The sequence below is a fragment of the Malania oleifera genome, chromosome 13 (assembly GCF_029873635.1).
Source record: "Malania oleifera isolate guangnan ecotype guangnan chromosome 13, ASM2987363v1, whole genome shotgun sequence".
NCBI lineage: Eukaryota > Viridiplantae > Streptophyta > Magnoliopsida > Santalales > Ximeniaceae > Malania > Malania oleifera.
Window position 1 is genome coordinate 13502976 of NC_080429.1, and position 144179 is coordinate 13647154.

Genomic DNA, 144179 nt, shown 5'->3' on the forward strand with positions numbered 1-144179 from the left:
TGATTAAAAATATAACCATCTTTCATCACTTTCATTATAAATTTACTAGGGATGCACAGCTGATTAAAAATATAACCATCTTTCATCACTTTCATTATTTTCCTTACCCTGATAAATTATTAGAAACATTGAATACCATAATTTAACGTGTTTTATCACGTATATTTATTTTATTAAATTAAAATATTTTTTTCTTCTCATCCTCTCTTGAGCTTGATTCAACTTGAAAACTTCAACATAAATAAATATGCTTTGGCTGGCTTCTTCCTTTTTTCTTTTTTTTTTTTTTTTTTTTTTCGGGTTTTTTAAAATCTCAAAACCCACCAAATTCATCATCAAGGAGGAGGCACGGCGGAGCAGCCACGCACCCAGCTCGCCCAACCTCACCCGATCCCCCCTACTCTCCATCACCATATTTGCAGCCACGCCCGCTTGCAACCGCCAGTACCAACGCATCTGCGCCGACGTCGCTGACGGCGGCAAGAAGGGCATCTTTATCCAGAAATTCTTTGCTTTTCTTTCTTCCTCGGCAAGAAAAAGGATTTGCCCTTTCCATCAATCAGGCGTGGCAGCTGCGATACCGTCCGGCGGTGGTGACTGACCGTCAGCCACAGAAGTCCCCCCGGCCCCTTTTTTGTTTTAGTTTTTCTTTCAATTTTTCTCGCACTATCTAGGGAAACAAGCTGGCCTGCTTTTATTTTTCCTAGTGTATCTTAATCTTTTTTTAATTTCTAGGGAGCCAAACACCCTTAAACCCGTAATCTTTTTCTTAGGAAAGCAAAGAGGAGGGGAGAATGTCGTTGTGGGCAAGGGTCTTTATCTTTTCCATTTGTGTTGGCTCGGAAGATTTTACAACCACGATGGCCAACCATGGAAGATTTCACTTTCACAGTCTCTTCGAATTTTAAGTAATGTTGTTGTACACTAAGTAATTTTTCAAATTTTAAGAACGAGTTTTTCTTGAGTAATACTCTTCCCTCTCTCTCTCTCTCTCTCTCTCTCTCTCTCTCTCTCTCTCTCTCTCCTCTTTTGTTGTCATGTAACGTTGGAGAGCAAGCCATATCCACATATGGTAATCCTAAAAGATGCCCATGAAAGAAAGGGTGGCCTTAGTAGAGAATCGAGTTAATTACATTGGTGAAAGACCTTGATGGGTGGGTCACTACCATCACTAAGATAGGAGGCAATAACCTTGGGAAATGCCCATGAAGAAGAAGGTCAGCTTAGTCCAAGGACCTAAGTTGGTATTTTTAGAAGTTGCCCTTGATAATAAGTAGATCTCGACTAACCTTGATATATACCCTTCAAAATATTTAGACGGTCACCTCAATTTAAGCATTTAAGGTGCAAAAGATAATGTCGAATGTTCACCTCAATAAAAATAGCCAAGGAGAGTAAAAACAGTATACACCTTCTAAAATTGCTCGAGAACAAAATTAAAACCCCAGGGCCACCTCAACTTGGAATACAGAGGTCCATCTCAACTAAGTTGATCAATGTTCGCCCTTGGAATATTGAGGTCCACCTAGCCAAGTGGACTAAGGACCACCTTGGATTAAATTGAAGATGGTGCCGAAGGCACTCGACTTATGCTACTTGGCTTCCCCTAGGTTCATGGTACCAAACTCCATCTTGGCTTGTATGTCAAGATCCCCCTTCGGCTTGGGGTATCAAGCTCAAGGTTTGCCTTAGATTAAGATAAGAGTAGTATTGACAAGTACTTCAGCTTAAGAGGCCAAGGTTCATCTCAATTTAGAAGAGAATGACATTTGAAGACACTTTAGGTTGCTAGAGCAACGTTCACTTTTAGTTATACAAGCTATGAAGAAAATTTAGAAATTGGTGTAGCTTATTATTAGAAGTTAGCCATAAAAACTTAGTGGGGCCATCTTAAGGGCAAAAATATATCTAATGATGATACAAAGTCCAACTAATTCAATTGGAAGACCATTGGTTGCCTTAGAATTAATAGTATATGTACTAAACAGCAAAAGGGAGTACTAAACAGCAAAAGAGAATAATAAAAGGATTGTAATCCGTGCACAAAGATTATAACCCTTAGTCAATGGGGGCATTTAATCATAGGGGCATGTAAGCTAGAGGAGGTTAACTTATAAAAAAGAAGAGGACAAGGTAAAAAACACTCCAATAACTATGACCACAATTACAAGCATTTTGTGCCAAGTTTGACTTGAGCATTGGAAAAGGCCCTTAGAGGCCAATCAATAATCGTGGTCGTCCAAACTATATTTTATATTCTTTAGTTGCAAGTGATCTTGAGAACCAATATGAAGATTGAGGATTTTTTACATCAATAATAATGAAGATGTTAATTTTTCATAAAATAAAATTAATTGAGAAATGATATACTAAACTTGAATACTTTGCCAGCTTGAGAATAGACTAGAGTTACTTTACCCCAAACAAACTTAGCTCCATTGTACTCCCTTGACAACGACCGAGGTGAGAGCTAGTGGGTCAAAGCCAATTTGAATCTTAATCATGCTAGTATATTGGAAAATGAACTTTTTTATTATTTTTGATTCATTTAAAATGATGCATATGCATCCACAACACCATGTGAGATGAAAAGAAAAAAGTGTTCTTGGTTGGTCTATAAGATTAAAATGGGATAAATAAGCAAATCAATTTAGTCCAGTCAATTGTACTAGTTTGCTATGGTTTAATTGTGACAAGCCAAACTCCATTCACATTTTAGTGCATCATTTATTATTCTTAAAAATAAATAATAAATAAAGAATAAAATAGGCTTTACTTAAAAAAAGTTTTGTGTAAAATTTAGCATGTCTGTTTGTGAGTTACGTCAAATGTCTCTGAACTCTATAATTTATTTTAGTGCCCTCAATTACTATTAGTCTTTATTGTTGAGAAGTAAATAATAAATTTGTCTTTGATTTGTGAGATATTTTTTCTATAATCTTTAATTGCATAAAATTGAAGTATAATTTTACTAATATACCCTAAGGTTTCTTTGTGCATCATAATACTAAATAATAAGTATTGGGAAAAAAAAAACTCTTTGCTTTGAGTCAAAAATAAAAGGTATACATACCTTTTGGGCTGTCGTATCATTATGATTATTTAATTCTTGTACTTTTCAAAACTATGTAAAATATTAATTCTGTTATTCTCTATTAACTAGAAATGATAAAAATTTCAATTTATTGATAAAAATTAATTAAATTAAAATATTAATTGATTAGATTAATATCTTCAAAATGTTAAGACTAACATAATTCTTACTCAATTTCAATGGCATTCTAAATATTTATATTGACCACGACATCTTCTAGTTGCCCACGATTCCATTGGCAAGTATTTGATTGCTACCTCACTCCAGACGAGCTTATTTACTGTTTGACAAATTATCACTAATGAGCTTGAAAGAGACTATACAAAGAGATTATTTGATGTGCTTGCCTTTGATGAGAAGAATGAGACTTTGAACTTTGTGTGATTATATATTAATCAAATTAATTAATATCTCAATTTGACTAATTATTTGTATTAATATTTTAGCATTTCTTTTATGGTTTTTCAATAAAAAGTAAGAGGTTGTGATTTCACAAAGTTTTAAAGAGTAAAGAGGGATTAGTATTAGTAATAAGACTAAAAATGCTTTCTCATTTTTTAGTCAAATCATATAAGAGATTATATAATTTTCTGAAAGCATTTAACTTAATAAATATTTAAATGATCAGGTAGGATTGGGATTTTGAAACCAATTAATTTAGAGATGACTGTTTAACAAAATTAATTAATTTGAATTGAATCCATTTAAAGACAACTCTAAACTCATTTCGTAAATATTTCATGTCAACAAAAAATTTATGAAGGAAAATTTTAAGAGTAAGTAGTTAAAAATAAAATAATTAATTAAATGCCAATAACTAATCTATATATTAATTAGTACAATCTACCTAACTCATTATTTTGGAAATATTAGGTAAGCACTGCACCTTTTTAAAATTATATCATTCATAAAATATAGCGTAAAGGACACTGACCCCCCCTCCCCAATGAGATTTTAAAAATCCTAACAACCTCATTTGAGATTTCAAGAATTTCATAAACCTCCCTTGAGATATGTTAAAAGGTCACAAATCTCTTCTTATATTTTGTAAGAAGACAAGTTCTTTGAGGAGTGTAAGTGTCTCAAAAATCAAATCTCATGGAATTTTGTGAAATTCTTCAAATTTCAGATGTCTTTGAAAATTTTGAAATCTTATGAGAGGTTAGTGTTTTTTATCATATTTTGATGGAAGGAAGTGTCTTTTGCCCAAGAATATAAGTTAGTTCGAAGAGGTTAGTGTTTTTTATCATATTTTGACGGAGGTAAGTGTCTTTTGCCCAAGAATATAAGTTAGTTCAATATAAAAAAATTTGAAATTAATTAATAGGAAGTAAGTAATCGAGGATATAAATTTCTATTTTAAAATTTCAAAATTAAGAGAATATAACTTTTTTTGACTAGTTTTTTTATTTTCATTTTTGTTGTAGAAGGTAAGAGAATATATTAGCTCAAATTGGGGGAAATAATACAAGAAACAACAGACAAAAAACAAAATAAAAGATCAACATCAAACCTTGAGAAGAATATTTTATATACCTGTATCAACATTGATGAAGATTCACAAATTGAAAAGAATTACGAGTTCTCCGCACATGGTAGATGGGCGATAAGTGGTTTCTATTTTTTAGTAAGATTTGACAAAACAAATACAAAGAAGATTGAAATTTTTTCCAAGCCAGTTAAGAAATACAACTTACAAGCCAACTTATAAAAGAAAACTTTGAAATTTCTCGAATCAAGACTTTATGTCAATCTGTAATTGTAGTATGAATAGATAGTACATTTAAATTAGAATTTAGAATTAGTGAAATTATTTAAATTCATCACTTTTTACGAAGACCTTCTAGGTCATTTTCAACTTTCATTATTCACAAATTTCATTTATAGTCTTATAAGAAGAAATCCCAAGTTTCAATAGTTAACATACTTCTAGAACTTTGCAATAGTGGGTTTTTTTTATGCAAAATCTTCTTGATGTAACCTTTAAATTTTATTATTTTTCTTAGATGAATAAAATTGATGGATTTGTTATGAATTCATTTATTTTAGCATTGAATTTAAAATTTTAAGCATGAAAAGAAAGCACATTAATTGCATTTTCTTTATTACTTAAAATTTTAGAATTATGAGGATATAACTTTTTCCAATTTCAATCATTTGTCTATGTTAAAAAATGAGGAATGTACCTTAAATTTCTTTATATAAGCATTAAATCTCCAAGTTTTTGAAAGAAAAAAACAAATTTTCTAGTTGGGTTTTCAGTAAATATTTTTAAAAAACCAAAATTTTAGATTCGAAGGGGCATTGTGGTATACAATTTAATTAACAGAGCAACAGAAGACAACATGAAGGAAAAAAAAAAAAAAACAAACACTACTAATAATAATAAAATCCAAGTAATTTGGAGAAAGAGAAGTGAAAGAGAAAGAGAAAGAGAAAGAGAAGGATAAGGAATCTGTATCCAATGTAAAATTAAATCGTAGATACCAACAAGAAACTTGTGTAAGTTTAAACATGATAAACATTATTTATACATCATAATTTTAAGATCTTTGAAATTCATAATTTTACAATCATTAACGTTAAAATAAAATATACCTTGATCCATAGCCTCCAAATATATATGTATTTCAGACTGTGTTTCTATCTCACAATCCCTAGTTTTTCCTTATGCTTCAACTTAATTTGATGGATATATTTAGCATAAGCATCATAGGTTGAGATATGACCAGCCCCTAACCTTTCTTTTATAATTACTTCCATCAAGTGATTAATAATGTATCATAATTATATCATAATGTTGGCTTTTTGAGTTCGATTTCTGTTTTAATGCTTACAAACATAAGCGGTTCTTATATATGCTTTTAAGTGCGTGAACAGGTATAATTCAGGTCACACATAAGAACGAGAGGACATGGAAGCCATGACACGACTTAAAGCTCATATCTGGCGTATTCCATGGAGTTAAAGAACAAAGAAAAAAGAAGAAGACATTTGTGTTTTATTTGTATTACATTTATTTTTATATTTTGGTTTGTAATAATGCATACATCTTGCATGATATGTTTTAAATGCTCAGATGACCGTCGATTGATCATAGGGAACCAAATGACTGCAGGGCACCCTTCGGTCAACCGACGCTGGCTTTTTAGGGTTATTTCTCAAAGACCTTAGACTAACCTTAGGACTCATAATTCTGCATGAAAAATGTTCCTTATTGACTTAGAATTATTTATTATGCGATTAGGGACAACCTTACAAAGAGTATAGGACCAAAATGCACAAATTGGCATGTTTGGTCAACCGAACTTCTACACGCAGAACCATTCGGTTGACCGAACCTCCCTAGGGTCAACATTTTGACCCTTCAGTCGACCGAACCTAAAATAAGTTGTAACGCTTTGGTCGACCGAATAGACACGTGGGACATACTAACGCCCTAGTCAACCGAATCTCCAATTCAAAAATTGTCTGGTTGACCGAACACCCAAGTTTGGTCAACCGAACCTTGGAGGTTCAGAAATCGCCTTATGAATGGTCGACCGAACTCGTAATTCAAATTCTTCCTAGTCAATCGAATTGAGCACCCTGGTCGACCGAACCTTAAAAGTAGTCGACCGAATCTCTAGGGTTGGGGTATTTTTAAATGCTAAAACGGGTTTAAAATTTAATTAAACTTTTCTAATAATACTCATTGTGTCCCCAACGGTCAAAAAATTCCCAGACTCTATATATACCCATTCATAGGCCAAAATTAGCAACTTTGATTAATTCCAAATTTCTCTCTAATTCTTTGTTAATCAAAGTTCCTTCAAATCATTTTTATTGCAAAATTTTTTTCTTTGGGGCAAAATTTTTCAAACTAAACTCTCGATCTCTCTTTCCATCCATTCATTTCAAAATCATTTTGTAAAGAAAGTATATTTATTTTGGGCATTTATTTTTGTATTCACATGCTATACTCTCACATATTAGTTATTTTTGAAAATCATTTTTGAGAATATAGTTTGGGTTTCTTTCGATTATTTTCATGATAAATATTTTTCAGGAGAAATTATTTATTACATAAATATTTTCTTGAACTTAAACTCCAGATTCTCCAAATATTTTTTTTTTTTGCAGAAATCTTTGTTGGAGAACATAATAATCATTTTTATATCCACATATTTTATTTGTGCAAATCATTTAGATAAGCACCATTTACTCTACTGCGCATATATTTCATATCATACGAGAGTGTTTGTATTGAGCTTAATGTGTACATTCATGTTTGTATTTAGAAGTTTTTTCATATGTACAAAAATGTTTTTCATGTACTGGTTGGGTTCAACCCGTTAATTGAATTGAGGAGTATCAATCCCGTAAGTGAGACCGGCTCGGTTCATCCCGAAAATTGAACTGGAGGGTCTCAGCCCCATAAGTGAAACAAGTTTGGCTCAACCTTGTAATTGAGTTGGGGTTTTCCTCGTCCCGTAAGGAGAGGATGTAAACGGTTTCTGCTCCGCCCATTTAAGTGAGCAAGGATAGTGGAATTCTTAGGGGGTATGCCCAAGGCAAGGACATAGGCAGTATTGGCCAAATCTCGTTAACAAATCTGTGTGTCATTCTCTCTCTATCTTATTTAAATTCCTACACTTAAATTTCAGCATGTGTATGAATGTTTGTTTAATGTTATAATTATTTGTATACATGCATTTGATTTAAATAAAATATACTACGCACGTGTATATTTACTTTCACTGTTAAAATTATTTTACATACACGCGTGTACATTGAATAAGATATAATATGTGGTGAATCAGCGTACATGTTTAATTTAGCCAAAATGTTTTAAAACCCAATTCACCCCCCTCTTGGAATCACACCAATTCCAACACATAATTATAGACTTTTCATATTCCGAGATGTCATTATAGGTTTACAAAATTATGAGATCATTAATCAAAAAACATAATTACAATTATGATAACAATACTTTATTTAAAGACCTTTCATGTTACCTCAACAAATATGATTATAATTTCATTTGAGGCAATTAATCTCTTACATTCTCCCACTTGGGTCAAGTAAAATTACTTAACATAGTTTATCATAATGCACATACAGTAATTATCATTAATATGTAGTAAACTTGTAGGAGCCATGGCGGTTCCATATTATCTTTACTAACACAGTTCCTTCCATGCACTACAATACAAGTTCCACTACACATAATGATCTTTTAGTTAAAAGGCAGACATTAGGTCCAACTTTAATCTTGTTATCATTATTCCATAACAATTATGTATACAAAATGGAAAACAGAAATAACAGAAACATTTTCATTATCGAGCTCAAAAATCAATTGAACTACATTAAGATTCAATAATGCCCATCTTTTCAACATGACCAATAAATGTTTTGGGTGGCAATCCTTTCGTAAAATGATCAGCTATCATACAGTCGGTGCTAATATGTTCAATTGATACTTTTTGTTTCTGTACGTCTTCTTTAACAACAAAGTATTTCAATTCCATATGCTTAGCGCCCTTGGAATACTTATCATTCTTAGAGAAGAAGACAGTTGCAGAATTATCACAATAATTTTCAGTGGTTTCGCGATACTATCGACTATTCCAAGTCCTGAAATAAAGTTCCGCAACCAATTAGCCTAAACTGTAGCCTTAAAGCAAGTTACAAATTCAGCTTCCATAGTGGATGTAGTAATTATTGACTGCTTTACACTCTTCCATGAAATTGCTCCTCCTGCTAGCAACTATACATAGCCAAATGTGGACTTTGTTGTATCCACACATCCAACAAAATTAGAATCCGAATATCCAACCACCTTAAGATGATCAGACCTTTAATACATAAGCTTGTAATCTTTCGTTCCTTGCAAGTATCTTAGAACTTTCTTTGTAGCCTTCCAATGAATCATTCCTGGATTATTTTGATATCTACCGAGCATTCCAACTGCAAAGCTAATGTCAGGCCTTGTGCATGTTTGAGCATACATCAAGCTCCCAACAACAGATGCGTAAGGAACATCCTTCATTTGCCTCCATTCCAGATCATTTTTAGGACATTGCATGAGACTGAACTTGTCTCCTTTCTGAATTGGAACTGGTGAAGCTGAGCATTTGTCCACGTTAAATCTCTCTAAAACTTTATTTATATAACCTTTCTGAGACAAACCAACCAATCCTTGGGACCGATATCAAAATATTTCTATTCCGATCACATACTTTGCCTCTCCCATATCTTTCATTTCAAAGTTTTTAGAGAGAAATTCTTTAGTCTCATGTAACAAACCAAGATCATTAGTTGCAAGCAAAATATCATCAACATACAGAATCAAGAATATAAACTTACTCCCACTAATCTTCAAATATATACACCGTTCAACAGTGTTTTCTTTAAATCCAAAGGAACCAATGGTATTATTAAACTTAAGATACCATTGTCGGGAAGCTTGTTTAAGTTCGTATATTGACTTCTTAAGTTTACACACTAAATTTTCTTTCCCTTCAATTGTAAAACCTAATGGTTGATCCATATAAACATCTTCATCTAAATTCCCATTTAGAAAGGCAGTTTTCACATCCATTTGATGTAACTCTAAATCGTAATGAGCTACTAAAGCCATAATAATTTTGAAAGAACCTTTCTTAGAGACCGGTGAAAAGTCTCTTTATAATCAATACCATTTTTCTGAGTAAAATCTTTAGCAACAAGTTTGGCCTTGTAACGTTCAAGGTTACCATGAGAGCCTTGTTTGGTTTTAAAGACCCATTTACATCCAACTCTTTTGCAACCTTCTGGAAATTCTACAAGATCCCAGACTTCATTTTGTTCCATAGACTTTAACTTTTCTTTCATGGCATCCATCCATTTATCAGAATTATCACAATTAATGGCCTGTGAAAACGAAACTAGATCATCTTCAATTCCTAAGTCAAAATCTGACTCTTGAAGATAAACCACATAATCATTCGAGATAGCAGATCTCTTTTCTTTTTGAGATCGTCTTAACGCAACCTTTTGTGGTTTTTCTATAATAGGTTTACTTAGAATAACGGGAGTTGTAATTTCCTTAATTTCCACATTTAATGGAACCATACTCCCACTAGTTTCATCATTCTCAATGAACCTAACATTTCTAGTTTCAACTATTCTTGTGACATGATTAGGACAATAAAATATATACCCTTTCGATTTTTCTAGATAACCAATGAAATTACCACTGATTGTTCTTGCATCCAACTTCTTTTCTTGTGGATTCTAAACTTTAATTTCTACCTAACAACCCCAAACATGTAGGTATCATAAACTTGGTTTCCTGCCAGTCTAAAGCTCAAATGGTGTCTTTGGAATTGCCTTACTAGGAACACGGTTTACTACGTACATGACAGTTTTTAAAGCATACATCCACGATGAATTGGGTAAAGACTTTCTGCTTATCATGCTCCTAACCATATCCATCAAAGTTCTATTACACCTTTCTGATATGTCATTCTATTCTGGTGTACCTGGCATTGTGTATTGAGCACAAATACCACGTTTTTCAAGGAATTTAGAAAATGGACCAGGTAGTTGTCCAGTTTCGTTATACCTTCCATAATATTTACCTCCTCTGTCTGATCTAACAATTTTCACCTTTCTATCTAATTGTCTTTCAACTTCATTTACATAAATCTCCAAAGCATTTACCGCTTGAGATTTATCATGTAGCAAGTAGACATGTCCATAACATGAAAAATCATCAATAAAGGTGATGAAACATCTATCATTACTGAAGGTATTTACGTTAAAGGGTCCACATATATCAGTGTGTACAATTTCTAGAAGTTGAGTGCTCCTTATGGCTCCTTTCTTTGTGTGTCTTGTCTGCTTTCTTTTTATACAATCTACACAAATGTCAAGGTCAGTGAAATCCAAATCTGGAAGTATTTCACTCTTTACTAATCTTTACAATCTTTTTTTTTTGGAAATATGACCTAATAGTTTATGCCACAAGTAAGCAAATCATTCATTCACTAAACTTCGTTTAGTGCCAATACTATGATGCGAGATTAAAAGTGTTTTAGCATAATGATTATCAAGTTTTAACTTATATAATCCATCACAAAGCATACCACAACCAACCATACATGTATTCTTAAATAAACTGAAACATCCTTTATTAAAATTACAAGTGTATCCAGAAACATCCAATTTAGATAATGAAACTAAATTCCTAGAAATACTAGGAACATAAAAAGTCTTATATAAATCCAAACAATAACCTGTGTCTAGGATTTAACGATACGTTCCGATAGCTTCAACTAGCGCTTTTATTCTGTTCCCTATGAAGATAAACTTCTCATTTGGGTTTATGTTCCAAATTGTAAGAAATCCTTGCATCATATTAAAAACATGAGTTATACATCCATAATCAATCCACTAAGTATTATAAGGAACTTCAGCTAAATTTGATTCGAAATATACATAAGCACTAGGCTTACCCTTCCTTTTGAACCAAGCTTTCTGTTTCAAGCAGTACTTCTGGTAATGTCCAGGTTTCCCATAGAAACGACACTTGTCCTTACTTGATACCTTCTTCTGGATATGAGAAGATGATTCATTATCCTTTAAAGATCCTTTCCCCTTTACATGCTTCTTTACTTTCTTTTCAGCTCCTTGATTGTTCATATAATGAATAAAGTGGATTCCTTTATTGTTCAATCGTGTTTCCCCTTGAACTAGCATACTATGCAACTCATGCACATTCCATTTATTGTTCATGGTTTCATAGTTCATTTGAAACGGTCCATACTCAGTCAGTAATGAGTTTAAAATGAACTGAACAAGGAAATTTTCATTCACATCCATTTCCAAAGTCTAAAGTTTTGCTGCAATATTTGTCATTTCAACAACATGCTCATACATAGTACGTGAACCATTAAACTTCATGGTGGTTAACGTACCCATTAATGTTAACTTTTTTGAGTCCGATCTCTGTTTTAATGCTGACAAACACAAGTGTTTCTTATGTGCATGAATAGGTATTATTCAGGTCACACATAAGATCAAGAAAACATAGAAGCCAAGGGAGGTCTTAAAGCTCAAATATAACGTATTCCATGAAGTCAAAGAACAAAGAAGGAAGAAGAAGACATATTTCAGTTGTATATGCATTTATTTTTCTATATAGTCTGTAATATATTGCATATGCATGCATGATAGGTTTGGATGCTCAGTAATGCCATAGACAGACCGTAGGTTAATCAAATGACCTTAGGGTAGAGGTCGACCAACACCAGGGTTTTTAGGGTAAATTAATATGCCTAGACTTGTAGATAGACCCTAGGTCCCTGCACTTAATTTTTAACTGAAACAAGACTTAAACTTTAGTTTGTGAGATTTCGGGCGACTGAACCCATGCAAGTCAAATTTCCTCAATCGACTAAATGGTTGACTGGTCAATAAGTTTGACTTGGTTCGGGTGACCAAACCAAATTGAACTAAGTGTCCCCGGGCGACCGAACCTTAGAGCGATCACTTTTCACCTTCTCCGAGCACCCGAACTCCACGTTCAAAATACCCTCGGGCGACTGAATTGAGAAGTTTAGTAAACTGAACTCAGGATCAGGAGACCGAACCTCAGAATTTTGGAAAATCGCCTTAACTTTAGACAACCGAACTTACCCTCGGGCACCTGAACTTAAAATTTACCTTTTTTTCTTTGTGAGTGTTCGGGCGACCGAACCTATGGCTTAGGCGACCAAAACTCTCGGGTTGCAAATTTTTTTACCAGGATAATTAAGGTTAAAACTTAATTAAAATATTTCCAAAATTTCCAATAGGTCCCCAACGGTCATAATTTTTAGAAAAACTATAAATATTCCTTCATTTGTCAAAATTAGTAACTTTGATTAACAATGTTTTCTCTTAAATCTTTTAGTTAATCAAAGTTCCCCCAACTACATTTTCATTTCAAAAATCATTTTGGAGCAAATATTTTTACTCTCCAATAACTCTCTTTTAATTATTTCTTGAAAATCAATTTTACAAGAGAGTGTTTATTTGGGAATTTTATTTTCATTCAAAACTCTATACTCTCATTTACTCTTCACTTTGAAAATCATCTTTAGTGTAAGCTTTGAGATTTCTCTACATATTTCCATGGTAAATATGTTGTTGGAGAAATATAGTTTTGCATTAATGCTTTCATTGAAAAATCTTTATAGTGCAAAAATTATTTTGGGAAACACACCCGTTCTCTACTGGGCATTATTTCATATCTTTAGAGAATGCATATTTTATGAGCTTTATTGTGGACATCCTCACTTATATTTTAAAAGCATTATCTTGTACAAAAACTGTTTTCATTGTATTGGTTGGGTTCAGCTCGTAAATTGAACTGGGGAGTCTCAGCCCTGTAAATGAGACCGGTTCGGTTCACCCCAAAATTGAACTGGGGAGTCTCAGCCCCGTAAGTGAGACTAGTTCGATTCAACCTAGTAATTGAGCTGAAGTTTTCTTTGCCTCGTAAGGAGATGATGTAAATGGTTTCTACTCCACCCGTTAGTGAGTAGGTGTAGTGGAATCCTTGGGGGGCATGCCTAAGGCAGGGACGTAGGCTGGTTTGATCGAACTTCAATAACAAATCTTGTGTGTGTGTGTGTGTGTGTGTGTGTGTGTGTGTCTCTCTCTCTCTCTCTCTATCTTATTTAAATTCCTACATTTAAATTTCAACATGTGTATGAATGTTTGTTTAATGTTATAATTATTTGTATACACGCATTTGATTTAAATAAGATATACTGCACACATATATGCTTACTTTTATTGTTAAAATTATTTTACATACATGCGTGTACATTGAATGTCATACGATATGTGGTGAATTGGTGAAATGCTTAATTTAACCAAAAGTTTTTAAAACCCAATTCACCCCCCTCTTGGGATCACACCAATTCTAACAATTAATGTCCAAGCAAGAGACTTATTTGCTGTTTGGGAATGCTCCCCAACAAACTTTAAAAACTCTTTAGCACTTTCAGTTTTGGGAATAATTGTCTTGATGTTATTTACAATGCTCGTTCACATAAACATAAAACTTAACTTGTTTGATTTTTCCCAATTATTATAATAGGTTATTTCTTCATCACTTCTAGAATTTGTAATAGTAGCAGACTGATCACTTAAGAGTGTAAAATCAAGATTCAATACACCGAAGTAAAATTGAACTTATTCATTCCAATAAGTAAAATTCAACCCATTAAACATTGGAACAAATGAAGCATGCAAGTGTAACGATCTAGACACAGATACTACAAGAATTAACCAAACAAATGAAGCATGCAAATGTAACAATCCAGACACAGATACTATAAGAATTAACCATACTTAATGCTTTGAATGAAACATTTATAAGACCACAAACATAAATATATTAATGTTTTCCATTGGGGAAAACACTAATGTAAAGAACTTTAAAATGATGCTAATTAAATTTTAAATTTTAACATTACTTTGGTAACATTATATGTACTAAGTATCTATTATCTTTGGATAAATAGATAAAATAATAATACATAATAATATTACCAAAACATTATCCTTATATTATAAGAACAATTAATCGACCTTTGCACCATTCTTGATGTCTTATAATAATTTTATATCATTCTAGTATCAAACATACGAGTACTTTACTTAATGATTTAGTCAATTTGGTGATTAAAATTAAAATACTTAATAACATCACAATGTTAAAATATTATGAGTAACGTAAACATATTGACAAAATACTTGTAGATTCATATTAGCATGCATTAACATTATATATATTTACTATCACATGAGACATTCTGTACCATCATTATTATTACATAGATTTTAAGAAGTATCATTGCAGAACATAATTAAACACAGTGCACATAAATAAGTTTAGAAGCGTACTGCATTGTCTGATTTTATTAACCAATCATGCCTTAGAAAAATAAAAAAGTTATTATGCCTTGATTCATAAATTAAAATTTAATGAAACATGAACCTTCCATCATAATCGAAATACCACATGTAAGTTTCATACATAATAATTTTAAGATATTTGAAACTCATAATTTAACCATTATTAACGTTAAAATAAAACAAATCTTGATGCATACCCACCAAATATCCATGTATATCTCTTACCGACCAAAGCAATATATTCTAGTAGTCCACAGTAACATTCTTCTCTCCCGGCTGGTCTCCGACTGTGTCTGAAGCGAGTAGCAGAAGAAAAGGTAATTTCCAAACCCCCAGGTAAAGAAAAAGGATAAGATTGGTAAGTGGTAACAACTCAACGACAGAGATTTGTTGACAAAGCATCATGGAGGACAACCATAAATTTTTTGATAAAAATACAGAGATTTGTTGGCAGGGGTTATGGAAGAGTCTGTTCGTCCCTCTCATGATGCAGATGGGACCATTTTGAGAAAAGTCAAGTGGACCCCAATTTTGTTTTCTCACTCTCACTCTCACTCTCACAAGTCACAACCATCCGGCTTAATAAATCACTGAAATATGGGTTCTGAAGAGCCTGCTTCTCCACCTGAAGGGGTTTCTAAACTCCATTTCTGTCAAGCTTTTTAAGTTCCTCATGATGGGTGGGAGGGTAGGGAGATAAATTCAAGTACCCACTTCGGTTTGCTCTTCAATCTTTGACGATCTCCTGTTTTTAATGTTGCTAATTAAGGTTTGTGATCCTCGATAATTTTTCTTCGGAGTTCTGTTTATGCCTTCGTGGGTTTATTGAATTCTTATTTATGTCCAGAGTCTTCATCAGTTGGTGAAAAATGGGTCTGTAGCAACGACACGAAGTCATCTTCAATATGTCTTAGTCAATTTAGTTTAACCAAAACCCTATTCGTCAAAGAAAATATTACTAGGACAAGCTTGCTGCTGAATCTTTGTTTTCCTGATACCCAACATTTCTGAAGAACATCATTCAAATTTAAATTATTTATTTTTGATACTTAATTTTTGCGTTTGTGACCAACAATGTTATTGCTTCTTATCTCCTGCTTAAGATGTCAAGACCATAGCCGTGTATGTTAAATTTTTTTTTAAATGAATTTTTTACATCAGTCTGTGAGGTAATGTTCAGTTCTAAGTTTCTGTACTTGTAACGCAGTCATCTCCACAAGAACTGGTCCTAAGGTTAAGCAGCACAGCGAGTTCATGAAAATGCTTGGAACCTAATTCTCAAGACAGCGACTAAGTATTGGTAGTTTGTACTGGTAGTTTCTACAGTTTTTTTTTTTTAATGTAAAAAGTTGAATTTCTGCCAATTTGTTATTGTTTGATTTTTCTTTTCTGAAGTAACAGTGTCTATTGATCTAAAAGGGCAGCAATTGGAGGACTAGGGGGTTCTCCCATTCCTGAGTTCAATAGAAACTGCCATTTTGTCTAAAGCAGTAATTATGGGAAGCAAACTGGTGTATGAACATCCTTCAAATTGCACAATCCCAGTGGAAATTGCTGAGAATTTTGAAGAATTATTTCCTGAACACAATGAACTTTCATTCGAAGAAATTCTTCTAGCCCAGGTACTAATGAACTTAATTGGGTATCATTCCTTAAATTATTTTCGAGGGGAATTATGAAATAATTTGTTCTCTCCTTTCTTTCTTGGATAATCATTTTTCCCATTCTGTTGTCCAATCATCTTGCAGGAAAGCGTCTACGAATCTCTTAAGAAGAATGACAATGGTCTGGGGCAGGTCTCTAAAGAAAATGCTGAATCTTCACAGCTTAGAAGTTCTGAGTCACAATTAGATCTTGATGAAGCTATAGCTAGATCTTTGGAGTTAGAGGAACCTTTAGATAACCTGTCAATATCTGAACCCACAAGAGCTTCAGCTGGTAATGGTATATCATTCTCATTTTTTCATTTGGTACTTAAAGAAGCTTGGTTTTTTCTTTTTTTATTTTATTTATATTAAGTGTAAGGTTTTATACATAACCATACTTGATATGTAACTTATATTGTTGTCCTATTTGGTTTTCTGTCCTAGTATGGGAAATGCAAACATGGATCACTTTCACCTGTCAGAAATTGTCCAGATTTTTTAATAAAAAAATAGATCAAGAAAGCAAACTTAAAGCAGGAGTTTTTGTTCAAATGTGAGGTGCTAAGACTAGTTGATGGCAATCACCTTGCCAACAAGCTTATCATTTCAGAATTGATCCTCAAAACCTTAGAAGCAATAGAGCTTATCACAATCAGTATTGTTAAAAGAATTGGTTAATATGGTCCACATGTTTTACAATTTTCACAACATAATGGAGTGTGCAGAGCCCCAAATGGTCAAACACCATTCCAATTTTTTCCAGGCTTTCTTTGCTGTCAAGGTTAGTCAACAGGAGCAACTCTTTAATGAGCTCTGCACAATAAACAGTAAAACAGTGCAACATGCTGATAGCTTCTTTATGTCAACGGAGTACTCACATAGCAAGCACAGCCCCTTGAACATCCCAAGATAGCCACAACACTCATTGGTTCAGTTACATGTGCCTACGATAGTCTAGGGCATCCAAACTCCACTGTGTTGAGGGTTGTTGCACAGCCACAATCCAATCTTGGAGCCCAGGCCCAAGCCATTAAGTGAGTGGATGATGTATTGTGGTGCTTGCACATAAGGTAAGCCAACTACAATGCACCGGACATGCTAAAGCTAAACTAGCAAGCACAGCTGCGAATAGTGCTCAAGCACGGATTACCCGTTTACCATGCATATTGTAAAAGATTGATATACATTGTTGGCCCTCACCCTAACTGATTAAGCTTTTAGATAAGGTAATCTAACATAGTATCAAAGCTGGTTACCGAGAGACCTGGGTTTTAGTCTCGTTGCCCGTGTTTATTGTGTGGTGTTTAAAAAAAATATTGTCTTCCCTGTAAATGGGTTTTATTTATCACGTGTCTATCTCTACCTGTGCTGTTGGGCTGCAAATGTGGGGGAGTATTACAACTTGATATACATTGTTGGCTCACAACCTAGCAGCTTAAGCTTTTAGGTGAAGTGGTAATCTAACACATATTGTGCCGCATGATCCTATTAACCACGTGAGGAACACAAAGTATATGGCATGCATGGATTACTCATTCTCTACTTATGATCAAAGGCCTAGGTTGGGGGGCAAAGGGTGATGCAGCTTAAAGTCTATATCCAATTTAGGCTCTTTGGCATTGTTGGATAGCTTGATATGAATTATGAATTGTTGGCCCACCTCCTCACAGCTTAATCCTTTTGGTAAAATGGTGATGTAACATGGTTTTGAGCTTTGGCTCCAAGAGGCCCTGGGTTGAAGTCTTGTTATCTATTTTTTCCCTCTATTACATACATTATAGTGCACATTTTACTGTTTCTATTTGTGCACCTGTTCAAGTTTCATCTCTTTGTCTTTTCACATGTGAGACTTTGGGGTTGGGGTGGGGGGTGGGGGATAGCTTACAACTTAAACTTTTTGCTGAAGTGGTGGTATAACAACCATGAGATGACCAACATCCATGCATATTGAGAATTCCTCTCTACACTCTAGACATTCCAAGCCCACCCATAATTTGCAACAGTGCAAGCTCACTGGCTGCCAATTTGACATTAATGGTGACTGGGATTGCCTACAGTTCAAAAGAGCATTCTAAGCCAGTTTAGCCTTTTAGGATGGAAAATTGAAATATACAAGGAATCATATTATAATGTATGCCATTGCATAAAGCTCCCACACCATATTAGGGTCTAGGAAGGACATGATGCACAATGTATACAGCCTTACCTCAATCTGTGACTTGAAACTGTGGCCTTCAGGTTTGGGCATAGCATACTTATCGTTTCCTAGGAAGTCATATTGAGTGAGAAAATATTGCATGCTGGCTCAACAGAGGGTGAATTGCACACTTTTAGGATTCTAATTCCAAAAGCAAAGCAAGAAAGACCACCTTCTCCCATAACAGATGGAAAAGGGGGAAATTTGGGGAAATCCTAGCCTTTCTTTCCAATTCAGTGCCCCCAAAAAATTATTTACAACGTGCAATCCAACAAAATTATATGTTTCTTATCATTGTTATAACTTATTACATTCCTCATTTTGCCATTTGGCACACTTAGATAATTGCATTTCCTTATCTTGGTGGTGTTGAGCACCCTTCGATTGAAAACCTCTGTCTCTTTACCTTTTTGATTCACCTTCTTCCTCCTTTGGTCTTGCAGTGGACCATCTCTCTTCAATTGAAAAGATCTCCCTTCCCTCATCCCTTCCTTCGGCGGAAAACAGCTCTCTTTCCATTCTTTAGTGAGAAATCAAACCTTTTGATACGCTATACACTCTTGCCTACTCAACAAACTTTGGATGTGAATCTACCAATCTTCAATTGCCATGAAAAATTTGCTATACTTAGATCTTAAAGAATGAATAATCCTCCTTATCTTTTGTGCGGCCTTAGGATTTCATTGTTAATTTCATGGCCTTGATTCTTTACCTTTATAAATGTTGGCTATTATCATATTGTGTTATGTGATTGACATGTACAAATTTTCTTGATATTGCTTCATGCATTGTTTGTTCTTGAAAATACATCCTCAATGATGCCCCATGATATTGTGGGTGTGTTTGTGTCTTCAATGTCCTCATCCTCAATTATTGTTGTGCATTGTTGACACACATTAATTTCTTAGATTTAATCTGCCCCCATTAATGTGCTATCATTTTTCCAAAGATGTTGTATTTGTAAAAAATCATGTCCTTTCAAATAAGATTCAGTGCAAGTTTTGCTAGTGCTTGTAGTTGGTGCGTTTCTTGTGTTAGTCTCATACTAGGTTGATCTGCCATCATCACATGGTATCATTTCCCATTCATTAATCTTTTTTCCTAATCAAACGAGGAAGGATCTCCTTAGCAACTTTTGAAAATTAGATCCAAAACATCTTGGTATGATACCAACTTGTAAATAGTAATGTAGTTGAAGCCAACTACTTTGGTGAAACGCGTTGGATACTCTTCTGTTTAAAAGGATAACTAATGGGTTCTGATGACTATCCAACATGCCAAGATGCTGGACACATGCACATACTCTTCACATCTTGAGAATCGGATATTCCCATTCATGTAGAATCTAGTCAATCTCGTGAATTTTCCATTCATTCATTTGACTGATTCATGTAGATCTACTCAATCTCATGATTCATGTCAATCCCATGATTCAAGTCAATCCTATGATTCTTAAAATCATGTCAATCCCATTTTTTGTCAGTCTTTTGTATAAATACTTGTATCATTTCTACAAATGATGGAGCAAACAGTTAAACAAGTTATACAATTTGTTATGGTATCAGAGTAGGATGATTGCTCTCAAATAGAAAGTTGAAGTCACAGTCTGCCCTGCTAAAATTTCACAAGCAAGTTGATCAAGAAAACTAGATGGCGGAAGCTATGACAGTCACCAAAGGGCATTGATCAAGACCGAGAAGCCAACGCACTACCAATTGAGTAGCTTCGATAGACAAGGTGACCAACTGGTCACACACCTATATAGGGGACGAACTACTCAACTTGGACAAGAGCAGTGACCAATGCCTTGATGTCTAAGCACAAGATGGTCTACATGAATGAAAGACTTCCAAACCCCCAAAAGGTGATTCGGAGGAAGAAGATTGGATCACCTGCAATTCGATGGTAATGTCTTGGATCTTAAAATCCATGGATGAAGAGTTGCACAATAGCAGAATTGACCATGACACAACACATGGCATATGGAAGAGCTTGAGGAGCAATTCTCACAAGGAGGTGGCCCTAGGATTGAAGAGATTAAGCATGAAATAGCAAATATGCGCCAAGGAGATATGACTATCTCAGCATATTATGCTAAAATGAAGGATTTATAGGACAATTGAGTGGATTTTCAAAGCCACGTGACACAATATGTATTGGATGCACCTGTGGTGTAGCAACAGAAGAAAAGGACGAGGAAAGGCTCCACCAATTTTTCATGGGCCTAAATGATGCTTATGGAGTTGTCAGGTCCAATCTGTTGTGCAAAGAACCACTACCCAACCTATCAAATGCTTAGTTATTGTTGGCCTCAGAGGAGGTGACAATCGAAATACCTGTTGCAGAAAATAGTAGCATTCAAAGTGAATACCAATGGTTTTAGAGGAAAAGATCAAAACAGAAGGCTGAGATGTGACCATTGTAAGATAATTGGTCACACCAAGGAGAATTGCTTTGTAATCATTAGTAATCCAGCAAACTGGCAAGGCAAGAAGAAAGGGAAACCCATAGCCCACGCAGCAGTTTCAGAGACAAAAGAGAAGGAACCAAATTAGGGAGAAATCAGTCAATAGAACGTGTACTCAATAAACTTGTTTCAGGAGCAACAGGATCAACTAATGGCTCTGTTGGCAATGGAGAAACAATCTGCACCAACTATAAACTTTGTTGGTAATGTGGCTAAAATGAGTGAAAATTCTGTAGAGTGGATTTTGGAAAGTGGTGCATCTGACCACATAGTGTCGGATGCAGCATTGCTTAAAGAAAATGCGAGGCTGGAAAAACCCATTAGAGTGCATTACCTAATGGAGCAGGTGTGGAAGTAAAATTGACTGGGAAGGTCGAAATGAGTTCCTGTATTACTCTGAAAAATGTTTTATATTTGTTTGATTTCAATTATAATTTAGTTTCTATCAGCAAGCTAACAAGGGAACTAAATTGCTCTGTTGTTTTCCTCCCTAATGGTTGTGTTGTACAGGACTTTATTAACAAAAGGATGATTGGAAAGGGCAAGCTTAAGGGTGATCTTTAGTACTTTGGTCAAGGAGGATAGGTTCAAGTCAATGCTGCCAGAACGGCTGTAAGGATAGAGATACTGCACCAAAAAATGATGCATATTCCAGTTTCAAGAATAAAGTCTGTTTTTGGTAATTTAATTTTGTTAGAAAATAAAGACCCGGGACCATGTCGTGCATGTTACCGGGCAAGACACTGTCAAAGTATTTTCCCTACCAAGAATAATAAATCTGACTATATTTTTGATTTAGTCCACTTTGATACATGGGGACAACATGGTGTTGAGACTTACGATGGATCATCGTATTTCCTCACAATTGTTGATGATTGTTTGAGGAGCACTTGGATATACATGATGAAATCCAAGGCGGAAGCTCCAAATTTGTTTGAGCATTTTGTTAAAATGATCAAGACTCAATTTGGTGTGCAGATCATGAAAGTTAGATCCAACAACGCTCTGTAGATTGTTGCAGGAAATTTTTAAAATTTTGTGACAGATCAAGGGATGCTTTGCCAGACCTCTTGTCCACATACACCGCAGCAAAATGGTGTTGTGGAGAGGAAACATAAGCATTCTCTTGAGGTGGCCCGTGCTCTATGTTTTGAGTCCAATATTCCCCTGTGATATTGGGGAGAATGTGTCTTGACAGCTGCCTGTTTAATCAATCTTTTGCCCACCCCAAGATTAGGAGGAAAGTCCCTGTATGAAGTTTTATATAAATATAAGCTATCATACGAGCATTTGTGTGTGTTGGCCTAACAAGGCTTATGAATCTTATTTTGATGATAACAAATAAAGGAAACTTAACATGTTTTGGTTAAGTGATGATATTTCAGGAAATCAAGTATATGAGTTCAAGATCAAAGTGCTCACAAGCCTTATTGAAAGCAAAAGCTTATACTTAAGGAAAATCAAATGTAAGCTTAAAGGATATTGAAGCTTGGATTCAAAGATAGATAAATTTGATGAAGCTCAAAGTATATTGAAGCTTGAAGTCAAAATGGACTCAAGGAAAGACAAGCATGAAGACTTGTATGTCTCATGCAAGTATTTCAAAATTAAATTTCAATATGGATGCATTGAAGCTCTTAGGATTTAATCATTGACTTGAGACCAAATTATGAAAACCTCGGAAAATATTTTTCAATGTCTCAAAGTAATATGGAAAGCATAAAAGTTAACAAGAGTTTTTGGAAACAAAAGTAAACAAGCATATGAGTTTTGACTGTTCAGGCGACTAACCTTGACTGGTCAGGCGATTGACCTTTTTATGCTGAATAAATTTGGGAAATAGAACAGGCTCAGTCGACTGACCCTATAAGTTTAGGCGATTGACCCCATTCGGACTTTGAAATTATGCTGAATTTTAAAAGTTCAGGCGACTAACCCTAAAGTTCAGTCGACTGATCCTTCGGGAAATTCAAATTTAAAAAGCAACGGAAAGTTTCCAACATTAAGTTTTTCAAATCTAAATGTTAAGAAAACTTGGGAAACACTCCAAGTCACTTGGGGAACACGAAAATCACTTTTTAAACTCTATATATATATTCCCTAAACCTAATGATTTTTACAGCACCAAGACATACAATCAGCATTCAAGCTTATTCTTGCCTACTCTTCAAAAGCTCTGTTGCTCAATCTCTTGCTGAAGATTTCTACTGAGAAATTGCTGATTAAAACCTAAGGTTCTTTGAGTTTTATTGAGTTTCTTGAATCAAAGAAAGGATCTACAGTGATACAATTCTTGAGCTTCAATTCTTTCTATATTGATATTTAATTGAAGTATATTTGTTGTGCATTAACTTGTACTAATAAGCTCTTTTGAGAGTGTCTTTGTACACCAAATTTGTTTCTTGTTTTCTTGACGGTTTAGGATTGTTGAATCGTTGGTTTACCAAGCGTGGAATATCGCTTGGGGAAGAGGGCTCTATCCTACTTGAAGGAGTGTGTAAACGGTTTGCTTCACCCATAAGGGAGTGGTATGGTAAAATCCTTGAGTGTGTTGACTAAGGCAAGGACGTAGGCGGATATAGCTGAACCTCGTAAAAATTTCGGTGTCACTCTCTTCCCTATTCTCTTTAAATTTCCGCACATATATACTGTGTGGATGTTTATTTAAATTGCTGGAAACAATTTTGTGTTTGGGAATTGTGGAAACCTCAAAAGGGGAGTACGTTGATTGAATCTTGCGGAAACCTTCTAAGGGAGTACGTTCATTAAACAAATCACTCATTAGCTACAACTCAACATCAAAAGAACGAATCGTGGAAACTTGCTGGAGTTGTTAAAGCAATCCACATTTGTGAAGCATTATCTTGATTGATTGAATTATCCTATTGAGTTTTGGTTTAAATTGTGTCTTGGCTGAATTTGTGATTGAAAATCAAACTATACATGTGTGTTTGTTGAATTCAAAATTTAGTTGAGAAAAGAATTATAAAAATAGGTTAAAAGAAATTTTTAAATCCCAATTCACCCCCCCTCTTGGGAGTACACCTTACTTTTCAGCATGGTCTGTAGATGCCTATGTGTCACGGGCTAAGCTTGTTCAGGGCATTATGCTTGCCTATGACCGCTTATCTCATGTGTTTGGGATGGGTTTCCATCATGTAAATACTAGTGTAGGGTTATTTTCTAGTATTTCTTTCATTGTAAGCCAAATAAGGCAGTATGACTCCTCGGTCACTTTGATGTTTCCTAGTGCTAGAGTGAGAATGGCCTAGAAAGCTCTTTAGGGGAGGGTGAGTGTTCATCAATCATTGTAAAACTCACTAGCAATTGTCAACGTGCTTAGCCTACTTGCCTCCCTCGCTAAGTACAACATGTCAACGGAGGATTTGTTAATGAATTACGTTTGCTTCAATATTTACTGCTTGGTTGCCACGGCTTTCATGAATTGATTATAATTTCCGCTGCTATCTGATTGAATGTTAATGAAAGTGTTCCGTGGATGAATGTTGGTAAACAAAAGGCTGGCTAGTTAAGCAAGAGTGCTTTAGCTAGCGCCGCACGGCCCTTCACAACGGTGTGAAAAAGGCGGACCGTGACATTTGGTATCAGAGCCCAAGTCGGTGACACTTGGTGAGAGCCCAAGGTTGAGTTGCTACGTGAATTCGATTGCCTTCGTTGTTGGATTTGGAAAGCTTTGGTAAGTGACCATGGCACCAAACAATGCTGAGAGGATCAGCGTGCTGGAAGCACAGGTTGAAGAGTCAACCAACACTATGGCCGCGGAGGTGGCCCAGATGAGAGAACTTGTTGATGAAGTGAGGGGATCACAAAAACATCAAGCAGGTTTGATAGGCGACATGTCAGAGGACTTTCGCCACACGGTGGAAACTTTGCAAGCCCGGATGGCAGATCTGGATGCAAAGGTAAATGTGATGGTTCTTGCTATGGGGAACTCCAACACTCCGGGAGTAAGCAAAACCAAGGTCCCAGAACCCAGGACGTATGGGGGTGCCCGAGATGCCAAGGAGTTAGAGAACTTCTTGTTTGATGTGGAGCAGTACTTTCGCGTTGTGAGGATGGCCTCAGAACAGGCAAAGGTGGATACTGCAACCTTGTACTTGGTTGGTGATGCCAAACTGTGGTGGCGTACCAAGTACAGAGAAATTGAAAATGGAAGCTGTGTGATTGATAGTTGGGCAGACTTGAGGAGAGAGCTCAAGGCCCAATTCTTTCCTGAGAATGTTGAGTATAATGCAAGGAGAAAACTGAGAGATCTCAAGCATACGGGTTCAATCAGTGAATATGTGAAACAATTTTCTGCTTTAATGTTGGATATTCGGGATATGTCGGAGAAGGACAAGTTGTTCTATTTTCTAGAGGGGATGAAACCGTGGGCAAGAACTGAACTTCATAGACAAAGGGTTCAAGACTTGTCAACTGCACAAGCGGCTGTAGAACGCTTGACAGACTACGCTGGTGATGAGACCACTTCGTCCAAACGGTTTGGCGGAGAGGGAAACGGTGGAAAGTCTTTCAAGAATGGCAAACCCAAGAGTGGGGGAGCCGACCCTAATTCATCAACCTCACTGGAAGTTTCGTCGTCTCGAGGGTTCAACACACCCAATGGAAAGGGGAAGAGTAAAATTGAGTGTTTCTTGTGTCGAGGTCCTCATAGAGTTTTTGAGTGCCCTCACAAAACATCACTTAATGCCTTACAGGCTTCCATTGTAGAACAGGCAGTGGAAGACGATGGGGAAGAGGATGATGCCCCGAGGGTGGGTTCAGTGCGGTTAGTGAACGCATTGGAAAAGCAGGCCAAAATACCGAAAGTTACACGAGCAAAAGGGTTAATGTTTGTGGACTTGAGGATAAATGGGAAGAGTACTCGCGCTCTGGTGGATACGGGAGCTACTCATAATTTTGTTTCGCAGTTGGAAGCAGGAAGACTCAACTTATCCTTAGAGAAGGATACAGGACGCGTGAAAGCAGTTAACTCTGTAGCCCAGCCTACTCTGGGAGTAGCCAAGCAAGTGGTTATAAAGCTTGGACTGTGGGAAGGTCATGCGAATTTCACAGCAGTTCCATTGGATGACTATCCAGTCATTCTAGGAATGGAGTTCCTAATGGGGACGAGGGCAGTGCTGATGCCTTCGGCTGGTTCCCTGTGTCTGATGGGAGATCACTCGTGCATGGTGCAAGTCGTTGCAACGAAAGGAGACGAAGGGAAGTCCCTTTCAGCCATACAACTCAATGAAGGATTGGGTCAGGGTGAGCAGACACGTCTAGCCACGGTGGTGGTAGACAAAGAAGTAGGCCAAGAGCTGGAGCCTACGACCATCCAAGCGGTGTTGGATGAGGATAAGGAGGTGTTGCCGGATAAGCTGCCTCAAAATTTGCCTTCACGACGGACTGTGGAGCAAAAGATCGAGTTGTTATCAGGAGTGAAACCACCTGCTAAAGGGCCATGTTGGATTGTGCCTAGAGAGATAGTAGAGTTGGGGAAACAACTTGATGAAGTGGAAGCGGGATGTGTTCGCCCTTCCAAAACACCGTTGGGAGCATCGGTGTCGTTTCAGAGGAAACATGAAGAGCATCTACGGAAGGTGTTCGACAGGCTGAAGGGAAACAGTCTGAATGTGAAGAAGGAGAATTTCTCTTTCGCTCGGTGGAGCAACAAATTCCTTGGTCAAGTCGTTGAACAAGGTCGTATCCGGAGGGGTATGGAGAAGGTAAGGATGATTCAAGAACGGAAGATCCCCACGATAGTGAAGGAGTTGCGTTCCTTTCTTGGCCTTACTGGTTACTGCAGGAAGTTCGTTAAGGGGTATTCGCGGAGAATGACTCCAATGACAGGACTACTGGGAAGGTATTATTGGCCGCACACGCGGGATGATGTGGTTAATTATACCAAAACTTGTCTCACTTGCCAACAAGACAAGGGGGAGCGGAAGAAGTATGGTACTTTCATGGCCGCACCAAAGTACTGTTCGGCAGAGGGGACGACACAATTGTTCCTTGTGACTATTGTGAAACTTTGGGGTTTTCCCCAAGTTATTCTTTGTGACCAAGATTTAATGTTCACTGACAACTTCTTGATAGAGTTTTTCAGGATATTCAGGTCACACCTTGACATCTCTTCGAGTTATCATCGACAGACAGACGAACAGATGAAGAGATTCAGAGAGCTACTAGATGAGTACTTGCGCCATTATGTCAATGACAACCAGAAGAATGGAGTGCAACTACTTGATGTGGCTCAATTCTGTGGCAAAGCCCAAAGGTGCTCAACAACCAACAAGAGCCCTTTTGAGCTTGTTACAGGCCAGCTGCCGCTGTTACCTCACACAGCGGGCGAGCCGTACAGACGAAAGAGTCCTAAGGCATACATCTTCACCAGTGAAGGGAGACAGAATGCAGACTTTGCCCAAGCCTATCTGGAGAAAGCTTCTAAGCAGATGAAGAAGTGGGCAGATCAACAGAGAAAACCGCAATTTCATGTCAATTGCCTCAAGCCATTCAACGCCAACACCAACGACCTGAGCAGAAGTCAGTCAAACAGCGCAGAGTTGAAGACAGTGCAACCTGACAGACATGATGTTAAAGAGATCCTTGCAGACCGAAAGTTCATATCCTCAAGGAAGAAGCGGCAGAAGTTCCTAGTGAAGTGGAAGTGCCTTGATGACAGAGAAATCAGCTGGATTTCTGCGGAAGATATTCAATTGTTCGTGGACAAATTTGAAGTGTACCTATCGCCAAAAGTCTACGAGGCCGTCGACCGCAGAAGTGGGGGAGAATGTCACGGGCTAAGCTTGTTCAGGGCATTATGCTTGCCTATGACCGCTTATCTCGTGTGTTTGGGATGGGTTTCCATCATGTAAATACTAGTGTAGGGTTATTTTCTAGTATTTCTTTCATTGTAAGCCAAATAAGGCAGTATGACTCCTCGGTCACTTTGATGTTTCCTAGTGCTAGAGTGAGAATGGCCTAGAAAGCTCTTTAGGGGAGGGTGAGTGTTCATCAATCATTGTAAAACTCACTAGCAATTGTCAACGTGCTTAGCCTACTTGCCTCCCTCGCTAAGTACAACATGTCAACGGAGGATTTGTTAATGAATTACGTTTGCTTCAATATTTACTGCTTGGTTGCCACGGCTTTCATGAATTGATTATAATTTCCACTGCTATCTGATTGAATGTTAATGAAAGTGTTCCGTGGATGAATGTTGGTAAACAAAAGGCTGGCTAGTTAAGCAAGAGTGCTTTAGCTAGCGCCGCACGGCCCTTCACAACGGTGTGAAAAAGGCGGACCGTGACACTATGCTACGTATTTAGCAAGCCGAAACCCCTTGACAAATTTACATCAAGGTTAAGGCAATATGTATTTTTGGGATATACTCTGGGCAAAAAGGGGTATAAGGTCCTGAGCTAGAGACAAAGGAAATTTGACGGGGAATATCCTTTTTATGGCAAGCTATGATGCATTTATGACCACATTAGCTTGAGGGAGTCTCTTGAGAATCCGATATTCCCGTTCATGTAGAATCTAGTCAATCCCATGAATATTACCGTTCATTCGTTTGACTGATTCATGTAGATCTATTCAATCCCATGATTCAATTCAATCCTAAACCCATGACTCATGTCAATCCCATGATTCAAGTCAATCATAAGATTCTTAGAATCATGTTAATTTTTTCTTTTTAATTCTTTTGTATAAATACTAGTTCCATTTCTACAAATGATAGAGCAAATAGTTAAACAAGTTATATAATTTGTTTCCACAAGTGCCCACACCAAAGCCTTTGGTACCCGACTAATGCAAGTGTATCTTTCTTATTGGACACTCATACTTGATTTACTCCTACCTGATGCATGTTAAAGGATCACTTGGGCCTGAAGTTGAATTAGGAAGAGAACCATATGCATGTCTTGATTTGTCTATATGTGAGTATATTAACATAAAACCATTGTTGTGTTCATGTCTATGACTCTAAGCGACATAGGTCTATTTTTTACTTTGACTTATTACTCAAATCTGAGAATATCAATTGTTGTCTGGTGCTTGAGTAAGGATCCTGAATTTGCATGACCATACCGTCACAAGCTGAGCTTGTTTAGCGCATTATGCTTGCCTGCAACCGCGTGTCTTGTGCGTTTGGGATGGGTTTCCATCATGTAAATACTAGTGTAGGGTTATTTTTCAGAGATAGTTTTTCCCTAGTCTAAAAAGGAGCGTATGACTCCTTGGTCATATTGATGTTTCCTAGTGCTAAAGTGAGAATAACATAGAAAGCTCTTTAGGGGAGGGTGAGTGTTCATTAACTTGTAAAACTCACTAGCTATTGTCAATGTATTTAGCCTACTTGTCTCCCTTGCTAGACACACATTGTTAACGGAGGTGTTGATAATGAATTACGCTGCTTCAATGTTTACTGCTTAAGTGTTATTGCTTCCATAAGTCACTTATTGCTTCTTGTAGAAATTCCAAGTATCTTGGAGTGATTTAGGGAATATTTATGTAGAGAATTGTATATTATTAAGAGAGATTATTCTAGGAGATTGTTTCCATTTTTAGCACACCTGATTGTATTATAAGTAGTGTATTAGCTTGTACGTAGATTTATTCAAGAAATATAGAAATTATTCATTCTGATTTCATGGTATCAGAGCTAAGAGATTAAACCTAGCTATCAATAGCGGAAACCGCCGGCCAAAGTAGAGGTTTGATGACCTCCGAATCTCACGAGGGTGAGAACGAAGCTATCTCCACCATGGGCTCAACAAGACTCGACAACTCGTCCTTCTAGCTCACGGTGGAGAAGATGAATGGCAAGAATTTTCGAGAATGGGCACAATCGATCAAACTTGTGATCGATGGCAAGGGAAAGTTGGGATTCCTTACCAGCGAGACACAGAGACCTGCCCCACCGAAACTGCCACCCTTCAGAAATGGAAATCGGAGAACTCCATGGTCATGGCGTGGCTGGTGAACTCCATGAAGCCGTCGATCGGGAGGACTTATCTTTTCTTGCTGTTGGCGAAGGAAGTTTGGGATGCCGTCTGTGAGACCTACTTCGACGCCGAGAACTCCTCCATCGCTCTACATAGCATTTCGCACAGGAAGTTGCTTAGATCAACTGTTCCTGTCCCCATGGAATTCTCTTCGTCACTGGCGTCGTCGCTGCATCTGGCCATGGCCGCCTTGATCGATGCCTTCGTCATGGCCATCTTTGCCTTCTACATTCACAAGCGCAGCGTCGACTAGGTCCTTCGCCGCCTCATTGACATCCAACGCAAGCTTCCTCTTGATAATGTTGACCGTTGCTCCGCGTTGTGTGGACGAGAGGAGAAAAAAGAAGAAGAAGAGGAAAGAATGGAGCGAGACTTTGACGTTTATGGTTTCGACAGAGAGATTGGGATTGATGAGAAAATGTTGAGGCAGGGTGAAATTAGAATAGGTTTTCTGTATTTCTTGAATAATTTTGTATAATATTTATAATACAATAGGGAATTCTAAAGTGTCGGTCCACTTCTACATGCTTAGTCCTGTCATGTTGAACTGGATTGAGAGAGATACTGATGACTACTTTGTTATCACAATAGAGTTTGATAGGGAATTTTACCGCGATCTGTGATTCTTCCAAGAGTTTCCGTAACCACAGTCCTTCACATATCCCTTGTGCAACTGCCCTGAATTTAGCTTGAGCACTACTTTGAGCCACTACATTCTGTTTTTTACTCCTCCAAGTCACCAAATTTTCCCATACAAAGGTGCAATATCCGGTGGTAGACCTTCTATCTTCCGCTGATCCTGCCCAATCCGCATCTGTGCAAATTTCTACTTCCTTGCTTTCACATTTCTTGAAGAAGAGTCCTTTGCCCGGAGAGCCTTTGAGGTACTTGAGGATCTTGTACACAACATCTAAGTGAGTCTTTTTCGGTGAATGCATGTGTTGGCTTACCACACTTACTGCAAATACAATGGTAGGTTTGGTATGTGATAGATAGATTAGTTTACCAACCAATCCTAATACCTCTCCTTTTCAACTGGTATTTAGCAATTTTCAACCCTCTTTACTGCTTCAATTGGGGTTTCACTAGGTTTGCATCCAAGCATGCCAGTTTCAGTTAGGAGGTCAAGGATATACTTTCGCTGAGAGACATTGATACCTTTTTTTGATCTGGCAACTTCCATTCCCAAGAAGTACCGCATTTGTCCTAGGTCTTTAACTTCAAACTCAGCAGCTAGGACTTTCTTCAATCTTTGCATCTCCACTGTATCATCTCCAGTTAGGATTATGTCATCAATATGCACAATCAAAATTGTTTTCTTACCACTTTCAGACTATTGGAAGAACATAGTATGATCTGATTGCCCTTGTCGATATCCTTGGTTCTTTATCACCATCGCAAATCTATCAAACCATGCTCTGGGAGATTACTTGAGTCCATACTCCATACAGGGACTTATTGAGTTTGAATACTCTGTTTTCTTCACCTTTCTTACTAAAACTTGGTGGTATCGTCATGTAGACTTCTTCTTCTAACTTGCCATTTAGAAATGCATTCTTAATATCGAGTTGCTGTAGTGGTCAATCTAAGTTGGCTGCCAAGGACAGGAGGACCCGAATTGGATTCAATTTTGCCACTGGTGCAAATGTCTCCGTGTAGTCAATGCCATAGGTCTGTGTAAACTCTTTTGCAACAAGTTGGGCTTTATACCGTTCAACTGTCCCATCAGCTCTATATTTCACCGTGAAGACCCATTTGCATCCTACTGGCTTCTTCCCTCTCGGCAAATTCATAAGGTCCCAAGTTCCATTTTTTTCCAGGGCCCACATTTCCTTCATGATAACTTTCCTCCATTCAGGAATCTCCAGGGCTTCCTGGATACTCTTTGAAATTTTTATCCTGTCAAGGTTAGAGGTAAAAGCACAATACCCTATAGACAGAGTTTTATAAGACATGTATTTTGACCAGGGAGAGAGAGTACACGACCTAGTTTGTTTTTTGAGAGCAATGGGTAAATTGATGTCATCGGGTGCAGACTTATCAGAAGGAAGCTCATGGCCATCTATTACCTAATCAGGATTGGGCGTGGACTCATGGCTTCTCGGAGCTATCACGGGTTCCAACTCTCTTGGTGCCCCAGGTATGAGATTCTTTTGGTTCTTTGTTTTTGGATTTCTTGAGTAAACTAGTATTTCCTTGTTATTTTGTTTTTTTGCATCTCCCCCCTAGTTTAAGTGATCTTTTGCACATGACAGGTCAGAAAATGATGCAATGGTAGACTCAGTATATGACACAGATTCATCAACAGAGAAATCTAAGAACTGATCTTTACTCCACTTCTCCCCTTGAAGAGAGGGCTTTTGGAAGTAAGGAGTGGCTTCAAAGAACGTGACATCAAGGCTAACAAACAATTTTTTTTGTGACAGGATCATAAAATTTGTAGCCGTTCTGAGTAGGAGAGTAACCAATAAACACGCACTTAATGGCACGAGGTTCCAATTTCTCCTGATTGTGAGCATGAACATGAACAAATACAGTACACCCAAAGATTTTTAGAGAGAGATTGGAGTGGAGCCGAGAGTTGAGAAAATATTTTTGGAATTTTTGGAGAGGAGTGGCAAAAGAAATAACCTGACTAGGCATTCGATTAATGAGATATGTAGCTGTTAAAATGACATTGCCCCAAAAATATTTTTTCATATTTGTGGTGAACATCAATGCCCGAGCTACTTCAAGAATATGCCTATTTTTATGTTCAGTAACCCCATTTTGTTGATGGGTATCCACACAGGAACTTTGGTAAACAATTCTATTTTCTCGAAGATAATGTCCAAGATATTATTAAAATATTCTGTACCATTATTAGTATGTAAAATTTGAATGTGAGTTTGGAATTGTGTCTGAATCATGGAGTGGAAACTGACAAAAATTGAACGGACTTCAGTTTTATCTTTCAACAAGTAAACCTAACAAATACGAGTATGATCATCAATAAAAGTAATAAACCATTTCGTGTGAGTACGATTAAGAGAGCGTGAGGGGTAAATCTCTGTGAATCATAGTGAAAGGTCTGGATGGTTTGTATGTGGACTTTGGAAAGGAATTACGTTAGTGTTTTGTAAGTTGACAAATCTCATACTGAAATTCAGAAGAGGTTTTATTTGAACAAATGGAAGGAAATAAACGTCTTAAGTATTGAAAATTTGGATGACCCATCATAGAATGCCATAACAAAATTTCACTATCCCTAGAAACAGATGCAGAATCACAAATAGAAGTTTTACATTGTTCACTCGTATTTGTCTCCTCAAAGTAGTAGAGTCCCTTACACGCCTTAGCACTGCCAATCGTCTTCCTCGATGATAGGTCCTGGAAAACACAGTGAGAGGAAACGAATTTAGCAGAGCAATTGGAAAATGGATAACAAATTGCAAGACAACTTAGGGACATGTAGGACAGATTTTAGAATTATAGAATCGGAGATTCGAATACTCCTTTTGCCTGCAACAGATGAGAGTGATCCATCTGCAATTTTAACTTTCAAATTTCTAGCACATGGTGAATAAGATAAGAACAGATGATAAGAATCAGTCATATGATTAGAGGCACCAGAATCAATTACCCATGGCGATTTGTAATGAGATATGGTATTTAAGGCTGTCAAAAAATTATCTCGGTGGGCTAAAGAACTAGAGGGAATACTTGTGGAAGACTTTACCCGATGCTTGAATGGTAAATAACATTTTATAGAGTTGCTCCAACTGCTCTGGACTGAATGCGCCACTTGGAGTGGAATTGTTATGTTTCTCACCTTGTGGTTTCTCAGTTGGGTTATCAATAGCAGCTTGGTAGTGACGATTTTTTTGATTTTTTCTTGGCTTCCAATCTGCAGGCTTCGCATGTATTTCCCAGAAATTATCTTTGGAATGGCCCGACTTGTGGCAGTGCTCACACCACGGTCTCCCTTTTTGCATCTTTTGGCCTGTACCCGCAAGAGTTCTCGAGATTAGGGACGACATCTCAGGCCCATTATTTTCGGTCGGTGCCTTTAGCATAATCTTGCGACGACTTTCCTCACGCCTCACCTCTGTGAAGACTTCCCGAGTCGAAGGTAGAGGGCGTTAGCCGAGAATCCTTCCTTGCACGTCGTCTAGGTCACGGTTGAGTCCGGCCAAGAAATCAAAGACTCGTTCATTTTTGAGTCTCTTCTTGTAGCGGGTATTGTCTCCAGAGCATTCCCATTCTTCCTCAACGCGCGGGTCGAGCTCTTGCAAGAGATTCGTCATCTCCATGTAGAAGTCGGTGACGTATCTCTCTCCTTGCTGCATCTGCCATAGCCGAGACTTTATCTCAAAGATCTGGGAATAGCTTTTGACTTCAGAGTACGTCTCTCGGACGACATCCTAGACATCCTTCGCTGTCGGTATGAACAGGTAGGTTTTGCCGATTGAGGGCTTCACGGAGTTTATGAGCCATGCAGTCACCATGGAGTTCTCGGACCTCCACTTCTGCAGAGCTGCAGCATTGGTTCAGGTGGGCTTCTTCTTCTCACTGGTAAGGTATCCCAACCTTCCTTTGCCTTCAATCACAAGTTTGATGGACTGTGCCCATTCATGGAAATTTTATCCATTTAATCTCTCCACCGAGAGTGGAAAGGACGAGTTGTCTAGTCCACTCAAACCCACAATGGAGGTGGCTTCAGTCTCATCGTCGAGAGCTTCAGAGGTGCTCGACCCTCTACTGTTGACGGTGCCGTCTGCCATTGCTAACTAAGGTTTAGAAACCCTAGCTCTAATACCATGAAATTAGAATTGGTTTTCTATATTTCTTGAATAATTTTGTACAAGCCAATACACAATATTTATAATACAATCGAAAATTCTAAATATGAAAACAATCTCCTAAAGGAATCTCTCTCAATAATGTACAATCCTCTACATATATGCCTCCCTAAATTACTCCAAGATACGCGGGATTTCTACACAGGGTCTATCTAGGTTGGCGGACCAGACCTCGTTTAGTTATTACAGAGCTTTGTCTTCCACAAATATTTCTTCAGGTTCTTTAGCCCAAAGAGGTAATTTTTTGCAAGCCTCGAGTATAACCTCTAGATTCAAAACTCCTTGGATTATTGATTCTGGTTCCTTTGACCACATGACCGATGGCTATCATCTTTTCTCATCATATTCACCCTGTGCTGGAAATTTGAAAGTTAAAATTGCAGATGGATCACTCTCGTCTGTCGCAGGCAAAGGAAATATCCGACTCTCTTGAATCTATCACACTGGAGTCCATTCTTCATGTTCCTAATTTATCCTGCAACTTACTATCCATTAGCCAGTTAACTAAGAATTCCAATTGTTTTTCTAAATTTCTTCCGATTCATTGTGTTTTTCAGGACCTATCATCTGGGAAGACGATTAACATTGCTAAGGAGTTTGAGGGACTTTACTACTTTGAGGAGGCTAATGTGAGTGAACAATGTCAAATTGCTATTTGTGATTTTGCATCCGTTTCTAGGAATAGTGAGATTTTGTTATGGCATTCTAGGATGGGTTATCCAAATTTTCAATACTTAAGATGTTTATTTCCTTCCATTTGTTCAAATAAGACGTCTTCTGATTTTCAGTGTGAGATTTGTGAACTTGCAAAACACCATCGTAATTCCTTTCCAAAGTCCACATACAAACCATCCAGACCTTTCACTATGATTCACAGAGATTTACGGGGGCCCTCACGCTCTCTTAATCATACTCGTACGAAATGGTTTGTTACTTTTATTGATGATCATACTCGTATTTGTTAGGTTTACTTGTTGAAAGATAAAACTGAAGTCCGTTTTATTTTTGTTAGTTTCCACTCCATGATTCAGACACAATTCCAAACTCACATTCAAATTTTACATGCTAATAATGGTACAGAATATTTTAATAATATCTTGGACATTATCTTCGAGAAAATGGAATTGTTCACCAAAGTTCCTGTGTGGATACCCATCAACAAAATGGGGTTACTGAACATAAAAATAGGCATATTCTTGAAGTTGCTCGGGCATTGATGTTCACCACAAATATGAAAAAATATTTTTGGGGCAGTGTCATTTTAACAGCTACATATCTCATTAATCGAATGCCTAGTCAGGTTCTTTCTTTTGCCACTCCTCTCCAAAAATTCCAAAAATATTTTCCCAACTCTCGGCTCCACTCCAATCTCTCTCTAAAAATCTTTGGGTGTACTGCATTTGTTTATGTTCATGCTCACAATTAGAAGAAATTGGAACCTCGTGCCATTAAGTGCGTTTTTATTGGTTACTCTCCTACTCAGAAAGCCTACAAATGTTATGATCCTGTTACAAAAAAAATGTTTGTTAGCCTTGATGTCACGTTCTTTGAAACCACTCCTTACTTCAAAAAGCCCTCTCTTCAGGGGGAGAATTGGAGTGAAGATCAGTTCTTTGATTTCCTTGTTGATGAATCTGTGCCATACACGGAGTTTGTCAACACCACTACACCATTCCCTGATCTGTCACCTGATTTTTCATGTACAAAAGACCACTTAAACTCAGGGGGAGATGCAGAAAAACCAAATGACCAGGAGATACTTGTTTACTCAAGGAAGCCAAAATCAAAGAACAGGGAGAATCTTATACCTAAGGCATGAAGAGAGTTGGAACCGGTGATAGCTCCAAGCAACCATGAGTCCACGCCCAATCCCGATTAGGTAATAGATCCAAATGGCCATGAGCTTCCTTCTAATAAGTTTGCACCTGATGACATCAATTTACCTATTGCTCTTAGAAAACAAACTAGGTCATGTACTCTTTATCCCTAGTCAAAATACATGTCTTATAAAACTCTGTCTACAAGGTATCGTGCTTTTACCTCTAACCTTGACAGGATAAAAATTCCAAAGAATATTTAGGAAGCCTTGGAGATTCCTGAATGGAGGGAAGCTGTCATCGAGGAAATGCGGGCCCTAGAAAAGAATGGAACTTGGGATGTTATGAATTTTCTGAGAGGGAAGAAGCCAATCAGCTGCAAGTGGGTCTTCACGGTGAAATATAAAGTTTATGGGACAGTTGAACGATATAAAGCTCGTCTTGTTGCAAAAAGGTTTACACAGACCTATGACATTGACTGTACGGAGACATATGCACCGGTGGCAAAATTGAATACAGTTGGGGTCCTCTTGCCCTTGGCAGCCAACTTGGATTGGCCACTTCAGCAACTTGACATTAAGAATGCATTTCTAAATGACGAGTTAGAAGAAGAAGTCTACATGACAATACCACTAAGTTTCAGTAAGAAAGGTGAAGAAGACAGAGTATGTAAACTCAAGAAGTCCATGTATGGACTCAAGCAATCTCTTAGAGCATGGTTCAACAGATTTGCGAAGGTGATAAAGAACCAAGGATATCGACAAGGGCAATCAGATCACGCTATGTTTTTCCAACAGTCTGAAAATGGGAAGAAAACAATTCTGATTGTGTATGTTGACGATATAATTCTAACTTGAGATGATACAATGAAGATGGAATGATTGAAGAAAGTCCTAGCTGCTGAGTTTGAAGTTAAATACTTGGGACAAATGTGGTACTTCTTGGGAATGGAAGTTGTCAGATCAAAAAAGGGTATCAATGTCTCTCAGCGAAAGTATATCCTTGATCTCCAAACTGAAACTAGCATGCTTGGATGTAAACCTAGTGAAACCCCAATTGAAGCAGTAAAGAGAGTTGAATACTGTGGAATATTGGTTGAAAGGGAGAGGTATCAGAGATTGGTTAGTAAACTAATCTATCACAAACCAGACCCGACACCGCATTTTCTGTAAGTATGGTAAGCCAACACATGCATTCACGAAAGAAGACACACCTAGAGGCTATGTACAAGATTCTCAGGTATCTCAAGGGTTCTCCGGGCAAAGGACTCTTCTTCAAGAAGTGTGAAAGCAAGGAAGTAGAAGTTTTCACAGATGCTGATTGAGTAGGATCAGTGGAAGATAGAAGGTCTACCACCGGATATTGCACCTTTGTATGAGGAAATTTGGTGACTTGGAGGAGTAAAAAACAGAATGTAGTGGCTCGAAGTAGTGTTGAAGCTGAGTTCAGGGCAGTTGCACAAGGGATATGTGAAGAATTGTGGTTACAGAAACTTTTGGAAGAACTACAGATTATGGTGAAATTCCTTATCAAACTCTACTATGATAACAAAGCAAGCATCAATATCTCTCTCAATCCAGTTCAACATGACAGGACTAAGCATGTAGAAGTGGACTGACACTTTATCAAAGAAAAGGTTGAAGAAGGGACCATTTGTATGACTTATGTGCCTACCAAGGAACAAACAGCAAACAGCAGAAGAAGGAACCATTTGTATGACTTATGATCAATATCTATGATCCAACTTGAGGGGGAGTGTAGAAATCCCAAGCATCTTGAAGTGATTTAGGGGATATTGATGTAGAGAATGGTATATTATTAAGAGAGATTATTCTAGGAGATTGTTTCCATTTTTAGCATACCCGATTGTATTATAAGTAGTGTATTAACTTGTACAAATATTTATTCAAGAAATACAGAAATTTTGATTCTGATTTCACTTCTGTTTATAGTTGCTTGAATGACAATGAAAGTGTTCTATTGGTGAATTGTTGTAAACTTTAGGCTAGCTAGTTAAACAAGAGGACTTTAGCTAGTGCGGCACGGTTCTTTCACAAAGGTATGAAATATTTGGCCTGTGACACCTGGTATCAGAGCTCGGTCACTTGCTGCGTGAATTTAGTTGCCTTCATTGTGGGATTAGTACAACTTTGGTAAATGACCATGCCAGCCAATGCCCAGAGAATTAGTATGCTGGCAGCACAGGTTGAGACGACAGCCAACAATGTGGCCATAGAGATGGCCCGACTAACGGAACGTGTTGATGAATTGGAGGGATCACAAAAGCATCGACAAAGTTCGATGGTGGAAATGTTAGAGGACTTTCACCGCACTGTGGAGACCTTGCAAGCTCAAATAGCTAATCTGAATGCAAAGATGAATGTGATGGTTCTTGCTATGGGAAACTCTTAACACTTTGGGGTTTAGAAAGACCAAGGTTCTAGAACCGAGGATGTATTAGGATGGGGTGCCCGTGATGCCAAGGAGTTGAAGAATGACTTGTTTGATATGGAGCAATACTTTCGCGCTGTGAGGACGAACTCAGAATAGGTGAAAGTGAATATTGCGACTATGTACTTGGTCGGTGACACCAAACTATGGTGGCGTACTAATTACAGTGAAATTGAGAGTGGATGTTGTGTAGTTGATTGTTGGGCAGACTTGAAGAGGGAGCTCAAGGCTCAATTCTTTCCTAGGAATGTTGAGTACAATGTTAGGGGGAAGCTGAGAGACCTTAAGCATATTTGGTCAATTAGGGAATGCGCAAAACAATTTTTTGCTTTGATGTTGGATATCGAGGACATGATGGAAGAGGGCAAGCTGTTCTATTTTCTTGAGGGGTTGAACCGTGGGCAAGGACAAAACTTCATAGGCAAAGAGTTCAAGTCTTGTCTACCACACAAGCTGCCGCAGAACTCTTCACTGACTATGCTGGTGATAATACCACTTCATCCAAAGAGAGTGGCATAGGTGGAAACAGTGAAAAGTCTTTCAAGAAGGGCAAATCCAAAAGTAGGGGGGTTGACAACTAAGGCGTCAACTTAAAAAAAAAGCTTCATCGTTTCGAGGGTTCAACACAAAGGTAAAATTTCATGCTACCTATGTTGAGGTCCTCACAGAGTTGCTGAGTGCTCTCATAAGTCATCACTTAATGCCTTACAAGCTTCCATCGCGAAGGGGGCATTGGAAAGTGATGAGGAAGAGGAGGATACCTCGAGGATGGGTGCAATGCGGTTAGTGAACGCATTGGAAAAGCAAGCGAAGATAGTGCAACCCAACAGGTGAGAAGTTGAAGACACCCTTGCAGACAAAGAGTTCACATCCTCAAGGAAGAAGCAACAAGAGTTCTTAGTGAAGTGGAAAGGCCTTGGCGACAAAGAAATTAGTTGGGTTTTTGTGAAAGATATGCAACCGTTCGTGGACAAAGTTGAAGTGTACCTAGTGTCAAAGTCTATGAGGACTTCGACCACATAAGTGGGGGAGCATCTTGAGCCGAGCTTGTTCAGGGCATTATGCTTATTTTTGACCGCTTGTCTTGTGCATTTGGGATGAATTTCCATTATGTAAATACTAGTGTAAGGTTATTTTTCAGAGATAATTTTTCCCTAGGCTAAAAAGAGGAGTATGACTCGTTGGTCATATTGATGTTTCCTAGTGCCAGAGTGAGAATAGCATAGAAAGCTCTTTAGGGGAGGGTGAGTGTTTATCAACTTGCAAAACTCACTAGCTATTGTCAACGTGTTTATCCTACTTGCCTTCCCTGCTAGACACACATTGTTAATGAAGGCGTTGATAATGAATTACATTGTTTCAATGTTTACTGCTTTAGTGTCATTGCTTTCATAAGTTGCATATTGCTTCCGCTTATATTTGCTTGAATGACAATGAAAGTATTCCATTGGTGAATTGTGGTAAATGCTAGGCTGTCTAGTTAAACAAGAGGGCTTTAGCTAGTGCCGCACGGTCCTTTCACAAAGGTGTGAAATATTTGGCCCGTGACACCTTGCAGTTCCAGGAGCTTTTCAAACTAGTGCGATGTACTTTGCTTCATGTCAATGGCCAGTAAAATTAATGGCTTTTCATGCAACGTTAGTTTGCTTGCTTGCATCCAAGCCGTCAAATCTTGAAATTTAGTGGCACTTATCTTGCAATGTCAGCATTGACGGTTAAATATCTGTTAAGCAAAAAATTCAATTTCTAAACAATACAATTTATTATTGCGACTACTTGCTTAACATAATTTCACCCCTATTATTTTTAATTCAGGTTTTATTCGTGTGGATTTTTGAATTGTTGATCACAATCCCTTGATATAAGGGAATGCCCTTGTTTAAGCTCCTGCTGTTACATAAGCAGTTTATATTTGGGAAATATTTTATTTATTTTTAATCAGGAGTATACTTAAGTTAGGAGTTAGACTGCCTATGCACCCTTCTCTAGAGGCAGCTTGCTCATTTAATTCAGAATGTAAATCCAACCATTCTGTAGATTTTTGTATCTAGTAATTGGCCCAGGATTTAATCATTTCATGGAGGTATCCTTTGACTTGTAAAATTTGAATAGCCTGACCTTGGCAAAATTTGTAAAATATGAAAGTGCTTGAATTTGATATTTCTGACGGCACCCATTTAGAAAATGATCTGCATGTGTGCCCTCAGCAGGTTGAATTCAATTGTAGACTAAAGTGTGCTTTTATAGAAATGAGTCAAAGACCCAATTAATAACTTCAGAATTTTGCTCTTGAAAATTTGATCTTTGGATTTTAATTGAGTTGAAGACTCAAAAAATCATATTTAAATAATATTTGAGATTACGTTTGAAGCCTACAGTTTAATTTAGAACTGCAGACTATTTTAATTTTAGTAAGTAGACTTTATATTAATTTAATTATGGATGTGAGTTTGACACCTATTTAATGTGAGTAATATATTTTTAATTCAATTTAAGGAACTGGGTTTGACATCCATAATTTATTGTAAAGTCTAAAACTTTTTGGGCAAAAGACATTGACCTCTCTTGAGGTTTGGCAAAAAGAAACGAACTTCTTAAGGTTTCAAAAATCCCATAGATCTTCTCTTGAGATTTCAAAAATCCCACAAAACTCTCCCTCCATTTGATTTGTGGGACACTCATACCCCTAAAATGGTTTGTATTTTTTCTAAATATAAGGAGAGTTATATGTGTTTTTGGAAAACCTTAGGGAGGTTTGTGAAAATTTTGAAACCAAATAGGAGGTCCATAAGATTCTTTGAAATCTCAAGAAGGTCTATGTCTTTTTGCTAAACCTCAGGGGAGGCCAGTGTCTTTTTTCCAAACTTTTAATTTGGACCTGGCTTTGAACTGTCATTTAAACAGAGTTGAAAACTCTTATTTAGTTTAATTTGAGTCCTAGTTCAGCACCCGCACTTAAATGTGCAGCCAGAGACTTGATTATTTTAATATAAGACTGGTTTGATGTATAGTCAGAGACTTTAATTTAATTTAATTTGTGTTTGAGTTCAACACCCATACTTTAGCTTAGATCCAAAGAGTCTACCATAATTAAACATGAATATCTACGCTTAGAGTCAGACTATAATTAGTTGAAATTTAGGACCAGGTTCAACACCTGCATTTTAATGTTAAGCCAAAGACTCCAATTTTATGTTAATGCTTGACCAATTTTGACATCCACATTTTAATGTAGTGTCAAAACTCTTAATTTTTTACATTATTTGGAACCAGGATCAACACCTGCATTTTAATATAGATTGGTATCTTAATTTAAATACAATTTGAGTTGGAGATTCAGCAAAACTAGAAGTTCAAGGCATTTTTTTTCTATTTATTTTCTCTTAAGAGTCAAAGACCTGGGAGAGAAGAACATAAATAAGAAATGAAACAAACTTGCCATTTTGCCCTAGTCAGGGATCAAAGCTTTAGCCAAGAGTCGAAGACTTCCAGCATTTTTTAAAAAGTTTTAACCAAGAGTCAAAATACTCTTTAAGCACTTCTTTATCCAAGAGTCTGAGACTGAATATTTCTTTGACCAGAGGACAAAAGAGAAAAAGGTGAATCTCTTAAGATATGTGAAGTATTAGCTGATGCGAGAAGGATAGCATTCTCCTCTTCTTCTTTATATTGTATATTATATTTTTGTTAGATATGGCTCTTTTCATGGACAAGCATTTTTATTGCATGCACAAATCTTTCTATGCCACAAGGCATTTTATTTATTAGCTAATTTTTTTTTTTTCTTCCTTTCATGTGAAGTTTTATAAAAAAAATTTGTTCAACAATAGTATTGTTGATTGGGCTCTTAACTCATGTTGCAGAAATGGTTGTAATAATCTCTTTTCTGTTATTAATTATGGAAATTCTGCGGATGTGAAAAAATATTGGTTTAACATTGTTGGTCTCTTTCACAAATTTGTTTTTTTTTTTTTTTTTTTTTTTTTTTTTTTTTCGGTTCTTGTTTGTTGCTGTTATGCATGGTTAATCAATGTCAAATCTTGCAAAATAAATCTTCTAGGACTAAGTTTCATGATTGAGACAAGAGACAAGTATCATGATTCAATGACAACAAGAAGAAGAAGCCTTAAGTCCCTCTAGGTGGGGTCATTTACATGAATCTTTTCCACCAATTTACTTGATTGAGAGCATTTTCCTCTACTAGATTAATAACTATTAAATCCTTCGTCACTACCTCATTTCAAATTATTTTTGGCTTACTCCTACCCCTTTTCATGCCTGAAACAATAACTCACTCCTCTTCACAAGTGCACCACTAGGCCTGTGTTTCAAATGGCCAAACCATCTAAGTTGCTCCTCCTTTATCTTGTCTTCGACCGGTGCTATACATAGATTATTGCATATATGCTCGTTCCTTAATTTATATTTTAATTTTTTTTTTGGTTAATAAAATAAGAATTCATTGATAGAATAAGAATATACATCTAAGAGAATAAGACATCTCGTTAGCAAAGTCTGGAAAATCTAGATAGAAAGCACAAAGGAACAACCTACAGACTAAAGAACAAAAGAGGGGAAAAAACCATCACAAACTAATTCTCCATCACAGAAAGCCAATCTCGCTGAATATCAGAAAAGCTCCCCCATAAAATTCACTCGTCCCACACACGAAAGAGAAGCCAAATAATGTATATTTTCCCAAACCAGCACCTGAGTTGACTTCTTCCCTAGAAAAATGTGCGCATTATGCTCCATCCGCAACCCCCAAAAAACTGCAAAAAAACACATTTTCAAATGCTGCCCTTTCCTTTATTCCTGCCAAATCTAGCAGAAGCCACTGCCAAAAAATCTTCCATTGGTTTAGAACTCACCCAACATTATCTTTTAATGCAATACCACTCATCCATCTTAACATTTGCATTTCGATAAATTTTACTTTTTGTTCATGTTTCTTAGTTGCCCAACATTCTAAATCATAAAACATAGTTTGCCTTATAGCCTGTATAACCTTCCTTTAAATTTTAAAGGTATTCTATGACCACACAACATGCTTGAAGCGTTCCTCAATTTTACTCAACCTGCTTTAATTCTATGTATTTCATCCCTCTTCAACTTCCGCTTGCATAATAGATCCAAGATATCAAAATCTACAAGTGCTATTAGTTTCTTGATTATCAAGTTTAATCTTCTCTCCACCACTCTTTGCATTACCAAAATTACATTTCATACATTTTGTCTTATTCCTACTTATCCTAAAACCTTTAGACTCTAAAGTCATTCTCCAAAGTTCTAACTTAGATTCCACTCTATTCATAATCTCATCAATCAAGACAATATCATTTGCAAACAACATACACCAAGGGATCCTCTTTTGAATATTCCTAGTAAGTTCTTCAATCACTAAAGTAAAAAGATAATAAATCAAAGTAGAACCTTGATGTACACTGATTGTGATTGGAAAATCTCTAGATTCTCCTCCTACAGTCCTATGCTAGTCATTACTCTATCATACATATCTTTAAAGACCTTAGTATATCTACTGCATACCCCCTTCTTGTCTAAGACCTACAAAAAGCTTCCATAGGTACTCTATCATATGCTTTCTGTAGGTTAATAAAAACCATGTGCAAGTCCCTTTTCTTTTCCCTAAACTTTTCCATTATTCTTCTTGAAAGATAAATAACCTCTGTCGTCAATCTCCTAGGTATAAAAACCAAATTGATTCTTTGAAAAACTTGTTTCTAGCCTTATTCTTTGTTCAATTACCTTTTCTCGAAGTTCATCATATGACTCATTTGTTGTAATAGTTATTATAATTTTGAATATCACCTTTGTTTTTGTATGAAAGTATTAATGTGCTTTTTCTCCATTCCTCGAGCATTTCTTGGTCTTTAGTATAACATTGAATAAGTTAGTTAACCATATGCTTCCTTTATCCCCTAAACATGTCTAAACTTCAATTGGTATGTTTTTTGGTCCAATAGATTTCCCACTTTTCATCTTTTTTAAAGTCATCTTAACTTCAAAGACTCTAATTCTGTGAATAAATCTCTATTTTTATTCTTTTAGAATAACATTGAATAAATTAGTTAACCATATACTTCCTTTATCCCCTGAACATTTCCAAATTTCAATTGGTATGTTTTTTGGTCCTATAGATTTCCCACTTTTTATCTTTTTTAAAGCCATCTTAACTTTAAGAACTCTAATTTTGCGAATCTCCTATTTTTAGACTTTTGTGAACATTCCCACACTTCAATTGGTAGGTTATCTACTATTATTACTAGTGTCATGATTCATGGAGGATTTTATTACTGATGCACTTCAGCTATAATTTACTTCCATTTTTCTCTTTCCTACACTAATTTTTGTACTTGAAGTGAAATTATTAATGCTCTAAACTATGACTATGTAATGAAATCCGAAATTAGCAGCCTAAACATTATTCAGTAGAAAAATTAAGTTGAGACTTGAGATATTTGGTTGAATTGCTGAGAAATCGCCCTGCCAGACAATGGCTGCTGTGCCTTATATTGTTGTCTTGGAAGTAGCAAAGGCACGTTCAAGCACTTACCTGGTTAAGAATTTGCTGATTTTGGGAGTGGAGTTCTTGACACATTGTGTAGTTAGTGATGAATTCTTTCTATGCTTTTTACATTTAGTGTCCTTCCTGACTTTGAATTGCTTGAAATCTGCGTTGGATTTGTGAAGCAACAATCATCCGATTAAGAATCTTTTCATCTTTCTCTTGTCCTAGACTCACCATGATTCTTAAACTTTTCTATGAAATGCAGCTCATTTCATGGGCTCTTAGCCCTGCAGTATCTGACATCTTTAGAATTCCTATAATTACAGCGTGTGTTTGTCTGTTGCTCATCACAAGAACACCCTAATTCTGATATATTCCACAGGGAGCAGCAATGAAGCAGGAAGTTCAACTTCTGCAGAAACTCATGTATTGGTAATTTATTTATATGACATCTTAATCCCTCAGTTAACTTCTTGCATGTCCTTTGTTTATGACTCCTGTTTGATACTAGGTTTCTTCACTGAAATGCAGGTGGTGCATCAAGGTAGTACCGATCCAGATAATATGGCTTACGAGGTAGCTTTACCCTGGAGATGCACCATTTTGTAGGACACTTGTTTATCAGTAAAAAGTCCTCTTTTTTTTTTTTTTTTCCCCTTTGATAACCAATGTACTTGTGTCTACAAAATCAAACATTAATTACTACTTTTCTGTGCTGGCATAATTTAATCTTAGTTCCTTGCTGTTACTTATATAGTTTATTGTATCCAAATTTATGAATAACTTGTGCAATATTTTGATTCAATTTCTCATCCAATTAGGCCGGCTGAGAGAAAAAAAAAATGAGACAGCTATTGTGCACGTATTTACCAATGGGATTGTGCCTTTTTAATGCTATGAAATTGAAAATGACCCAAAATGAATGTGTTTTCTTTGTTTTATGCCATCAGAAAAAATCCTGTATGAGGATCCAAGTCATTTAACAAACTAATTCATGTGTTACTATAGTTGAGTTATTAATGTAGCTCTGTGGCCATTTTATTCTGATAGGAATTGCTAGCATTAGGAGACACTGTTGGCACAGAAAGCAAGGGACTGTCCGAAGACCTCATTGCCAGGTTGCCAACTTCCAAGCACAAAAGATCAATTTTCTCCAAGAAAAACCGACATGCAGAGTGAGAACTGTTCAACCTAATTTTCCTATGGTGTGATAATATTGTGGAACTTTTAATAATGCTGCATGCGCACACAGCTCACAAACTCATCTCAGTGATCAGGCTCAAATGTGAATTTCTTACATTTTCAGCTGTGTTGATAACTTCTTATTCATCAGAATACAAATAAAGTTAGCTTTAAGGAGATGTTGAATCGATGATTGTCGTCTTTATCCAGGGAAACCATTACAGGCATTCATCTATGCTTTTGTGTTGTGATGAAAAGCTCACCTACTTGTGTTGGTCTTGACAAATGTTAATGTAAACACATGGAGGGGAGAGAGAGAGAGAGAGAGAGAGGAAAACTCATTGACACCTTATTATTTGACTGTCTATTTTATATCCTAAATGACTTTCTAATGTAGGACAGAAAACCGGCCTTTGGAAGGATGATGGCAATTCCAAAGAATAGGGTCAATAATGTGTTCTCCTAAGCCCAAACGTGTTTGGTTTAATTAATTAGTTAGAAATTATATTATGTGGGTGCCTCTTTGCAATCTGTGCATTTAGGGGTCGCATTACCCTTAATTTAAGTTATAATATATGTTAGCATGTTACGTGAATCTTAATTAGGTTGGTTGTTTTGAATTGAATGGAGTAACTAGCATTCCCCCCAAAATTCCCACACTATGGTATGTTCATCTGTTCTTCCTCCTCTCTCCTCTTTTCTTCTCCTCCCCCACCCCCCACCTCTCTTCTTCTTTGTCGTTTCGCATCAATTGGTAACAGAGCTGGGTCGATCCTCCTCCACCTTCCTCCTTTCCACTAGTTTCTTTTATGTGTTGGTTCTGAAAAAGAAAGACTACCTTCTTCTTCTTCTTCTTCTTCTTCCTTTTAACTGCTGCTGTGTCAAACATGAATTCCCATCCTTTATTGCAACCTTACAATCTTTCCTATCTATACTTTCTTTTGATCTTCTATGTTCCTCCTCCGTCACCATTACCAGCATAGACCTTAGGGTTCAGATTTTTTTTTTTAAAAAAAATTATCTGAATATTTCTTTATTTTCTGCCACTATTTGAACCCTAACTTGTCAGACTTCTTTTCTGACACCACGACCATAATCAAACTAAAAGACTGCCAATTGGCCCATCCCAAAAATTTCATCACCAATCGGCAGCAGATGTGATGCCATGTGATGGTCCAACAATGAACTGTCACCCCTGGTCTTCAATCTTTATTTTCCTGGAATTATTAAGCTACACCATAGCTGTTGTCAAGTTTTTCAGCGTCCAATCTGCTAGAACTCAAAAAGATTAGTGTCAAAAATTGTTGGTAAACTTCACATGCACCACATATGCAGGCTATGCACGTGACGTTGCAGCAACAATCCTGCCAGGTTTCTTCTTTCTTCTCCACTTCTCTTTGTTTCTGCTAATTTGTTTCTTACTGGCTGCCTTACAATTATACTAGCAATACCCTGTGTTATGAATGGGACTTCAAAGTTATAAGTCTCGTTGCGAGTTTGAACAGTCAATGGCTTCCATTCTTTTTGTAATATTTATTCTTGTCAGGCTCACAATTAATTAAGGGACCCAATATGTGCAGAAATTGTTTCATATAATGATAAAATGGCGCTAATAAATGAACTAGCATCTGAAAGTTTTTGCAACTTCTGATTCATAAACATAAGTCTCAACTTCCAATTCCTATGTACATGCCTTTACATATGGTCCAAACTGTCCTTCATTGGTCCATTCTGACGTCATTTTAGTTAAAGGAATAATATCCATCATTCTGGGATCTATTAAAAATCCTGTAGCATTTCCTTTAATTTTTTTTTTTAACGTTCTGCATATTTGAAAAACAATAAAATCTATTAAAAACTTATATGCTTGAACTAGAATACTTAATTTAAAAATTATCAAAGACCAAATAAAATACTAAGCAATCAATTAGGTTCAACAAAAACATTATTCATGACAATGAATATTTTAAATATTTTATGATTTAGAATTCATATAAAATAGTATCCATGAAATAAATATTTCTAACTCAATAGATGATCCTTTAAAAAAAAAAAAAACCTAACAAACATATATTAAATTAGTAGTGCTTTTCATTAAATATTCTACAAATGTCATAGGTATCCATAAAGATTATTTTTGAAAAATATAATTCACTATTTTAAAACTAAGAAAACAATTTATTATAATTATCATATGTAAATTATGTGTTAAAACTTAAAATTCAAGATAAAGATCCAATCCCATTTTATTGAATAATGGAAATTGTAAACATTGCAAGTAATTAACCTCCTCATTTTCCCAAACAGGCTTCAATGTGTACCCTTCAACAAATGATACCCAGCATAGATCTTGAAGTGATAGAAACCGAAAAAAATCAGGTTAGAAATTCATGAAGCTCAAAATATTCCAAACCAAGGGTACTTGGCTTTATATTATAGATTAAAAACATCATTTATATTGCACTTTCTTTATAGCTTGGCAATTGATATTATTAACTAGTATCAGTGAGAGGAAAGGAAACACTTTTAATTGTCATTACCTATGTTTTCCTTATGTTTAAAAAATCAATTTCTTCATTGTCATTTAGCTTTAGGCAAAACAAGATCTACCTTGTATAGATTTTTCAAATAATTGTAGAATTAGCAAAACCTTATAATATTTTTTTTGTTAGATAATAGAAAAATATATTAGCAGAATAAATAAGTACAAAGAGAGGGGAAAATATGTCCTCCAGAGGATCAAAAGTAAAGATATAGTCAGTTACAATCAGTCGCAAAAGAGATGCCTCCAATCCCTTTGCAGACAGAGAGCGACATCCCCCGGGAGAGCCTAGAAGAGTGCACGTGAAAAGAGATAAGAAACGCAACACTATCCCATAATTGAAGATTCTTGAATTCCTTTTGATCCAAAGGGTCTACAAAGTAGTAAACTGTGCATCTCCATAAGTTTACTCTCAGGGTTTGCCTAAACCCCAAAAGCTCACTTGCAGGAAATCCCCCATGACCCACAGAGCCATCCAAGCTATGCAAAACATGAGAAGAGAGTGCACCAAAGATAGTTAGCTACCCAGCAATGAAGGAAGAAGTGTGCATTTGTTTCATTGGACTCATGACATGTGGAGCACATATCAGGAATCAAGGCCTTATGGGGCCTTTTTCAATGAAGGAGGCCATGCGTATTAAGCCTATTGAGAGACTCAATCCAGATGAACGTCCTGATCTTAGAAGGAATTAAATGATATGGCGCCAAGGAAAATGACAAGGAAAAAGAAGGGAGGAAGGGGTTTCAAGGAGATGAAGGAAAAAGGGTTTTGTGGAGAAAAGGCTTGAAGAATCTCTCTCCCAACTCTCTTATTTCCCTGTTAGAAGGAACAAAAAGCTCCACAACACTAACCTTAGTGGTGAGCTCATCAACCAAAACCTTATAATGTCTGTGCACGTTCTTTGCTACTAATGGAATAGTTTCAAAATTGCTTTGAAGAATAACAAAACATTCAATTTTTGTACTCTTCTTTTCTGTGTTGAGTGTTCTATTCAAGGAGTTCCTTTGTTCCTATAAAATAAACACAAAATCTTATATCTTCTTGCCAAAAAGCAAAATAAAAAAAAAAAAAAAAAACTTTTTTTGCTACTAATGGAATAGTTTCAAAATTGCTTTGAAGAATAACAAAACATGCAATTTTTGTACTCTTCTTTTCTGTGTTGAGTGTTCTATTCAAGGAGTTCCTGTGTTCCTATAAAATAAACACAAAATCTCATATCTTCTTGCCAAAAAGCAAAAAAAAAAAAAAAAAAAAAAAAATAAGAAAGAAAAATCCAAATAATGAACTTCTTCCTTCCCAACCTTGAAGATTGTGGTACTTTTCTATGCCCTTAGGCTGGCTTATTTCATCTAATAATGATAAACTTTTATATAGTAATGGAAACATGTAGTCTCTACTGAAAGTTGATTTCAACTTTAGATGCCTCAAATTTAGGTCACATGTTTAGATACCATATCAGTCCAGCTAGAAATATGCTTGCAAAATAATGAGCTGCCAAAGGACAAGTTTAACTTTTCCATATTCATGAACTACTGTGTGTGATAGGTCATGCTATCAAAAAAAGACAGGTCACTTAAGCATTTTGGCAAAGGTATTCAAGCTACTTCTTCATGGAAGACTCAAAAATTTTAGGTTAACTTCTAGCTAGCAATCTAAGTGGTTCAAGTACTCAGGTTTTGGCCATCAAGCTGCACAATGTCCCAATCAAGTCATGGCAGTTGTTGAAAAAAGAGAAATAGTGAAAAAACTCAGGTAATTAAACCCTAAGACAAAAGTCTTGTTAAATCTTGATATACATTGGTGGCCCACAACCTAATAGCTTAAGCTTTTAGGGTAAAGTGGTTGTCTAACATGTTATCAAAGTTGGTTACCAGGAGGTCTTGGGTTCTGGTCTTGGTGCCCGCATTTATTGTGCAGTGTTAAAAAATAAAATAAAATTGAATTCCTTGTTATTGTTTGTTTATCTCTCCATGTGCTAGTGGGCTGCAGGTGTGGGGGAGTGTGATAGCATGACATACGTTGTTGGCTCACACTCAAAAGATAACTCCTAACTCAAAGCTAACTCAAAGAAGAAAGTCCCTTACTCTCTTCATTGGCAGGAATAGTTGGACTCTAACTCAGAACTCATATAAAAGCTGTCTTTCCTTGCCCCATTCCTTGATCAGGAATAGCGGGAAGAGGAACTCCTGTAGCCTGCGCTAATAGCTTGAGTGTTTAGTTAAAATGGTTGTCTAACTTGTCTTACATGACTTAAGCAAATATGGAAATGTGGGAGTAAACGTTTTTTTAATATTTTGAGGTGCACTTTCTTCTTGCACGGATAATGGAAATGAGAATTGCAAGAGAGCCAACATTTTCAAACACAGGTGACGTCAGAAAAAATTATCTACTTTGGTTATTGATTGTGGTAGTTGTAGAAATGTATTATGAAGATGTTGTATAGAAGTTGAATTTGAAGGTTGAACTGCATTATGATTCATAAATTGGTCACATGAACATTGAACAATACCAACACTTGAAGGTCCACCATTGTTGCTTGCTTATGTTCAAGATTGGTTCAAGAGGAGAATATGTAGTGTGATGACATTCTTCTTCTTAGGATTTGCCACATTCTTTTGGAGGGCTAAGCATGATGCCTATGAAAATTCCCCTACTTCATCAACAAGAAAGTGCAAGTTGCTGCCATTGGGGATCTCTTCTTAACAAGTTGAAATGTGCTATTGAGTCATTTTTTATGAAGTGTAGTGATTCCTCTTAGGTTGAGAACCTGCTTAATTGATGTGAAATGACAAAGAGGGGAAGAAGTATACAGGGAGGGAAGAGAAAAGAGGAGGCTAGAGGAAGAAGAAACAAACATAGGAGAATGTGGGAGATCTGCAGGGGGAATCACACAGTTGCTCCATTTAGTTTAAAATAACCAATCTAATTAGCAGTCATACAAAAACTCTTAACTGATTAATAGTACCAACCACTGTTTGGATTAGGACACGGTACACCCTTGAGGCTGGACACTAATCTTTGATGTTAATCTGTAAATTGAGTCAAATCAATCCATTCATGGTCAGCTTCCTGCTTTTCATCACCATTACATTTTTAAATTCAAGTGATTGTTATCTTGATTCATGTGCTCCTTATGTTGCATTAGTTCTACAACCATGAAGAAATGGTTTGTTTAGCTGGAGCACATCATGCATGTTGCTTCTATTTTGTGCACCAACTATGTATATTAAGCCTAGTAACCTGCAATAGGGGTGTACAAATTTGGTTTGAACTTTGAACTGATTAATTTGAGGAACTGAATTCAATTGGTCAAACTGTTTGGTTTGTTAGAAGAGAGAATATGTTATTTTAGTGATTATGAGTAGGGGTGGGCATGGTTCGGTTAATTGCGCCATACCCTCGAACCATTAATTGAACTAAAGTTTTGATTCTCTAGAAAATGCGAATCAAAACCGTACCATTTAAAGCTGTTAATCGATATTTGATTAATCGGTTTTTAGACCAATATCCAATGGTTAACCAAATTGAATCATTAAGTGCAATTAAAAATTTCAAAGCCCTTACAAATAATCTTTTTTTTCTTTCATAATAACCAAAATGTAATTTAAAATATTCATCATTAAAATTTATGCATCAATCTTGGTGCAGTACAACTTTTTTAATTTAAATTATTAAAAATGTTATATAATATATATAATATGTATATATATATCGGTTTGGTTTGTTAATTGTGGTTATTGAGTGGGCCGAACTGAAACCGAACCGAAAAATGGTTAACGGATTTTTTGATTCAGTTTGGTTTGTTGTTTTGAAGTTTGGTTTGGTTTTTTGGTTTTTCCTGCCCACCCATAATTATGATGTGTGAGTGGGATTATCTTGTCTTGCATGTTTTTATTATTATTAATATATAAAAGGGCAGACATGAAGCTTTACGTGATGAATCAAGAAACCGCTGTCAGATTTTTCTCTCCTTGTCTTCTCTTTACTTTACAACATGGTATTAGAGCATTGATCTCTTCTAAATCTGATTTCTTGTTTTTTTAATAACCCAAGAACTCCAGCCACCATCGTGCCACATTAGACACTATGATGTGGGGAGGTGAAAGCTGCCTGCCCATTGACGCACTCCTAGTAATTCACCGGCGTAATGTCTCGAGGGGGAATCGAACCCATGACCATGGGATCTCCAAAGTCACAAGTTCGCCCTTACCACTTGAGTTGGCCCGGCTGGACTTCTAAATCTGATTTATTTGAGGTGGTGTTTTACACTTTTTTTTTTTTGGACTTATTTTTCTTTTCTTTTTCTATTTGGTTCTCAAAGCTGATTCTTTGGTTGGTTTGAGAGTTGTTTGGGATACTCTTCCTGTCAGTTAGGCTGTAGAGCGTCTTTGGTTGGATTCTGTGTTTGTTCATGGTAGTTTGCTGATGTGAAGTCAGTCACAAACTTTTTCCAGTGTACTGCTGTGGTTTTGATGTTGGCATCATGTTGTTTTGTTGTTGTGTGTGTTTGTGATTGACTGCTGGCAATCTTGTATCAGTTGTTGGATGGTTTCAATTGGTGTTCATTGAATCTATCTCCTACTCTTGCCTGCACTTGCTCCTAGTTCTTTTCCAGCCGTAACACATGTAGCTGCTGTCAGGTTGTTTATTAGGTGCCTGTGGGTCTTTGTTTTGGTCTGCCCTGTTTTGTGTGGTCAAGTGATTTCTTCTATAATATTGTAACTTCAGTTCCATGGTCATAGCTGTCTCTTGAAGTTCTGGGCCTTTTAAGGTCTGAAGTGTTGTTCTGTGCTACTGTGTGTTGCCTGTTCAACAATGTTGCTGTGTTGTTCATTTCCAATACTGGTATGTGCTGATCGTAGTGTGTGCTAATTGTAGTGTATTATGGATGATTCTATGGGCTCTAGACAGAGAGCTTTGGCTGGTGGCTACTATTGTTAATGTACACATCCCATCAAATTGGTTGGATCATTTAACGGTCTTAGGTATATTAGTGCAAAAAGAGAAGTCCAAGTATCTGTTACATTCTGCTCTGTCTTCATACTCTTTTAAGGGTTATGAAGATTGGATGTCAGCGAATGACATGTTGCTTATGTGGTCATGGAACAACATGGAGCCATGAGTTGATGAGTGTGTGATGTTTCATGGAATAGCCAGGGCTGTATTTGATGGTCTTTGTGAAAGCTTCTCACAAGAAAAAAATCAACTTGTGTATTTGACATGTATTAGAAGTTTTTGAAATACGACTGAGAAAGTAGGTCCATCGGTGAATATTGTAGCATTCGAAAGGGTATAGTTAATTTTGATGTATGATGAAGAGGCAACGTGCAAAGTTCTTGGTTGCCAAAAGTTTTTGTTTGGAGTCTAGATGTTCAATCCTTTTGTGATCAAATTCATGCTAGTAAATCCATGTCATCAATGAATGAAGCATATGCTAGAACCCAACGATCACCAAAGATGGCTCCTATTCTTCTTCTCAAGCTTATTCCAGTGATAGTTCAAGCATGGTTTGCGCTACCTCTAACCATGGTAGGGAAAGTGTTGGAGGATGGGGATGAAGTTTAGGTGGTGCTTATTGTAGAGGTAGAGTATCAAGATAAGGAGTATGTCACGAGAATTATCACATTGCGCACATTGTGGGAAGGACAATCATACTGTTGACTCCATGGGATATCTACTTGGCCAATAAGTCTTTGCTGATGGTTATTCTAGTGTTGACACTTAAAAGTGCACGTGGCCACTCCACTTGAAGTTGAGTACATCATCTACCATGTCCAGAGAGGGGAGTACAACAATATTTTAATGGTTCAACAACTCTAACTCAATCTTCTACACCTAGTGCTATCGTGGCCCATTTAGGTACAAGGCTCTTGCCTTTTCATCCTTTTGACCATTAGTTATTGATTGTGGTGCCTCCTCTTGTATGACATGTAGTCCTAATTTATTTGAGTCCTTGAAACCCACTACTTTACACTCTCTAAGGTCACTCTTTTTTATGGTTTGGTTACGCTAGTTTCTAGTGGTGGCAATGTTTTTCTTTTCTTGTTCCTCTTTCCTCTATGGTATGTGTACCTAACTTTCCTTTAAACTTGTTATCAATTAGCCAAGTAACTAACTCTCATAATTTTCATGTGACCATTTCTTCTCATTGCGTTGTTCAAGATCTCAAGAAGATGATTGGTAGAGGGCTTGAGAAGGATGATTTGTACTATTTTGATGGTGGTGGTGGTACATATTATTATTATTATTATTATTTTTGTGTGTGATAACCTGGGGACTCTAGCCACCATTGCGCCACTTTGGACACTATGGATCAATTGCATGCTCGTTTGGGTTATCCTTCTCTTCAAAAGCTATAGGAAATTTGTCAACACATGTGGATTGGGATCCGACGCCTTGACTGGAATGGTGATCCTAAAATGATGTGTGGGGGTTTAATCATGTTAAGGGTTCCACAGAGTTGCGATTAACCTTTTATTTACTTAGGTGTGGTTAATTTTACCTAATTACTACCAATTAGTTGGTCTCTAGCTAAGCCTAGGTCCAAGAAATCAGTAGTCATGGTCTACAATACCAAAGCTAGGTTTAGGCACCACTTACACACCCGTCTTTTGAATGGTACCATGATAACTTCAAAATGTTAAAACATTAATCAAGCAAAGATTATGATTTTTCATTTGGTTTTATATTACCTCCCTTTAAATATCATTCCACCCCATAACCATCAGGTATCATGTCAAAATCATCAGGCTTCTTTGACCTTGAGAATCCCAGAAAGAACGTTATCATGCCAATTTTGGGTTCCTTTTTTGGATTAATTAATTAAGGTGCTCTTGTTTTTCATTCAACCCAACTCTTTCATAATTTTCAAAAGAAGCTCAAAGCCATATCATACAACAATACATCATATGGGTCCTTCAATCTTTAACTTTTGATTCTAGAGGTTCATCACCACGTAACTTGGATTTGTTGATTTGCTCTTTGGGAAGGTATCCAAACATGTACTCAGCAGTTCTTAGTTGGCTACTTAACTTCTTATTACGTTTTTAGTTCTTTACTTTCCTAGTCTTATGCACTCTTTTGCCTTGCCCACTTCCTCTATTTCTATCCCTTCCTCGCGTGCTAAGCCTAGGTGGAAGCATGCAATGGATGTAGAAATGGATACCTTTATGACTCAAGAAACATAGGACTTCTTGGTGGATCTTCCTCCTTTTGGTAAGGAGTTGGTTAGGTGTGGTTGGGTCTGCACCATCAAATATATTTGTGAAGACTCCATCAAACAGCTTAAAACTCAATTGGTTGCCAAGGAATACACCCAAATACATGGTATTGATGATTTTGAGACCTTTAATCATGTTGCCCTACCAAATTTTGTTCTTATATTGATCTCATTGGTACCTAATTATGAATGGCCCTTATATGAGTTGAATGCGAAGAGTGCCTTCTTGCATGGAGATTTGTAGGAGTAGGTATACATGGAGCAACCTCATATGTTGCATAGGGGGGAGGATGGTGAGGTATGCATGTTGCATTAGGCCATTATGGTCTTAATCAGCCCATCGAGCTTGGTTTGACAATTTAGTATGATGGTCTCTACATTTGGTTTATCCAATGCTGCATTGATCATTCTATTGTTGTCCGTAAAAAGGAGATTAATGTCGTACTTCTAGTAGTTTATGTTAATTATATCATCATCACTGCTAGGGGTCAAAGCGGGATTGCATATGTGAAGCAGTGGCTTGAAGAAAATTTCAAAACAAGGACTTGTTTATGCTGTGTTACTTTCTTGGTTTTGAGATTGTATAGTGGAAGAAAGAGTTGAATCCATCTCCGTGACGACATACCTCGGACTTTCTAAGTGATACTTGTATGTTGGGCGCTCTTATGGATCCCAACATAAATTTGTGTAGGGATGTTGGATTGGACTTTAAACACAAATGCCGATATAGGTGGTTGGCTAGTTGATTTACTTGATTGCTACTAGAGATTCATGGTGTCACGGACGTAGAGTTCTCAATGGCCAAAAGGAATCAGTCTTGCCAAAATCCTCCTAAAGTGTCAAGGAGTCACACTTGTGCAGCGGCAGGACTACACCAAGTCCAGCCTAGTTGTACACATCCTTATCTAAGGACACACTCAAGTTTCTAACCTAATGGTCATGTCTTATGGCTCGACTACCCTTGAACCAACTAAGGTTATTACCAAGGAACTCATACTCGAACATGTAAGGGAAATAAAACACATTCCACTAGTACCGAGGTAGCTCTCATCCCTTAGTACAACCAGGGTCTTAGATGATACTGCCCAATTGCATATTTGATGGCTAAGAAGCATGTATACCTAAACCTTCAAGCCAGAGAGACCTGTGCGATCCCATTCCCAAATGGATCGTTTGTGGGGCTCCGATCCCACATGGAAACCCAAGACACCCCTTGAGGATGTCAAGAGCTCGCCCTTGAGTGTTTCTTAAGGTTGCTCACTTAGTACCCATCAAGATACTCGCGGAGGTAGGATGTGCACTTGATGTTTATCCTAAAATTCATTCTTGAAAGTATTCTTGTTCACATACAAGTAACCACCAAGGATCTACTAATCATACATGTTGGATTCGAGAACACCATAATGAGAACTATTTGGACCAACCACAATATCACAGTGACATACCAAAACCATCATCGTGACAACTGCACAGTTGCATCTAGGTTAACCGACCATACCTCTAAGTCAATAATCATGCACGAAAACCATTAGGGTCAAAGAACTCTAGGGCCTTAACATTTTTCCCACATTTAGTCTATCAACGTCCTTGTTGATGAACATACACGAACCAAGTTTCAGCTATGCTCGCTAAACCCCAACATAGGAGGCTTCAATCAACCACAAGTCGAAACTCTTCACAGTAGCCAATCTTATCTTTGATCCCATGGTAGACTTAATTCCATTCTGGTTTGAAGTCACTCGTGGCACACATCTCAAAACACAAGGTCTTCAACCCAAACTCAAAGCCGAAACCAAATGCATATTCTTCTAAACCACACTCAGATCTCTAAACCAACCTTGGACTTCTCATGTCTAAGGTTTACAACTCAACGGCAAGCTGATTGCCAACCAACATACCATTAGTTCTGAAGATTAAAACACTCCTAGAAGACAAACTCTTAATCCTTTATACGGATACATATTTACAACTTTGTCTCTCGAAGCCTAACTCTTACCTGAGTTTCAAAGAGCAAACCACTTCTCGAAGCCAAACTCAATCTCAAACCAACTGAGACTCATCTCATTTTAGCATGCGGAGCAACCAGCCCACAATCACATTTGATCCAAGGTTCTATCAAAAGCCAATTAAATACTCTGTATGGTACTATTGTTTGATGATCAATAATCTTAAAAGTCCTTACGAATCATACCACCCAAGAATAGATCCCATCTCAGAGGTTCTATAAGTTCGACCATCAAAAAACTTGGTACTTAACCAATCAACTTCAAAGCTTGAAACCAACAAATTGTTGTTTCCACCTTGGAGTCTAACAAAACACAACTCCATAGATGGATCCACTCCTTGTCTTTTCCAAACAACTGATCTCAAAACCATGGGGTTACCATGTCTAGCAAGCCAACCACTCGAATCTGACAAGTTGTTCCAAAGGCGAGTTCCCACCCGAGGAGGCTCACGAACACAACTCCAAGGATGAGTCCACCCCAAGGAAACTCCACAAAAGACGAACAATCTCAAGATCTGTGGTTCACAACCCAATTCCTCATGAGATAACCGACACAACCTAGAATACCACCATTCTAAAGTAATTGATCAACACAAATCCAATCACATGATCAACACAATAACTTCCTCAATTCCTTAAGTTTCAAAAGCTCAAGTCACACCACCGGTGACTAGCTTCAATATTGAGGGCAATCTTCCATATCCGTAGATGTCCAAATCTCAAAACCCAAATTGAAGCTCAACGATTTACAATCTCTGGTCCTCTGACAAAAACCCCTCTCAACCCCAGTTTGTTGGGGTTATTCAAATCGAAGCTCAACAATATCCATTCTTTTGTCCTCTAACAAAACCAATCTCAACCACAGTCTGTCGTGGTTATCATTCTGAAATCTTTGCCCCTTGGCCCGAATTCGACCTTTCATTTAAAAGGCGGTCCTTTGGCTTTGTTCTGCTATACAAACCTGCACAACAACAACAAACAAGAACAACCCTTTGGCCACAATCGCGCATGTGCCCATTGGCAACATGGCTCAAATGCACTTTGGCAATACTTGTCACAATGCCCTTTAGCAAACTCATCCCAATGCCCTTTGGCATGGGTCAACGATAAGGCACAAATGTAAATCGTGCAAATGCACTTCCGTCAATTCCACAATAGCAGTCTCCAACCGCATTCGTCCCTACCAAAACATATGATGCGAGCAATTGGGTTTTAATGAAGTCCAACAAGCAACATTCATGGTTCCCTTCAATTTCATACCCCACTAGGTAAATGTCACCACTATAACCAACACAGCACAGCACTTGAGGCTCGAGGACATCTCTCCAAATGCTCACAACTCATTATTTCCTATTGATCTAAGAATTTCACCTCTCTCTATGGGTACGAACTTCTCAAGTATCATAAAGACACCTTTGGGCAAACTCCTCTAACTGTCCACTTCCCCCAAATCTAAGACTATCACGTTTGCCTATGGAATTAGGATACCACAAAGTCTCCACAAATAACCATCTGAGCTCAAGTGCCAACCACCATAAGACGACTCCCCAAGGTGGTTGGAATTTGGATTCTAAATGGGATTGTTGGAGGGGTCTGTAGGATTGAATCGTAGAATCGGATCTAGAATCGTAAGACTCTACTTTCAATGTAAAATAAATATATAAAAAATTATATATGTTGAACTTTATGACAAATCTTAAGACTAAAACCTTGGTTGGTAACTTAGTATAAGAAGTTAAAATACAATAAAAAGTTCAAACAACAAAAAGAAGAAAAAGAAGAAGAGCAAGAAAAGGAGAAGAAGAAGGAGAAAAACAGTGCTCACTATTGAGTCTTTTCAAGAAGCAAACAATTTCTTTCAAAGCATACCTCTGCAGCTTTACTGGGCCAGCTGGCTTGGCTCTTTTCTTGGCTGCTACTAATCAAACAAGAACTTTATGTTGAGGAGGACTGATTTGTTCTTGTCGAACACCAAAGAAGGAAGAGGACTGAGAGCTAAGTTTTTGTGGAACCCCAGGAACTCTGTCTGGTTGTTGAACGCCAAAGAACTGTTGATCAAAAACAGCAAGACTGCTAGTTGCTGCAGATCAAACACCAGTCACCATATGGAGGGCTCTTGGATTGTCGAACAGGAGAGAATTCAGGTGCAGGATTGCTGAATTTCAATGAGTAGAGGACTGAGGTGTCGAACTCCAAGGAAATCTGGTGCAGATTCTACTGAATCTGTTCTTTGATGGGAGGGTGTGAGCCATTTTGCTCCAGTTTTAGAAGACTTTGGACCAAACATAAACCTCTTGGGGTCTTTGGGGAAAATAAAACATGTATCGGGCCACATTATTGAAGCCCAAAAAGGGGAAAAAATCCCAATTCAGGTAACAAAGTAGGATTTGTACAATTCTACTTATGATTCCGATTCTATGATTCTAATGATTCTACCATGATTCTAATTGATTCTGACTTTTGTTGTGACTTGGATTGTTTGGGCGAATCTGGATCGTAGAATCATACGATCCTACGATCTAGATCGCGATTTTAATAAGCATGCGACTCCCAAGTGTAGCAAAAATACTTGCCTCGAAAGGCACAAGGTATTCTCATCTTATTTCCCTTCCATCAACCCTCATCCCTTATCGAATGGTATAGGGTACCATCAAGTAACCTAATATTTGCAAGATATTCACTAAAGGTCAACTTCCATTTCATTATCCGCAACGGGTTACATGACAAGAGGGGAGAAAGAGAGATAAGAACTCACTCAAAGATAACTTGCTTCTTCCCCCACTCAATGTCACAATCTGAATACTCACACGAGTTGATGCCAACAATTTTAATCTTATTCTAAATTGATATTGAGAGATCCGCTCTGACACCAACTGTCAAAGATGTAGAGTTCTTAATGGCCAAAAGGAATCATCCCTATCAAAATCCTCTTAAAGTGTCAAGGAGTCACGCCCATGCGGTTGCAAAACTACATCAAGTCCATCCCAGCCGTACAGATCCTTATCTAAGGAAACACTCAAGTGTCTAATCCAATGGTCATGCCTAGCCCTATGACTCAACTACCCTTGAACCAACTAGGGTCATCACCAAGGAATCCTAACTTGAACAATAAGGGAAATAATTCACATTCCATCGGTACTTAAGGTAACTCTCATCCCCTTAGTACAATTGGGGTCTTAGATGATACTGTCCAATTGTCTAGCCAACGACTAAGAAGGACGTACACCTAAACCTTCGAGTCAGAGACACCTACGCAATCCCATTCTCGAATGGATTATTTGTGGGGCTCCTAATGTCACACGTAAGCCCAAGACACCCCTCGAGGACGTTGAGGGCCTCTCCTTGAGCACTCATCAGGGTTGCTCACTTAATACCCAACCATCAAGATATTGGGGGAGGTAGGATGCACAGTTGGTGTTCCCCTCAAAAGTTATTCTTCAAAGCACTCTCGGTCACATATGAGTAACCACCAAGGATCTACAAACCATGCATCTTAGATCCGAGAACACCGCAATCAAAACTATTTGGGCCAATCACATCACAATGACATATCGAAACCATCATTATGACAATCACATAGTTGCATCCAAGTTAACCAACCATACTTTCAAGTCAATAATTATGCAACAAAACCATGTGTTAGGATCGCAGAATTTTAAGGCTATAACACATGGCATTATCCCCAGTTGTAGGCGTGGTGAATTAGTTTATGGAAAATCCCAAACAGTAGCACTTGGATGTTGTTTTTAAGATTCTATGGTATCTCAAAGGCTCACCAAGCAAAGGTTTGATTTATAAATGTATTATAAATTGTGAGATTATGGTATCCTTTTTTGACAGATTGGGCTATTGATGATCGAAGATGTACTACTATTTTAAATTTGTGGGTGCTAATCTTGTTTCCTGGCTTAGTAAGAAACAAACATGCTTTAGAATAATATCGAGCTATAATATTGTGATTGAGTTTTTATAGTTGAAATCTCTTGTATTAGAGATTGGGTTCTTGGTAACGAAACCAATAGATATGTTTTGTAATAATCAAGTTGCTGTATTTATTGCTAGCGACTGTGTGTTTCACGAGAAGACAAAGCACATTCAAGTTGATCCTCATTTGTCAGGGATGCTGTGTTAAAGAAGGTTGCTAGGACTCCATTTATAAAATCTTTGTATCAGTTGGGCAATGTTTTCACGAAGGCTTTATTTAAGCCTGGCATCTAATGGTTGTAACAACTAATAAGCTTAGGGTTAGGTGATATTTATACACCTCAAGCTTGAGGGGAGAGTGTTAGAAGAGAGCTTGCTATTTTAGTAATTATGAGGTGTTAGTGTGGTACATTTATCTTGCATGCTTTTTATTATATATATATATATATATATATATATATTACATTTAGAATTGTATGTAATGCATCAGGAAACTACCATCAGATTTTTCTCTCCTCCTTTCCTCCATCTCTAACTGTACAACATGTTTTATAGATATATCAGTTCGGCTTGGTTTTGATATCTGAACTTGTCAGTTCGAAAGTGGTTTTTTCCTTTGAAAACTTTTCCCTCTCCTTAAAAATCCTTGGTATATAACTATATATTTAGTTTTCTCCTTTAAAAAGACGGTCTTGATCTCTCAAAAACTCCTGTCTCTTGCAAGTCAGAGTGTCCTACTAGAGCATTGGTTGATCGATCCTTAGAGTTTCTCCATTCTTCTTGTTCTTGTGGCTTGTGAATTGAAACCCTGGAATTTTGGTTGGGCTAATGATTGATGTTTGGCTGATTGGATATCGAAACAGTGGCTGATTTTCAATTGTTTGATTTTTGTCAAATGTCATTGTCAAATGCTCTTTCTTTATCTACATGGAGCCCATTTGTCAAGGTTAATTCAAAGTTGTAATGTGTTCAAGAAATGCTCAAACAATGAGTACTCCTTTCATTTGCACCAAATAACCAGATTTGTGTGTATTGCTACCTCTATTGTTTTCTTTTCATCACTCTTTATGAAAACTATTTCAATTTAGCTAGTTGATTAACAACAGTTTGGTTGGTTTGGTTTTGGGGGTGTAGGACCATCCAATTTGGTTGGTTCTGTTTCAGTTGATCCCGTACAGCTGGTCAGTTCGATTCTCTCATACTGAAGTTGTGGTTCATCAAATATTTTCAGCTAACTAATTTACATTGCCTAATTAACACCCCCTTGTCTATGCATCTGTGTGTGTGTGTGTGTGTCTAGAGAGAGAGAGAGAGAGAGAGAGAGAGAGAGAGAGAGCTGCATGGGCAAATATAAACAGCTAATTGTTTGTCTTAACTTCTTCCATGTTTTCATCCTGCCCTGTTTATCATATTTCATGTTTGGACAATTTGGCTCCAATCTTCATTACTAATTTGGTTGTTTTAAGAGTGTTATATGGGAGTGCACATCCTTCTCGTGATGTGGATCTTAAATTTATTCTACAAACTGCATTGAAAGTTGAAAATTAAATTTAACAGCTTATGTTTTTTATTGACATCATGTGCATATTTTTAAATAAGTTTTATGTAGTATTATCATTTATGTGCTGAAATAAAACTTGTTCATTTTAAAACTAGAAATTTTCCCATCAGCTCAAAACTGTTGGTTTTATGTATCACGATGAAAATTATGGTAATGTATCATAAAGATATAAATTTTTAATGAGGTAAACATTTAGTTGAAAATTTATTTCCTAAATCTGAACCTGGTCAAGTATGTCAACACAGTGGTTATCAGAAAAGCTTGATCAGGATGAGTTCTGATGCAAGTTTCTTCTTGATTGCTGAATCTTAGATTAGTGATTACACGTATGTTAATTGGTTATATTATGCACTATTGAATGAAGCAAATGATTTCAGTACTCCCTTTTCTGGTAAAGAGGCTGCCATGGTTTATCAAAGTTAACCTTGCTTCCTTTGGATGAAGAGTGGTGCTAACCTTTGGCTATCAATATTATGGAAGTGTTCATGTCTAAGTTAAGTTACTGGCAATGCTAAAATTTTTGTGCATATCCTGAAATATGAATGGTGGAAAACAGAAAATTGTTCCCAAATTTTCTGATCTGAATTATTTTCATATTTCATGATATTTTTGTTGATTAATACTTCTATCCTTTCTGCATTTTAGGTGTGTGATATGTCAAAATGAATACAAAAACCGAGATGAGTTGACCACTCTGCCGTGTATGCACATGTATCATACAAAATGCATTACCCGCTGGTTGAGGCAAAGTAAAGTAAGTTATATTCCATTTGTCATAATTACAAAAAAAAAAAAAAAAAAAAAAAGAAATTTCCATTCGTCATTTTCTAGATTACTTTGGTTGTCTGTGCTTGGAGTAGTTGCTAGTAGTCACGAATCCTAGCCCAAGCGAAGTACGTTGGATACTGAGGAATGACTTGTTAGAAATGTTTTAGCCTCATGGAATCTTTCTTTTTTTGGTTGGGGGTTGGGTGGAGAAGTGTTTGCTTTCCTTAAAGATGTGCAATTGCAAATATTACATTTAATTGAAACACGTGTTGAATTTTAATGTAAAATTTAGAAAAAATTCTGATGTTCTATTTTTGAATTCACCAAGAAAATATAAATGGTTGTGAGTCTTAAGGTTTGATATACATTGTCGGCCCACAACCTAACAGCTTAAACATTTAGTTATAGTGCTAATCTAACAGATATCAAAGTCATGGTTGCCAAGAGGTCCTGGGTTCTAGTATTGTTGCTTCCGTTTATTATTTGTTAAGAATTATCTTATTCCCTACAACAGGTGTTGTTCGTCATTTTTTTATCTCTCCACGTGCTATCGGGCTGCGTGTGTGGGAAAGTGTTAAGGCCTGATATGCATTGTTGGACAACCTAAATGCTTGAGCTTTAGGCGGAGTGGAAATTTAACAATGACCAAGCAGAGCCAATGTTGATCATTATTCAATAATTGTTATGTGTGAGTGTTAAAATTAATTTTTGAAATTTGTGACGTACTTAAGCTGATAGTGGCTTCTATGTTTGAGTATTCAATGCATAGAAACTTCATGTCTCATGTTTTATGCGTGATAAAACTGCAAATATCTTATAAATTCTATATTTGTCCCCATTTTTTGCTCTTGAAAGGTTCTACTTGTAAACGTAAGGAATGCATTTTTTTTAGCCACGATAGCAAGTTGCTTTATATTTTGTAACTAGTTTTATTATATATATCAGTTTGATTTTCCATTCTGAATCTCCAAAATTGCCCGGAGTCGGCAAGTTGCTCAAATACTTGTTTGATTATGACCCTCGTCAATGCCCAATAGCTTTCAAACTAATAGGAAATTTTTTTCTTCTGAATCTTCTGTTTGTCCTCCAAAAAGTTGTACATAATTCTCTCTCTTTTACAGAATTGCCCTTCGTGCATCGAGGAGGTTGTGTTGCCTAAGTTCTGATCTACAGATGCTTGCGTCCAAAGAATTGCAGCCCGGGTATGAACATATTTGTATGGACTCTTGCAATGTGTAGGTGGGATAATCACCCTAGTTTTCCAATTTTCATGGAGCATGGCACGAAACTTTAAAAGAATAACAAATAAATTGAAAAATCTTGTGTAAAAAAGCCTCTTGCTTTTATTAAGTGTAATTAGGGCCCTCTTGCATGAATTGCCCCTCCCCCTCTATTGGAATCGATATAGGGTTTATGCTTTGTTATTTTGAGCACTTCAGGGGTCTCGTGGCTGCTGGTTGGTGGCTCTGAGTGCGTATGAACCTGATAATCTTCTTGTTATAGCATGTCTATTTATATATTTCATTGCTATGGGGCTGACCGTTCAGTTAAGGCTTCCTTGATTTGAATCCTGCTAGTTTCAGCATTCTCATTCTTATGCTGCGTAGATCTTCCTTGCCCAATAGCACTGAAAATTTGCCTATTAATATAAGCATGCCTGTATGTGTTTGTTTGATATTGAGGGATGAGTGTGTAGCTGAGTGGATTGATTATTCAATAGCTCAGGCTCAATACAATGAGTAGCTTTGCTTGCTTATTCATGAAACACATTGGGATTTGTTTTATGATGACAATTTATATGTATAAATGTATGTAAGTTGTTTAATTTATATATTATGATTGTTTTATTTGAGTATTTGTTAATTTTTTTATTCTGAAATATGGGAAGTTTCTCACTGTTTTGGTTGACAATTATTATATCAACAAAGGAGACCTCGTCTTGCATTTCTTTCTATTAAATATGTAATTAGTTAATCAAATCCAAGGATTAAAAAAAAAGGGAATTTATAGTCACCTTAATCACAATTTCCACCAACTAAATATGAAACAAATCGACGAGTAATTTGACCTTCACTATATAATTGTTTAAGATATTTACCTTTTAAGATGAGGAAAAGGCAAGATGGCTCATATGAAGAAACTGTAATGTGACTACAGGTGAAAGAGAGCAATTTGGCTCATAGCCCTAACTCAAATTGTTCGACTGTGAGAGAGCATGTGTGTTACAACGTGCCTTTATCATGCTTTGTTGGTCTTGGATCAGAGGATCTAAAGAGCAAACCTCCCTGTTTTAGAGAGAGATGGAGAAATAAAAGAACAATGCTTGCCCTACCAAACATGTTTGGAAAGCCCATGATGATTGAAGATACTGCTTGAAGAAGGTGACTGTTGGGACTCCACCTCCCATCATCTACCTCTCTCATCATTCTCACTGTTTCTGAACAGAAGAAAAAGTTTCTCCATATTTGAAGGAAGGATAACAGACATTGACATGCGCAAAATTAGAATTCTCTTTCGAAACACAAATGCATCCAACCAAATGATCTCTTCTAGTCTTTCATATTATATACAAATTGATTTAAGAACATCGAGAGAAAGTAGTAAATTAGATTGTTTACTCATCTCATGTTTTTAATAGCATTCATATATTTAAATTATGAGTGATTTTCAAGTAGTGATAATCTGATTTAGTCAAAAACTCTTATAATTGCTCCTAATATTAAAGTCTAATTGACCAACTAATTAAAATATATCATTGTTAAGCAGTTTAATCTAATAATTGTTCTTAATTCGATCTCATTAGCGAGACTCATTCTAGCTCACGGAAATAATTTAGAAGAGACCCATCTTTTCATACACATGAGATTACAACCCATTAATCGGGAAATGATGCGCCAACAGTTGATTTCACTCTATCATAGTGCTGTATTCGAGTTGAATCGAGTCGAGTTGACACAGTAAAATATTCGAACTCGACTCGAACTCCATTGATCTCAAAATTGTTAAACTCGAACTCAACTCAATTAGAAGTTGTAAAATTTGGGCTTGGCTCAATTATAAATAAATATAAAATACTTGTATAAATATATACAATGTTCATATAGTATTGGATATATTTATAAGATATATATAATATAAAAATGATAAAATTTTGAAGTTTGATTATACTTGAAACTCGACTCGAATACTATTATTAAACTCAAACTCGATCATTAAAATGCTCGAGTAGCTCAAACTCAATTCAAACTCGAGTGGAATCGAATCGAGTCGAGTTCAAGTAGCCTACGTGTAGGTTTAACTCACTTACTCCCCTACTCTATCCATATAAATATACATTAGGTGAAAAATCCACAACCTAAAAGTTTTTTTTATTCATTTTAAAGAAATATTGATTTTTCTATCTCAATATCTCCCATCGAACATAAAGATGGTCTAATTTTTTCCGCTATACATAAGTATTCACAGAACTTTATAAAAATTTTTATACGAAAAATAAACAAATAAATAAATAAGTCGACTAGGTAACCAATTTTACACTATAAATAAAAAATACAAGTTCTAAACTGCCGGGATTACACTATATATATATATATATATATATATATATATATATATATATATATATATATAATCTTTTTATTTTATTTTATTTTTGGGAGGTAGCTGGGAAAGGAGAGTCGTGGGTGAGCGTAGAGCACCTGCAACAAATATTAAGTATTAAGGCGACAGAGATGAGAAGGGCGTCGGCTACTAATTTAACATTCGTGTGATTCACATCCATCGGCCGGCGGGAACTGCAACTGTGCCTGTACGAATTTGTATATTCAGTTATTTTGCAGAGAATTAGTAGACATTCTTCCTCAACTTGCGTACGTATTTATATATATATATATATACAAATGTGGATCTGTTCAATATTTAAAGAAATGTTTGTGAACTGTGATGGTACGTGCGTGCATTCATTGATTAATGAATTAAGCTGCCTGAGTTAACTTTCATCAACCCTAATCATTCACCATTTTTTTAAAAAAAGGAAGCTGATCCACAGAGATCTTCTTCTTGGTGGGTAGGACCCTTCAATGGCTGGAACATGCATGGCAACACAAGAAGGATCATAAAGTATAATTCATTGCTCCATTTTTAAACTTCCAAGCTGTTGATTAGATATGCATCAATGTCTTCAATTTTTTTTTGCCTTGGTGCATGCCCATTGGTACATATGAGGATTTTTATATATAGGCACAGCCCATCACGTTCCACACATTATGTTGATGATCGATGGGAGTGGAGGTGGGGAGCTCTTGCTTTTTCATATTTATTAAGGCTGATTCACATGTTCGCGATTTCATATTTTGATGCCCGGTTTGAATTTAGGTTTCAAAGTTGTCAAACCACTTAAAATAGAAACATATATTCTACCCCTTATCCTTCACATTTCCAAATTCGAATTTAAAACACTTAACGTACTCAAAACATTCGATTATATATATTTTCAAAAATGCTACAAACGATACGAATTATGAAAAATCAAATTCAAAATGAAAAATACTTATAAGAACCGTGTCCCCCAGAGAGAGAGAGAGATATATATATATATATAGTGATATATCTAATTACGATGAAAATGCATAGAGTGTGTGGGCTAAGTGATACCCAAATCAATTGGAAGTGAGCTGAGTATTAAGAAATTTGAATATCGAATCAGAAAAAGGATGCTGATGAAAGATTGAATTAATATTTATATATATCGTGTACCTAAAATTTTGTCTATGATTAAGATTTTAGACCTAACTTTTGACAGAAAACAAATCATAATTAATTAAATATGGTAAAAATAACTGTAAATATAAGTGGCATTCAGTTCATGTCATTGTGATTTGGACCTTGATTTTGAAATGGCAAGCATGTTAAATTCATGCATCTTTTACCAACTATTTCATGAAAATTTGCCTTTCAACTACCACCAATTTAATTAGATCTTCACATAAAAAATAATTATAAAATTCTAATTACCTCTAACTATTGCTCAATCTTTTTGTCAATTCATGGGGTACGTCTTTCTACTTATAATTTATAATATTTTAGATGATAAAAAACTTTTGACTTTCGCGACAGATTCAAAGATATTGAAAAAATGATTGCATTTGAGATGACAGAAATTTGAAAAAAACATTGAAAGTCACATTAATTTAGTCATAAAAAAGTATTTTTTATTTTTTATATTTTTAATAACTACTAAATTACTACTTTTTTAAAAAAAAATCAATATTTTATATTTAAAATTAAGAAATTAGTGAAAAGATGTTTTTTAACTTTATAATATCGATAAAAAAAAACTAAAAAATAATGTGACATTTCTCTAATTAATGTTTTTTTTTAAAAAAAATTTAGTAAATAAAATCGGATATTTCTCGCCATGCATAGAAATGTGTGTTTTTAATGGCTATTCAAAATAAATTTTAATGAAAGAAGAAAGTCAAACAGGTCGGACCAAAAAAATGAGGAAATTTAAGAACAAAAATTCTGCGGGCTGCAAATTAAAGAAGGGAATCCTAGCCGACGCCGTTACATCTTTCATATATGCACACATCTTGAGGCAACCAAAATTTCCAAATGGTGTTTGATAAAATATAAACAAATAGAAATAGGATTCAAATTCCAATGTTCGGTGAAATTTAATTTAAGAATGCATTTTTTTAGTTGGGCATGAAGCATGGGGCAAATATATATATATATATATATATATATATGTATTTATGTATGTATGTATTTATGTATGTATGTATATTTTAAATTTTATAAGGTAAAACTATAGTAAATTTTATAAGGTAAAACTATAGCCAATTTCTCTCTCTCTCATGTTTGGTAAATAATTCACTTTTTGAAAAAGTGAATTGAGTGTGTAATGCATATTTCATGATAGAAATTATCAATCACAAAATGTCATAATGCTAATATTTGGGCTTACTAAAGAGAGACATAGTTCACTATGAGTCCGTCATAGTCTTTCATCACTTTAATTAGTTAGTTCATTTTGGATTACTTATTATGACTACTTTTCAGATAAGTACATTTTTTTTTTCAAAAAGATATCTTTTTGAAAAATATTTATTTTCCTAAAAATGAAGTAGTTTGGAAAAAATATTTTTTGAATTAAGTACTTATTTAAGTGTAAACCAAATACTATTATTGACAAGAGTCCCTAAAATAGGCACTTTTTCTTTTGTTTTTTTAAAGATGAAAAGGTGTGGGGCTTAACATATATCTTATGTAGTGAGTTTGAAGTCTTTTTTCATGTACGCGTCAAAGTTTTAAATAAATTGACCCAATGATATGGGTCTCGCCATGTTTTCGTAGGTCCAAACATTAATATAATATTTTATAATTGTGGGATTTTAAGTCTTATGTACAGTTGGATTGGAACTGTTCTTCATAAATTTTTCGCAATGTAATATGTATTTTAAATGAAATAAATAAAATCTTTTAATTTCATAGAACTTCGCAAAAGAATAACTTAAAAAGGATGTTAATCATCTTCATAGTATCATGACTAATACATTTTATTGACTCATACAGACACCCCATTTGTCCCGGTCATTATATAGCAAAGTTTGAAGGGTTTTTACCCTGTTTTCATTTGAATTTTAGGCATTATTAGGTTGATTTTCTTAGATTTTGAAGTTGCATTGAAGTGTTGTATAAGGTCTTTGCCTAAGCGATCACTCTCCGGGTGGGTATCCCAATTCACTCAACCTCGTGTCCTGTCTTGCATGTCCATGCATTAGGAACTATATAGTATTTCATTTGCATTAATGGGGTACAATTGAAATGATAAATGCAACAACAAAAAAAGGAAAAAAAATTTATAGCAAAGAAAAAAACAAAACACAAAAAAGAGCTACTCTTGGCCACCCTCGAAGCTCTCAGGTTAGCCTTCCAAGCTCCAGTACCTGCATCCATAGAACCAAAGCCCAAATTAATAAGGACCTCTGGGCTTGTTTTAAAACTTAAGACCCATAGTGGGTATTCGCTGTTTTTAAGGCCCATTGTGGGCCTGTGCTCAGCCTGAAGCCCATTTGAGGCTTATTCCCTCAAAACCTAAGTCTAACCCCTCCTACCCTACCTGCAAAGCCCCTTTCCCCCCTTGCTTCACTACTTGACCCCCTACAGGTAGTCCATGCTCCACTAACCTACCAGCCCAAGAAAATCCTAACCCCCCAGGATCCCCCCCCCCCCCCCCCCTAGCCTAAATAGAGAGAGCCACCCAAGAGATGGAAAAAAAAAACCATTGGATGAGTAGAGAAATATAGGGGGAAAACCATTGAAGGAGAGAGAAATAGAGAATATCAAGGGGAGAGCTTTACCAAGTAGAGAAGGCAGAGTGGGAAAGAAGGAGAGGCTTCTTAGGCAAGGTCTTCCTAAGGAGCCACTGAAGGAGAAAAAGGAAGCATAAAAGGAGAGAAGAAAAGGAGAAGAAGGAGGCTGAAATGGAGAAGGAGGAGTAAGAGGCTAAAAGGTAAGTACCCCAATTTCCCTATTTTTCTCTAATCGATTTCCTAAATTGCTTGAATGGAGCCTAAGACCCCATGGCCCAAACTCAAGCCTAAATTGACCCAAACCTAGCCTGAGCTTAAACCCCATCCTAACCTAGAACCAAACCTAAGCTTAATACCCCTAAGGCCCTGCGAGGCCTGACCCAACCAAATCCACCTATAGCCTAAGCCTAAAGCCTCTACAACACAATGGGACTTGACTTATTAACCAGACCCAAACCTTGACCTAACCTAACCAACCCCTAACTTAAATCTAATCCTAGCCCTAACTTAACCTGGGTTAGCACATACGTTTACCAAATCCCCCTTATTTGTCTTGTGAGAAAATGCGAGAAAGACCCCAGAATACCCCCTAAAAAAATGAAAAAAATAAAATAAAAAACACAACCAACCAAAAAAGAATAGAGAGATTGAAGAGAGGGTGGAGAACTCTTTGCCTTCGGTGGTTTGGGCTCAAGGAATATAGTAGAGAGCTAGGGCTCTCTTGTTCTTCACAGGGTTTGCTGGACCTACAAAAATGGAGGAAGAAGAAATAGATTAAAGAGATTGAAAGAAACAAAGAAAATTGAGAGAGAGGGGTTAGAGAAAACTGAGAGAGGTCATATAAGAGAGATCACAAAGAGTAAGATCGAAGAGGAAATTGAGGGAGATTCAAGAGAGAGTCAAAAGAAATAGAGAAAGATCGAGAGAGAAGAAAGGAAGAGAGAGAGAGAGAGAGAGAGAGAGAGAGAGAGAGAGAGAGAGAGGTCTTACTAGGCCTTGCCGCCAAAGGTGCTAGTGGTGGGCGGTGGTGGTTGTAGGAAGGGGAAGAGAGAGTAAGATTAAAGATAGAGTGAGAGAGCAAAGAGAAGAGTTCTAAAGAGAGGAAAAAAGGAAAGTTCAAGAGAGTGTGAGGGAAAAGAAAAGAAATGAAAAGAGTATATATCTTTATATTAAAAATATATATCCCAAGTGGGTCACATGTCACTATTCGTGTGGTGACATGTGGCACAACCACTTCTGTGTCTTCTGGGTGGCATCAACTAGAGATGTGACATGATCTGTGTCGTTCGTTGTGTGTTTTCTCTGGATGGTCGAATTTGCTAGCACATCAGCGATCCTTGCCCTATCTCCCAAGCCAGTGGCGTCTTGCCACGTGGTGAGTTACGTCGCTCTGCAATGTGTCATACCCCATAAAAAATGGCAATTGCTTTTCAAGAGATGCCACAAGTCACCACTAATGGGTGACATGTGGTAAGCCTTGATCCTCTCCTACATATTCCCTTAACTCCTGAAACGGGTAAACCTGGTTTGATCCAGGTCAACCCGGGTCTGACTTGTTGACTTGGTCAAACTAGTTGAATCGATTTAGCTCTCCCTTGAACCACTCCCTTTTTAAAATTAATAATAAATATAGAAAATTCATTTGTATTTCATTTTAATTCATAAAAAATGAGAAAAATAGTAGAAAAATAAAAAAAATATCATAGAAAAAAAAATTTGTGAGCTATTTTTAACTCAAAGAGTTAAAAAATAAATATTTTAAATAAAAAAAGGGAGTAATAAAAATTGAGAAAAAATTTAGAAAAATTGTAGAAAAAACAAGAAAATAGGGAAATATTCCAAAAAATCCTTGGGGCCCTTTATGCACAAATCTTGATCATTTCTTAATAGTTTATCTTATGTGGCTTGCCTATTGCATGACTCTGCATGAATGTGTATTTATTTTTTTCTTTTATGTGTATGTGTGCTTGTATGCATATATGTGTGCGCGCACTCTCATGAGGAGCATGATAAATTGGGGTTATATAATCCTCACTTATCGCCTAAGGGTTTAGGAGTTTAACAGAATTACTTTGAGCTTACACGATAATGATTCTAGTAGATCCTTTGATTTATGTGCATGTTTCTCTTACATACCTTTTGCTTTACATGCCTTGAATAATAATTGACTCTATTAATTGCATGTATCATTGAAATGAAATTCCATAATGGATCTTCCTCTAAAGGGGGCTATGTTTTCACAATTCCCTGAGAAATCAGAGGGGGTGGCTTTTGTCTTTCGTAAGGTCTCCCAATACTTGAAGGTCGGGCAAAGAAAACGCCTAACATGGAATAAACTCAATAAGCAATTAATCCTCATAGGGATCATTGAGGGTTGTGTTTTCACATGCCTTCAGGGATCTTGAGGTAAGAGTAGCTCCTATCTTTCGCAGGTCTGCTCAATATACTGGACTAGTAATTGAAACAAAAAGGAAGAATATGGATCTTGATCAGTTAATTTCAAAGATCGATGATCTTAGGCTAATTAGGTACTGTCCATTGGATGGATGTAAATGGGTGCTAATACTTTCCATTTATATAACTGTACCCCCGACTCCAACCTGATAACTATTGACTATCGTTTTCCTTAGGTTTAAGAGTAGTTTAAAGACTAATGAACTGATAGCATATTAAAATAGGTGTTCTAATCTCACCTAAAGTTAAATAAGTTAATGGCGACTCCCTTGGACCAAATTTTGACCCATTTATCACCATATGCATTACCTCTTCACATGATCTTGAGTCCCCCATCCGGTTGAAGTGACGCAGATATTCGACCCCCTTATTTCAGGAGTTGGCCCCTCCGAGATTTTCTAACTACTCACATAATTATTGATACTGCCTAAGCATATTGCCTTTCAGATAATTAATCAAAAATTTTAAATTTCCAAGATTTATTGAAAATTTTGACGTAAATAAATAATCGTGAGTTGGAATTATTTTAAAATATAAAAATTTGATTGATTGTATGGAATATAATGTGATTTAACAGCTTAATCTAATAAAAAAATTTTGTCTACTCACTCATCAAGTAAAGATTTTATATATTGTGGTGAATTGAATATAAGTCATGTGAGTGGATCATGTGAATCATGTGAACAAGTGGTCATCGTCATTGCTTGAATTAAAAATAGATTCCTTTATTTATATGATCAGTCTGAATAATGTTGTAGTTTATTTTAAAGAATTAATTATTTGAGTTCCTTTTTCTTTAATTAATTAATAATTAATATGATTTTATAAACATTAAAAAAAAAAAAAGTCTTCAAGCCAGTGGCCTGGAGATCATATAAATAAAAAAAAATTATATAATAAAAAATTGCAGAAAGGATTCTTCAAGAAGGACAAAGAAGACTTGGATTTTTCCCCTGTTTTCCTTTGTCTTTGATTCTTTATTTTATTTTATTTTTATTTTAATGGGCACAAAGACACTCAGCAAATGCGGAGTCAAGAATTTTGAGTTTTAAATTTAAATTTTTTAAAATTTAGATGAAATTTAAATAACTTTATACCCTATTTTGTTTAAATTTTTAAAAATTCAAATTCAAAAAATCTGCTTTCAAGATAAAAAAATTAAAGGAAAAAAAAAATATTAGTATGATAGGAAAATAGAAACACCGTCCTTATCCTTAGGTGATGTAAGAAAATAATATCGTCTTAGTAAAAGAGATAACAAATGGACATGGTAATCCATCACTATGAATTTTATTTCCATTTTGAAAAAAAAAAACTCAAAAAATGCCAAGCAATTACTGTCACGCCGCAAACCCGCAGATAGTCTCAGGTGTGAATATAGTAACCTATCCTGACTCTGTATCAATTAAACATACATGATACAATACTGAATGAGGGTCCGACCCCGTGGGGTACACGTAAAACCTATACTCATTCACATACATATCCAAACTCATCAAATACACAACGAAAAATGTTATTTCTATACATACATGAAATCATACAAGAGTCTATACAGAACTAGAATGTACGTTCCTAAAATTACAGTACATACTCTAGGTGACTACAAAACCCAACCATGACAACCCGGTTACAAAACTTGTACTTACATAGGTACTAAATGCAGCTAATCAAAACCCCCGCTTTCGGACGTTAGGATGCTAGTTTCAACTACCCGAAGGACCTGAAAAACATTTGTATATTCGGGGTGAGACACCTCTTAGTAAGGAAGAAAGCAGGCTATATCAATGTGTGACATACGAGTGTTATTTCAGTGTAAAACATAATACAATACAATACAGTTCAATACAATTCCAATATTTTTTATAAATCCGTTCCAATACATACGATACCAAACATACGGTCAGTGTCGTCACACTCAAGCACTTGATACCCTGCAATAACCGAAACCTCACAGTGATATTGTTGCCAGTACGGTGTAGCTCACACCTATCGGTGACCAGCCGGAAAGAACAGACGATATTTCACACCCTCGGATATAAAACTGGATACTCTCGCCCATGGTAATTAGCCAAGACATGACGTCAGCGTACGATAATTAGCCGCCCCTGACTGATTCAGTGTACGATAATTAGCCGCCCCTAATTGATTTATAAAACTTGGAACAGTTTTAGAACTCATGTCCCTATACTCATCAGCGTACGGTAATTAGCCGTCTCTAACTATTTTTACAAAAACCTGGAACATTTTACATACAACAGTTCATTCCACACTTATTTGGTATACAACAAATTCTATCGTATTCAATTCAAGAATATAGTTTAATACTAATATGGGTACCGTCATCTCAATACTACAGTTTTAATACAACATTCGGCTTCTCCAAAAAAATAGAGATGATACCCGAACCCCAAAATTTTCCCAAAAACTATAACTCGAAAATCCCGCATTTTTACCCGATAGATTTTCCCAAATAAGTAATCAAAACATACATATGATTGTAAACTAGAGGTTTATTGATCCCAATTTCAAAAATAAACTGATATAAATAGAATCCCTTTACCTTTTCCTGAATACCAAAATACGAACTCTACAGCTCCAAAACTATGAACCGAGACACCAAAACCTAAATTCTTACTACTACATATAAACCGAAACGAAACTGAAATCGAAGAGATTCCTCCCCTGATCCACACAGTAATGTTGGATCGTCGAATCAGGCGACGAACAGCGAAGAATCAAAGAGAGAGAGAGAGAGAGAGAGAAAGAGAGAGAGGGATATCCCACTGGTTCTAGAGAGAGAGAGAGAGAGAGAGAGAGAGAGGGAGAGAATTTTAGCTTACTTAGCCATGAAGCAATGAAATATGATATTTATAGCCCCTTTGACCCGGCCAACCTCGTCGACGGGATGGTGCCTTTGTCGATGAATCGTCCATACATTTCATCGATGAACTGACTCCTTCGGCGACGAACCCTATTCCGATATTTTATAACACGTTCGGTATCTCTTAGCCGATGAGGCTCTGAATTTCGGCGACGAAGAGTACGAAGGCCTTCGTTGACGAGAGCAATGGCTTCATCAACGAAACCTACAAAATTTACCTTTTTACCCTTTCTCTAATTAGTCAATCAACATATCTTGGGTCGAGATTTTACAACCTCCTCTCCTTACAAAAATTTCATCCTCAAAATTTGTAATCTCTCACTTACCAACTCATTACATACCCAAATGCATACCCGACTCTAAAAAGAGTCGTCGACCACCCACATAGCAGCCCCATCCCAAATACATACATACCCTCACTTATGGTGGAGGAATACCATGGTTACATACATACACTGTCTCAAGAACTCACAATATCACATACTCTCCTAGAGACTAACCACACATCATTACTACGATAATAGAATATTAAATACATACATACATACCCATATCGATCTTGCTATCAAAACTACTACTTAGAACAATTGCAGATATTTTGGTGTATTTTCATCTCTAACTCCCAAGAAGCCTCCTCAACCGCGTGATTCCGTCACAATACCTTCACTAACAGTATCTCCTTGGTATGCAACTTATGAACTTTACAGCTCAGAATATGAACGGGTATCTCCTCAAATGCCAAAGCATCCTCAATCTCTAAGGACTCGTAACTAATCACATGTGACTGATCCAACACATACCTCCTTAACATGGATACGTGAAACACATCATGGATCCTCGAGAGCACTGGGGGTAGTGCAATCCTATAGGCCACTGGACCCACTCATTCCAGTACCTCGAATGTTTCGATATACCTCGGGCTCAGCGTGCCCATCTTCTGGAATCTCATCACCCCTTTTATCGGAGCGATTCTTAGAAATATCTTACCCCCAACCTCGAATTCCAACTCATGATGGTGAACATCTGTGTAACTCTTCTGTCAACTCTGAACTGATTTAATCCTTTCCCTGATCAACTTGACCTTCTCAGACGCCTGTTGTACGAGTTCGGGACCCAATATTTGCCGTTCACCGACCTCGTCCCAATACAAAGGAGATCGACACCTCCGACCATACAATGCCTTGAACGGTGCCATCCCGATACTAGCCTGGAAGCTATTGTTATAGGTAAATTCCACTAATGGTAGAAACTGAATCCAACCATTGATGAAGTCTAATACACAAGCCCGTAACATATTCTCCAAAATCTGTATCATCCTTTTTGACTATCCATCAGTTTGGGGTGGAACGTTGTACTGAAAGTAAGCTTCGTCCCCAGTGCTTCTTGTAAACTCTTCCAGAATCGAGAAGTGAACCTCAGGTCTCGATTTGAAACAATGGACACTGGTACCCCATGCATTCTGACTATCTCCTACACGTACAAATCTGCTAGCCTACTCAAAGAGTAGCTAACCTTCATCGGTATAAAGTGAGCAGATTTTGTCAACTTGTCCACAATTACCCAGATGACATTCTGTCTGTGTAGTGCTGGTGGTAACCCGGTAATGAAGTCCATGGAGATGTGCTCCCATTTCCACTCCGGGATACTCAATGGCTGCAGCGGCCCTGCTGGCCTATGATGTTTAGCCTTCACTTGCTGATACATCAGACATTGCTCTCGATTTCTTCATAACACTCCACCAGAAGGACACACGCAAATCTTGATACATTTTGTACTATCCGGATGTACCGTATACAGAGAACGATGCGCCTCCTCTAAGATCGTCCTTTTTACCCCCTCGTCATTTGGAACACACAGCCTAGTCCCAAACCTCAGCACACCCCCCTTAGAGATGTTAAAGTCTGCAACCAACCCTTGCTGCACTTTCTCTACAACCTTGACTAACTCCACATCATTAGCCTGCGTAGCTTTAATCCTCTCAAATAATGTTGGCTGGATCACCAAGCTAGCAATGAAAGCTTGATGATTATTATCCACCAATTCCACGCCAAGAATTTTCAGATCCTGTCTAATATGATGCTAACCTACTACTGCAAATACTGACACATGCTCTGACTTCCGACTCAACGCATCAGCTACCATGTTAACTTTTCCCAAGTGATAGCTAATCGTGCAATCGTAGTCCTTGATTAGTTCCAGCCACCTCCTCTGCCTTATGTTCAACTCTTTCTGTATGAAAAAGTATCTGAGGCTCTTATGGTCCGTAAAGATCTCACACTATACACCGTACAAGTAATGTCTCCAAATCTTCAAAGCATATACTACTACCGCCAACTCTAAATCATGTGTGGGGTAATTCTTCTCGTATTCCTTGAGTTTCCGAGAAGCACAAGCAATTACCTTATCCTGTTGCATCAGCACACATCACAACCCCTTCGGCGATGCATCACTGTAAATCATAAAACCACCATCCTCAGATGGGATGGTTAAAATCAGAGCAGTGACTAGTCAATGTTTCAACTCCTAGAAACCCTGCTCACACTCGTTGGTCCAATCAAACTTCACACCCTTCCTCGTTAACCATGTCAAAGGACCAGATAACTTAGAGAATCTCTCCACGAATTGCCGATAAGACCCAGCCAGTCGTAGGAAACTCCGAACATCCTGTACGCTCTTCGGTGTCACCCAATCAACCACTGCTTCTATCTTACTAGGATCAACTGAGATACCACCCTTCGACATGACATGGCTTAGAAACGTGACTTGATTTAGCTAGAACTCACATTTCTTCAGCTTAGCATACAACTTTTCCTCCCGTAATACATGAAGTACCAACTTCAAATGATTTTTATGCTCTTCCGAACTCCTAGAGTATAGCAGAATGTCGTTGATGAACACTAATACAAACTGATCCAGGTATTCATGGAAATCCCTGTTCATTAGGTCCATAAATACCACCGGAGCGTTAGTCAACCCAAAAGGCATGATCAAAAACTTGTAATGACTATATCTAGTTCGGAAAGCAGTCTTCAAAACATCCTCAGTCCTAACATTCACCTGATGATACCCTAGCCGTAGATCGATTTTTGAAAAGACCTGCGTTCCCTGCAGCTGGTCAAACAAATCATCTATATGAGACAACGAGTATCGATTCTTCACTGTTACCTTGTTGATCTCACGGTAATCAATGCACATTCGCATCGACTCGTCCTTCTTTCTTACGAACAACACTAGAGGTCTCCAGAGCGAAACACTAGGTCTGATAAAGCCCTTGTCCAGTAGTTTCTGCAACTGCTCCTTCAACTCTTTATGTTCAGCTGGAGTCATTCGGTATGGAGCTTTAGAAATTGGTGCCTTACCTAGCAGCAACTCGATAGCAAACTCCACCTCTCGATCAGGAGGTAAACTAGGTAAGTCCTTCGGGAATACATCCGAAAATTCGTTAACCACTCATATATCTTTGAGTTCCACATCATCCCAAGGTGGTTCCTTCACACAATCTAGGTACCATTGACAATCCACCAAGAGTAACCTTCTTGCCTGTTTAGCTGACAGAATCTGTAGTGTCAAACGCACACACAATCCCACGAACTCATACTCCTGCTCCCAGGAGGCCTGAACACTACTACCTTCCTACGACAATCAATCACCGCATAACTAGATAATAACCAATCCATCCTCGGTATGACGTCAAATCCATGCATGTCATACACTACTAGGTTCCTCGGTAGCAGTCTTCCCTGAATAACCATTGGGCAGTTTCCTAACATCTTACTACAAACTGTTACACTCCTAGTCGGTGTAGCCACAGATAACCACTCATCCATTACTTGGGTTTCAACCCCACACAGTTTCACAAAGCTAGAAGATATAAAGGAATGGGTTGCTCTTGAATCAAATAAAACAACAACTCTATTCGAAAGCAATAACATGGTACCTGTCACCACGTTTCCAGCGTATTCCGCATCTGTTGGAGTAAGGGAGTACACCCTCGCCGGAGCCGTGTTTGCCTGATAGTTTCTCTGAGGCATCTGATTACTCCCACGGTTTTGGCTCTGTGCAGGCATATCACTCTTCTGTGACTAACAGTTCCAAGATATGTGGCCCAATTTTCCACAATTGTAGTAGTTACCCCAAAACGACTAGCATTCACCATCGTGCCATTTACAGCACTTGGCGTATGGTGCGGAGGATGGATCCTCCTAAGAACTCTGCTGCTCGGTATTATGGCGATAACCCAAACTATAGTTCTTCTTCTTTTTCTATTGTCCCTGTCAAGGACCAGTCTGAGAACCAGAAGATACTGGTCTCTTCCTCTGCTCCTATACCACCTCATCCCCCTGGAGGCCAGTCTCAACTATGGTGGCTTTATCCACCAGAACAGAAAACTCTCGGATCTGCAGCATCCTCACAAGCCTACTGATGTCCTTCCTTAGACCCTTCTCGAACCTTCGAGCCTTCTCATACTCATTCGGGACCAGGTACGGCACGAAACGAGATAACTCGATATATCTAGAGGCATATCTCTACACCGTTAAGGTTCCTTGCATCAGGCTCGAGAACTCATCAATTTTCATGTCACGAGTGGAAGCCGAGAAGTATCTCTCAAAAAATACATCCTTGAAGCGGCTTCACGTCATACCAGATGGACCAGCTCTCTACTTCTCAAGCAGACTCGCAGCTATCCACCATCTTTCCACTTCTTCTGCCAACTAAAAGGTAGAATAGAGAACCTTCTGCTGGTAAGTACAATGTAGAACTTCCATTATCTTCTCGGTCTTCTGCACCCAATTCTCTGCTATTATCGGATTGGGTCCTCCCATAAACGTCAGAGGGTGCATGCGGGTGAACCTCTCTATAGTACAACCCGTAGTCGTAGGAGAGTGCTCACGTCTCCTAACACTTCGTTCGATCTCCCGTATAACCTGCCTCGTCAAACCCTGAGGCACGGAAGGAGACTCATCACTCGTAGTCCCCTCGGAACCACTATCCGAGTTGTTATCCTTGGGCTCCATTCTGAAAGTAAGACAAGAATCGGTTAGAATTCCTATATCGTACACAGTTAACACAATCATTGAAAACTAATCATGTCAACCACTACTCTCACGAGTCCAGGTCTGTCCTGTCACACCGACACGAATCCATCAGTGGTTTGTCATGATTTTACTGAAATCGTCATTCCAAGAAAAACATATAACACTGCTAACAAGTCCTCATCTAGTAACAAAATAACTCTTGACTTACTCTACCCATTTCCTACATCTTATACTCTGGTATGTACACAAATCTACACCTAACCAAGCCCACAATACCTAACAACCTGGTTTAACTCTGATACCAAGCTGTCACACCCCAAACCCACAGATGGGTTCCAGGTATAGTAACCGTTACTGTCTCTGTATCAATTAAACATACATAATACAATACTGAATGAGGGTCCGACCCCATGGGTTACATGTAAATCCTATACTCATTCATATACATATCCATACTCATCAAATACACAGTGAAAAATGTTCTTTCTATACATATATCAAACCATACCAGAGTCTATACAGAACTAGAATATAAATTCCCAAAATTACAGTACATACTTCGGGTGTCTACAAAACCCAACCATGACAACCCGATTACAAAATTGGTACTTACACAGGTACTAAATGCAGCTAACTGACACCCCCGCTTCCGGACGCTAGGATGCTAGTTTTAGCTACCTGAAAGACTTGAAAAACATTTGTATATTCGGGGTGAGACACCTCTCAGTGAGGAAGAAAGCAGGTTATATCAGTGTGTGGCATACGAGTGTTATTTCAGTGTAAAACATAACACAATACAATACAGTACAATATAGTTCAATACAGTTCCAATATTTTTCACAAATCTGTTCCAGTATATACGATACCAAACATACGGTCAGTGTTGTTATACTCAAGCACCCGATACCCTGCAATAACCGAAGCCTCACAATGATATCGCTGCCAGTACGGTGTAGCTCACACCCATCGGTAACCAGTCGAAAAGAATAGGCGATATTTCACACCCTCGGATATAGAGCCGGACACTCTCGCCCACGGTAATTAACCGAGACATGGCGTCAGCATATGGTAATTAGTCGCCCCAAGCTGATTCAGCGTACGGTAATTAGCCGCCCCTAGCTGATTTACAAAATCTGAAACAATTTTGGAACTCATGTTCCTATACTCATCAGCGTACGGTAATTAGCCGCCCCTAGCTATTTTTACAAAAACCCTGGAACATTTTACATACAACAGTTCATTCTCCACTTATTTGGTATACAACAAATCCTATCGTTTTCAGTTCAAGAATACATTTTAATACAAATATGAGTACGGTCATCTCAATACTACAATTTTAATACAACATACGATTTCTCCAAAAAAATAGAGATGATACCCGAAACCCCTAAATTTTCCCAAAAACTGTAACCAGAAAATCTCGTATTTTCACCCAATAGATTTTCCCAAAAAAGTAATCAAAACATACATACGATCGTAAACTACAAGTTTACCGATCCCAATTTCAAAAATAAACTGATATAAACAGAATCCCCTTACCTTTTCCTGAATACCAAAATACGAACTTTATGGCTCCAAAACTAAAAACCGAGATACCAAAACCTAAACATCCAAGAACTATACTTCACTATAATTCTTACTACTACATATAAACCGAAATGAAACTGAAATTGGACCCTTATCTTGGTTTTGGGGTCAAAACCCGAAAATCCCCGAGACGAAGATCTGGTCCACTATTCTCGAAGAGATTCCTCCCTTGATCTACGCAGTAACGTTGGATCATCAAATCAGATGACAAAGAATCGAAGAGAGAGAGAGAGAGAGAGAGAGAGAGTTTTAGCTTACTTAGTCGTGAAGCAATGAAATAGGATATTTATAGGCCCTTTGACCGGGCCAACCTCGTCGACGAGATGGCGCCTTTGTCGACGAATCATCCATACATTTCGTCGACGAACCGGCTCCTTCAGCAACGAATCTTATTATGATATTTTACAACACGTTCGATATCTCTTCGTCGACGTGGCTCTGAATTTAGGCGACAAAGAGTACGAGAGTCTTCGTCAACGAGAACAATGGCTTTGTCGACGAAGCCTGCAAAATTTACCTTTTTACCCTTTCGCTATTTAGTCAATCTACATATCTCGGGTCGGTTCTTACAATTACAAGTAAGAGAATTAATTTACTAAGGCTCCATGGGTGAAAGGAAATAAAAATTAAAAATGTAAACACCCCAATTTTAACCAGGCCGCCCCAAGGAAACCCGATATAATATAATTAGCTTTGAGTTCTGAATGAAACCCTCTAAGTCCCCATAGTTTCAAAATTAAGTCCTGTTGATTTCAGGTAATCAAGTTCCTAAAAAATTATATTAAAGGAATTGGTTTGAAACTGAGTTTTGTAGGGCCCTTTGAGTTTTCAAGTCATAGCTCTTGGATTTTTAAATTGAGTCTTTTGATTTTGGTATAGGTTCTTTTAGTTGCAAAATTAATCTTTTTCATTAGTTGAGGTCCCATAATTTTCGAAACCAATTTAGGCTAGGTATTATGGTTTGAGTCTTAAATTCCCAAAAATTGAGTCCCTTTGAACTTAGGTACTCTAACTTTAGAATTAGTTTTCTTTTATTAGAATTTTAAAACTAAGTCCCCATAATATAAGTCTTCAAAGCTTTTAGACCAGTTCTTTAAGTGTTAAAATTTTGAAAGTTTAGTTTTTCATTTCTTTAGTTTGAGTTTAGGAATTTTTAAATTGAATCATTCGAACTTTTGAATTGAGTTTTTTAGATTTTAAAATCAAGCATTTCAATTCCCAAATTAAGAATAAGTCTTTCAATTTTTGAATTCGAGTTTTAGTCAAGTCTTAGATTAATTTTTATTACTGGGATTTTCCTTTGAAAAAGTTGGTCAACTATGGATTTGGGTTGCTAATCAAAATTCAAAAGAAAGAAATAGGCATGATGTCACATTTTTATTGCAAAAAAAAAAGGAGGGGGGAGCACATGCAAGTATGGTACAGATACATACAGGGAGATGCACGTGCATGATTTTTACGACAGAAAACTTTAAAAATAATAAATAAATAAGTTATAAAAAATTCAAAATAAGACACAAGCATGTAAATAGAAAGTTATAAAGGAATAAAAGAATGTTACAGGGAAATAGAAAGTTATATAGGGAAATAAAAATATTATAGAGTTAGTACAAATAATGGTTGCAGTACAAGGAGAACACGGGGGTACATACATGCAGAAATTACAAAAAATAATAAAGAACAAGAAAATCACATGCCCTCCATTTTAGAGTTGCCACCTGGACCTTCCAGTTCATTTGCGCACAAAGAGCAATGAAATCAGTTAACTGGAATTCAAGGAAATAAAATAAAAATGAAAAAAAAAAAGGTCGCATGCGCAGAGCAGAAAGAGAATTATTCCTTGCCAGGTTTGTTAGAGGGGATTCTATTAGCAAATTTTGGCACCAAATCACCCCCAGCCTCCTTATAAATAGGGAGGCTCGCACTGTAGCAATGACACCATCTTAGAGCATAGTAACACTCTGCAGAAACTGAGAGAGGAAAGAGTTATCTCAGAGCATAGTAACACTCTGCAGAAATTGAGAGAGGAGAGAGTTATCAGAGAGCATATCAACACTCTACAGAAACTGAGAAAAGAGAGAATTAGAAGAGAGAGGTTCTCTCTGCAAATTGAGAACTGTTAGAAGAAACTCTGCCAAATTGCAGAGAACAAAGACAGAGAGAAGTAGAGAAAGAATTGGAGGGTTGTAGGAGAAAGCATAGAAATTCTGCAGAAGCCAAAAGCAAAGGAGCAGGAAGTCAGTCACTCAGGGCATATCACACAAAGTATCAGATCAAGCAAACATAGACATGCACACCCACTGGAGAAGAAGACCAGAGGAGGGGAAGGATCCGAGGTAAAATACATGTGTAAATGCTTACAGTCTTAAATTATGTTGTATGTGAATCGTGAGTGCAGGTACCCTCTTAGTGTTCAGATCTCACTTGAACCTGAACTCAGGTTTGGCCTGAACCCGAACTCGGGTTCTATTTCTTTGATACCCACTTGACCCAAACTTGAATCCGGGTTCGCGCCCATTTCAAATCAAACTTAGACCCGGACCTGAATCCCTAGGACCTGAACCCAAACTTTGGTTCTGACCACTGTGTTTGAAGACTCATTCCCAACCCCATTTTGTTTTAAAAATGTAATCGAGCCAAGCCCATTTGAGAACTCACCCCCCCCCCTTAAGCCCTTTTACATCTTTTGAAGTCTTGAGCCCAATTTTAAATGCCTCGAGCTCAATCTGTTTTGAAAACTAACCCAAAAATACCCTAAACCAGCCCAACTCCTTTTAAATTTAACCCGCAACCCTTTAAAGAAAGCCCAGCCCATCCGTTTTTAAAACTTTACCCCAACCTGTCTTTTTTTAAATCCTTTGAGCCCATTTGAGAACTTATACCCAGGCCCAATACCTTTCAAACCTAGCCCATTTTAGTTTTAAATAAAACTAGAGGCCCATTTTAAATAAAACCCGAAACCTATCTAAAAATAAAACCCAAAAGCCCACACCGACCTAGACCCACACGTGTCTGAGGTCACATGACTCACTCAGGTCCACCCGAGTCCACACACCCTAACAAGTTGACTCACACGAGTCAACCCACCACCACTCATTTGATCGAAAACAATTTGACTCGTCGTCCTTGACCTTGAAACCGAACCTTAACCCTAATCTAGAACTCCCCAACATCAGTCATATTCAGTTTATCACGACATCATAATAATAAAATTCACATCACTAATCTTCCTCGAATCACACACGCATCAGTTTCAACAAAGGAGAAGAACTTGCAAAAATCAGAAACACAAAAAGAACTGAGGTGGGATACTTAGCTTCTAGTATTTTTAGGACTAGGGTAAACCTTCACCAAGCCCCGATCTAGATGTCTTCCTTCAAGCTACCTCTGAATGCTCATCGATTCACCCTCGAAATGGTGAACAGCCCTGAGGTAACAACTTGATGGCTTAGTAGTGAGGACATAGAGGGATTTAGAGTTCAAAGAAAGAGATGTAAAGACGTTGAGGAAGGAAAGGAGATTGAAAGAGGTAAAGGAGGCAAGAGGATCCTACAAATGAGGATCAGGGTTTTCAGGATGTGGAGTTCTAGGGTTTCAAAAGTTTCGATATGGGGATTTAGGGTTTCAGAGATCGCAAAAGATGTGAAAGAGAGAGAGCAGAAACTAGAAATTAGGGTTTTCGGAATATAGGTTTTCAAAAAAAGGGGATTGGAGATGGAGTGAGGTTGAGAAAGCTTAAGGAAGCTTGAGGGAGTTACAGAGAAAGAGGTTGAGAAGAGACAGAGCTTGGAAGGAGGAAGACGAGGGGGAGAGACAGAGTAGAGAGTAGAAAGAGGGAATTCGAGAGATCGAAAAAAATGAGAGAAACAAATTTTTTTGGTTTAAATATGTTAAGCCTCGACACTCTAGGATCGTGGCACGTGGCATCTCCAATATTCACACGATTGAAGCTGCAAGTGGTCGAATCCTCACCATCCATTTTGTGTTTGTTGCCGACGCTTCTGATCTGTGCCATGTCTGTAATCCGTGTGTTAACTTCCATTCACCATCCGATCTAGATCTCTCTAGGCAATCAAGATCTGGACATGTCAACGATCCGTGCGTGCCTCATTGCTACCGTTGATTACCGCTCCCCAGCAACAGCCAAGATCATCTTGCATCAGAAGTCAGTCTCAGTATTCCACCCATTCGATCACAGACCAACACGTGGCGCCTTGCCTTCCTTTCATTCCAGCACCTCACGTGGCCATTCCACAGCCGTGGATCACCGCTTCGCATCAATGGTCATGATGACCCCGTGTCAAGAGTCCACCTCGAGCACCCCTCCACACACTAGGTGACATGTGGGTCACCTGTTCCCCATGCACGCAGAGGGATGCGTGTTTCCTCTCAGCCGTCAGATCTCCACTCTCAGTGGATGCTCAGGATTGTGCCACGCCATCAGTCCTTACCCACACTCACCTATCCACTCATATGCTGACACGTGGTCTTTGACCAAACCTTAAATCGATTCCCCCAGACCGGTCAAAGTTTGACCAGCTCTCCCCCCTAAACTGGTTTTCACTGATTCTTCTTATTTTTTTTATTTTATTTGTTTTAATAATTCAAATAAATTCAACAAAAATCATATAAAATGCATAAAAATTCAAGAAAACCCTCAAAAATATTTTGAAGTTTAAAAAAATTGTTTTGCACTTGAATGATTCCAAAAATTTCATAAAAATTTAGAAAATATTCACAAAAATATTTTTAAGTTTAAAAAATGTTTTGCACTTGAAAAATTTTAGAAAAAACCACAAAAATCAAGAAAAGTACCAAAAATTCACAAAAATATTTTTTGCAACTGAAAATTATTTTTACACTTAGAAAAATCATAAAATCAGAAAAAAATTATTTTCTCCTTAATTCTATTTTTGTTATTTAAATTGCCCAAAATTTGGGAAAAATATGAAAAAATTACAAATAAAAAAATAAAAAAATAGAGAAAAATCTAGAAAATATTTTTGAGGTTGAAAAACATTTTTACTCTTTTCACACCGAATGAAGTCCCAAACCTTCTGGAATATTATTCATACTTAGAAAATTCTATAAAAAATTCTAAAAATCTGGGACTGTATTTTGCAAACTTATTTTCTCGATTTTACATCCCAATGATTTCAAAATGAGGCATGAACTCTTCGGAGTACGGTATGATCCAGTTTTGAGAGAATAGTTATATAATATTTTATTTTGTGCATTTCTATACACTTTTTGAAAGGGAGTAATTTTAAAGGATTATTAAATTTAATTTGTGGGATAATTTTCGATTAATTAGGTATCGTTCCTAAGAACGTGCGTGTAGGGGATGCTCATACCTTCCCCTCACATAACCGAACTCCCGATCCCGACTCTGGTAAAGCAGACCGATTCTACTCTTAATTGAGTGGTAATCAAGTGTTCTAACCATACTTCAAAAGGTTAGTGATGACTCTATCACACCATGTTTTCCACGAAAATATCATTTTAAAACCACCTTTTACATTCTCGCCCAGTTTGCGTCAGGGAATGAAAATACTACTAAAATAAAAATTTATTCCAATATAATAAATTAATAAGAATCAAATATTAGCAAGCAGGTGTAAAATTAATTTTTTGTTGATTGATTTTCAATGTTTTCTATTTTCTTTATCGCTTACTTTGATAACCAAATGTAAAAAAGTGAATTACTTCAATTTTATATTTTCTTTTCTTAAACTTTGCTCGGGAATGTGAAGATAGGACTTTGGATTGAACTTTTATAGATTTAGATAAAATAAAATACAAAATTATATTATATATATGTATATATATATTTTCCAAATTCATACAAAATCAAATCTAATGTACAAATTTTTACTCCCCAAACACTACTTTAATATTTTTGTAAATACTCAAGAGAGATGAAATAATTGATGAAGTCCATCCATAATTTGTTTCCATATTTCTCAAATCATTATGAGTAGATTATAACTTTTTTTTTTTTTTATATATGTGTTGATAGACTGCGCTTCATATTTAAATAGTCACTTAAATTCTTAAATTTTGAGTGACTCAAATAAATAAATAAATAAATAAAAATTATCCATAATTTTTAAAATTTTAATTGAATATCTAAAACATGATATTATAAACAACCTAATCTAACAATTTTTCCATGTCAATTCAAATTTTGAAGGGACTATAACATTTAGTGTATGCTTACTGTTAATGTCGGGAAAGGATGTTTTAAATATATGAGATGATGGGCTTATTAATTTATAACCAGAAAAGAGGGTTCATAATATTTTAATCCTCATTTTTTGGTTTTATATAAAATTTTTAGGGTAGAAATTATGCTTTGTTTTGACATAAGTTTATGGCACATGTCACATACATTTACGTTGCATTTGCGAGTATGAATTTTAGACCTTAAATTTAGATTTTGGTGAATTTAGATAAATTTTAATATAATTTTGTATTACATTTTGTCCATATCCAAAATTTCTCCAGACATAGGGTTACAGATATATCATTAATTTTCAAAATTTTCAGTGATTAGTTTTTCAAATGGCAGCCAAATAATTTTTAAAAAATAGTGTTAAATATTTGCATTTTGATCAAAAATTCATTAAAACTCCTATAGTATGTTAATTACTCAACTAGTTTTTAAATTTAATCTTTTTGGAGATCCCCTAATGATTATGAGAGGTGTTCAGGAAAAACACGATCTCAAGTGCTACGAATATTGTACGGACTCCCTCCCATTATAATCATGTCACCTATGTTCGTATCAGATCAAACTACTTATGTAGTATAGTTTTAGTGAAAGGGATATAGTACTTATGTAGTATAGTTTTAGTGAAAGGGATATAGTACCAGCATCAAAATTATTCTTGTATCGGGGATGGTAAAGTGGTTAATGAGTTTAGTGGTAAATGAGTTACATTTAGGTTGACCCATTTATAAATAGGTGATCAATAAAAGATACATCCGTATCTGTCCAATTCACTATAAATAGGTGCTCGTTGACTAGCATAAATAAAAATATATTTAATAAATTTATTTTTATATAATTTCTTTAATATTATAACATCTCTAATTAGTGTGGTAGATGAATATTACTTATAATCTTAGCCTATTGATTTTTATTTTTTTTTGTCAAAATATTTTCAAATGTAAATAATATAAAATGCATAGTTGACAGTTGACACAAATATTTTTAAAGTAAAATCAGTAACTCGCCAATTAATCACAAAATGTAGCATTAGTCCATAAATTGACACAAATAAAGTCTTGGATAATTAATTAGGAGGTGGCACATGCATAGTTGTTCACCAATAAAACTCAAAACTCAATGGCAGGCATGGGTGAGTCGGTGACAGGGAACATATCCCCATTACATTTTTGGTAGCAAGTGATGAACGAGGGCAAGTAGGGAATATATTCCAAACACCCTCACTCCACGTCCTCTTCAAGCTCTCTCCGCCTTTTCTTCAAGTTCTCCTCTCCCTGCTTAAGCTTAAGCTTATGCTTAAGAAAGAAGAAAATGGCGGCGGCCGCACCACCATATTCTCCGACTTCTCCTCCTTTCCCACTCTCCGATGATCACCTCATTCACCCTCTCCTTCTTTACCTATAAACCCCAATTCTTCTCTCTGTCATAAATCATAACTGGGTTTCTATTTTCCTACCTGTAAATTTTACGTATGGGGGCAGGGCTGTCCGGGGGGCATGCTGTACTGGCCGGAGACGGCGAAGAGAAAAGGCGGGCGGAGTCGGGTCTGGGCGACATACCGGAGAGTTGCATAGCGTCGGTTCTGATGCACCTGGACCCGCCGGAGATCTGCGGGGTGGCGAGGCTGAGCAGGACTTTTGGGGAGGCGGCGTCGGCGGATTGCGTGTGGGAGTCGAAGCTGCCGTCCAATTATGAGGTGCTGCTGCAAAGAGTACTGGCGATGGATCAGTTGGAGACTACTACTGCAGAAAGCTTGGGAAAGAAGGAGATTTACAAAAGATTGTCCAGGCCTAATCGCTTTGATGGTGGCGCCAAGGTGTGTAGTGTATATATATATTACGTAGTAAACATCAATTTTTGCTATTGCATTTCTGGCGCTCTCTCTTTCTCCGCGTGCGTGAGATTAATATCATAATATGTGTGTGGCTGATCCCTTGATGGATGGGAACATAGGAAGTATGGCTGGATAAGAGGAGTGGGAGGATTTGCATAGCCATCTCATGGAAGGCTTTGAGAATAACGGGGATTGATGATCGGAGATACTGGAATCATCTTCCCTCTCAGGAATCCAGGTAATTTATTTATTTACTAATATATTAATACATATTATATATATATATGTTCTTGGATTAAGTTTCGTTTGTTGTGATATTTTGAGAATAGTTTGTGGAAAAAACAATTGATAAGGAATGGAGATTTTTCCTCTGGGATCCCGACTGTTAGCTAGGTGGGGGCGGTGATGCGGAACCCCAAGTGATCCCAAATCAAATTTATCAAAATCCAAACTCAAAATGGTACCCACATGGTAGTGAATTTTTGACTTATTGCTTGATGTGAAGCACAAATCAAGAATATCAAATTAAAAAATATTAAATTAATGGGTGAATACCGCAAAAGTAGCACCTTTTATAAGTTCGATGAAAGTTCAATGAAGAATTTGAAGAGAAATAAACCTCACTTGGAATTGTATTGAATCAAAAATATTTCTCCTTTCAATACAACAAAAAGTTGACTACTTATAGAGAAAAAAAAAAAAACTTATGATAATAAAAATAGGTTATGACATCAATCTGACTAATAAAATAGTCTCACATAATCTTAAGCATGTCATGTCATGTCATTTCATGTTTAATTTACACAATTGACCCACTATTTAGCCCATACTTTAATTAAAACAATAAAAATTCCCCAAACAGGCCCTATTAGCTTTAGGTTCCAGCTTTATACGTCTTTAGACAATTTACTATCTTACGCTCTTCAATAAAGTTTTTTTCTTTAGAATTCATGGCCCTTATTGACTCTTACTCAAGCAACTTCTCAATTAGTCCTTGCGTAACTTCCTTGACCTTCTTGGCTCTAACTTTTGTGATAGGTCCGCTTGGCTTGTACAAATCATCCTGTACAATCAGAGCTTGTTGGTTCATACTAGCCGAGGGGAAGTAAAAGAACAAGTATTTCTAGAAAATTTTAACTTGCAAATATTCATTTGTGAAGTGAAGAGATCATGATTGGAAATCTTGGGATTTTGATAGTAAGCCTCAAGTTTACATTTTTGGAAGGGTAAAAAGGCATATAGAATGTAATTAGATGAGATGCATCTCCAATTGTGTAGCCCATGTCCAATAGCCTCCAATCAACCCAAAAAAAAAAAAGGTATAAACATTCTTGCCATAGTTTGTCAATGATTTCTTATCCATTTCATATTATTTTGTTGGAATAACACCGACTTTTATTTGGAAATTTGCCATAAAATAGAATGTCTTCTTATTATAATAATCATTCTATCCATCTTTATTGCATGTTTTACATATATATATTTTTTCAACACAAAAAGAGAGAGATTGGTTTTCAAACAGTGTTTAAAAGTATGAATTTCAGTTCCTAAATTTGGATTCATACGGATTTAAAAAAAAAAAACACACACACACACACAAAAAGAGAGAGATTGGTCTTAAAACAGTGTTTAGGAGTATGAATTCTAGTTCCTAAATTTGGATTCATATGGATTTAATAGAGATTCAATACAATTTTATATAGCGTTCAATTCGAGTCCATATAAATCCAAATTTAAGATCAAAATCTATACTTCTAAATGCAACGTACCCAACAAGATTTGATTACTATTTAAAAAGTTTTGAGTGTGGGTTTGTGAAAACCATGAAATTTGAAAGTTGATCTTTAGTTGCTAAATGTCAAGATGGCTAAATCAAAATATTAAAAAAAAAAAAAAAAAAGTAAAGAAGTAATGGTCATATTTCCAAAAAAAATCATATAAAAAATCATTTTTTAGCAACTTTATAATAAAACTTCTGAGGCATACTATTTACAATGAGGGTAAGTTGACTATTAAGTTATATGACATGATTTTAAAAAATTATCTTTGAAAAAGTACAATTTCCTTGGATTCATTAAATTCTAACTTTCTTAAAATGTTTTCACCCAATGAACCTTAATTTTCCTTTAAAAAAAAGGTAACAACCTTAAAATTATTGCATAAAAATGATATATGTATATGTATAGTTATACTTCACTTGTATGGATATCAATTCTGTTCTTCATGCCTGCATGTGTGTATATTTTTAATTATGTTAGTAAACTGTACTTCTCATAAATATTAATAAAAATATTAAAAAATCCACGTTTTTATATTTGATTACCGAGAAAATTGAGAAAGAAAATAAAATATATGTCAAATCTAGGAACAAAATTTTTAATTTTTAACCTTATTAATATTTAATTTTTCCTAATTTTTTTCCTTATTAAAACAAAGTTCCATTTTTTGATAGTATTTAATAAAGGAGGAAAATACAAGGAAAAAAAGGTTTCCTACTGATTTTCCTTTCTTTTCCTCAAGTTAAATCCTTGATCCAAATGAACCCTAATTATTTATAATAATGATGTTTGTTGTTAAAGTATTTAATAAGTTATGCAAACTACTTAAAATAAATAATACATATCATTCTCAATGAATTATTAGTAACTTTAATATCATTATTGGGCGAGTAACATCATAATGGAGCCTCCTCCCGTAGCTCTTTCCAACCCTTAAAAAAGAAAAGGAAAAAGACTTCAAATTTTTTTCTATAAAAACCCCTTCATAGTAAAATCCCTTAAATAAACTAAAAATTAGGTTAATTGAGCCTACAAATAATTTATATTTTCACTATATTTTATATTGGAGAATTCTAATAATTTGTGATGCAACATTTGAGAAAAGGAAAAGAATAACACCAAACCAAGTCGAGATTTCATTTTCCCATCGTTTGGTATGGTGGGAAAGTTGAGCAAGAGAGAGAAAGAAATTACAAATTTAAAAAGAAGGGACTCTTCTTTACCCTTCCTTTTGATTTAGTCAATATAAAAGAAAACCCCCCATGCCATTACTTTCCATCTTTTCTGTTGTTTTCTTTTCTTTTCCCTCTTTTGTGTCATTTCCCTTTCGTTCCTTTCTTTCTTGTAAAGCTATACCATTAGTCAAAATCCGACTTGGGACACTTTCACTTGATGCATGCAGATTCCACACAATTGCTTATCTCCAACAAATGTGGTGGTTGGAAGTAGATGGAGAACTAGAATTTGGGTTTCCTACAGGGAGTTATAGCGTGTATTTCAGGCTTCATCTAGGCAAGGCCTCCCGAAGACTCGGTCGACGTGTGTGTAACCTTGAGAATGTGCATGGTTGGGACATCAAGCCGGTGCGGTTCCAGCTATTGACCTCTACTGGCCACCATGCCATTTCCCAGTGCTATTTGCAAGACCCTGGGAACTGGGTTCACCACCATGTGGGAGACTTCGTCGTGGAGAACCCGAACACGCTCACGAAGATCCAGTTTTCGATGACCCAGATCGATTGCACGCACACGAAAGGCGGTCTCTGCGTTGACTCGGTGCTGGTATACCCAACTGAGTATAGCTTGAAGGATGGTTAAGCTAAGGCAGATTTGTTTGCAGTCCTTAATTAACCTTACTAGTAATGTGCAGTATATGGGTACACAGAAATGGGGAAGCTTTGAACATTGAAAAGCGGCTTGGATGGCCTTTTGTAGTTCTGTGGTTTATTTAATTTGTTCTCTGGCATGAGAAGCCTTCGATAATTTGAAGCAAAAGGCAACTTAATTTCATGCATGTTCTTTGTGAAATCCCATATTCATATTTTCAAAATATTCATTTGGGCACTGTTTTCTTTGTTTTCTGTGGTTTATTTTGGCTAATCATCTCTGATTAAATGGCATATTCATGAAGTGTTGGGCACAAGGAGAAGGGGAATTGACAGTTCTAGATGGGGAAGGAGGCAGCTGGATGCATGTATTGGCTGGAGTGGTGGCCCTTGTGGGCCAGTTGGGCCACAGGGTTTGTTGGGCCTTGTAGATGGAGGCCCACAAGGGAAGGAATGGTCATTGCAGCTGTGTCTGTCACCTCAGCTGTGTCTGTCACCTTTGAGCACCTTCTAACACTAGAGCAAGGCCATCAATTTAATTTTGCAGTTTGAAGGAGAGGAGAGGAGAGGAAGAAGTTTAAAGTCTCCATCAAAGCAGCCCTGCCCATTAATGAATGGGCCAAGGAAATGGTTTAATAATGATGGGAAATGAGAAGATAAGACAAGCTTGATGCTTCTTGGGCAATAAGGTTGTGGCTACCCTTGGTTCACTGAATTTTTTTTTAAAAATATTTATATATTTATAGTAAATTAATTACAACTAGTTGCAATTTGTAAGAAATTATATTGTTTCCATAGAATAATAATAAGAAATAAATATTTCTAATATTTACATAAGAATGTATATTCATTTTTTATTACATGTTGAATGACATAATAAGAAATAACTTTTTTTCTATTTTTAATTTTTTACTATCTTTCATTTTATTTCATGAAATAATTATTCAAAAACTTATTTAAGTAAAAATATGTCAAAAATGATTTTTTTTTAATAACACGAACTGAAATAAAAATTGAATAATATCTCTACTTTTTATTAATGGTAGAGACTAATAATCCTCACGGTAAATCTTCTTTTAAGAAACTTTTTTTTCTTCAAAATATAAAATTAAAATTAAAATTTAATCATATTAATTTAAAGTAAAGTAACATTCTCTTTTTATAGTTCATTACAAAAAAGAAAAAAACTATTAGTCTTTTTAGAGAGGAAACATGGTTGTTATTCAATTAAATATAACGCTCACTTACTAAACAATGGACAAATATTACAATTTGCTTATTTGTGAAAAAGGTAATAACAAATATAAATTTTAAAAAATTTATATCCTTTTTTGTAAAAAAAATTTAAAAAGTAACATTTTTTAACTAATAAATAATTTTAAAATAAAAAATATTTTTTATAAGTACTTGTGTCAAATAATTAGTGTCTGCCACACACCCGAATAAGTATTTATTTCAAAATATACTTTTTCAAACTACTTTTTAATATTTCGAAAAAAAAATACTACTTCAAAAAAGTTTCTTATAATAAATAATTTTAGACTACTTTTAAAAAAACTTTTTAAATAAGCTCTTTTTTTTAAAAGTATTTTTTTGTATAAGTATTTTTGAAAAAATGACATGCAATTATACAGAGACTTTTTTTTTTTTTTTTTTTCGGAGTAGGTAGTAGAAAGACTAGTTGCATATTAGGAAAACTTCCCAAAAAAAATTATGGGACCTGTGACTGAAAGATTAATGGAATTGTGGGAGTGGGGTAGCATTGAACAAAATGCCCACATAAAAATTATGATTTGTCAAATCCCAGAAATCGGTTTGTCTTATGTAACAATGGAAGTATCAGATGGTAGCTAGGGTCAGAAATGAACATGATTTGGACACAGTAATGCACTGTGATGCATTAGTGCATTGACTTGAAAGAGATATCTTCCGAGAATACATTTCGAAAATGAACATGATTTGGACACAGTAATGCACCGTGATGCATTAGTGTATTGACTTGAAAATATCTTTCGAGAATACATTTCGACCCTACATTTTTTGGACCCTTAACTTTAAATTATATTGATCTACACTACTTATAAAAAGATCAGTGCATTTTCATATTTGAGTGCCTTTTAAAATATCGTTTATTAAGGAAATATTTTCCAAAACAGATGACAGAAAGCTCGATTTCATTTCATGATTTGAGAAATTGTATTCATTCACTTCTTTCCATTTATGTAAAGATTGTAATTATAACGATTCCATTTATGTAAAGATTATAATTATAACTATACGCTAGTCTTTCTTATAATTTTGTCAATTCCTGTAATTACTTTAGGACACAAGTTTTGTTATTTTTATAACATCTCTAAGCTGTTATATATATACAATTCCTCTCAACAGCAATTGTACGAGAGTTTCCATCCTATGAGTATTGTTTTGTGGTATTAGAGCTGACAGTTCATAACTCTGAATGTGAGAGTGTGTGACCGAGATTAAAGAAGGATCATTTGAGCTGCCAAGATGGATCCAAATAGGGTCAAGATGTGGGAGGTAGGATTGGTTTGGAGGTCCCATTTGGAATATAATCTGAGACACATAAGACGCAGTGGTAAGGTTCACTTGAGCAAACTGTTGGAGAAATAGTCCAACAAGGGAGAAAATGACTTCCGTTCAAGGGGGAGTAGTTGGAACTCACAAGTGAGTGGATGATAGGTGCTTATATACATAATTGAGCCTGAGACTTAATAGGCTTAAGTTTTTGGGTTAAGTTGGTGCTCACCCATGTGTATCAAGTACACCTACAGATTAAAAAGAATATGATATCTGTGAGTCAATTTACGAGTGAAAATAATGTCTATATTGAGTTTCATCCATCTTTCTTTTTGGTGAAGGACGGAACCACGGGGAGAATTCTAATGCGCGGCAAAACTAAAGACAGCCTCTACTCTTTCCCACCATCAACTACACCAACAACATCTCACCAATTGTTCCTCTCTCAACACGCTCCTCTTGATGTCTGGCATTGTCGGATGGGTCATCCATCTTATCAAACCGTTCAACAACTTGTCTCCAAGTTCTCTCTACCACTCTCATCAAATAAAATAACGGGTGAGTGTTCCGCTTGTCAACAAGGAATGAGTCATCGTCTTCTATTTTCTAATTCAAAGTCTATTTCCCATTCTCCTCTTGAATTAATTTTCTCTTATGTTTGGGTTCCATCCCCTATTATGTCAACCAATGGAAATAAATATTATGTCTCATTTGTTGATCATTTTAGTAAATTCACATGGCTCTTTCCCTTACCCAACAAATCAGATGTGATGCAAATATTTCATTCCTTCCAAAAACTTGTTGAACACCAATTTGACAACAAAATAAAAGCAGTACAAACGGATTGGGGAGGAGAATATCGCTCACTCCACAAATATTTAAACAAAATTGGCATTCAACATCGTGTAACTTGTCCTCACACATCACAACAAAACGGGTCCGTTGAGAGGAAACACCGTCACATCGTTGAAATGGGACTCTCTCTTCTATCTCATGGCAGTGTTCCCCATGCCTATTGGGATCATGCCTTTTTAATTGCAACGTATCTCATAAATCGTCTCCCCACAACTCCACTTGGTATTTCACCATTTGAAAAACTCTATCAACATGCCCCCTATTTTTCACTACTTAAAATTTTCGAGTGTGCTTTTTTTCCATACCTTTGTCCCTTCAATCAGGAAAAACTTGATTTTCGCTCAAAGCGATGTGTTTTCATTGGTCTCAGCAATATGCATTGTGGATACAAGGGCCTGGACATTTCAAGTGGCAAAATATTCATATCCCAGCATGTTATATTCGATGAGACCATCTTCCCATTTGCCAACACATCACACAAGCCCACTACCACCCAGTCCACATACAGCCCAACTGTTGCTCTACCATTTCCTCTCAACATCAATGACACCCACTCATCCTCCCATGAGTCATCTCCTTATGCCAACGACATGTCCCCCATTGCCTCACATCTTAATGCAATGACGTCATCCCACTGCAATCCATCCAATCACATGTCATCTCCCACCTCAAATGACTCCCCTGCTTCTAGTTTGTCGCCACCTCCCCCTGCTTTTCCCTTAAACACATCCACTACTCAACTGTCATTAGAGCTTGCCGCTGCTGCAAAACCTTCGGTACTATGTTCCCGCCAAATGACCACATGGTCCCAGAACCACATTGTGAAGCCAAAGACCTTCACTAATGGAACAGTCCGCTACCCACTTCCATAGTCTTTCTTCGTTGCAAGGGGTGTTCCTAACACCCCCATGAATTATACAAAAGCAAGCAAAGGCAGTGAGTGGCGCAATGCAATGGATGAGGAATTCATAGCTCTTATGAAGAATGGCATCTGGTCTTTAGTTCCATCAAAACCGAACATGAAAATCATCGGCTCCAAGTGGATTAAGAATTTAGGTATACTCCCAAGAGGGGAGTGAATTGAGATTTTAAAATCTCTTTACTTGCTTTGTATTACAAGTTCCTTAGTTGAGTTTTATCTTCAAAAAAATTAACTTTAAGTATTTAATCAACCTTCAATCAATTACTTAAATAATATACTATTGATAAATCAACCAAGTTTAGTTAATATTCAAATCAAATTAATTTTTTTGATATTAAAACCCAGCTCATAAATTCAAAGTAACAATATAAGATTGTTATAAAGAAATTTCAAAACTTTTTGAATTAAAACTCAGATTTAATGAAATATGATTTTCAGAGATTTGATTTTGTAAAACTTGCAATTCAAAATACCTTTCAGTTGTTGATATTCAAATCAGAATTTAATATGTCAAACCAACAACCAATATGATAGTAAGCTGAGTTCAAATATGAATCAAAAACCAAAACTCTAGCAATTCCCAAAATTCAGCAAGTGTTAAAGATCATACACGCAGGTTATATACTTGCAATAAATTAAAGAGAGTGGGGAGAAGAGCTGAGAATCGGATTTTTTTACAAGGTTTGGCTCGCAACCGACGTCCTTGCCCCAAGCAATCGCTGTGAGGATTTTCCCTTCCAACCTTTTTTAATAGGCAAAGTTATAACCTCTCTCCTTCTTAGGTGGAGATCCCTCTCTAACAAGAATACCCCTTATTGCTAGGCAATGATCCAATACCCCTGAATCTTCAAAAACAATAACAAAGAAACAAACTTTGTGTCGTACAAGAAAACTCTCTGTTTGGGGGCCAAGCAATCAATTTTGAAAACTTTCCCACGTTTAAAAATTTTAAATCCCAAAGGTCAGTCAAATGTGACCTGAGGGTTAGTCGCCTGAGCCTTTATAGTTCAGCATATTTTGAAACACATAATAGGGTCAGTCGTCTATCTAGGTTCTGTTTGCTTAATTTTGTCAGCATAAAAAGGTCAGTCTCTTGATCAAAACACATCAGTCGCCTAAGCTTACAACTTTTCTGAATTTTCAAAAAGCTTTGATTCCAACACTTTTAATATTTGATCTTGAAAAACTTAAATGAGACTTTTAAAAAAATATATTTTTTCCATGGTTTTAAAAAAGCAGGTCTCTAAGTCATATATAGGTCCTAAGAGCTTCAAACAATTATACTGAAATCATGTGAAGTACTTACATGAGACTTGTTATTGACTATGACTTTCTATTCACTAAGTCTTCATGTATGCTTCCATTCTTTATATCTATCTTGACTTCTTGCTTCAATCATCTTTAGCTTCATCAGATCTTTAAGTTCAAGCTTTCAATAACCTTGTTAAGCACTTGATCTTGATCTTTTATCAAAGCACTTGAACCTTGAAACTTCACTTAACCAAATATGTTAAATTCCTTTAATTTGTTATCATCAAAATAAGATTTTAAGTCTTGTTAGGCCAACAATCTCCTCCTTTTTGATGATGACAAACAAGGAGCAATAATAAGTAAGCCATAATAAGCCTCCCCCTTACAATAAGTATCAACTGAACAATATTTGTAAGGTATGTCAATATTCATATTTCATGAATGCATCAAACTCAAAGTTTCATTTCAAGATCAATGTCATCAATGTCATGCTCAAATATCAAGATCAATTTCAATAGCATGTTTAGTATCATATCGTATCAGAATTCAAGATCAATATCATACTCACTAATATCATGCTTATTGATCAATTCCAATTCATAGTATATTCAAGTATGCAATGTCATACTCAGTTTTTGCCTAAAAAATACTCCCCGTTTTGGCATCAATCAAAAAGAGTAAGATATCAAGAAAAGTATATAAATGTAAAAAAAGTAATCAGAGCATAAGATAAATATCAATTATCATGCTTAAATAGGTAAAAAATAAGTCCAAAAGCATAAGAAAGATAAAAAAAAAAAAATGTAACTGATCACATATTACAACCCAAAAGTTTGTGTAAGCTAAGTAAATCATTTAATCATTAACTACAGTATCATCATCTTCTTCTTCCTCTTCTTCTCCTTCAGCTTCTTCTTCTTCTTCTTCATCTTCATCATCTGCACCAACATTATCAATACTTATGTCACGCCCCGAACCCGAAAATGGGACCTGGGGGTGAAAATTGTAACCTAACCTGTCCCTGTATCATACAAATCATCACAGATACAGTACACTGGATGAGGGTCCGACCCCGTGGGGTTCCCAAGCACCCTAAACACATCCAATCATAATCATATACGCAGCGGAAAAAGTCATTCTATATCAACATATGCAGCACCATACTAGAGTTTATACAAGAGCAGAACATGGCTCTAACAAAACGTACAAACTGGATGCCCAAATACAACTCAAAATGGCAACCCAAAAAAACTACAGTCCTAGCACTTACCCAAGCGCTAATGCAATACACCGGCCACTACGCTCCCTACACCAGGATGCTAGTTCCGGTTACTCAAAGGACTTGTAAAAATGTACGTACAGTAGGGGTGAGACACCTCTCAGCAAGGAAGAACACAGGTTATATCGGTGTGTGGCATTTGATTGTTATCATGACACAACATACAAGTAGTTGAATGCAATCCAGTACTAATTTATACAGTGCACACACGCACGCACACGGCGGCCATTTATACGCAGCCCCGTAATAATACACACACATGATCAGTAACCCAATGTCATCACACCCATCAGCCCGAAGCCGGTCCGGCATTCCGGCATTGGCCCGTAGCCAACCAGCGAAGCACGGCGCCACCGACACATGGCTAGTCCTCGACTCCCATGGCATCGTACCGACGCTAACTGGTGGATCCACACCCTTCGGCCTAATCTACCGGAATAGGCTCATGCCCTCGGATATAGAGCTGACCACTCTTGCCAACGTGGCTAGTGATACACACGCCCTTGGATATAGAGTCGGCCACTCTCAGTACCTAGAACAATTTTGGAACCGCGTTCCTACTAGCATTTCAACATATCACACACACATGCATGCTCATATAACCAAACAAACCACACTCATTTGGTAATCTAAATCATGGTTTTCCAAACAAATATAGTTTAAACAAAGTCAAGGCACGGTCATCCCAATATCACAGTATAAATCACACATATACTCGGTTTTCAACAAAACCCAGGATTTAGCCCATCGCCCCCTTTTTACCAAAACTGTAATAATGAAAAAACCATAGTTTTCCCCGTTAGATCCCCCCAAATAAGTAGCCAAAACATACACAGGACCGTGGACCACAGTTCCACCGAGTCCGATTTCAAAAATAACCAATAAAACATAGTTCCCCTTACCTTAACCCCGTAAGAAAATCCTGAACTCCAAGGTCCCTAAACAGCGAACCGAGTATCAAAACCTACAAATCATAGTATAGAATATGCTCACAAGACTAATACCTACAAAACTACCGGATCAGAATTAAAAACCGAGCCTTACCTTGATTTTACGCCAAAACCCAAAAATCTCTGAAACGAGATTCCAATCCGTAGAAGTTTTAGAGAATCCTTCCACGATCCTTGTGGTAGCTTCCGTTTTTCGATTCCGTCAACGATCGGTGAAGAATTCTAGAGAGAAGGAGAGAGTAGAGAGAGTTTAGAGAGAGAGAGAGATAGGATTGAGTTTACGTAATGAAGAAGTAATAGAAATTTCCTTTTATAGCCCTTGACCCGAAATTTTCCAATTTTGCCCCTACTAATATTTAAACCCATTTTTCGTATTTTGGGTTTTTACAACTTATGTCCATTGGAGCTCTACCATGTGAAGAATCGACCATATGTTGTTCAATGCGACTAAGTTGTTGATTAAGAGAATTATAATTAGCCTATAGAGATGCATAATTTTGCTGAAGTAAGGTGAAGCCAGATCTCATTTCACCACAAAAATCAGTGAATTGCTGATGATAAGCAAGGAACCATGAAGGTGCATCATCTGCCTGAGGAGCAGGTTGCTGAGCTGGTTCAGGAGCTTGAGAAGGTGCTTGACATACATGTCTTCCTTTCAGAAACCAACCTTTTTCATGTTTCTCATATCCCATTTGATTGAGTGTTATTGATGAAAAAAGATCATAATGGGTTCGTTTAATGAAGAGGTTAGATAGAGAAGTTATGTTTAGATGAGAAAATACAAGATTCAGAATACCACCATAAGGAAGAATTACACGACAAGCTTCTTCCCTAGTGATCATCCATTTCAAAATTAAACTCGGCAAATCCAGTTTCTTTCCTTTGAGTAGACACCACATTACAAAACAAATATAATATGAAACGTGGTTGTGTGATCCTACTCGAGGCAGAATGTTGTATGTAATAAGCTTCTGGAGGATTTGAGCTTGCAGGTTCAATTGCTTGTAAAAAGGAGGATGGCTAAATAGAATAGATGGTTCAGTCATAATTAGTGGGAGAAACTCTTTAGGTGTGAAGTCTTGAGCCAGAATCCAAGATTTTCCAAAAGATGGACGCTCAAAATCTCTTGGCGTGATGTTAAAAATTTTTGCCAATGTTTGTGGAGTGTTAACCTTATAGGTCATATACCGTTTTAATCATGAAAAATACTCTAGTATTTAATGTTTGCCGAGTTTGTGTGCAGGATCACATTGGCAAAGTCATATGAAAGCAAGTGGTGACTTGAAGAAAAAGAAGACTCAACATATTTATTTGTTGTATTTTATATTTCATTCAATTTGGGTCTGTAATATCTATTTAAGCCACGGTTTGTATTAATTGATGCATATCATGCATATAGGAACCATAAGCTCAAAAAGGCCTTAGAAAAACCCTAGGTCCTTGCACAAGCACTTAGGAAAGTCCACATTATCATATATGCTATTAGGGTAAATCAATTTTCAAAAAAAATGACTTAGGTGTTAAAATATTAAGGATTCGGGCGACCGAACCTTGGTGTTGAAATCACCTCGGTCAACCGAACATTAGGAAAGTCAAAATGATGACTTGACTTCGAGTGACCGAAGTGAAAAGAACTTAGTGTTCTCGGTCGACCGAACCCATAATAAGGACTTTTCCAACAACCCAGATGCTCGAACTTCACGGTCATTTTGACCTCAGGCGATCGAATATTGAAGTTCAACAGACAAAATTTCTGATCAAGCGACTGAACCTCGAGCAAGTTGGAAAATCGCCTTGGCCAGCAAACCGAACATGCTTTCAGGCACCCGAACATGAAAAAATCACTTTTTCTTATGTGTCTGTTCAGACGACCGAACCTATGGCTCTGTCGATCGAAACGCTCGGGTTGGCCAAATTTTACCGAGGGTTAATTGGGATAAAACAGGGTTATTTTTATTAAACTCATTTAAAATAATTTTAATAATTCCCCTAATGTCTTCAATCGTAAAAACTCTTGCTTTGTCTATATATAGGTCCTCATTTTCAAAATTAAGCATAAATTAGCGTTTTGATTAAGAGAAAAATCCTTTGAAATTTTCAAAGCTTATTTTTCCAAAAACAAAGTCTATACACTCACCCATTGTTATTCCTTTGTTAAATCTGGCTTAGTGAGAGTGCCTTGAGTGATTCTACATTGATTCTACTTGCTTAAACTCTCATTGGTTTAGTTGATTGATTGATTTTCTATTGAGAATTTTAGCCAAAGTTTTTCCCCCGGTTTATTTAATAACTTCATTGTGTGGGAAAAACTTTGAAGCCTGTGAGTCTTGGGATTTGTATTGCAAGACTCCGAGGCTTGTATTTTGATTGTGCTAAAATTATTTTTAACAAGCTTATACTTCAAATATCTCTTGAGCTAATATTTTGAGATAAATATTTCTGAGATATTTTGAATACACTTGTTTGAACTCTTTGAAACCCTAGTTGTGGTTGATTAATATTGATACATAGTTTCAAAGATAGATTGATTATACACTCTTGGACTTGATTGCATATTAACATTAGATTAAGTGACAACACACATTGCACTAAGCTTATAGCTCCTATCTTGTTGATGTAGCTCCTATCTTGTTGATGTGCATTGATTGATATTGGAGAAGCACTCATTTTGTACACACTTCGTATTTTGAATTGGTTATATTCTAGGCATGGCCTGAGGGGGCATTAATCCAGCCCAGATGGATTGGTTGTAAAGGTTGAGGTCAGTCCTACTTTAATTTGACTTGGTTGTATTAAGTGCCCACTTCACTTGTTAAGTGAGCAATAGTGGTAATCCTCAGGCTTACGAGTGAAAACGGGGATGTAGGCACTTTTGCCAAACCTCAATAACATATCCGATGTTATTTTTACTTTATTCGCTTTTCTGTGCATGCTTAATTGTGTAATTTAAATCACAACTGCATTTATTGGTTTACCTAATTATCTGCTTTAGATTGACCTTAGGATTGTGAAATACTGGTGCTAGATAATTGACTAAGGGGAGAAATTTTTTAAAATACCAATCCACCCCCCCCCCCCCTTCTTGGGATTGCACCAAAGTCAACAATTGGTATCAGAGACTTGTTACTTAGACTTAAACATTATTTTGTAAAAAGATCATGATGGCTCATGTTGGTGCATCCCCATCTTTTGAGGGAAGGTTATCTATGAACCCTATAGTGTTTTATAGTGAAAATTTAGCCGAATGGAAATTTAGAATGACCATATTTGTTAAAGCTTTGAATTGGAGGTTCTGAAAATATATTGCCCAGGGAAATGTTGTGCCTATGAAAATCATTGATTCTGTTGAAGCTCCCAAATCGAAAAATGAGTTGAATGATAATGACATGAATTTAACGCAAATCAATTTTGATGCCATGAACACTTTGCTGAACGCTTTAAATTCTAACATTCTGCATGAAGTTATGGCATGTCATAGTGCTAAAGAGATATGGGAGGAACTCAAAAAGAGATATGGAGTAACTAAGCAAGAAAAGGCTATCACTCCATGTGACTCAAGCACAAAAGATCTTGAAAGAGAAAATCAGTGCTTTATAACTTTAACTGGCGAAGAGGTAAATTCGTCTCTTTCTACCTTATCAAATAATCCTTGTAGTGATTCATGTGATAATTCTAGTGATGCATCTGATACTGAATCATGTGATAGTTCTAGTAGTGAAAGAATGCCTACTTATAAGGAATTGCAAGTCGAATATGTTAGAATTCATAAGTCTCTTGTCAGAATTAACAAAAGATATATTGCATTGAAAAACAAGAATAAGGCATCTTTGAAAGAACTTGAGTCAAAAATTCTTGTTGAAAGAGAAAATGACTTCAAAATCAATAATTTAGTAAACAATATTGAAAAGTTGGAAGAAGAGCTGAATGTCTTAAGATCTCAAACTTCAAGTGATAATAAGAAGGATCTTCTCATTTCAGAACTTGAATGTAAAGCAAACACACTGACTAAAGAATTTGTAAAATTACCAGATGTTTGCAAAGGATTAGAGAATATAAAAATTCAAGATCTTAAAAAAAATTAGAAGACCAAGCTAAGGTCATCTACACGTTTACTAGAGGCAAAGACAACTTTAATAAGTTACTAGGTTTACAAAAGATGACCTTAGATAAGGAAGAACCTATACATGGGGTAATTTGTAAGAGCATCAAAACATTATGCTAGTACCTCCACCAATCCTTACACTATACCACATGCATCTTATGTAAAAGGAATGGGCATACAAAGTTTGATTGCCCATTCAAACGAAAAGGTGTGAACATGAAGCAAAAGTGGAGAGTCAAATAAAACCCCGAATCCATCTCTCATTGACCCTAAAATGAACTAAGTGTCAAAAGGTCAAAATCGATGCACTCAATAATCCTTAGGTTAAGCATTTGAATCATAGGGGTCATCTTCTCTAAGTAAAAGTCAAAATGTGAAGGACTGATTGGATTCGGTCGGCTAAACCCATTTCAGCCTAAGTCCCTCAGTCAACCGAACAAGCATATTGGCCATATGTTGACCATTTCAGGCGCCTAGCCAAACTAGTGCAAAGAAGGTTCGGGCTACCGAACTTGTGGTTCAGCAGACCGAGTTGTACTTCGAGTGACCGAAGTTTAGGGTTTGATACATCATATCAGTTCGGTCAACCAAACTCAAATTGACCTATCACCTTCGGGCTACCGATGTTGAGAATTTGCAAAGTCGTCAAAATTCAACCAACTGACCCTATATTCAGCTAATCGAACAGACTTAGTTTGAGCTAATTTTAATATGGATCGGCTGACCGAATACTTGATTAGGCAACTGAATCGCGATCTATATATATTCTGGCCGCGAAAACTATTTCATTTTTTCATCTTCCTTCAGAGCACCCGAGAACCCCTCTCTTCCTATTGCTTCCTATTCTCACCCTCTCTCTTTTTTATCCAAAAAAATATTCATCCTAATCATGTCTAAGGACCAAAGACGAGCTAAATTTGGTATCACTCTCAACCAATGGTTCACCTCAGCAGAGAGAAGGATCAAGTACAAAAAGGTCTTCAGGCTTAAGGAGCCTATCTTGGGTAAGGTACTTAATATCGAGTTCATGCAAAATCATTTTGATAATGTCTTAGAGATGTTCAAGTGTCAAGGTTGGTACGAGTTTATCAGTTATCAAGCCAAAGGGATGTATCCTATTCTTGTTAGATTGTTCTATGCAAATTTAGGACAGGATGATCAGGGATACTATTCCAGAGTTTTTGAGACTGATATCCGTTTTGATGATGAATATTTTGCTGAGACCTTTGATATTCAGAGAGGAGAGTTTGATAGCCTAGATTTTGTTTCTACTTGGATAAACGAGCAGGAGTTTACAGTGGGTACATTTCTTAAGCTAGTTATGACTAACCCTGTAATTGATCTGAATCATACTCCTAGCTACAGATCTTTAACGCTTGAGGCAAAGGTTGTGCACCACCTGATTTCATACAATATTCTGCCAAAGTGTGGGTCCAGGGATCACATATCCTACCGAGACTGTTTTGTGATGTGGTGCTTCTTCACGAGGAAGAAGCTGAATCTGCCAAGATTATTTCTTAAATGGATGTTCGTCAAAACTATTGGGAAGAGAATTATCCTGCCATACAGTGGTATCTTAAATAGGATCTTTGTCAGAGAAAAAGTGACCAGAACCCCTTACGCTGTGCTCAAAAAGATAAAGAACTCAGATGTTTTCTCCTTTATGACCTTGAAGTTGATGGGATATGAGTTGACAGGCAACATGTGGTTGCCAACTATTCCAAAGAGAGTAGGAGATCCACCAGAAGCCCCTCAAGATCAGCTTCACATGCCCTCAAATGCAGAAATCATGGCTACCATCACTAGTCTCACTGCCTCTTTTAATGAATTTAAGGCATCTATGCAGAGTGAGATAAGGGAGTTAGCTCCCTCATCCCAGGCGAGGCACACTAAGCTTTACACTGAGTTTACAGAACTTCAATCAGTTGTAAAGGCAAATTTTCACATCCTTCATGAACGTCTAAAGGATATGAATGAGGATGATGAAGGCGAAGAGGACATGGATATGAGTGGTGACGATGAAGATGGGCTTGACGATGGAGAGGCCTAGAGGAGACATTGAGTATCAACTGCTTGTTTATTTTACTTCTTATATTCACTTGGGTCTGTAATACTTATACTGCTTTTATTTTTGCTTTTTGCATTACATTTTCACCCACCAGACTCACATACTGATGATGACTTTTCTTTTTGTGGTGGTTGACTTGAGTTATCTAATGATGGCATGTATGTTTTTAAATTTCTCTGATTTTTCTGTTTGATTGATTGATGCATCTTGCATGACAGATGTAGTTGATGAGTATCACATGCTGGTTGAGATTTTAGGTTCTCGCATGCTCAACCTAAATATTATATTGCTTGCTTGAATCTTTTTGGTGCAGGTTTTTATGAGAAATGTCCTATTTACAGACGGCATGCTACAAGAATTTCTTCTGATATTTCCTAAAATAATTAAAACTTTTGCTAAAAGATTGATGCATGTGCATGAAGAGTCTATTTTAAATTTGAATTACTTACACTTAGCTCGAATTAATATGAAATATCTTAACCTTGTGTATGCCTTTAAATTCTTTACTAATTATGTAATTTAAAGCATTGGTGTAGCGCCCGAACCCAAAAATCTAGTCCGGTGCGTTATGCCTAAATAAACCATGCTTCGTGGTGCCCCGAACCCACCTGGTGGGACCCGAGTGCCATGTTATTCATTTTCCTGTACCTGTTATTCTATTAACAATTACGCAACGAAAAACATAACTATAATCCTTAATTAGTATAATACCAGAGTTTTCTACATCTATCTATATTTCAGAATAAACCATTCATCAACCTGCATTCACATGTATACATATCTCCAACATCCAGTATTCACAACCATCCATTTCTCAGAAGACTTAAAACATAAAACATAAAACATAAAACTTAGATACAACCCAAAATATTATTACAAGTTTATACCCCTTTTCTAAAAAATGCTATAACAGCTCCGAGCTTTCTAAGTTCGATCACGTGGAGGTCCTGAAAAAAGATAGATTTGTATTTGGGAGAGACACATCTCAGTAAGGGAAGAAACAATATATTAAATCAGCATGTGGCCAGCATGAGATTTGTAAATAACATATTATTCATCATTTGCAAATCATTAACATAATTTCTGAAATCATTTCCTGAACCTGATCAAACACATGCAAAGTATTTTACCCACGAGAATACCTAAGGATTAAGGTGATTACCCACTTATACAAGTAGCACCCCTCTGCTCTGATACATTAGGCAATCAATGGTCACAACTGAAGCATATCAAGGCACTTACCTTACTCAGTAAGCCCTTAGGTGAAAAAGTAATTTCGTACTCACACAATTCATATAAAGGTTTACCCGCAAAGGCTCCCAAGAATAAGGAAATTTACCCGCCCATACAAGTAATTTCCCTCTGTCCTAATACGTTATGCAGCCTACTACTACATCTAATACCTACTAGGGCACTCGCCTTTTTCAGTAAGCCCTCGAGCAAAGAGTTTGCCCCGCCCATAACACGTACCATGTTATACTAGCATATATACTGATACTACTGTAATACATTGTTCTTTCTGTCATTTATCCTGAATTTCTCATCTGTTTATGTTCTTAACTTTGACATTTCGTAGCATTTCACTTTACGTGGCTCTTTCCCATTTTACATTGTTCACATTTCATTTCCATTTCATTTCCCTTTCATTTCATTCTTTTCATTTCATTTCATGCATTCATACTACAACTCCTTTTAGTTATACATCAGTTAGTCATACTACAGCTCCTTTTAGCTGTACATCAGTTAGTCGTACTACATCTCCTTTTAGCTGTACATCAGTTAGTCGTACTACAACTCCTTTTAGCTGTACATTAGTTAGTCTACAGCTCCTTTCAGTTGTTCATTATTTACATGGTTACATAAACAATCACATGCAACATAGTTCATATAACATTTTCATTCTCATTGCATTCCTTGTATGACTTGTATCTCATATATACAACATAATTTACACAGACTTTTCATTTTACTCATGCCACACAATTTAGTAGTAAAACTCATACGTTTCCTGTAAAATAAGCCAACCTACATTTAACATTCATATACTAAAAATATACCTTTAATTTCTTACATAATTATCCTGAAAAATTTTTCACTTTCATCAATCCATTTTCACATATACATAACTAATAAAACAACCCTAGGCTCAGAAATCATAATTTAAACGGTTGACATTTTGAACCCATACGAAAACATATACATATATACATAACATAATCCATTTATTCGTTTAATTCATAAAACCTGGTTTAATGTATATATTCCCCCTTACCTACTTTCTTGAACTACGCCAACAGGGACCCCAAAACGATGCCTGCGGCGCTCACCCAAGCCCTGATTCAATAATCCTAATTCAATTAAATCAACCCTAAATAAAATACTATTTTAACACTTCCTAGGCCTGTAAATTCCAAATAAATAATTAAACTCTCAAATATAACCAATTTACTTAATTCCCTAAATCTCACTCTCGTTTTGTAGTGATGTTTAGGAAACCCAAATTGAAAATTTACTCCAACCAAAATGACGACGATCGCGACTAGGGCCCCGTGGTGGTGCCCGATTGTAGATTTAGCGGCAGATTTTAGGAGAAATCAAGAAAATAAGGAAAGGTTACCTTACCACAGGAGTGGTGCCTAAGTTGCTCCTATGACAAATCCATTTCGGTAGGAATGTTGGTGGCAGAGTACTTAGGAATCCAACGGTACCTTTCATTTTCCGATTGACCAAATATTCGCTGAGAAATTTTAGAGAGAGAGAGAGAGAGGGCGTGAGGTTTATTTTGAAATTGGATTTGATTTCGAATTTCACCAATTCTAATTTGGTTCCTTTGGTTGGCTTACAAAGCAAGCATCCATAACCCACTAACCTATATAATAATATTATAATAATATCATATATATATATATATATATATATATATTATAACTTACTTTATCATATTATACTATATATATATATGTATATTTATATATCTATCATACCATTTATTTAATTACTTTAATTTAATAATGCTTAATTAATTATTTGATTAATAATTAATATTTTTTTTCGGGTCTTTACAATTGGACTTAAATGGCATCTGGATGATGCAAAATCCTTAAAGAATTATAAGATATAACCATTTTTTGAAAGTAGATTTTTATAGGAAAAGCTATATTTTTAGACGAAATGCTGCTCAATTTTTTCTAAAACTCATTGCACACATCCTATGGTTTATAAAATTAAACGCTATGGACTTACTTGCTTCATTGGGTTGTTTTTGAGTCCAAAAATTTGTTTGCATTCCTAGAACATCACTTGTGCACTTATTGTCTATATTCAGTGTGGATGGCTCTAGTTCATCGTAAACACATTGTTGGACTTGACTCCAAGGTTTGTGGCATGTATGTTTCATAAACTCCTATTTGAACTAAACCTGGCTCTTAAATTGAAAAGGGGAGCTTCTGCTTTAAAATTCTATCTTCTTAGGGCCATTCAAATCTTTTGTGGCAAATAGCATCCTCAAACACTTGTTGATTATTTCCAAAGGGGGATCTCTCTTAAAGTACATTGTGCAAGAAATGTTCTTAAATGATAAATCTTCATCTCTTGCTACTGCGTTATAAACTTCAAAACATTTGTGACTTGTGCTCAAAGTGTAAGAATTGATTACGTGCATAAATTGAGCGGGAGCCACTTCACTTAGAAAAATACGGTTCTGAAAAATTAAACACTATCTCACAGTAATCATTGCTATACCTTATACTGTGTGAAAATATTTCTATTATTCATTGTGTGCTACATGATAATACTATCTTTTTGGATTCTTAAAGTAATGTTTAATGATCATACTGGATTGGTTCAATGATAAAAATTATGATATATTATCTATTGAACTCAATTAGGTCATTTTCATACAGATTTTTTTGGGAAATGCTCCATTTTTAAACGGCATGCTGCCGAAATTTCTGAAAATCTTCACAAACTAAATCTTGTATCTAAATGACTATTACCATTTGCTTGCCTGTTAATTTCAATGTCTTAACCCTTTTTGTTGTTGCCAAAAGGGGGAGAAGTAGGGAAAAACTGGGTAAATGGGAAAATGCTTGAACTTTACATTTCCTTTATGCATAGTTTCAGAGGGAGTCTTTCTTGGTTGTACCCACTTTTGCATAAAGTATTTGTCGTCATCAAAAAGGGAGAGATTGTTGACCTTATGGGTCATATCCCATTTGGATTATGACAAATACTTTGGTATTTAATGTTTGTGGAGTTTGTGTGCAAAATCATATTGGCAAAGTCATATAAAAGCAAGTGGTGACTTGACGAAAATGAAAGCCTAACATATTTATTTATTGTAATTTATATTTCATTCAATTTGGGTCTATAATATCTATTTAAGCCACGGTTTGTAATAATTGATGCATATCATGCATATAGGAACCATAAACTCAAAAAGTCCTTAGAAAGACCCTCGGTCCTTGTACAAGCACTTAGAAAAATCCGCATTATCATATATGCTATCAAGGGAAATCAATTTTCAAAAACAGGACTTAGGTGTTAAAATATTAAGGATTCAGGCGACCGAACCATGGCATTCAAATCGCCTCGGTCGACCGAACATTGGGAAATTCAAAATGTTGACTTGACTTCGGGCAACCAAATTGAAAAGAACTTAGTGTTCTCGATCGACCGAACTCATAATAAGGACTTTTCCAACAACCCGGGTGCCCGAACATCACTGCCATTTTGACCTCGGGCGACTAAATTTTGAAGTTTAGTAAACCAAACTTCTGATTAGGTGACCGAACCTCGAGTAGGTTGGAAAATCGGTTTGGCCAGCAGACTGAACATGCTTTTAGGCACCTTAACATGAAAATTCATTTTTTTTCTTATGTGTCTCTTCGGGCGACCAAACCTATGACTCGGTCGACTGAAACTCTCGAGTTGGCCAAATTTTACTGAAGGTTAATTGAGGTAAAATAGGATTATTTTTATTAAACTCATTTAAAATAATTTTAATAATTCTCCTAATGACCCCAACGGTCAAAACTCTTGGCTTGTCTATATATAGGTCCTCATTTGCAAAGATTAAGCATAGATTAGCATTTTGATTAAGAGAAAAATCCTCTGAAATTTTCAAAGTTTATTCTTCAAAAAACAAAACCTATACACTCACCCATTATTATTCCTTTGTTAAATCTAGCTTGGTGAGAGTGCCTCGAGTGATTCTACATTGATTCAACTTGCTTAAACTCTCATTGGTTTAGTTGATTGATTGATTTTCTATTAAGAGTGTTGACCTTATAGGTCACGCCCGGTTTTGATTATGACAAATACTCATTGTATCTAATGAGTGTTTGAGTTTTTGTGCAGAACTAAGACTGTTAAGATCAAGATGTGCACAAAGCAAGCAAAGCCTGAAGACCAATTTATAATTTAGCATTGTAATATATTTAATTGGTCTATAATAGTAAGTAGGTATTTGGTTTGTAATAAACTCACACACATCACATGTATGATTTATTACGTAAGTTCAAACAAACCGTTAATGAGAAAGGTTCTTAGAAAGACCTTAGGGTTTTCCCTTCAGTTGATCGACACCGGACTCTTTTGGTGTCTTAATTTTGGACATAAATGACCCTAGGACACACAAATTTGCATATATGTTTGTTAGACACTTCATTAGGGTTTGTATGTTTCAAGATTGGACTGAAATGCACACATGGTGCACTTTCGGTCGACCAGCACAGTCAGTTCATTTTGGCCTGGTCGATCGAAACCTCCCTAAGTCAACTGATTGACCAAGGCCCTGGTCGATTGAACCACGTAGTTCAAAAAGCCCTGGTCGACCGAAACCTCCCTAGGTCAAAAGTTTGACCATATGGTCGACCGACCTTTTTTGTTCTCCAACTACCTAGTCGACCAGAGGGTCCTTGGGAGAAATCCTAGCGGTCTGGTCGACCGAACCAGCCAGTTCAAAATGGCCTAGTTGATCGAACCTCAAAAAATTGAGAAATCGCCCTCTCCTGGTCGACCGAGCCCTTAGTTCAATATTTCCTTGGTCGACCGAAGCATATGAGACTTGGTCGACCGAACTTGTTCTAGTCGACCGGACCTCTCGGTTTGCCCTGATTTTTACCGCAGTTAAATATTTTCTAAACAGGGTTAAAATGCTTTAAATATTATTAAACTTCCCTAATAATACCCAATAGGTCTCCAACGGTCATATTTTCTCCTATGCCTATATATATAAGATCATTTGAGAAAATTAGCATAGATTAACCACTTTGATTAGGGAGAATTCTCTGAAAACCTAAAATCCTATACTACTCATTTTTTAGCCTCATTCACTCATGCTTATTGTTTATTAGTGCCTACATCATTTGTAAGTGGATTGAGTGTGTGTTTGGAAAGGTTTGCTCTCCTTGTTCTATTTGCTTGGCACAATTTTATTTGAGAAAAAAACCTAAGGATTCTTAGGGGACTTTGTTGATAAGTCTATCTTAAGAATACCTTGTTAGATCTTCTAAGCTTGCACCTTCATTGCAAGATCTTGAGAAGATTGTATTTGTTTTTGGTTGTAAAAACTTTTCAAACACTTCCAAATATCTATTGCGCTTTTATCTTGTAAAATATTTGAAGAGATATTTGTTTGTGTGATAGTGATCTTTGTTACAATATTCTTTAACTCACATATATTTTGCTGAATACAAAGATTGAATATCTTTTGCAAACCGAACATATATATATTACTGGAGCATCATATGATTGAGGAAACCTGCTCATTGAAATATACATATATATATATATATATATATATTGTCTGGCTAGTATCTTTGTGTGAACTATTAGATTGAACATATCTCGTGATACAAAGATTGCTTGTTTGACACTCTCATGTATGCATTACACTGATAGAAAATACTTTTGAGAGTTGAACCATCTAGACCACATTGAGCTTACATATTGAATCATATTGTGATGTTATTGCGTGCATTTGGGTACATATCTGCTTTACACGAAAGCACAATCACTGTACCATCTGATTATATACACATTTGTTGTGTATCCAGGAACGGGCCTAAAGAGGGAGACTAGCCCTGGAATAGTCCCGGATTGGCTTAGACCTGGTTAGGAAAACTAGGTGTGTCGTCCTGTTAAGGCGTGTAGGTTAAGGTCAACCCCTCTAATTGACTTGGTTAAGGTTGAGGTCAGCCCTGTGTTAATTTGACTTGGTTGTAAAAGGTGCCGCTCCTCCCTTAAGTGAGCTATTAGTGGAATCATCTAGCTTGCGAGATAGAGGCTGGGACGTAGGCACAGTTGGCTGAACCCCGATAACATATCATGTGCCTTGTTTATATTTCTGTATTTTATATTTACCACGCATGTATATTTTGGTGTGAATGATGCGTTTGATTTAATTTCCACATCATTTTTATCTACGCATTTGGAATCGCATAAAAAGACCCTAGGTTTGTGTAATACTGATTGTAGGATTAGTTGAACCTAGGAAGAAAGTTTAAAATTCTAATTCACCCCCCCCCCTCTTGGGAATACACCTTTTCTAACAGAGAGTTTTAGCCAACATTTTTCCCCTCGATTTATTTAATAACTTCATTGTGTGGGAAAAACTTTGAAGCTTGTGAGTCTTGGGATTTGTAGTGCAAGACTCCGAGGCTTGTATTTTGATTGTGCTAAAATTATTTTTGACAAGCTTATACTTCCAATATTTCTTGAGTTAATATTTTGATATAATTATTTTTGAGATATTTTGAATACACTTGTTGGAACTCTTTGAAACCCTAGTTGTGGTTGACTAATATTGATACATAGTTTCAAAGATAGATTGATTATACACTCTTGGACTTGATTGCATATTGACATTAGATTGAGTGACAACACACATTGCACTGAACTTATAGTTCCTATCTTGTTGTTGTGCATTGATTGATATTGGTACAAATATGCTTGTTGGAGAAGCACTCATTTTGTACACACTTTGTATTTTGAATTGGTTGTACTCCAGGCATGGCCTGAGGGGGCGTTAATTCAACTCGGAAGGATTGGTTGTAAAGGTTGAGGCCAGTCCTGCTTTAATTTGATCTGGTTGCATTAGGTGCTGCTCCACCCATTAAGTTAGCAATAGTTGTAATCCTCAGGCTTGCAAGCTAAGGTGGGGACGTAGGCACTTTTGCCGAACCTCGATAACATATCTGGTGTTATTTTTACTTTACTCGCTTTTCTGTGCATGCTTAATTGTGTAATTTAAATTACAACTGCATTGATTGGTTTACTTGATTATCTGCTTTATATTGACCCTAAGATTGTGAAATAGTAGTGTTGGATAATTGACTTAGGGGAGAATTTTTTTAAAATACCAATCCACCCCCCTTATTGGGATTGCACCAAAGTCAACATGGAGTGAGAGCAAGTGATTTCCCCATGACTTCAGTCAAGATTACTATGTCTCCTTCAACAAAATTTTCATAAAATAATTTAACCAAGTTCAGATACACTCCCTTAGCTTGATAGGTAATAAACCTTTTCCATCCTAATTTTTGAAACATTGATAAAATGGCTGGAAACTCATTTTCAAAGAAATTCGTATCTAAGACCTTACCAAGAATTAGCTACAAATGTTTCCAGGTCCTTCGAGTAGCCCTCACTAACGTCCTAGCGTAATGGGAGCATGGTTGTCGTCTAGCTGCGTATAATACTTGTGTAAGTATGGATTTTGTAAATGGGTTGTCATTGTTGGGTTTTGTAGACACCTGGGGTACATACTATATTTTGGAGCATAGACTCTAGTTATGTATAAACTCTGGTATGGTATGATATATGTATAGAAAGAACATTTCCGCTGCGTATGTGATGTGTATGTATATGCATGAATGTGAATAGGGTATACATGCACCCCACGAAGTTGGACCCTCATTCAGCGTAGTATCATGTATGTTTTAATTAATACAGAGACAGGTTAGGTTACTTAATTCACCCTTGGGGCCCATTCGCGGGTTCGAGGCATGACAAAATTTTCAGTCTCTCACTAGCTACTCATCATAAACCCAAACGCATACCCGACTCTGAGAAGAGTCGATGGCCACCTACATAGTAGCCTCGTCCAAAATATATTACATACCCTCACTTATGGTGGAGGAATACCATGGTTACATACACAATGTCTCAAGAGTTCACATTTATCACAAAAACCCTCCCAGAGACTAACCATACATTAACATTCTAAACAATAGACACATCACATACTTACCCAAACTATTCCTGTAAACATCACCCCTCAGAACAAATGTGGATATTTCTGGCGTATTTCCGTCTCCAATTCCCAAAAAAGCCTCCTCAACCGCATGATTCTGCCACAACACTTTCACTAACGATATCTCCTTGGTACGCTACTTATGAACTTTCTAGTCCAAAATCTGAACAGGTATCTCCTCATAGGCCAAAGCATCCCCAATCTCTAAGGATTCGTAACTAATCACATGTGATGGATCCGGTATGCACCTCCTCAACATAGATACGTGGAACACATCGTGGATCTTAGAGAGCGCTGGAGGTAGTGCAATCCTGTAGGCTACTGGACTCACTCGTTCAAGTATCTCGAATGACCCAATATACCTAAAGCTCAATTTGCCCTTCTTCCCAAATCTCATCACCCCTTTTATTGGAGCGATTCTTAAAAATATCTTACCTCTTACCTCGAATTTCAACTCTCGTCGACGAACATCCGCATAACTCTTCTGCCGACTCTGAGCTAATTTAATTTTGTCCCTGATCAATCTGACTTTCTCATAAGCCTGCTGTACAAGTTCGAGACCCAATACCTTCCGTTCACCGACCTCATCCCAGTACAGAGGAGACTGACACCTCCAACCATACAATTCATCAAATGGTACCATACCAACACTAGCTTAGAAGCTATTGTTATAGGCAAATTCCACTAACGGTAGAAACTGAATCCAACTACCGCCGAAATATAACACGTAAGCCCGTAACATATCCTCCAAGATCTGTATCGTCCTCTCTGACTGTCCGTCAATCTAGGGGTGGAATGCTATACTGAAAGTAAGCTTCGTCCCTAGTGCTTCCTGTAAGCTCTTCCAGAATCGAGAAGTGAATCTCGGGTCTCGATCTGAAATGATGGACATCGGTACCCCATGCATTCTGACTATCTCTTGCATGTATAGATCTGATAGCCTACTCAAAGAGTAGCTAACCTTCATCAGCACAAAGTGAGTAGATTTAGTCAACCTGTCCATAATCACCCAGATTGCATTTTATACATGAACTGCTAGGGGTAACCCGGTGACAAAGTCCATGGAGATGTGCTCCTTTTCCACTTTGAAATGCTCAATGGCTGCAACGGCCCTGCCGGCCTCTAATGTTAAGCCTTTAACTACTAAATACAGTTGTGTGGCAACATGAATATTTAGTGCTATAATAAAGATATAGTACATGTCACATACTTGAAAACACGAATAATATCATGATTGAGTAAGCATATAATTTCATAATTTTACTAAATCATACTATATCTAACTGTTCATAAAATCATCTAATATAACTAGTAATTCTAAAATTTACTTAGGATGAATAGCTAACTGATGTCATGTATTACCCCCCATGATGGGTTACATAGCCCGAAGGCGAGACCCGACAATGGTTGGCCGACCACTATCAAGTCAAAAATGTCTGTAACTACGATGGGCCCGCCACATCTTGGTCTGGACTGCCAGGTGGACGTCTACAACTCTACACTAAAAGCCACATCGACTATCCATCTCCCACCCCCTCTACTAGCAGGGGCAGTTAGCACAAATCTGAATTGAATTGAACTGTATAGCTACGGTACTGTGCTCTTAATAGCTGATATGAACTATCATTCAGGTTTTGATAACATAAAATATATGATATTATACTGTTTAAACATAAATAGATTGATAACAATTTATGATTTCTATAATAACATAAATAATCACGGCCTTACGCAGATTACATTCATAACTGCGGCCTTGCGCCAAAAACATGCATAATCCACGGCCTTGCGCCAAACATATTATACATACTAATCTGAATAAATGTACTATTTATCATGTATTCTGAAATCATAGTTTTTTGTATTATCCTATTATTCCTGAAAATCACTGAAACATGTTTTTTCTGTAAAATTGACTTAACATTATACAATATGTGTAAAATAATATTCATGCCACACAATACTGAATAAAATCATAAATTCTGTTCTGAAATCATATTACCTTACATTTCATACTAAAAATACATATTTCTGTGTAACAACAGTATTTTCCCAAATATACATTTCTACAAATATGCTCATATGTAATACATGCTTTTTGAAAATTGATTTTCTAATAAGTAATAATAATTTAAAAAATTACTGTTTTAGTTTACTCCTTTATCTGACTACTGAAAAGCCCCTACAATGTCTAGTCCTACACTGGCAAGGTTTCCCGTTCAACATCCTAAAAACAATATCTACTTGAACAAAACTTCAGTATTTCTCCGAGTACTACATTTCTTACAACTGTAGGTAAGAAAATACTAAATAAAAAGTTTTACCTTGAATTTGGGATAGAGTTCAAATCAGCCCCACCAACGATCCACTCCAGCAAACTTGACGAGAACTTTCCCGGGAGTGTCGTGGTGGCCTCAGATCATCGAACCGGCAAGAATCCGGCCCAAAATCTTAGAGAGAAGGGGGAGGGGATGAATAGTAGAGAAAAAGAGAGGGTTTTCGCGTAATTCTACATAAAAATTTGAGTTTAGGCTATTTATAAACCTGCACTCATCGACGAGACCACAAAGGAAGTTCGTCGACAAATGGATATTCCTCGTGAACGAAATTCAGAGCTAAAAATAGCCTTGCGATAACTTCTTGTCGACAAGACGCGTGTCCCCGTCAACGATCCCCTTAAGCGTATTCGTCGACAAACGTGTTGTGTTCATTGACGAGACCCTGTTTGAATTCCAAATTTAATTTCTTTCCTCTTTTCCTCATATTATTAAATTAAGATAATTATTCAGGTCTCTACAGCGTAACTCTGCACTACCAGGGTCCCCTGAGTCAGACTTGAGAACTCGTCTGCCTTTGCATCACGAACGGAAGTCGGGAAGTATCTCTCGAAGAATACTTTCTTAAAGCGGCCCCATGTCATCCTCAATGAATCATCTCTCTGCTCCTTAAGCAAACTCATAGCCACCCACCACCTCTCAGCTTCTCCTACCAATTGAAATGTAGCATAGAGAACTTTCTGCTCGTCGATACAATGCAGAACTTTCAGTATCTTTTCTATCTTTTGCACCCAGTTCTCCACTACAATTGGGTTGGATCCCTTAGTAAAAGTCGGAGGATGCATGCGGGTGAACTTCTCAATGGTGCAACCCGAAGCCGTAGGTGGACACTCTCGTCCCCTAACACTTCGCTTGATCTCTCGTATAACATGCCTGGTCAAGCTCCGAGGCACAGAAGGTGACCCTTCACTCACAGTCCCCTTTGAACTACTATCCCAGTTGCTATCTTTGGGCTCCATACTGAAAATAGTATAGGAATAGATTAGCATTCCTATATCGTAGTACAATTAACACAATCATTGCAGAATAATCATGTTAAACTGTAGACTTTCAAGCCTAGGTCTTTCCTACCGCACAAATACGAAACCATCAATGGTTTGCCGTGATTTTACTGAAATCGTCATTCCAAGAAAAACACAGAACACCATCAATGAGTCCCTGTCTAGTTACAAGACAACCCTCGACTTACTCTACTCATTCTTTACATCCTATACTCTAGTATGTTCACAAAATCACGTCTAACCAAGTCTACAAGACCTAACAACCCGGTTAACTCTGATACAAAGTTGTCATGCCCCGAACCCGAAAATGGGACCCAGGGTGTGATTTAGTAATCTAACCTATCCCTGTATCATACAACATCTATGATACTACATAATATTAGTGTCCGACCCAGTAGGGTTCCCGTATACCCTATCCATCATCACATACACAATATATACGCAACAAAAAATTCAACCTAGTACATTCATAAAACCATACTAGATTCTATACAATATCAGGATCTAGTCCCATAATACAAAACATAATCCCCAGGTATCCACATAACCCAAAACAACAACCCGACCATAGTACAGTACTTACACAAGTACTTAGACAGCTAACCAACAACCACGCTCCCGAAAAGTTAGGATGTTAGTGTTGGCTACTCGAAGGACCTAAAAAATATTTGTATGATAGGGGTGAGACACCTCTCAGTAAGGGAGAAACAAGTTATATCACTGTGTGGCACATGAGTGTTATTTCAACAGTAAAACATAAACATTTCACAATTCCAGTATTTTCACAAACAATTCCAGTATACATCTCACAAAACACTGCGGTCTAGTGTCGTCACACTCTTTGGCGTAAGCCAGCCGCACAACACGGCACCACTGGTAACCTAGCGTAGCCTAAGCCCCACAGCGTTTGACCGATGCAAACATGGTACGAACTCATACCCTTTAGTGACCAACTGGAATCATAGGTGGTATTGCACACCCTCGACCTCAAGTCGAAAATCGCCGTCTGTGGTATTATCCCGGCACGCTTCATATCTCAGCCTTTGGTTGTTAACTGGCACACTTCGATTATCCTAGGCCTTCAGTTTTATCCCGATTCGGTATTTTCACAAAACCTGGAACATTTTGGAACTCACGTTCCTATATCTCATTTCAATTACACACAGCCTACGGTAGTTAACTAGCACGCTTTTCCAAAAAATACATCATTCACAACCTACGATAGTTAATCAGCACGCTTTTCCATGAAACATATCATTCAATATATATCAGCTCATTCCACACTTATTTGAGTAAACAAACAATCTCATATTAGGTATTCCAAAAATAAATTTTAAAATAATCAAAGGTATGGTCATCTCTATATTACAGTTTAACCAAATATATAGTTTTCCAATCGAAACGGAGATGATACCCAAAACCCCCAATTTTTCCAAAAACTGTAAACTCGAAAATCTTGTCATTTCACCCGATAGATTTTCCCAAATAAGTAGCCAAAAATTTTGTATAATCGTAAACCATAGTTTTACCAATTTAGATTACTAAAATAACTGATCCATGTGGCAACTTCGGATCATCGATTCGGGTAACAGACGGCCCGCAATCCTATAGAGAGAGTGTCCCCTTCGAATTCTAGAGAGAGGGAGAGAGAGAATCTTAGTTTTCTTCTCAACTAAGCAATGAATAGATATTTATAACGTGGTTGACCTAGCCAACCTCATTGACGAGACAGCGTCCTCGTCGACGAGCATAAGAAGGGAGTTCGTTGACGACAGAGTGGCCTCATTGACAAGCCTGAGATTTCAGAATTTCCAAAACCTCTTGGTAGTCACTCATCGACGAACCTCTGAATTTCATTGTTGAGACGTAGAAGGGACTTCGTCAACGAGAGAAGGAGCCTCATCAATGAGCCCTGCTGATTTTCCCTTTTAAAATTTTCTTCCCTTTTCTCATTTATTTAATCCACATTTCTTGGGTCGAGTTCTTACAAAAGACCTTGGTGTTCTAAGTTTATTTTTGGGTGTTGCAGCTCATCAAATGAAAGAGGGGCTATTCTTATCTCAAAGTTAGTATATATATAATTTACTCAGCCGCACGAAAATTCTTGATGCCCAGCTTGTGTCTTCACCCATGTCTTCTTCCTAGAAGCTATCATTGTTTTTGGGTGCTTCATACTCTAATCCCTCTACCTACCGAAGCAAAGTTGGAGCTTTGAAGTACCTATCTTTGACATGGCCCGATATCTCCTTCGCAGTAAATAAAGTGTACCAATTCATGCACAAACCCACTGATGGACATTGGACAACAGTGAAAAGGATACTACATTACCTCAAGCTTTCCATTAATTTTGGATTACTCATTCATCCTAGCATGTCTACACAACTCTCAATTTATTCTAATGCTGATTGGGCTGGCTGGCCCGACGATCAAAAATCAACCTCTGGTTTTTGCATATTTTTTTGTGACAATTTAATCTCATGGAACTCTAAAAAAAATCGACTATGGCTCGCTCAAGCACCGAAGCTGAGTACCGAGCAATAGTCCATGCCACAGCTAATTTTATCTGGCTCCAATCTCTACTACGTGAGCTCGGTATTTTCCTTTCCCAGTGCCCCATTCTTTGGGGTGACAACATAGGGGCAACCTATCTCACAGCAAACCCAATGTTTCATGCACGTAAAAAACATATGGAAATCGACTACCACTTCGTTCGTGAAAGAGTTCAGCAGAAACCATTAGAAGATTGCTTTATATCAAGTAAGGACCAATTAGCCGATGGCCTCACAAAAGCATTAGTCTTTACAAGGTTTTCCCATCTTCGGTCCAAGCTCAACGTGCAGCCTTCCCCGATGAGCTTGTAAGGGCGTATTAAGGAAAAACTTTCCAAAACAAATGATAGTAAGATTAAGTCAACAGATGACATCAAGCTCAATTCCATTCCATGATTTGAGGAATTGTATTCATTCACTTCTTTCCATTTATCTAAAGATTGTAATTATACTTATTCCATTTATGTAAAGTTTGTAATTATAGCTATATGTTAGTCTTTCCTATAATTTTTTCAATTCCTTTAATTACTTTAGGACACAAGTTTTGTAATTTTTATAACATCTGTAAGCTGCTATATATATATATACACAATTCCTCTCGACAGCAATTGTACGAGAGTTTCCATCCTATGAGTATTGTTTTATCGTTTGTTGTTACCTTTCACTAGAGATATCTATTAACTCTCCAAAAGATACTTATCAAATAGATGTCTTCTAAAAGTTACTCTTTTCAAGAGATATAGAAGTGGCATATTTATAATAGATGTGTCTTTTAAATATTTCTTTTGATGAATGAGTGTCTTTACATACCTTTGTATGAAGAGATCATATTTGTAATTATATTTATTTTTAATTAAAAATTAAGAGATAAATAATGAAAGGATATATATTTTGACAATAGTATATTTTTTTGTACATAAATTGTTTATTACTTTTTATTAAATTGAATTTAAAATTTCAAAATTAAACCATGGAATATGTTGTGGGGGGTGTCAAACACTGCGTCTGAATGGTGTATCCCATTCTTTAACCTAGAAATAACTTGTTCGATCTCGCTCTCTCCCATCCCTCCCCTTTCGTATTGATCATTATGTCTTCTTCCCTCTTTAACTCTATTTGTCCATGACTAGAGACGCAGAAAAAATGGCAACAAAGTGATTCTCTCTCTCTCTCTCTCTCTCTCTCTCTCTCTCTCTCTCTCTCTCTCTCTCTCTCTCTCTCTCTCTATTTTTGACTTTATATCTTTTCCTCATTGTAGACACCCCATTTTGTCCAAGGTTTATATAACACAAATTGGGAAAAATTTATTAATGTTATAAAGTGAGAAAAATAAAAATATACAAGAAATCAAATTTTTACATCGAAAATAAAAAACATAAAAGGAAAAAATGAAATGAAAAGGTGGGCTAGATTCTCCATGCTTGCACCTATGCACACACACAAACGAATGTCAGTTAAGAAATCAGAATAAAGGTTAATTGGTTTTTTAAATGTGATTTGAACAATTTAAATTAATTAATCATTTTAATTAGTCAATTAGTTTTAAGTTTGATTGGTCAATTTAAAACTGATTAATGAATCAAATTTAAATCTAGTTGCTCTTTATGTCTATAAATAGAGAACTTCATAAGAGCAAGGAAAAAGGCACAAAGGCTGACACATACAGTGACAGAAACAGAGAGTAAATTGTTTATTGAGAGTTTTTGAAAGACTTGTGAGGTTCAAGAAGAGCTGAGAATTGAAGGAAACGTGGTTTGAAGGGCAAGATTAGCAAAGAGGAATTTAAAAGGCTTGGATAAAAGGAAGGATTGCAAAGTGGAGAGTTCAAAACAGGTAAGTATTGGTTAATTTTGCACTATTCCTTTTTAAAATTTCTAGCAAATGCTGAGTTTTGAATTATGTAGTTAGTGTTTAAATAGAGTAGAAAGCAATTTTTTTAGAATATACCAAATAGGATTCGGGGATTTAATCCGAATTTGAAATGCCCAAACCCAAATGTTGATTCAAATTTGAATACCCATACCCCGAATACCCTTAGAGCCAACCTTAAGACTCGGATCAGATTGACCCAAGCCCAAGTCCATTGACCCACCCATTAACCGAACCTAATTGACCATATTTGAGACCCAAGACCCAATTAACCCCACGACCCCGTTGGGCTTGTCATCATCCCAAATTCAGAATTAGCCTAAATCTCAGCCCAACCTTAACCCTAGTTTTAACCTAATCCAAATTGAAATAAAATTTCATCCCGTTTGGCTCATGGGAAATTCCAAGAAAAAACTCAAGCAAACAACTAGAAAATTCACAAAAAAAATACATTAAAAAAAAGTAAAAGAACTTATCTTCACCTGAGCTTGGATTCGAAAGCAAAGAGTCCAAAGCTCTCTGCTTATGTTCCCCTTTTCATCAAAACCTGAAAAACTAAAAAAAAAAAAAAATGTAAGAACAAAGAAAAGAAAAAATAAACAAAGAAAGAGAAAGCGGTGAAGGGTGGAGAGAGATAGATCTATGCAAAGAGAAGAGAAAAAATATCAAAAGGGAAAAAAAAAAAGATATCAAGAGAGAGAGAGAGAGAGAGAGAGAGATAAGGGAGGTGAGAAAAAGAGAGAGTGAGATTCGTGCAAGAAAAGAGAGGAAATAAAGAGAGAAAGGGAAGGTGGGAGAGAGAAAGTGAGATTCGTGCGAAGAAGCAAAGAGAAAGAGAGAGAAAACAAAGGGGAAGAAAGAGAAAAGAGAAGAATAGAGAACAGAAGCGAAGAGAGAAAAAAGTTTATATATACATATATATATATATATATATATATATTAGTGGGACATGTGTTACCACACAGATGGTGACACATGACACAACCAGGACTGTGTACTCAGGGAGTGACATGGCATAACTTTGGCCATCCAATATATGTCTTCCCAAGACAATCGAATCACTGTCACATCAGTGATATGCGTCAAATTCCTAGAACGAACCATGTTCTGCCACATGATAGGTGACGTCAACAAACGAACCATGTTTTGCCAAGTGACGGGTGACGTCAGCTACTTAAAAAAAATTATATATATATATATAATAAAAAATAGTGCCACATGTCACCATTACTGGCTGACACGTGGCTAGCCATCCTTTCCCAACTAGGTCAACCCGGTTTGACCCGTCCTAAATAGTTGGTCCATTTATTTCATTTTTAAATTGATTTTTTAATTTTTAAAAATGGTCACAAATCATTAACTCGAGTCATAAGTCCTAATCATAAATTTTTTTTGTTTTTAAAATTAAAAAAAAAGTTAATCATAAATTAAGATCATTTCAAACATTAAACACCAAAGTATTATAGTTGACATTCATACTTGCCTAATATTATTTGCTTTGTCACTTGCGATCACAGATTATTGGACAACATTTGTTGCTTAGTAATTGGGCGATCTCCATCCCATGGATGCCTATTTATGATCTCTTCACCTTGCGTGATGACTAAGTGATCAATGTTGCCTAATGGTCGCATGGTCATTGTCACCTAGGTGATTACTTGATATTCTTAGTTTGCCTAGGTGACAAATAATTTGCCTTACTCAAGTAATTTTTTCATTATGACTCTTCAAGCGATTTCCCTAACTAGGACCATCGTCATTCTCTAAGGAAGTGCAAAAAGGTAATGCAAACACTACTCTTAACAATAACGAACATAAAATATTTAGGGTTTTTAAGCAAAATAAGCACAATTTACAGGACAAATTAACTATATATAGTGACATGATAAATAGGAGGAGGTTTTTTTTCTAACTTTTTTCTTTTGGTAAATGAATGTTATTTGAAATAATTATTAATAGTATTAAATGTGATTGCATTGCATTTTAATTACTTGTTTGGAAAATATAAAAAATATTTATTATTATTATTCATATTTTTTTGTCATTATTGAATAAAATTTCCGAATCCACCCGTAACCCCAACCCCAGCCATTTCCTTTCCTTCAAAAATTTTGAACCCTTAGTTTCTCAATGGGAGGCCAAGGGTTGAACCGTTACTAAGCCACAACTCTGGCTTCACATTTTAGAGGAAACTAATGTTGGGGATAGAATTAGTATGCCTAAGATCCAATCTTACATAGTTTGAACACATTTTTTATCAACAGTTTTGATTAATAAATGGCATTAGCAGTTTTATTATTTAGTTATTTAATTAACTAAATAAAGATCCTTGATTAAATTTATAGTCTTGTCATCATGATGGAGATTGTGATAATGAGAGTTAGGTCTTTTACTAATTAATCTAAATTATTCTTGGTCATAAGATCATTAATATTAGGACATTAATGATTCAATTAAATCAATATATATGTGGTAGTCTCTATAAGATAGAGATTAGTTGATCTCATTAACTAAATTACATACATATATGATGCATATGGAGATATAATCATTAACTAAATTTCTAATGGTTAGAATTACCATCAAACTGTCAATAGGATATTTTCTTGAGGAATATGATGTAATAATTTTCTTTGACTTGAGATCTTCATAATAATTAACATGTTATTTAGTGTACTTTGATTCTGGACACCTATTGTTGTAGGGTGATAATTGAAAGGATACTGGGTATAATTTAATACTTGTAGAATTATGGTTGATTAAGATGGAATCCATCAACTCTTGGTAATGAGTTTAAACTCTATGTTGTCATTAATTATAACGACTAAATTAAGACCTTGACTAGGGCAATTGAATGAAAGAAGAAAAAGAGTTTCTTATGTCGTTCATTAGTCAGTTATAATAGATATGGAACATAGTAGGTTACCTATTGGGATTTGACATTTAGACCATATCCTAGGGTATACTCGGAGCTGTAATGACGGAAGAAAATACTACATTATTCTTCTACGGGATCTTGAACGTAATTGTGTACTCCATGCTATCTGGTTATTAAGGAGTGTTGCTAGATGTCAACCTCGATTGGTAGATTGGTTTGACCAACTTAGAATTGAACCTATGAGATCGCACACTAACAAGTGTTCTGATCTTTGCTAGTGGATTATCTATTTTATTATTTGATAATTAAATTGGAGAATTTAATTTAATCAAATAAATAAAATTTTTAGTCCAAATGGAATATTATTATATTTTTGACTAGCATAAAAAATATAATTAATATTGGAGACAAGCTAATAATTTCCTATTTAGAATAGGAAATTGATAATATCTCTTGGTTATTTCATAGACAAAACAATATATGCATATTGTTATGAAATAATAGAATAACTTATCTCCACCTCTCCATCTACTCTATTAATGGTGGAGTTAATTTATCTCCACCTCTCCACCTACTCTATTAATGGTGATTGCTATAAAAATCCCTCCCACATTGACATACATAGAGAAAAGTGAAAAAAGGCTCCTCCTGCCAGAGAACGAGGAGGTGCGAGAAATAGAGAAAGTATAGTAGATTAGAGAAGATAGTTGCACTTACAACAAGGAATTCTATTAAAAACACAAAAGATGTAGCACAAAGATATTTTCAGTTTGTCTACTATTCCCATTTATCAAAGGGTTGATTACCACTTGAGCTGACCCGATTGGGCCATTTATGTCAATTATTAAGCACATGACCTCAACATTATCAAGATAATGACTAAATTAGAAATTCACTAATTATATAGAATTTTATCCAAATCTACCTAAATTCAAATTCAAGGATCGAAACAATATTTCCAATTATATATATAATAGTGGTTGAGAATATGATTTTCAAGTTTTAAATTTGAATTTGTGTGGATTTTGAAAAAAAAAATTAATACTTTTCTGTGCTACATTTGATCAAAATTTACAAAAAATTAAATTCAAAATCTGAAATTTATGCTCGCAAACATAAAATAGGAGTAAATAAAATTGTTCGAACCTAGTAGTCTTTATTATACAATTTCAAAAACTATGTAATTTGGTCAAATGAACTTAATCTTGCTGCTCTCGGCAACAAACACACATGAACCATTACACAAAGTGTGACAACTCAAATAAAAATGGAATTTAAATAATAAAGAGGAAGAGAAATGGAAATAGTAACAGAAGGAGGAAGTCGACTTCGTTCGTTGATGACATTGCACTTTGGAAAGAATAACCGAGGGGAATCATCAGGGCTTCATTGATGAAGAGATACCGAGAGAGGTTTTGAGCCGACTAAATTTCGTCGACGAGGACTGAATTTCGTCGACGAAATTATTAAAGGATTCGTTGACGAATGACGTGGCTCGTCGACGAATCTAGTTCTATAAATATCAAAATCCGAATTTTTTAACTTCACAGTTAAGCAATCTCTCTTCTCTCTCTCTTCCCTTCGGCCCTCTCTCTCTCTCTTTCATTGATTTTGGGTCAGATTTATGCTGAATCAACAATCCGAAGTCACCACGACACTCCTGGGGAAGTTCTTTCCAAATCTTCCGGAGCGGATTGTTGGTGAAAGCAAATTGGAAATCATCCCTAAGTTGAGGTAAGACTTTTTAAGCCAAATTTGATCTTATGATAGTTATAAGAAATGATGTACACGTAGAAATACTGAAGTTTAGTACTGAGAGTTTTTATTTTCAGGGTATTGATTAGGAAATCCTATGGGTGTGAGATCAAAATTTATAGGTGCTTTCTCAGTAGTCAGGTAAGAGAATAAACTAAAACAGTTACTTTTCACGCAAATTATTATTATTTATGAGTAACTCGATTTCCTGAAAGTATTTACAAAATTTGAATATTATGGAATAAATGTACGTTTGAGAAAAATACTGCTAATGTGATGAAACGTATATATATATATATATATATATATGTATGTATGAGATGCCAGAAATTATGATTTTTATAATATAATGTATGGTTTTATACAGCAAATGTGTGGCATTAATATTATTTTCTATGGAAGAATATCATGATACGACGATGATATGAATGAAATAAGTTTTGTGAAATTATGAAAGAGTACAGTGTATTATGATGATTTTGAAATGCATGGCAATTGATTTAATTTCAGAATGATATGTATGATATGTTCGGCACGAGGCCGTAATGTGTGGCATGAATATTATTTTCCATGGAAGAATATCATGATACGACGATGATATGAATGAAATAAGTTTTGTGAAATTATGAAAGAGTACAGTATATTATGATGATTTTGAAATGCATGACAATTGATTTAATTTCCAGGAACGATAAGTATGATATGTTCGGCACGAGACCGTAATTATGATATGTTCGGCACGAGACCATAATTATGATATGTTCGACACGAGGCCGTAATTATGATATGTTCGGCACGAGGCCGTTATTATGATATGTTCGGCACGAGGCCGTAATTATAAAAGATGCTATATAATCATGTATTATATGTTATTAGAACACGGATGTTAGTTTAGTTCAGTTCAGGAGCTTGGTACCGTAGCTATATAGATCAGATATCTATGTTCAGATTAGTGTTAACCACTCCACGAGGGGGTGGGAGATGGATAGTCGATGTGGCTTTCAGCAGAGTGTGGACGTCCACCTGGCAATCCGGACCAGGGTGTGGCGGGCCCATCGTACTTATAGACATATTTGACTCGGCAATGGTTGGCCAGCCATTGTCGGGTTCTGCCTTCGGGCTGCACAACCCGTCATGGGGGGTAATACATGACATCAGCTAGCTATTCATCCTGGGTATGTTTTCAGTATTATCAGTTATAACAAATGTTTTACATACGGTACGATTTAGTAGCAAGTATGAAAGTATATGATTATTCAATATGTTATGATAAATGTGAAATGTATTGTATATGTATAATTACATTAAATGTTCATATTACCACACAACTGTATTTAATTTATTTTCCTTTACTGAGAAGTGTCTCACCCCCGCACTAAATATATTTTTCAGGAGACCCTGACTAACCGGCGGGTCATGGCCGCCGTTGAGTCAGTGGTATTGCCCCGTTAGGAGGGTAAGATTTTGTACTAGGGTCAGAATTATTTTGTGTTTGATCCTAGAGTTATTTTGATGTTTATGAGGATGTACATAATACAGTTTTATGATATTGTAATCAACTCTGGTATTATGCTTTATGGATTGATGATTTAGATTTTATGCTTGCTGCTACTTAGATTTCCGCTGTGATTGATAGGCGTCCCCATTACCTACGGGTTCGGGTTGACTTTTCCATTTATTATGTTATATTTCATATTAAGATATTGAGGTCGTTACACAAAGAATGTGTTCGTACAGTCCAAAGTCACGATAGTTAGCTCTCGGTCTTCCAATCGAAAAATGATGTTTATGAAGACATGTTGGTGCACTATTACGTATTGGGGATTATAACTTTCCATGAATTTTTCATTTATCGATCAATAACAGAACTTTGCTTTTTTCTTTTTTTCTTTTTTTTTTTTTAGGATTGACGAATCTAATGATATTTCTATTTGAAAAATATCAAAGGAGTCTGATCCAGTTTTGATTGACTCAAACTTGTAAATGGCAGAACTTTGTTCTTTTTTTTTTTTTTTTAATGAAGATCCACTAATCAAATGATATTTCTATTTGAAAAATATTAAAGGAATTTTTATGCAAAAAAAATGCTAAAATCTAAAAAAAATCATTATTAAAAATTTTAAAGTTTTTATTGAATTTGATTTTATAATCCAAGTTCAAAAAGCAACATATTTTAAATTATAAAAAAATAAATATTTAATATTTAATAATAGTGCATATTTTTAACCACCAAATTTTTAAATGACCGTCGATTTCATAGAAAATGTGACAAGAAATCATATAATGTTATAAAATAAATCAAAATTTCTAATGTGGATCCCACATGACCAACACTTAAGGCCCACTTATGGACTTCAACTCTAACTGATGGGCATTGATTAGGTGTAACCCACCTTGTCACTTTCATACCACATTTTATTATTATTTTTTCCCAATAATATGAGTTGTTTTTATCTTGTAGACATAAAATTCACATTTTGACTTGGATAAAATAATTCATATATTTATTGAAGAGTATTTGTGCTTCGCTATTTTAAGCCAAAAATTATAAGTATTTGCAATCTAAATGAATATATAAATAAGACAACAACTTATCGAATGTATTTAATATTTAAGCAGACGACCTAAATAATATCACATTAATAATAATCAAATTAATATTTCATTAATCTTATAAATTTTGAGTTTTAAATTTAAATTTGTATAGATTTGAATAAAATATAATATTAAATTATATTAAATTTTTTTAAAATTTATACAAATTCAAATTCAAGTTTCTAAATTCTATGCTTACAAACACTGCTTAAGGAAATATAAAATATTTTTCAGCTAGATGGTCAAATTAAAAAAAAAAAAAACTCAAGTGTCGTCACCCAATGGATGCAAATTCCAAAATGGCAATTAAGGATTGTTCTTAAAGACTTTTTAAAAAGTTGGTCAGGGTGATGCAATTTAGGCATCACCTTGACTTTGGGGTGTTTTGGGTGTGTATTTCATGGCCTTGCACTATTTTGAGAAGTAACTATAGAGATAGATATTTTAAAATTTTTGAGTAGTAAATAAATGGTTACAAGGGTATTTTAAAAAAGTTATTGATAATTGAAAGAATAATTTGAATAATTTAAAAATAAGCTTAAATATTATAAAACATGTATATTTATGTAAATTACTATCTAGATAATAGGTTGCAACTTTTGGTATGCCCACATAATGGTTCATTATGTGGTTAACCTTTGGGATGCCAATGTATTTGCCTATATAAGGAGATGCTTTACAACAAAATGAGATAATAAAATGATTAGTAACATCTAGTTCCTGGAGAATTAGACTGTTGAATTTCTATACCTTCAAACTTTTTTGTATTCCTCTTTTTATTTCTTTTACAATACGTTATCAGCACGATCAAGTCTCTAATGGTATAGCAAGTTGTGTTGTATTATTCTAAGGTTAGAATCTTGTTTCCTTTAACATTTGTTATCTATATAACTTTAGTTTTTCGTCAAACTATATTTATATGTTAACTATATCTCTTATCTTGAGTACATATCCTTAAATATTTTTATGTTGGGATATATGTGAGAATAACGTTTCTATTTAATATTTACCTAACTTTGAATTTTTATTTGTTTTCAAAGTGACTTTATGATGTCAAACCTCACAAAGTTTGAATTCGTTGCCCTTGATATTTCTGGAAGAAATTATTTGCCATGGGTACTTGATGTTGAGATTCACCTTAATGCTATGAACCTTGAAAGTACAATTGAAGAAGGAAATCAAGCATCCCTGCAGGATCACGCAAAGGCAATGATTTTCCTTTGATACCATTTACACGAAGAATTGAAAATTGAGTACCTTACTATTAAGGATCCATTAGTCTTTTGGAACAATTTAAAGAAGTGATATAAACACCAAAAAATGGTAATTCTTCCAAAAGCTCGATATGATTGGATACACTTGCGACTGCAAGATTTTAAAACTGTAAGTGAATATAATTCAGTCTTGTTTAAAATTAGCTCTCAATTGAAGTTATGTGGAGAAAGAATTACCGATAATGATATGTTAGAAAAAACATATTCGACTTTTCATGCCTTGAATGTGTTCTTACAGCAGCAATATTGAGAGCGTAGATTTACAAAATATTCTGAGCTAATTTCTTATTTACTTGTGACTGAACAAAATAATGAGCTTTTGTTGAAAAATCATCAATCTCGTTCAATTGGCTCAACACCATTCCCTGAAGTGAATGTGACTTTTTCTCAAGGTCATGGACGAGGTCGTGGTGGTAAAAAGGGTCGTGATAGGAAAAATTGTTAGACCCGTGATGATCATTCTTCAAAGTTTAAAAGCAAAGGTATTGAAAAGACTCAAAGGAAATGGGCAAAGAATAAATAAAGTTTTGAACAAAATAATAAAGTGTAAAATAATGATAATATTTGCTATACATGTAGATCAAAAGGTCATTGGTCTCAAATATGTCGAACTCCTAAATACTTAGTTGATCTTAATAAGACATCGTTAAAAGGAGAAGCGAAAAATGCTGAAGTGAATTTGTCTGAACCCATTGATGCTAAGTATAAGTATTCTTTGGATGTTGATTTTGATGTTTCTATTTTTTTTTAGGATCCTAGTGGCAAATTTGATCATTTGATTGGGGATAGAAATGTCTACTATTAAATTATCTTCATGTTTATGTTATTTTGAAAAAATTAACTTATGTAATTTTTTTATTAAAAGTTTTACATATAATATGTTTGGTAATATTTTGTTATCTTTCCTAATTCTTAAATTTTACTTTTCATTTACTAGATCATACAAAATAAACTTGATAAAATGGAGGATGACATGTGTTTGGTAGACAGTGACACGACTCACATAATTCTTTGTGTTAAAAAATATTTCTTGCTATTAACATTAGCTGAAATTAATGTTATTACAATATTTGGATCTACAAATGTAATAGAGGGCTCTAGAAGAGTTCACATTATGTTTTTAAATGAGACAAAATTGTATATTGATGATGTGTTGTATTCTAGTAGATCTTAAAGAAATCTACTAAGTTTTAAGGATATACGTTGCAATGGATATCATGTTGAAACAAAAAATAAAGGAGATATGGAATATCTTTTTATTACATCTATAGTTTCAAACCAGAAAATCATATTAGAAAAATTTTCAAGTTTTTCATCTAGCCTATATTTCATAAAAATAATGATGGTTGAATCAAATTTTATGCATTAGAAGTGCTCCGAACCTAGAAGTTTTATACTTTGGCATGATCATCTTGGTCATCCTGGTTCAACTATGATGCTACAAATCATTGAAAATACACATAGACATCCATTAAAGGATCAAAAAGTTCTTTTACCTAGTGATTATTTTTGTACTTCTTGTGCTTGAGGAAAACTATTTATTAGACCTTCTCCATCTAAATTATCTTTAGAGTTTCCATCTTTTCTGCAAAGAATACAAGGAGATATTTGTGACCCAATCCATCCATCTTGCGGATCATTTCAATATTTCATGATTTTAATTGATGCTTTCACTCAATGGTCACATGTTTGTCTACTTTCAACTCGTAATGTTACTTTTGTTAATTTTCTTACTCAAATAATAAAGTAAAGATCAAGTTTTCCTGATCATCCCATTTAGATTGTTCGTTTAGATAATGCAGGTGAATTTTCTTCAAAAGCATTTTATGACTATTGCATGTCAATAGGAATAAGTGTTGAACATTCTATTGCACATGTTCATACGCAAAATGGTTTAGTGGAATCCTTCATCAAGCGTTTACAATTTATTGCTAGACCTATGCTTATGCGATCAAAGCTTCCTGCATCTGCTTGGGGTCATGCTATAGTGCATGTTGCATCTTTAATTAGAATTAGACCAACTACATATCACAAGTTTTCACCTTCACAGCTTGTGTTCAATAACCAACCTAATATATCTTGTCTTAGAATTTTTGGTTGCACTGTATATGTTCCTATTGCACCTGCACAACGAAGTAAGATGGGACCACAACGTCGTCTTGGTATTTATGTTGGTTTTGATTCTCCTTCTATCTTTAGATATCTTGAATCACTAACAGGTGATCTTTTTTGAGCAGGATTTCTAGATTGTCAATTTGATGAATTAGTTTTTCCATCATTAGGAGAAGGAAAAGGTAAAGGATTAAAAACCCAAGAAGTTTTTTGGGACACACCAACTTTATCTAATCTCGATACACGCACAAATCAATGTGAACTTGAAGTTCAAAGAATAATTCATTTTGCAGAATGCTGCAAATCAATTGCCAGATGTTTTTACAAACACCAAAAGGGTCACTCAATCACATGTTTTGGCTGCAAATATTCCTACCAAATTGATTGTTCCTGAAGAACACCTAATGGGAATAGTAGCTAATGAATCTAAAGTGCGCCAGAAGCATGGTAGACCAATTAGTGTAAATGATACTGTTCCTCAAAAGAAAAAAGAAATGAATAAAAGTGACACTCCAAAAGAGTTCATTAACACTCAAGAAGATGTTAAAAGAAATATAGATCAACAATCCCATATTTCCACAGAAGCAACACCAGAAGTGGTTTCGGTACCAAAAAATTATGAGATCTCATTAAAATTTGGAAATATGCGGAGAAGAAATGAAGTTGTTGTTGACAATGTGTTTGCATATGCAATTGCTTCAGAATTATTAATGATAATGAGCCCGAACCTCAAACTGTAGAAGAATGTCGATATTGAAATAATTGGCCAAAATGGAAAGAAGTAATATAGGCCGAACTAGATTCATTAGCTAAATGTAAGATATTTGGACTAGTAGTCCAAACACTTGAGAATGTCAAACCTGTTGGGTATAAATGGGTTTTTGTATGTAAAAGAAATGAAATGAATGAAATTGTGAAATATAAGGCGCGTCTTGTAGCACAAGGTTTCTCCCAAAGCCCTGGTATAGATTATAATGAGACCTATTCCCCCTGTTATGGATGTTGTATGCAATTACTTTCAGATTTTTGATTAGTTTAACGGTCTCTGAAGGATTCGACATACGTCTCATGGACGTAATAACAACTTACTTGTATGACTCATTGGATAATTACATATATATGAAAATCCCTAAAGGATTTAAAATGTCTGAAGCATATAAACCAAAACAACGACAAATGTATTCTGTTAAATTACAAAGATCCTTGTATGGATTGAAGCAATCTGGACGAATGCGGTACAATCTAAGTGAATATTTGTTGAAAATTGGATATGAAAATAATCTTATTTGTTCTTGTGTTTTCATTAAGAAGATAAATTCTGGATTTACTATAGTCGCAGTTTATGTTGATGACATAAACATAGTAGGAACTCCATAAGAGATTTCAACGATTGTTGACTACTTAATGAAAGAATTTGAGATGAAGGATCTTGGGAAGAAAAAATTTTGCCTTGGTTTTCAAGTTGAATATTTAACAAGTGGAATTCTTATTCATCAATCATCTTATATAGAAAAAATCTTGAAACAATTTTATATGGATAAATCTTATCCATTAAGCTCCCCGATGGTTGTTCGTTCACTTGATGTGAAAAAATATCTTTTTCATCCTCGAGAAGATGATGAAGAAATCCTTGGTCTTGAAGTACCCTATCTTAGTGCAATAGGAGCACTCTTGTATCTTGCAGATTGCACTAGACCAGATATAGCTTTTGCGGTAAATTTGCTGGCAAGGTTTAGTTCTACACCAACTCAAAGACATCAGAATGAAGTAAAACATGTCCTTCGTTATCTCCACAGCACATCTGATATGAGTATATTTTACCCAAAGGGAGTAAAGTCAGAGTTGAAAGGATATGCTGATGCTGGATATCTTTTTGATCCTCATAAAACTCGATCACAAATAGACTATATCTTTACATGTGGTGATACTGCTATCTCATGACGATCTCTAAAGCAAACGATCACCGCTACCTCTTCAAACCATTCAGAAATATTGGTAGTTCACAAAACAAGTCGTGAATATGTATGGTTAAGAACTATAATTCAACACATTAAAGGGACAAGTGGATTATTACTGGAGAATGACACGCCAACAATATTGTATAAGGACAATGCAGCATGTATTACACAAATCAAAGGTGGGTACATAAAAGGTGATAAAACTAAACATATTTCACCAAAGTTCTTTTATACTCATGAACTTTTGAAGAAAGGAGATGTTAATATTTGCAAAATTCGTTCAAATGACAACTTAGCAGATCTATTCATAAAAGCATTGCCAACTTCAATTTTCAAGAAGCATGTATATGACATTAGAATGCGATAACTTAAGGACATTTCTTAATTGATTGTATTTTTTAGGGGAAGTATGAATATTGTACTCTTTTTCCTTCGTTAAGATTTTGTCTCATAGTGTTTTCCTTAGCGAAAGTTTTTACGAGACATATTCATAGTTTGTAGTCATCCAAGGGAAAGTATTGTAAAACATGTATATTTATGTGGATGACTATTTAGATAATATGTTACAACCTTTGATATGCCCACATAATGGTTCATTATGTGGTTAACCTTTGGGATGCCTTTGCCTATATAAGGACATGTTTTACAATAAAATGAGATAATAAAATGATTAACAACATCTAGTTCCTGAAAAACTAGACTCTTGAATTTCTATAACTCTAAATTTTTTTGTATTCCTCTTTTTATTTCATTTACAACACTAAAATTAATTTCCTTTCTAATAGTAAAAAAGTAGAGGTAAATAAATAAGTAATTGTAAGTAGATGGTACCAAATATAAATTCCTACACTATAAATTGCCATTTAAAAATGATAAATTTCAACAGATGATTTAATTAAATGGATAAACTACAATTTAAATAGAAAAAAAAATCTCCATGACATCAAAGGGGATGACAATTTTCATTTTAAACAAGAGATAAATCATTTTTGTATTTATTTTTTATTAATTATTGAACTGATATATTTAGGGGTGAGCAAACGGTTGGTTCGGCCAAATTCGGGTAATTAACCGAATTAACCGAAAAATTCGGTTAAATAAAAGCATTAATCGAACCGACCGAATCGGTCGCGGAAATCGAACCGGACCCGCCCGAATTACCCAAACGGGTAATTCGGTTAACCATTTTAACCGATTTTATTTAAAATTGATTATTATACAAAAAAATTAAAAAACCAAATACAGCTTAATTAAATACCTTATTTATTAATTTTATTAATAAAAATGATATTTTACCATAGAACAAAGAACCCAAAACAAAAAAAATGATGACAAAATATAATAATAATAATAATGACGAGTATAAGCTAACTTAATTAAACTCCTTAATACACTTACATAAGCAAAATAGGGTTGTTCACAAGAAGCATAACCATCAACCAGTGTTCATTAAATTGCCAAACCAAATGACGAGCATAAGCACAAGTTTAGTTTCTGCTAAAGGCAAATTAAGTAAGACAATCCCAGAATTCAATAGAAAAAAAAAAAAAGTGGGTGGAGTGAATTGGGGGTAGGGTTACCCACCATCAGCTGAATTAAGAAACTCTTAATTTTGAAGAAAAAAAAATCTATAATGACACCATCAGCGGCTCACAACTGGTCAGCTAGGTGTCTTATCCCTGTTTAGATAAAATCTAATCAATGTAAAAATAGAAGTATAGAACCCTGTTTACATAAAATCTAATAAATGTAAAAATAAAATCATCTGCATACCAAAACAATCTAGAAAATCTTCCTAAAAAAATATAATCACAGACCAAACATGAAATTTAAAGGTCTGCAGTGTCTACTTGGATTTGAGTTCAAGAGTCCAAAGTTCATAATATTATATTACAGACCAATGTAAATAGTTTGTGCAAAATAAAAATAAAAAACAAACATAAAATATAAATTGTTTCTAAAAAATTTAAATAAAAAACTAGGACTTCAATGCTTCATACATCAGCTTACAAGTGACAGCTATAATTTCATGGCTTCTTGTATTAGAAACTTCCACTTTTCAGCTTCTTACATTGCAAAATACAAAGCACAATTTCTCTGCTTATTTCACCTATAAGTCTGCAACAAACCAAAATAATGATAATTGATAGCATGTAATTTATATGACAAAACACTAAAGCATAATCTCAATATGAAAGTATGAAACCAACCCTTTGTCTTTCTTTGTTTGTTTTATTCACCAATTGTGGACTCCAATGCTTGACAACTCTAAAAAATTATATAGAAGCACTCGTAAGTTTTAATAATTAATCATTCAATGAACAAATGAAAATTTTTGATAATATATAAATATAATATTACCTTTTTCTAGATTTTCAAGGTCATCTATGTTTTCTTCAACCTTAATTGGAGTATGTGAACCCCGCATCCAATCTTGTGTACAGATAAGAGCTTGAACAATTTTAGGAGTCAAAGAACTCCTAAAGGCATCGAGAACACGCCCCCCTGTGCTAAAAGCAGACTCTGAAGCAACTATAGAGATGGGTACTGCTAAAACATCATGAATCATATGTGAAAGGACGGGAAACCTTTGACTATTTAACCTCCACCACTCCAAAATATCAAAGCCCTCCACGTCCTTTTCACAATCCTCCCCCAAATACCTATCCAACTCTGATTTATTATCTCCACCTCCAATTTGAGTCTTGTACTTTTGATACAAAACTTTGAACTTTCGTTCTGCTGCTTCACCTTGACCAGTGGAGCAAGTCGAGCTTGAAGTTTCACTTCTGTTTGATTCTTCATTTTTAGATTGTGACAACTTTTTATACTCAGCAAACAATTCCATTGTTGTATCCTGAACCTTTTTCCCCACCAATAAACCTTTGTCACCTTTATACATAGTAGAAAGAGCATATTGCACAAATCCCAACTTACGTCTAGGGTCAAGAACAGATGCAACAAAATTCAACATATTCATTTTTGTCAATGTTTCCCCAGTACTTGTTATATTTATCCTTCATTTTCATGCTCATTAAACTCAACTCCAGGTCATCACTATTTTCCCACTCTTTTAGAAGACAATCAATCCCACTAATTTCATCAAAAAAAAGGTATTACTTGTAACATACAAAGAACCTGAAACTCGTATAGTGAGTTCATAGAAGTGTTCCAAAAACATCACAAATTTTCTAACTTGTTCCCAATCAAAACTACTTGGTATGCCATCCCTAGTCTCAAGCTCAATTCTAAGTGAAGGATCTTCATCCCTAAACCTTTCAAAAAGCCATTTCATATCTTTGAGCTATGTCTAGCATCAGATAAGTAGAATTCCATCGAGTGCTAACATCTAGGCATAACATCTTTTTGCATTCTACTTTTTCTACTTCTACGCAACGCTTGAAATTTTTCAACCTAGCAGGTGAATGCCTAACATATCTGACTGCTTCTCTAACACGAGCAACTGAATCCCCCATTTCTTTCAAACCATCTTGCACAACTAAGTTAATTATATGTGCAATGCACCTTATGTGCAAGAATTTGCCTCCACAAATGTCTTTTCTCCAATTTGAAACTTTTCTTTTTATGTAGGCAATTGCAACGTCATTTGAACTTGCATTATCTATAGTCATTGTAAACACATTATCAACTCCCCAGTCAAGCAAACACCTCTCAATGGCCATACCTATCTCTTCACCTTTATGACTATAAATTGGACAAAAGTTAAGGATCTTTTTGTTCAATTTCCAATCATTATCTATAAAGTGTGCAGTCAAACACATATAATTGACCTTTTGCAAAGAAGTCCATGTATTAGTTGTGAAACTAACCCTTTGAGAGGAGGTTTTCAAAAACTTTTTCAACTTTAACCTCTCTTTCATGTAAAGGTCATAACAATCCCTAGAAATTGTCCATCTTGATGGAATTCGAAAACGAGGGCATGCAACTTTCATAAGATGTTTGAATCCCATATTCTCTACAAATTTAAAAGGCAATTCATCAACAGTAAGCATGTAAGATAATGCCTTTCGAATTGCCTCTTGGTCAAATTTCCAATTTGTAAGAGTTGCCTCTGAGCCCTTTGCATTTTTTAAGGCTGGTTGATAATTTAATTGTATCAGTTTTGTTTCTTCAACATGTGGATTTTGTGTACATCTAACCATATGATATCTAAGTGTGCTCGTACCATTCTTTTTAGGATCAGCATAGTAATCAATATGACAATAATGACACTTACCCTTAATTTCACTAGACTCTGTCACAAATTTAGTGAAGTGATCCCACACTTCAGATCTTGGTCTCATTCTCTTCCTAACTTTTTCATTAGATTGAGTAGGAGGATTAGTAGCACTCTCACTTGTCATACGATTGAAGGTGATGTGGAATAGCTGCGTCTTATTGATTCTTCCAAGTGTGGCACTCCACCATAGGCGAAGTCATTGCTATTTCCCTTTAATATCGGAAAAAAATAAAAAGAAGGGTTAAGGTAA

The 144179-nt window shown here is 36.1% G+C and overlaps 2 protein-coding genes across 24 annotated transcripts; both read left to right on the top strand.

Moving 5' to 3' along the window:
* The first annotated feature begins 15493 nt into the window (after positions 1-15493).
* LOC131145499 (E3 ubiquitin ligase BIG BROTHER-related-like) lies at positions 15494-66763 on the top strand. Of its 23 annotated transcripts, none has more exons than XM_058094624.1 (9): positions 15494-15803; positions 16242-16334; positions 16436-16656; positions 16783-16972; positions 46376-46425; positions 46525-46569; positions 47044-47168; positions 65073-65181; positions 66317-66763. In XM_058094624.1, exons 3-9 carry the CDS (start codon positions 16531-16533, stop codon positions 66359-66361), a joined length of 690 nt encoding a protein of 229 aa, XP_057950607.1. In that variant the 5' UTR covers positions 15494-15803; positions 16242-16334; positions 16436-16530; the 3' UTR covers positions 66362-66763. The 23 variants fall into 23 exon arrangements, with proteins under 23 accessions (XP_057950607.1, XP_057950606.1, XP_057950594.1 ...); XM_058094623.1 differs by having other exon boundaries at positions 16454-16656; XM_058094617.1 differs by having other exon boundaries at positions 15497-15803; positions 16242-16347; positions 16454-16656; positions 16783-16978.
* A 25039-nt stretch (positions 66764-91802) lies between these two features.
* LOC131145501 (F-box protein PP2-A13-like) lies at positions 91803-96392 on the top strand. The gene is made up of 3 exons (XM_058094625.1): positions 91803-92520; positions 92658-92776; positions 95719-96392. Exons 1-3 carry the CDS (start codon positions 92176-92178, stop codon positions 96131-96133), a joined length of 879 nt encoding a protein of 292 aa, XP_057950608.1. The 5' UTR covers positions 91803-92175; the 3' UTR covers positions 96134-96392.
* The last annotated feature ends 47787 nt before the right edge of the window (positions 96393-144179 follow it).

Coding starts and splice junctions, on each gene's coding strand:
- LOC131145501 (XM_058094625.1), top strand. CDS start 92,176: ATGGGGGCAGGGCTGTCCGGGGGGCATGCTGTACTGGCCGGAGACGGC. Junction 92,521..92,657: donor GCTTTGATGGTGGCGCCAAG/GTGTGTAGTGTA, acceptor ATGGGAACATAG/GAAGTATGGCTGGATAAGAG. Junction 92,777..95,718: donor CTTCCCTCTCAGGAATCCAG/GTAATTTATTTA, acceptor TGATGCATGCAG/ATTCCACACAATTGCTTATC.
- LOC131145499 (XM_058094603.1), top strand. CDS start 16,531: ATGGGAAGCAAACTGGTGTATGAACATCCTTCAAATTGCACAATCCCA. Junction 46,570..47,043: donor CAGATAATATGGCTTACGAG/GTAGCTTTACCC, acceptor TTATTCTGATAG/GAATTGCTAGCATTAGGAGA. Junction 47,169..65,072: donor AAGAAAAACCGACATGCAGA/GTGAGAACTGTT, acceptor TCTGCATTTTAG/GTGTGTGATATGTCAAAATG.